General features: G+C 40.2%; 10 protein-coding genes and 3 non-coding genes across 18 annotated transcripts; 2 read left to right on the top strand and 11 right to left on the bottom strand.

Annotated features, from left to right (window-relative positions):
* Nucleotides 1-9262: 9262 nt before the first annotated feature.
* LOC115023822 (lysophosphatidic acid receptor 6) lies at nucleotides 9263-11488 on the bottom strand. The gene is made up of 2 exons (XM_029455087.1): nucleotides 11131-11488; nucleotides 9263-10509 (listed from the first exon to the last, which is right to left on the bottom strand). The coding sequence occupies exons 1-2, from the start codon at nucleotides 11350-11352 to the stop codon at nucleotides 9556-9558; spliced, it is 1176 nt and encodes a 391-aa protein (XP_029310947.1). The 5' UTR covers nucleotides 11353-11488; the 3' UTR covers nucleotides 9263-9555.
* Nucleotides 11489-12275: 787 nt separating this feature from the next.
* Nucleotides 12276-12347, top strand: trnaw-cca (transfer RNA tryptophan (anticodon CCA)). Its single transcript has one exon. It is a non-coding gene; the product is annotated as a tRNA-Trp (tRNA).
* A 1016-nt stretch (nucleotides 12348-13363) lies between these two features.
* Nucleotides 13364-16329, bottom strand: tm4sf21b (transmembrane 4 L six family member 21b). Its single transcript, XM_029455350.1, has 5 exons — nucleotides 16138-16329; nucleotides 15289-15354; nucleotides 14242-14393; nucleotides 13885-14071; nucleotides 13364-13429 (listed from the first exon to the last, which is right to left on the bottom strand). Exons 1-5 carry the CDS (start codon nucleotides 16327-16329, stop codon nucleotides 13364-13366), a joined length of 663 nt encoding a protein of 220 aa, XP_029311210.1.
* Nucleotides 16330-24815: 8486 nt separating this feature from the next.
* Nucleotides 24816-26648, bottom strand: mblac1 (metallo-beta-lactamase domain containing 1). Its single transcript, XM_029454967.1, has 2 exons — nucleotides 26143-26648; nucleotides 24816-25586 (listed from the first exon to the last, which is right to left on the bottom strand). Exons 1-2 carry the CDS (start codon nucleotides 26599-26601, stop codon nucleotides 25347-25349), a joined length of 699 nt encoding a protein of 232 aa, XP_029310827.1. The 5' UTR covers nucleotides 26602-26648; the 3' UTR covers nucleotides 24816-25346.
* A 6211-nt stretch (nucleotides 26649-32859) lies between these two features.
* On the top strand, nucleotides 32860-38220 carry mpdu1b (mannose-P-dolichol utilization defect 1b). Its single transcript, XM_029454363.1, has 7 exons — nucleotides 32860-33044; nucleotides 33785-33850; nucleotides 35053-35185; nucleotides 35352-35437; nucleotides 36435-36553; nucleotides 36913-37023; nucleotides 37128-38220. The coding sequence occupies exons 1-7, from the start codon at nucleotides 32918-32920 to the stop codon at nucleotides 37263-37265; spliced, it is 780 nt and encodes a 259-aa protein (XP_029310223.1). The 5' UTR covers nucleotides 32860-32917; the 3' UTR covers nucleotides 37266-38220.
* A 10706-nt stretch (nucleotides 38221-48926) lies between these two features.
* sox19b (SRY-box transcription factor 19b) lies at nucleotides 48927-54977 on the bottom strand. The gene is made up of 2 exons (XM_029455057.1): nucleotides 53860-54977; nucleotides 48927-51191 (listed from the first exon to the last, which is right to left on the bottom strand). Exons 1-2 carry the CDS (start codon nucleotides 54516-54518, stop codon nucleotides 50930-50932), a joined length of 921 nt encoding a protein of 306 aa, XP_029310917.1. The 5' UTR covers nucleotides 54519-54977; the 3' UTR covers nucleotides 48927-50929.
* A 10302-nt stretch (nucleotides 54978-65279) lies between these two features.
* Nucleotides 65280-73703, bottom strand: eif4a1a (eukaryotic translation initiation factor 4A1A). The gene is made up of 11 exons (XM_029454644.1): nucleotides 73593-73703; nucleotides 72146-72191; nucleotides 71844-71976; nucleotides 71418-71557; nucleotides 69568-69736; nucleotides 68949-69058; nucleotides 68491-68634; nucleotides 68184-68321; nucleotides 67539-67628; nucleotides 67076-67155; nucleotides 65280-66887 (listed from the first exon to the last, which is right to left on the bottom strand). Exons 1-11 carry the CDS (start codon nucleotides 73613-73615, stop codon nucleotides 66743-66745), a joined length of 1218 nt encoding a protein of 405 aa, XP_029310504.1. The 5' UTR covers nucleotides 73616-73703; the 3' UTR covers nucleotides 65280-66742.
* LOC115024105 (small nucleolar RNA SNORD10) lies at nucleotides 69187-69326 on the bottom strand. The gene has a single exon (XR_003834095.1). It is a non-coding gene; the product is annotated as a small nucleolar RNA SNORD10 (small nucleolar RNA).
* Nucleotides 70219-70358, bottom strand: LOC115024106 (small nucleolar RNA SNORD10). The gene has a single exon (XR_003834096.1). It is a non-coding gene; the product is annotated as a small nucleolar RNA SNORD10 (small nucleolar RNA).
* A 1425-nt stretch (nucleotides 73704-75128) lies between the features above and the next one.
* On the bottom strand, nucleotides 75129-86733 carry senp3b (SUMO specific peptidase 3b). Of its 2 annotated transcripts, none has more exons than XM_029455231.1 (11): nucleotides 86378-86733; nucleotides 84891-85016; nucleotides 83837-84625; nucleotides 82722-82835; nucleotides 82419-82530; nucleotides 80004-80151; nucleotides 79551-79676; nucleotides 78330-78467; nucleotides 77929-78012; nucleotides 77701-77751; nucleotides 75129-76683 (listed from the first exon to the last, which is right to left on the bottom strand). In XM_029455231.1, the coding sequence occupies exons 2-11, from the start codon at nucleotides 84976-84978 to the stop codon at nucleotides 76573-76575; spliced, it is 1761 nt and encodes a 586-aa protein (XP_029311091.1). In that variant the 5' UTR covers nucleotides 84979-85016; nucleotides 86378-86733; the 3' UTR covers nucleotides 75129-76572. The 2 variants fall into 2 exon arrangements, with proteins under 2 accessions (XP_029311091.1, XP_029311092.1); XM_029455232.1 differs by lacking the exon at nucleotides 86378-86733 and adding an exon at nucleotides 86147-86350.
* Nucleotides 86734-89888: 3155 nt separating this feature from the next.
* Nucleotides 89889-91055, bottom strand: LOC115023615 (C-C motif chemokine 4-like). Its single transcript, XM_029454776.1, has 3 exons — nucleotides 90805-91055; nucleotides 90599-90713; nucleotides 89889-90242 (listed from the first exon to the last, which is right to left on the bottom strand). The coding sequence occupies exons 1-3, from the start codon at nucleotides 90872-90874 to the stop codon at nucleotides 90149-90151; spliced, it is 279 nt and encodes a 92-aa protein (XP_029310636.1). The 5' UTR covers nucleotides 90875-91055; the 3' UTR covers nucleotides 89889-90148.
* Nucleotides 91056-91516: 461 nt separating this feature from the next.
* On the bottom strand, nucleotides 91517-123383 carry tbc1d14 (TBC1 domain family, member 14). Of its 3 annotated transcripts, XM_029454774.1 has the most exons (15): nucleotides 123288-123383; nucleotides 122807-122966; nucleotides 120005-120779; nucleotides 112084-112207; nucleotides 103517-103641; nucleotides 102212-102294; nucleotides 101997-102114; nucleotides 101100-101206; nucleotides 99451-99531; nucleotides 99183-99271; nucleotides 98867-98938; nucleotides 95613-95741; nucleotides 94873-94982; nucleotides 94502-94760; nucleotides 91517-94159 (listed from the first exon to the last, which is right to left on the bottom strand). In XM_029454774.1, exons 2-15 carry the CDS (start codon nucleotides 122853-122855, stop codon nucleotides 94103-94105), a joined length of 2178 nt encoding a protein of 725 aa, XP_029310634.1. In that variant the 5' UTR covers nucleotides 122856-122966; nucleotides 123288-123383; the 3' UTR covers nucleotides 91517-94102. The 3 variants fall into 3 exon arrangements, with proteins under 3 accessions (XP_029310634.1, XP_029310633.1, XP_029310635.1); XM_029454773.1 differs by lacking the exon at nucleotides 123288-123383 and having other exon boundaries at nucleotides 122807-123276; XM_029454775.1 differs by lacking the exons at nucleotides 112084-112207; nucleotides 120005-120779; nucleotides 122807-122966; nucleotides 123288-123383 and adding an exon at nucleotides 108025-108287.
* A 931-nt stretch (nucleotides 123384-124314) lies between these two features.
* Nucleotides 124315-137556, bottom strand: kiaa0232 (KIAA0232 ortholog). Of its 3 annotated transcripts, none has more exons than XM_029454497.1 (8): nucleotides 137229-137556; nucleotides 134596-135165; nucleotides 134033-134173; nucleotides 132200-132269; nucleotides 131998-132082; nucleotides 128463-131844; nucleotides 128160-128268; nucleotides 124315-127441 (listed from the first exon to the last, which is right to left on the bottom strand). In XM_029454497.1, the coding sequence occupies exons 2-8, from the start codon at nucleotides 134830-134832 to the stop codon at nucleotides 127425-127427; spliced, it is 4041 nt and encodes a 1346-aa protein (XP_029310357.1). In that variant the 5' UTR covers nucleotides 134833-135165; nucleotides 137229-137556; the 3' UTR covers nucleotides 124315-127424. The 3 variants fall into 3 exon arrangements, with proteins under 3 accessions (XP_029310357.1, XP_029310358.1, XP_029310359.1); XM_029454498.1 differs by lacking the exon at nucleotides 137229-137556 and adding an exon at nucleotides 136769-136979; XM_029454499.1 differs by lacking the exons at nucleotides 134033-134173; nucleotides 134596-135165; nucleotides 137229-137556 and adding an exon at nucleotides 133157-133321.
* Nucleotides 137557-143061: the final 5505 nt, after the last annotated feature.

Here is a 143061-nt window from a genome sequence, read left to right as displayed (position 1 = left end):
TCTACTACAGAGACTGGAACATTGTGTTGGCATAAAAGGAACCACATTAAGCTGGTTCAAGTCCTATTTATCTGAGCGATCTCAATTTGTACTTGTTAACGATAAATCCTCCATGACAGCCAAAGTCAGTCTTGGAGTTCCGCAGGGTTCTGTACTTGGACCGATTCTATTCACCTTATATATGCTTCCTTTGGGCAATATTATAAGGAACCACTCTATAAACTTTCATTGTTATGCTGATGATACCCAATTATATCTATCAATTAAACCAGATGAAACCAATCAATTGGCTAAACTTCAAGCATGCCTTAAGGACATAAAAACTTGGATGTCTAGCAACTTTTTGATGTTAAACACAGACAAAACTGAAGTTATTATACTTGGCTCTAAACGCCTCCGAAACGCATTTTCTAATGACATAGAAGCTCTGGATGGCATTAACTTGGCCTCCAGCACCACTGTAAGGAATCTTGGCGTCATCTTTGATCAAGATCTGTCGTTTAACTCCCACATAAAACAAATCTCAAGGACTGCCTTCTTTCATCTACGTAACATTGCAAAAATAAGACACACCCTGTCTCAAAATGATGCAGAAAAACTAGTCCATGCATTTGTTACTTCAAGGCTGGATTACTGCAACTCATTGTTATCAGGTTGTCCCAAAAAGTCGCTTAAAACTCTTCAGTTGATCCAAAATGCAGCGGCACGTGCATTGACTAGAACAAGGAAATGGGATCATATTACTCCTGTATTAGCTGCTCTGCACTGGCTCCCGGTAAAATACAGAATAGAATTCAAAATCCTTCTCCTGACTTACAAATCAATTAATGGTCAGGCTCCAGCATATCTTAAAGATCTCATAGTACCTTATAAACCAACTAGAGCATTACGCTCCCAGACTGCAGGGTTACTTGTGTTTCCTAGAGTCTCTAAGAGTACAATGGGAGCCAGAGCCTTCAGCTATCAAGCTCCTCTCCAGTGGAACCAGCTTCCAGTTTGTGTTCGGGAGGCAGACACACTCTCCACATTTAAGAGCAGGCTAAAGACTTTCCTTTTTGATAAAGGTTATAGTTAGGGCTGGCTCAGGTTTTCCCTGGATCAGCCCCTAGTTATGCTGCTATAGGCTTAGACTGCCGGGGGACACCTCCCTGCTCTCTTCCTTCTCTTCCTCTCTCCTCCCCTCCCTCTCTCTTCTTCTCCCTCTCTATCTGTATGCATTTATGTAAATGTATGTTACTAACTCACCATCCGGGGTATCATCCCTGGAGTTTCTGTCTCTCATGTGGCAGATTGCCACTGATAAAGTTTACGTCAGGATCATGAATCGTGACAGCGCCTGCTGACCTGGTCCTGCTGGACATCGGGAAGCCTTATTGACATTTTCCTGGATTCATCCATACTTTCTATTTCTTTTTTTTCCAACACAACATAATTTCTGTCAAATGTTGTATTTGTACTATGTTGTTTATCCTGTACACACGACATCTATTGCACGTCTGTCCGTCCTGGGAGAGGGATCCCTCCTCAGTTGCTCTCCCTGAGGTTTCTTCCATTTTTCCCCTTTAATTTTGGGGTTTCTTTTTAGGAAGTTTTTCCTTGTGCGATGCGAGGGTCTAAGGACAGAGGATGTCGTAACCTGTACAGTCTGTAAAGCACACTGAGACAAATGTATAATTTGTGATATTGGGCTATACAAATAAATTTGATTTGATTTGATTTGATTTGAATAAAAAAATTCTCATCACATTTCTTAATTGTTTTTTAACTGTTTAGGGCACCAATAAGTACAATTATACAATATTTCTCAAAAGAATAGGGGACATTTTACTGCAGAATAAGAACTTTTATGTTAAGAATGAATTGGCTATATATATATATATATATATATATATATATATATATATATATATATATATATATATATATATAATTGACTTACCTTGATAGTTAAGTGTTGTTATTAATGTAAAATAATAATAATAATAATAATAAAAAGGAATCACTCAAAGTCTGCAGAACAACAAAATGTGGAATAGTGAAAAAGTCTTTCCCTTTTATTGTTGTTTACTCACTAACTCCACCCCCAGGATTTGAAAGGTGGGTCAGATATCCTGAGCAATTATGTTTGATACTTTATTATGCTGTACTTATACTGTTGTATTAGTATGTTTACTAAAGGATCCGAGCACTTCTTCCACCACGGGCCGGTTTTCCCAAAAGTAACATCATATCCTCAACTTTGTGCCTTGAATGTTCCAAAAACTGGAAGGATTTAAGCTGGAATACGAATTGAAATCTGTGCGTGGATTGATTTGTCCCCTTGAGAGTATTTTTGCTCCCTGCGGAGTTCAGAAGTACAGCTCAGCTGTGCAGGTCACTGCTGCTGCTGCTGCTACTGCTGTTCAGTAATCTCACACTGCTGCAGCTGTTAAAACATGTCGAGTTTATTCACCAACTACTCACTGCTGTACAGAGACTAATCACTTTACACTATGTTAAACATATGGTTGGACAGTGTAAATGAACACTTCTGCATATAGGGTGATGTAATACTGGACATGTGTATACAGAGTGTTTCACATATTACTATATCAAGTCAAATTATATTAAATACATGAATTTCTCCCCATAATATCATACTTTGTCATGTCAAATAATTTCTATATAACGTATTAACACTTCATTCTCTTTGCATTATCAACTTTTTCCTCAAAATATCCAGAATTTTAATAGTTGTTAGTTGTTCCCTGTCCGGCCCAAGTGAACCAGTTGGGAGAATGTGCTGATGAAATTTTCTTTGGTCCGATGGTCACATTCAACTCTTTGGTTTGTACAGCACTTTAAAAATCAACAAAATATCAGGTGTGGCTCATCCCCGGCTAATGCCAGCATCCTGCTGGGTTAAGATAATTAACAGCAGAGCTTGTAGTGGTAAGGTTGTGGTGAAGCTTAAAGGGGTAAATGCTATATCTGTATAGAACTTTGGCACACAGGGACAGTGGCTTTGGGAGACATCTCTGAATGGGTTTCAGTTTAAAGCTAAAGTTTAAAAAAAGGTATGAATTTTTCCATAAATTGCATTTTTTTTTTATGTTACAATTGTAAACATTATCAAAATCAAATAATACTTATAACAAAAGGAATCACTTAATGATGATGTGGAATAGTGAAGTCTTTCCCTTTTATTTTATTATATATTTTATTATTATAGTTCCAGTCCTTGATCAGTGGGCTTTCATCTAGTGTTAACAGTGTTCAAGAGAAGAGTCCCCCCTAGTGTGGTATTTATGACCTTGTTAGTGGACATTCTCTCAGAGCTCAGAATTCACAAGTTGTGACGTGTTTGCTGACGTTGCCAGTAATGGCGGAGGACATGGAAGGTTTTTTTGGTGCGTAATAACCTAATATATTGTTATTTTAGTGGTATAGAGTTTTTCAGAGACAAAAGCAAAAAGGACAGGCTGGGCAGGAAAAGTGCTTGCTTACGTATAATAGAGGTGTCAAGTCTTCGCGGAAAATTTCTCAAATATTAATAAAATAAAAACTAAGTTTTACTATGGGGAATTAAAAAATGCATGTGCAAGTTTGTCATATTTGTCTTTGTATACATTTCATATGTTCATATATAAGTTTCAAAACATTTCAACAAAGTGTTATTTAACAAGATGGGTAAATCCAGTCAGACATCAATTAAAAACGAAAAATATATTGTATAATTTCATGCACCTTACATGCATAAGACTGAGAGTACCTATCTCCACAGAAATTAGGCTACTTAAAAAAAGATAATCATTTGTTATATTCAGACTCTGTTTAATTAAGAAACAATGTTTTCAATATTGAGAGTACATTAAGTTACATTATGTTATGAGTTACTGGAAAAGAACTAAAACAAGATTATGTTTTGCTAATGGATATTCTTTTCAACAATGTTTGACTTTTCTTTTTTCCCCCCATTACACCACAATGTAAAATGAATGGTACTTCTCTATATAAAATATGGGGTATTTAACAAATGTTTTTTTGGAACAGTAAATAGCCTGTATGTTCAACACAATGAGGTTCTTCCCAGTAACAAATCCTAACATACTGTTCCAATCCTGTGATTGTACCCCCCACCTGGCCCAGTCAGGCCGGATTAATGCTACAGGATCAGTCAAACAAGATTACCCAACTGTTGGACCAAATGCCTGGACAATAAGCCGACAAGTGCCCTGTGTACTTGAGAATATAGCCTACAAGACAGGTAAGACAAGCAAAGCAGTGACAATAAGTTAGGAAATGATCAGGGCTTGTTGTTGTTGTTTTTTTTGGTTTGTTTTTTAAAGAAGAGAGACAATTAGTTCCCTTCTAGGCTGCACGTTAAATCTTATAACGTGCCCTAATTAACCAGGAGGAGGGAGGCACAATTTAGAGTGGGATCCTCTGAGAAGCGACATGAAACATGCAACTTCCGGCAAGAGCTTTCAAAATAAAATAATTCTTATGTTGTCCTATATAGCCTACTTAATATTAATACAATAAATCAAGTGAGTGGGGTTGCTCTAGGCAGGCTATCTACAGTGAATGTAGTCGATGACTCCGAGTGGTGACGGTAGAATATGATCAAGATATAATAATGGGTTTCTTTGTGTTGCACATTAATTCCTAACATTCCACATGTTTTTTTTTTAATAAGAAATGAAAAATACATTGTTGTGAAAGAGATTTTATTTTCTTTATTTATTAGTGTATTATTATAAATGTGTTTCTTTGTGAATGTAATATTATATGTTAAGATTCGATTGCTGAAATCACCTTTTTTCTAGCCTCTTATAGTTTAGGATTTTTCTCAGTATTTAATGTTCAAAAAGTAGTGACAAGCGGCAGAAATAAAGGGCAAACCCGTTACGAGTTTGAATTTCAAATTGGAAATGTATCAAATTTAAATTGAAGGGAGATTTAGGCTACACGACGTCCGGCGCTTTTCTTGCTGCACTGCTGACCCTGTTCCCCAACATACCGTTACTGTTTACGGTTTAATATTACGTTAGTTAGACTTACCTTGTTTCAAACGTCGTCGACGTGGACTGTTTCGTAAAAACCGTAAACAAAGTCTCTTCGTTCTTTGATGAACTCCTCCTGTTGGACCTGTAGTTGTTCTCCGAGGGAATTCCAGCAGAAGACCGCCGATAAAGTCTGTGAAACTCCCCGGCTTGTGGTTCAAGTCCCGGACACAAATACAAACATTACACCGTGTACCGTTGGTCACTAAAAAAAGACTATTGCCCTCTCCGTCTCCCAGCCTGGCCATTGGTCATCTGAAACCGCTACTGGTGGTTTCATCAATCCCTCCTGTCCACCTCCTCCTCCTTATCCCCCCCTTCATGTCCTCCAGCCTGGCAGCGCATTTAGATGTGTTCGATACCCAACCTCCCCCTCTAGTGCTTCTACTGTGTAGTATAGTATGTCACATTCAAATATTTCGTTTCCTTTAAAAATGTCTTTGATATAGTGTGTTCTTCAACTGTTCCTTAATTTGCAAACCTTCAACTATGCACAAACCATCAGCCATAGACTGAATTTAGATTTCTTATAAATAGTTTTTATTAGAGCTAGTTTAACTGCTTATTCAAAGTAGGCTCAGATTAAGATGATTTAAAGCTCCTTTGTGAACAGTGTATTAAAAAGACAATCCAGGAGTAAATTGGTACAATTGATGTGTTGCTGAGTGTTGCCCTCTGACACTTTTTACATTTTTGGTATTGCCACTGGGAGTCACCAAACTTAATGTTTCCAACACAGAGCACTTAAGGTGCCAGGATTGTTTTTTGGTGAGGGCCACTGAAGTGTAAGTAATGTAGGTTTTACATTTTTTTTTATCCAGGCCTACAAGTCATATTCTCTGCGTATAGCTTAAATGAACATTTATGTGTGTATATGCAAAAGTTGCACTTGAGATTCCCCTGTCTGTATTTTCACTGTGCTGCTGAAGCCTTGCAGTGCACTCATGAGTGTATTTCATATCTAGCTTTATACTGCTTTATCTAGCCAATGAAAATATAGGATCATGTGTGAAATAATGTGTAGTTTCCACTCTATAAAAAGTACTCAACTCCAAGATCAATGAAGTCAATACACCAACTCTCATTGTTCAGTCATGGCTTTTATTTAAAGCGGTTTAAATCGATGTTTCTTTAAAGGTTTTTTTTACAAACGTGACATTGTGCTCATAGTTATGAACCAATAGAGAATTATCACCTAAATATGCGGCTCCCCTCGACTTTATAGAACATTATAGTGAGTTTCAGTTTATTGTTTAGCTGTACTTCTGATCACCAAATCATGAAAACATTTTTTTGCTGAATGCAAAACTTCTTCTTATGCCACTGTTTTATTCTTCAATATAATATTTTTCAGTGCAAATACAATTTTCTGCAATAAAAGCTTTTTTTTGTGAACGATGGGGCTGATTGTGTTATCGTTATGCATCTCAGGTAGGCTTCTAAACATCTCCTCTGCACTGTGTGAGGAAAAATGATGTAACTATTACATCACCACAAACCTGGGAGTATGTATTACAGATGTTTTGTAACATTTGCTGATGAAACTGTGAAACCCTCAGTTGATAAAAACCATTGCTGCTATATGGAATTAATTAAACATCACTCTCTGTATTCAAGACTCACCCCTATATCTATTGTTGCAATCTCTCCTCGCAGCCACAGAGGTGCGCTCTTCACAAGTAAACCCAGCACCTTTACAAATACATGCATTGTAAAAAGCCAATATTTAGGGGAACTTATAATTGTATACTCCGCCCTGGAGCCTTTGTGTCTCGGCATTGAGAGTATGTGTCTTTATTACATGCATACAACACAAACAGGAAACCACAGAGATGTACACCACGTCTGCTTCTCTATTCAACATATCTGTTGTGCAGATACAAGCAAAAAGCAGAAGGTTAGGTCGGCCGCAGACGCACAAGACCTGTCCTTTAATCCCACACTGCTTCACTTCTGTTTCTCTTTCCATCCATGGCTTATGTGTTTTTTAAGGAGCTTTCAGAATTACACAAATAAAATGTACGCATGAAACCAAATTACTGATACAATCGTGATGTAAATAACAACGGGGATTATGACGTGACCCTGTATGCCTACAAGCTCAGTTTCTATTTCTCAGCTCAGCTATGTTGCCTCTCTGCCACAATATAATTTAGTTAATTAGTTTGCTGCTTTTGGGTCATTTAAGTCACGTTGTCCTACAAAATACTTTTTTGAATCTGGCCATTTGGTGGACAAGACATGTTTCTCATAAAACGTAAATGTTTTTTAACAATTCCTCACAGTCACTCATGTGCATACACTTACACTACTGGCAAAATGTTGGGTTATGTGTCATGGACCCTTTAAACATGTAGAAAACAGCCCTGCCAATTGCATTGTAAATGAAGTATAAAGTAGTACACTCAAAAGTACCTCAACATTGCAAAGTACAGTAAGCTTATGGGTGAATGTACGTAGTTATTTTTCCATGACAGGCGTTTTCCCAGACAGCTTAATGTTGATGTCCAAAACAAACAAAAACTGCTGACACTGACATTCATCGCTGCAGAATGATTCCGTTTCTGTTTGCATCGGAGGTCAGTGTGAAGACAGCGCTTCTCTCCACCCAGGGTAGTATTGACTTAGGAGGAGGCTCTGCCTTAAAGGAATACTTAACTCCCCAAACTATCATTTGTATATCAATTACTCACACACTTCCACACAAACAGTCTCACGCTTGCACAGGCATGCTTCTTGTCTGTGCAAGTACTGTTTATGTGGAAGTGTATTTAATAGTAAGGTTTTAGCAAAAATGCATGTGTTTGGTAAGTAGGGATCATAGGACTGGATAAAAGATAAAAAGAGACTTGGCTTATACTGCACGAGTTGTGTGAGAGTGAAGAGTTATTGATATGCAAATGATCATTTTGTGGGTGAAGTATTTTAATGGCTAAAGTCAGTGCAGTCTTGTGCAGTTAGTGCCATAGACCGGAGAGAAACATGACTGGCTGCAGCCTTGATCAACAGTGGTATGTATTTGTGGATATTAATCTGTATATGCCAACCCTGCAATTGCCTGTAAGTCTGCAAACAGCTTGACTTCTGTCCTGGTAATTGTGCTATTAAAGGTTTATGAAATGTAATTTTCTAGTTTTGTGAATTTTAAGAAACATATGTTTTAAGCTTTAAGCGGAAATGTATTTGTAGATTGCGGGAGGCAGGATGTGTGGCTTTGTGAAATGACTTGGCTAATTGTAATTTCACTGCATGTGAATTATTAGATATCCTGCTCGTATAATTGTCTTTGTACTACTGCACAAAGCTCAATGTAACTCACTATGGGGTGCTCACTTACTCGGAGAGACGCCATGCATGCATGCATTAAAGATCTGTCAGAGAATGAATAGAGAAATATTGTGTTTATGCAATTTGTTGCCTCACTCATCACTCTTTAGACAGCAACTGATTTTAAGTTGCATGTGACATGCAAAAAAAGTTTTAACTTGTGTTTTGTTTCAGCTGGCAAAGTAAGGGACGTAGAAAAGCAGAAGTCCTGCACTGAGGAAGCATCGCACTTTGTGTGATCACAAGTCGATGAAGAGGATTTTCAATATCTATGATATCAGATTAAAGATCAAATTGCATTTATCTAAATGACCAGATACCACTGGGGAGAAGTGAGGACTTTTTCATTTAAAATGTATTTTATGAAGTTATTGGTCATTTGGGTGAAGAGGCCCTTTTAAATGAATTTGAAGGGGGAAAGTGTGTCTCCATTGGGCACTGTGAAGTCCGAAAACACAATAATACTACTGCTAAAGCTAAGATCCCTTTAATAAACTATATTTAGACATTTAAACGATATGAACTTCTGAATCTGTGTGAGACAGCTTACCTGTAGCTGTGCAGAAAAGCATTTAGGCTAATATCACAGACTGTGTTGTTTTATTATTTGATTCATACAGTGTATGTATAATAAATGCTGATAGTCCAACATGTCATATTAATCAGGCTGTGTCATTTCCCACCTCTCTGATCCAAACAGGCAAAGTTTCTCAACCTCAGCGTGAAGACCACGTAAGGATACGGATATGTTTGTCACAGTTCACATTACGGTGCCCTTTGCACACAAAGCAAATTTGAGGTCTGAAATAGTTTAAGGACAGAGCGTATTCTTTAATAATATGTTTATAGGGACAGGCAAGTATAGAATCCTCTAATATATCGAATACTGCTTGATATTTTAGCATTTATTGGCTAAGCAACATTTTGAAAAATGCATATATATTGCAATAAAAGATAATAGTTTAATTGTACTCAACACAAACAATATTAATACTCTATAGTATATAGTCATAGGGTTTGTAAATCAATGTTTTGGCTTGTGGACACTCCAGAGGGAAGCTCTATTTGTTTGGTGGCAAAACAAATTCACCTCAGTCACCTGAGGTGAAATATGGAATGTTTTGTTGAAAGTCAGCTTTGAAGGTGTTTGATGGCAGCGTCTGCTGAGTTCTTCATCAGTCCTTTAGCTGTTAGGCATTCTGCTCCTGTTCACATCAGAACTTTGACTATTCAAAGGAAACAGCATCCGAACGGCACTTACTTCTATGTTCCTCCTGAAGGTGTCCGTGGTGAAATAGTACGCAATTGGATCTAGTACTGTGTTGAGACATGCCAGCATCAGGCTGTAGCGGTATGCAACCTGCATGGGGCAAGATATATCTTCTCTGTGAAGAGAGAGGAGAGCCAGGATGACATGGTAAGGGAGGAAGCTGAGTAGGAAAATAAGGATGCTGGTGGCAATCATCCTCTGGATCTTTCCGCTGTCCACCAGGTTGGTCTGGGCCACAGAGCTTCGTCGGACAGCGTGGATCAAAAACAAGGAGCAGATCAGCATGATTACTAGCGGGATCCCAAACCCCACAAACAGAGTGGGTAAAACCACCGCAGGGTTTGTGGCATAGACTGGCAGACTATCAAAACAATCTTTATGGAAAACTTCTTTGCGCTTGGAAAGGTAGATGGGCAGGCTGGCACCAAAGGTGAGTATCCATATCCCGAAACAAACCAGCGGCGCTTTCTTTCTCCCTTCCTGGACAAAATGTGACATAGGGAAGGTGACAGCCATGCAACGGTCAAAGCACATGCAAGTAAGGAGAAAAATGCTTCCATACATGTTAGCCTTTAGGACCAAACCAAGGACCTCACACATCCACTGAGAAAGGTCAAGAACTCCCAGATAGTAGCAGATCCTCATGGGCAGCGTGAGGATGAGCAGTACATCTGCTATGGACAGGTTAGTCATGTAGACAATGGTTTGTGATCTGGATTTGGTGTGACTGAAGAAAAAGACCAGTGCTAGAAGATTAAAAATGAGACCCACAATGGAGATGAAGGAGTATATGCAAGCACGGAAAATGTCGTTGTGTCCTGCACTGTCGTTGTGGCAGACATTGGAGCTGTTGTTGGACATAATGACCTAAGATACAGAAGAGGAAGAAGAGTGGTTATAAAGAGTATTACATCCTCTCTGAGCAGCAAAGACACATTAGTTACAAAAACAGCAAACAGAAATAAAGAAATGTACACACTCGAGTCCAGCCATGACTTAAGGAGCTACAGCTGTGTGTTCATGACTGTTAATAGCAGGTATACAGTAATCTAACCCATATACATATCACTTTGGCTGTGTGTGTTTATGCATATGACACACATTTTGGCAAGCTTTTTATTTCCACAAAGGTTTAACCTCAGCTCCTATAGATATTAAGTATATAATAAACTGTGTAGCCAAAATACAGACACCCAATGAAACCCTTTTAGGTTTTATAAAACATATATGGTAGGTACAAATTCAAAAAGTGAGAATGCATTCCAAGCTTTTTGTTTCTATTTATTTTGCAAATGTTTCTGATTATTGATTTCTATGATTCTCACACAAAACATACATTACACAACTACGCATGCTTCTTTCCTGTCAGACAATCGTTGATGTTGTCTGACAGGTAGTATCAGACTGAATCTTGAATGACACATACACAGTAATATATCGAGAGCACACTACGGTTTCTGTAGAAATGAGTGGGCGGTGTGACTTTACCTGTCGGATGATCAAAAGAGGTGAAGACCAAGAGGCAGAGGAAGGGGAGTGTGTGTTACCCCAGCATACTGACACACTGCTATCCCTGTCACACTCTAGGTGTGTGAGATTCAGCACAGGAAGTTGACTAATCTCTCTCGCTCTCTCTCGCTCTTTGTCGTCTTTGTCGTTGTCTTCATGTAGGCCTCTACTACTTTCTGTAGACCTGTTTAGGAGAGACATTTTACATTCCAGCTTCGGATATATTTCTACACATCCACATTTTGTGCATATTTTGTATCTATTGCGTAGATTATTCCCGCCTTTTAAAATTTTCGTACTGATTTAATTTACGAAACCAGGATCTCAAGACCAAAACCAAAAACAGTGTCCACATCACTGGGGGGGAATGACACTGAGGCCTATATTTCAAACACCATGTATGCACTCTGTATGTACTGTGAAAAACACACCCTGTGTTAATAAACATGGGGGAGTGACCAACATGACACATCTTCTGTCTTTTCACAATGGGGGGAATTGCAATGAACACCATTTATGGAAGTAAGGGAAATAAGTGATCAAATCTATAAATATATATTGTTCTGGTTCTTCATAAGGATGTTATTTTTTTATTGTTTAATTAATACTTATCCATATTATATTACGACTTTAGAGCTTACATTACCTGGTGCTAAGGGAACATTTAAATATATAAATGTGAAAAATACTGACTTACTGTCTGATTCGATCAATAATATCTTGTTAAAGGTTCAATGTGTAAGATATGACAGAATTTAAACTTAAAACAATTAAATCAAATTATCAATATACACAATATAAAGAATTCATTATATTACAATAAAAATGCTGAACTACTGCAACTAAAATATAAACACTAGAGATTGTATGGACCCAGTTTAGAGATGAAATACTGCCCCCTATTTCTCTGGAGTAGGTGGCTCGGAATTACACATTGAACCTTTAAAGAGGGCCCTCTAACGGCTAATAAAATAACGTAATTTACAATGACCGAAAATGTAAATGTTATTGTAATGCAATGCCACAGATCGACAGCAAGTTAACAAACAAAAAAGGCAATTTTATATTATAATCTAATGGTGTATATGGTTCTTAAACTAAATAATGGATAACGGTTGGTTGTAGACCTCGTGGCGCAACGGTAGCGCGTCTGACTCCAGATCAGAAGGTTGCGTGTTCAAATCACGTCGGGGTCATATCTTTTTAATGGCATTATATATATAATATATAATATATTATGCAATAATGAGTTTCTTATCCCCGGGTTCATTTCTGAAATTATAATAAAATAGTAGATCTACAAGTTTAACATTAGAATTTAATTTATACAAAAGTAGGTATAGCCATAGTAAAACAATTTGTATATGAGTATCAAAAATATGTCAAATCTTTTTATTTTAGGAAATTGAGAGCATAAAAATGAGAAAGATGAGTTATAATTACCTTTAACGTGTCTATGTTATGTGTTATTCGTTTGATTTTCTTGCTATATGCTGTATATGCTAGATATAGTTTGTTATATTACATTTTTTATATTTATTTATCTTTGTCTGCATATGTCCAAGTCCCATCTGTATTGAACATTTTCTTTTTTCTTTTCCAAGTTGCGTATATATAACTGATAACACAATGACAGAATCAAATAAAATCATACATAATATATTACAGGTTTGTTTTAATATTTTAATGTTGTATGTAGAGGCAGAGTAAATGTTACCTTTGTCATCTACTGTTAACAGTTTAATCTTTAATAATGGTAAATATTTTATAAAATGGTCTTCAAAGTAACCAGTTTTTATTTTTTATCTCTTGATGTGGGTGTTTATTTCTCCCTAAAATGATAGTTAACTGTATTCTAGATTCAGTTAATCCAGGTTTAGCCTCTCCTTTAGTATCTCCTCTTTTAGCTTATGTTCAGAGCTTTATTACAAAATATTTTAAACATACAATTTTACAGATACAAATATAGCACACATCAGTTTTTTCCAATTCGTGTAATTTGAGAACAATAAAATTGATAAGGAAATAACATTCTTCTATAATCCCAGTCATTCCTCTTGAAGGATTGATATAGCGATGATGATTTGGACAGATGGGTAAACTGTGTTAATATCGACTCTCAGCCCCTATCTCATCCCCCCAAGGTGCAGCAGGTTATGATCATGGTGATGCTAAAGATGATGATGATCACTGTCAGACATTCTTCAAGAGGTCATGGTGCGTTGTCGTTGAGCTTACTACTGAGAGAAGGCAGAAACACAGGGGTTAGTTTACACACCTGGACCACAAACAAAAACCTTAGATGTTCAGTTAGAAGCTAAAAGTAAACTACTGTTTGTAGTGTGCTGGCCAATATCATTACACCTGAAAGAGGAATGGTGGGTTTTTTTGATGATGTGTTTGTGTTAAATTGTGTTTTGTGGTTTTCGGAAAGTCTAACCTTTGAAGAGAACATTTATTGTACGCGAGTCATAACCAGAAGAATAGGCGTAAATGTGTAATTTTACAAAAAACTACTTTAAACAAGTTATTGACACACTTACTAGTCTAGTCAAGCTAACATAGCTATGATGCGTGGAAGGGGGAATGTGTCCGAAAGTCCATCAGACTGACCATTTTTGTAATAGCCTACTATAACAAAAATAAATAAACAAGAAGAAACGTGTTTCCCTTTAGCTACACATTCTAGTTAGTGTCTAGCATGCTGAACCCTTAAGTCTGCTATGGTCTCACCTCTTTGCCGCTGCAGGTTCCACAGATACATCCAAATAGTCCGTTGACCATCTGGAAGAGGCAGAGGATGAGCTCAAAGCACGCTGCCACCAGTAGAGTGGAGAACAGTCCAACATTGAATTCAACCACATTCTCTGGAAGTTTACACCAGTCCCACATCTCCTTGTCAGCCAGGTAGCTCCCGTTACTGGAAAGGATGAAAGTGTGTAGTGTAGTCAAACATAAACAGAAGAAGGTGATATAATATAATAATAATAATAATAATAATAATAATAATAATAATAATAATAATAATAATAATAATAATAATAATAATAATAATAATAATAATAATAATAATAATAATAATGCTTGTACCTGTTAGCGAAGGGCATCCCCCATCTTGGAAAGATGTTGTCTTTGTTGCTCCAGAAGCATGTTGGTCCATTAGCAAGGCCCAGGGAAGCAACACTCAGACTGTACATGGCCCCCACCACACCAAGTGCTGCGAAACCAATGGACAGGAACATCTGCATGGAGCACACACAGTGGAGTCAGTAAGGAACAAACTGCAAAACTTTGTGGAGATAATGAAAAAATAAATGTTTTTTGTTTGTAGTGTGTCTGCAAGTGTGTTTTTTTAAATTTATTAAGAGTCTTTTGTGACGTGTTTTTAATTAATGAGTCACGTATGTGTGCAAAAATGTGTAATCGATTAATAGATATAAAACATAATTTTAAAATAAGATGAAATGTGTATATTCATTTTTGTTTGGGACTTTTGGGAATTTAAAATATTAAAACGTTTTTCTTTCTTTCCTTTTAAGTATATACATTTAATGAAAACTATTAGTATATTAATAATTTGGATAAGTTTTGGTATGGTTTGTCACTATTTCAAGAGTAATGACTATATATATATTTTTTTTTTTCTTCTTATGTGTATTATGTAGTTGTATAAGTTGAAAACCACAAAAAACTAAAAGATTGCCAAATACATATAGGAGCCTCTGGTTTCTATTTATTTCCTTAGTGGGAAAATCAAATTGCAGGGACTTGCTTGAGTCAGGTAATCCATCATAATTACCATCATAATTTATTCCTTTGACCCTAATAAACGCAGATATGATATGTGTCTGGGGCAGAGGGGAGAAGCAGCGTTTTTCGATACAAACACTAGGGGTCCTCAGAGTCAGACTAGTCAGGTGTTTAAAATCTATGCATCTTTGTGTCTGAAAATGTATTCTGAAAAGTTAAAGAATACAGCTTTTTCAAGAGAACAATGTTATAGTTCAAATAGAAAGGTTTGTTTTAGAGAACACAGTATTTCAGCTACAACTGGAAGAGAATACATCAATGTAGACAAACAGACAATGACAATCGGCAACATTTCAGTCAGACAGCGTCCACATACTGTACACTTACCCCACAGCGGTTGGCACAGCAGTTCGTAGCACTGGTCAGATGAATGTGGATGGCAGGAATGAGGACCTGACCGCAGAAACGGAGGAAGGAAGAAAAAAATTGAGCGATATGACATATTTAATGTAGAGAGAGAAACAGAAACAGGGTCAAACTAACATTATTACGGAAAGAAGACCATGAAGCCCAATAGAAAACGTCCTAAAAGGAAAGCGATGTGTTCTAAGTAAAGTTAAAGTTAAAACACAGATGCACTGGACTGGATTGGACTGGAGTGCAGTGCAGTGAACTGGATTGACTTTAAAAGAGACACTCCAGCAATTTCTATAAACTTGGGTCTCCAGCCAGAGATAGATTAAAAATTGCAGGGCAAAATCAGCGCTGCAGAGGCCGAGATATCCTGACTTTTAGTCCCTAGTATGGGTTTCATTCTTGACAAACTGTGGATCCTACAATTCCCATAATGCAACACATCTTTTACACTTCATGTCACAGTCATGGATGTAAAACAACTGGATTTGACGCTGCTGCTAAATCTTGCTTACAATTGTTGTATTGCAGCAAATAATCCCCCTGCGGCCCAAAATGTATTTTCCACAGAGACCACCATTGTAAAAGAGACGTGAGTAAAACTGTCGACAGGACACCTTAAACAGCTAACAATGTTATCGATGATGTTGAGGTATCCATGGAGGTTTTATCTTCATCTAAAAATGTTCCCGTTAAAGTAGTTTTAGATGCCTAAACTTGACCAAACCTTAACCATAGAAAACAATAGTATGATTTCATCTCTGTGATGGTCATATGGAGCTTTTTGGAATCCTTGACATTAATCACGATGAATCTACTCACCAGGATTCCTCCTCCTACCAAGCCTGACATATATTTGACCTCCGCCGTGATACGTTCCGCTCCTTCCTTGTCTTCGCTTGCATACTTTGTTTCAAAGTCAGGGAAGAAGAGCAGGATGTTGCAGAGGATGGACACTGCAGCCAGGACGTAGAGCGGGATGGCAATGAATTTAGAGCAGGCTCCTGTACACATGATGTCTGCAGATCGAGGTCGTTGAAAAAGGTAAAAATGTCTAAAATTCCAACTGCTCCTCCAACCAGAATTCTCTGCTCGTTTCCTCTGACACACTTGGAGAAACGAGATGAATGTTAGTTATCACACGACAACAAGTGCAGCTTCTTGCTTCAAATGTCACAGAAAGGAACTAGAAGAGGTGTTTGAATATATATTTGAGGTTAGGTATGGTGGATTGTATAAAGGCGGAGTTATAGGAGATAATTCTAATTATTACCCCCTTTATGACCCAGACTTTATGCTGTGGGTGTGTGTTTTAGTGTGCATGTTTCCATGAGAGCCATGAAAGCTAGGTGTGTGGTCTACAGTATACCCCTTATTTTGTCAACAGAGAATAGAAAATAACAGAATGCATTATTCATTATCATTATTCTAATGACTTTTTCTAGGGATAGACGGGCGAAAGAATCGATTCATGTAAGATTCTGAGATTCTCATCTTCTAAGATTTTGAATCAATTCACAACTTCCAAAAGTCGGTTATTACATTTTTTGCAAAAGAACCTAGATATTGCTGCTGGTGGACAGTGATCCTACACACCAAGTCAAAGTTGTGTCAAGCATGATTGCGTGATGTGTAGAAAAATCATACAAAATACCAGTTTTACAATATTATTTTGTTAATTAATAAATTCTTATTGGCAAGTTTCTGAGTAATAAAAATGCAGCTACCCTAAGCCAACCAATTTTATTTATGTAACAGGCATATTTTTTTACATAACTTGAACTTGTTATTTACGAAGACACTGAGAATTGAAAAATACTAAAGCACTAAAAACCTTTCTTAAAAGAAAAAGTATTTGTACAAGTTTAGCGATAATAAATGTTTCTGGATTATGATTACTGCTGCATTAATGAATATGTTGCATTTTACTGCTGTAGATGTTTAAGGTTGATCTAATTTGAACTCCTTTTGATACTGTTGGGTAGTTACATTTTTCATATTCTGTGGAATCATCATTTGTTTGTAGCTTTGTCGCTGTCCTGTGAGAACCACGTATCTAGTTTATAAAAGGTTTAATGTCATACAGTAATCCATCCCTCCATCGTCTACCACTTATCCGGGGTCGGGTCGCGGGGGCAGCAGCTCCAGTAAGGAACCCCAATCTTCCCTTTTCCGGGCCACATCCTCCAGCTCCGACTGGGGGATCCCGAGGCGTTCCCAGGCCAGTGAGGAGATATAATCTCTCCACCGAGTCCTGGGTCTTCCCCGCGGTCTCCTCCCAGCTGGACGTGCCTGGAACACCTCCATAGGGAGGCGGCCAGGTGGCATCCTTACTAGATGCCTGAACCACCTCAACTGGCTCCTTTCAACGTAAAGGAACAGCGGCTCTACTCCGAGTCTCTCACGGATGATCTCGTGATCTCGTTCTTTCGGTCATGACCCAGACTTCATGACCATAGGTGAGGGTAGGAACGAAGATCGAGTTGGTCAGAGATCAGAGGTTCGACTATCAGCCGAACCCTCCTTTCCAGCACCTTGGAGTAGACTTTACCAGGGAGGCTGAGAAGTGTGATACCCCTGTAGTTGGCACACACTCTCTGGTCCCCCTTTTTAAATAGGGGAACCACCACCCCGGTCTGCCACCCCCTAGGCACTGTCCCAGACTTCCACGCAATGTCGACGAGGCGTGTCAACCAAGACAGCCCCTCCACACGCAAAGCCTTCAGCATTTCTGGACAGATCTCGTCAACCCCTGCGGCTTTGCCACTGTGGAGTTGTTTGACTACCTCAGTGACTTCCATCAGGGAAATTGACGATGATCCCCCATCAGCTTCCAGCTCTGCCTCTACCATAGAGGGCGTGTTAGTCGGATTCAGGAGTTCCTCAAAGTGCTCCTTCCACCGGCCGATAACTTTCTCAGTCGAAGTCAGCAGGGTCCCACCCTTGCTGTACACAGCTTGTATGGTTCACCGCTTCCCCCTCCTGAGGTTCCGGACGGTTTTCCAGAAGCACCTTGGTGTCGACCGAAAATCCTTCTCCATAGCTTCTCCGAACTTCTCCCACACCCGCTGCTTTGCCTCTGACACGGCAGGCTGCCGCCCTTCGAGTCCGTCGGTACCCTGCAACTGTTTCCAGAGTCCTCCTGGATAACATAACCCGGAAGGACTCCTTCTTCAGTCGAACGGCTTCCCTGACCACTGGGGTCCACCACGGTGTTAGAGGGTTATCGCCCCTTGAGACCACAGCTCATCACCGCAGCTTCAGCAATAGAGGTTTTGAACATCGCCCACTCAGGTTCAATGCCCCCAACCTCCACAAGGATGTCTGAAATTCAGACATCCCCATACAGTAATGTTAAGTGTTATTCTGGTGTCGCTGATAAACTGTTGATCTTTCGGATTTCACAGGAAGCTCTGATTATTCTGCTGCTGTTGTGACGTTCATTCGTTTTACTGTCAAGTCACTTTTACTAAACACACAAACAAATCAGCAAACACTGAGCTATTGTCCTGCAGAGCCTTATTGCCAGGAAACAATGGAACCATTTGATAAGATAACATCTGGACAAGAAAATGTGGTTAGAGTTTATTAAAGTTGAGCTAAAATCCGCAGATAAAACACATTCATATTCCCCGGGCTCCTCTAAATGCTAGATGCAGTACATCAGCATCCTCTGTACTACGTGTGCAGTTTCAACGCATATTATATATTTATTTTACTTAAGTATGAGTACTAAAATCACCGTGTTAAAATCCTGCATTGAAAATATTATTTAAGTAAAAGTTTGTAAGTATAATCAGGAAAATGTACTTAAAGTATTAAAAGTAGACTGTTAGACTATTATATATTATATCATTAGAATATTTTTACTCATGCGTTAATGTAAAAAACGGATTTTGGTTGAGATGGAGCTCATTTTTAACTAGTAATTAATGATTATTTTCATAATGGATTAATCTGCTGACTATTTTCTCCATTTATCGATTGATTGTTTCGTTTGTGAGAAAATAGTGAGAAATGTCACAAATATTGATTCCTCCAACCAACAGTCCAAACCTCAACATTATGATTAATAGGCCTACATTACAATTATTAACATTATTAAAAGGAAAAGCAGCAAATCTTCACATTTGTATGAATTCATCATAACACAATTATTCATTTTGAGATGCAAATGATGTTATTCCTTTTTTGAAAAGAGTAACTTTTCCTTTGTCTTGTGGACATTTCATGCCTTTATTAGACGGTGGAGAGGTGACGAGGGAGAGAGATTCAGCAAAAGTCCCATTATGGGTGTTATATATACAGAATATACAGTTAGATCCATAAATATTTGGACATTGACACAATGTTCATCATGTTGGCTCTATACACCACCACAATGCACTTAAAGCACATATTGATTGTTTAATTTCAAGTCCATTGTGGTCGTGTACAGAGCCAAAATGATGAACATTGTGTCAATATCTAAATATTTATGGACCTAACTGTATGCTGTCATCCCAGATCCTGATCCAGCTTCTTTTTAACAGAGTACAGTAGATCAATAATGTCCCTTTAACCTTAACATCAAGTATCTTTTATCAGAACACTGATAATAAAGACCATTCTGTTTGTAGAGGCACAAGTGTGTGTGTGTGTGTGTGTGTGTGTGTGTGTGTGTGTGTGTGTGTGTGTGTGTGTGTGTGTGTGTGTGTGTGTGTCTTTATGATAGGATTACCATATCAATGAATTATGGCACCATGCAAATGTGTAGGGAGGGTGGAAATGGACTATCACCTCACATGTACTCTCTCTCTCTCTCTCTCTCTCTCTCTCTCTCTCTCTCACACACACACACACTCACACACACGCACACAATCTGTCTCCATTCTAAGCATCACCAGGTTTCAGTGGGTCGGGGTTTCCGTTACTGCCTGGGCGTATTTCTGTAGAGTTGAAGCTTGACCTGAATTTAGAATCCAGTGTGGTATCATGGATAATGATTAGCATGATGCTAAGCATTGATAAGTAGAGTCACTGTAACTCTGAGCACTGTGCTATATTTCGTCACGTTTTCAGTCCTTCATTTGATCACATATCCCCCGTCCAACCGAAGCCGTGGTGACATCACCTTAGACTTTGAGAAACGTGGATGCAATGTTCACTATTTTCAGGCGATTCATCGAGAAAATAATCAGCAGATTAATTGATGAGGAAAATAATCGGACATACCAGACATTTAACATATCACCCCCCCATATATATACAACCACCGGTCATCATGTAACAGTTGTTGTGGAATTTTTCCTGCTTTACTCTGGAGAGATGTATATAAAATCAAATACATGGTGATAGAGACAGAGTTGTCTTTGTGCATTTATTTGTGGCCACAAATGGCACCAGTTTCACAGAATACAGCGTAGTCTATGGAAGGGCACACATTGGAAGAAGACACATAGACATTTTATACAATTTGGTTTGGAGACGAGGTGATGAAAAAAAACACAGGGGGGCCGAGCCAAACTGCCCTTTGATGCTTGTAAGGTAATAGTTATGTAAACAGAATATTGGGTGATACACTCACTATTCTGTCTCAGTATGTTAATCAGTTTGATCAGGATGTGGCTGTGTCCTGTCTTTTGTTAGTTCAGTCTAATCAGGATGCGTCTGTCTTGTATTAACATGAAATGGCAGTTGGCCCTGGTTTGATTTGACCGGCACTCCTATGTTAGCATCAAATGGCAGTTGGCTTGTTTAACATAGGAAACTTATAAAATTAAAACAGTAGACATTTAAATTGCTATTACACCATCTCCATCAAACCCCACTGATGAAGACCATGACATGCAGTGAAAAGTTAAATCAAGATTATTCTGTCATTCGACTATTTCCAAGGTCATGAATGAACTTTTTCAACACAATAAAAGAGTAAATGAATTAATAATCAACAGACTCCTGATTTTAATGAGTTGTTAGCTATTAACTTATTGAAGGTCTAATGGTAATAATTGAACAATGGATGAAGATTATTTTTCTTGTTTTACTCCATGAACACTACATCCCATCTTTTACTAACTCCATAAAGTTCATAAGTCATATAGAATTCATGCAACAGGTAGGAACAGCTAAGCCTCTTCCTGTCGTATCTTCTACATTTATCTCTATGAAAGTTCCCTTTGCAGAAGTTCAGTGTTTCCCCAAATGACAGCCAACAATAGATTATATAACGTGTGTGACGTTTGAAGTATATGAGGTTTTATTGGTGTTCATTTCTGAGGTCATTACAGCTTTATGGTGATGTTATATAAATATCTGCTTCTTTGTGCCTGGCACTACCACTATGATGGTATTCTGACACACACTTGGCATACATCATCAAACACACTCAGTTGATAAAGCAGTGTGTTGTCATAAAGTGCACGGAAGAGGGAAAACAGGAGAACCCTTGTAAAGATAATTTAAAGGGAGATTCCTCTCTTCCAATGGCTGAGTTGTAGGTGGGGAGATAAAAAAAACTGCAACAAGTATTGGAAATAGGACTGAAAAATGTCCACTGATTTATTAAGAGCCATATAATAAGGTCAATAAATTAAAGCTTAACAAATAAGTAATAAAATAAGTGTGTGCAGTAAGCCTGAGAGTTGAGGATGGGGGGTATCGTGTGGAAGGGGGCTCCGTGTAAACTTATTATTCCTTTAAATATTATTTTACATTTATTTTTTATCATTATTTGTATTAATATTATTTCTTGTAGCTACTTTTTATTCTGTCTATTTTTTATTAAGATATCACACCCATTACTTTATTTAATTTATTAATGACTAACACTTCATGCATGTAAGAAAGTATGAATGTTGGGTGAAATGTATGTGAAAAATCGCAAACAAAATGGATTATTGAGATAAGTAAAAGTGTTACATTTTTGCCTGTTCAGCTGTTTCAAATACACTGAATAGATGTTGAGTATTACTGTAGCACACACTGTTTGTATCTAAACATACTGGTATTCCCATCATTTGGGTCATAGATTTGGACATTGGACATAGACATTGGATTGATTGTTGACGTAGATGGAAAGTGTAGCGTGAGAGATATCACTCCTCAAACCACTGATCAGCAGTTCTGTGTGTGCGAGCAGAATAGTCTTTTAACATTGTAATGGCAGCATATGTGTGTAAGTAGTATGCAAGTAAGATTAGATTACATTCAATTTATAGCTACTTATCCATTCATAATTTAATAAAAGGGGAATGTTGTGAAAGCAATTGACAACTATTTTAACTTTTAACAGAAATTGAAAAAATAATAATGTCTGGAAGTGTTGGTGTTGTTTCACTATAAATCATCTTTGAAGAAAAAAAATGAATTTAAGCTCAACAGAGCTCGAGGTCAGCAGCTCCCAATGAAGAATGTTGCTTTCTAAAGTTAATAATTATGGACTTATCTGTTGGTTAGTGTTATCTGTGTTATCTGATGATATGACTTATTCTAGGTATTACAACCCCTGACTAACTAACAAACAGGCAGACACCCCACATTTATGGCGTGTTGGTTGCCGAGGTTACTAGCAGCACATAGACACTTCAGATCTTGGCCCTAAACGCCTCCAAAACGCATTTTCTAATGACATAGAAGCTCTGGATGGCATTAACTTGGCCTCCAGCACCACTGTAAGGAATCTTGGCGTCATCTTTGATCAAGATCTGTCGTTTAACTCTCACATAAAACAAATCTCAAGGACTGCCTTCTTTCATCTACGTAACTGCAAAAATAAGACACATCCTGTCTCAAAATGATGCAGAAAAACTAGTCCATGCATTTGTTACTTCAAGGCTGGATTACTGCAACTCATTGTTATCAGGTTGTCCCAAAAAGTCGCTTAAGACTTTTCAGTTGATCCAAAATGCAGCGGCACGTGCATTGACAAGAACAAGGAAACGGGATCATATTACTCCTGTATTAGCTGCTCTGCACTGGCTCCCGGTAAAATACAGAATAGAATTCAAAATCCTTCTCCTGACTTACAAAGCAATTAATGGTCAGGCTCCAGCATATCTTAAAGATCTCATAGTACCTTATAAACCAACTAGAGCATTGCGCTCCCAGACTGCAGGGTTACTTGTAGTTCCTAGAGTCTCTAAGAGTACAATGGGAGCCAGAGCCTTCAGCTATCAAGCTCCTCTCCAGTGGAACCAGCTTCCAGTTTGTGTTCGTGAGGCAGACACACTCTCCACATTTAAGAGTAGGCTAAAGACTTTCCTTTTTGATAAAGCTTATAGTTAGGGCTGGCTCAGGTTTGCCCTGGATCAGCCCCTAGTTATGCTGCTATAGGCTTAGACTGCCGCGGGACACCTCCCTGCTCCCCTCCCCCTCTTCTTCTCCCTCTCTATCTGTATGCATTTATGTAAATGTATGTATGTAACTCATCATCCGGGGTATCATCCCCGGAGTGTCTGTCTCTGACAAAGTTTACGTCAGGATCATGAATCGTGACAGCGCCTCCTGCCCTGGTCCTGCTGGACACCGGGAAGCCTTTTTGACATTTTCCTGGATTCATCCATACTTTCTCTTTTTTTCAACACAACATAATTTCTGTCAAATGTTGTATTTGTACTATGTTGTTTATCCTCTACATACGACATCTATTGCACGTCTGTCCGTCCTGGGAGAGGGATCCCTCCTCAGTTGCTCTCCCTGAGGTTTCTTCCATTTTCCCCCCTTTGATTATGGGGTTTCTTTTAGGAAGTTTTTCCTTGTGCGATGCGAGGGTCTAAGGACAGAGGGTGTCGTAACCTGTACAGTCTGTAAAGCACACTGAGACAAATGTATAATTTGTGATATTGGGCTATACAAATAAATTTGATTTGATTTGATTTGATTTGAGATCTGACCAATCAGAAACTGCCAGTTTGAGACTGGTTGTCACGACTGATCCCTGTTTTTTTTTTACATTGATTTCGTACCTTTCAGGTAGTTCAGTAAACAATCAAAATCAACTTTAGATACAGGAAGTACTTAACTAACTTAACCAGTGAACATCTAATCAGCTGCTCCCACAGAAAGTAGCTACGCCCTTTTTGGACATAAAAGTCACAACTTTAAAAAAAGAAAATACCCCCTGGTTTACAATTATTTTTTAAAACATTACCAAAATTAACAAACCTAGTATTAACAGTAACTTGGATTCAGTTGTTGTCGAGTGTTAGTCCATAAATTAAAATACCTTGCAATTAATTTGGGATGAAAGACAATTCATTCTTGTGTTCTAAATTTTGGAGGAGAGGGGGAGGTGAGTCTTTTGTTTAAATGTGGATCAAAGATTTTGTCTTCATTGTTGTCTGATGCTGTATAATATTTATTTGGCATTATCACTTGTATTTGATAGATGACTGTAGAACAGGGAAAAAGAGAGAGGTGTGTGACATTTAACAAAGGTCCCAAAGTTGGAATGGAGCCGGGGACATAGTGGATATATGGGATGCACTGTAACCACTCAGCTACCAAGGCGAGCCATTAAATATATTTATAGTAAAATATATTTAATTTTAATGTAGAAAACAAACTTTTCATTAATATCTGAGAGTATATCTGTAGTTTAGACGATAAGAAATATGAAGAAATACAGTTTTTTGTGCACCCTCCTTCCCACTCATACAGTATGTATCGATATGAATCACAGTTATGGCTGATACAGGCTGTGGATGTGTAATGTGGCAAATTAGTTGATCGTGTTTTCGAACGGCCGAATGGTGCATCGCTTTAAATGTTGCTGCCACTAGGTATTGTGGGACGACATCATCTCTTTTCCTTTGGTGCACCCTATGCTAAAAGGAGATAAGAAAGGAAGCATTGAAGCATATTTTCTTAGCATTGAGATAATTCTACAAGCTCTTATCATGGCTGCCACTTTGATACTTCCGGTTCATTTCACTCAGTTAAGAACCTTCCCCAGCGAAAAAGACTCTTCGACCACACTTTGAGCTTTTCCTGCTATGACAAGTCAAAATGTCTGCTGTGGAAAAAGTCTATTGATCTCCATGGTTTGCTCTTCAGCTCCTGAGGACTCTGAAAGGGAGTCCATGTCCCGGTATGATAACATCAGCAGTACGTAGCGCCTCCTGGCGGCTGACCTCATGCACTGCAGTGTTCATACTCAGATCCCGCCAGCTGTCCTCATCTGAGCAGCACTCAAATAAGTCCCCTGCAACAAGCACTGTGCCAGCTGAAGTTCCCGCCACCTGGACGCTGACGTGTTGTCCTGTGTGGCCTGGACTGGGAACTACAGATACCTGTGGAAGAGAGGAGACACTGTCAAACGTCACAGTCTGACTCCTCTTCTGTTTTTACTGTCAGATATAAATCAAAGCACCTGTTACATAAATCATCCCATATTTATTACGGCACTCTGCACCCTTGCAGTTCTGTATAGTCATTGTTTGTATACATTAATATTATATACACTTGTCATATCATATATCCATGTTAGTTTAAGTCAGTCTCGTCCTTTTTCAATTTTTTAAACTCTTATTTTGAAAACCCTGGACTCTCTCTTAGTCAAAAGAAAAACAAAACATTTGATTTCACTGCCGTTTACCACAATGTAGTATTGTACATTGTACTATTCGTATTATTCTAGGATACCTAACAACATAAGGACCAATGAAACTGGTCCATGCTATGCAGACATGATGGGGACAGACAGTGAAGTGTTTAGTGGTCAGTTTAAGCTAACTCGCTAATTAAAAGTTGTTTGAGTTTTAAGCACTTCGCATTTAGACTACTTCCCCCTTTATTTCCCCGGTGTTTGTAGTGAGGAAAGACACATCTTAGCCTCCATGTACTTACATGCTCATCAATAGTGTACGCATGTCCCTCTGCCAGCTGGTTGGGCCGGTACGTGTCTCCATCACTGATATCATATCCTACTATCATCACTGCTGTTGGGAAAAGACTCAGATTTCCGACGTGGTCTGAATGTCCGTGAGTCCCCACGACCACGTTAATGTCCCGCGGTTCCAGACCCTTCTCTTTCAGTGTCTTTAGAAGAAAGTCCCGGTCCCACGGCCCCCCGGTGTCCACCAGAATAGTCCTGGGACCCGTTATGAGTGTGATAGTCCCGTCGGCTCTGAACGTCCCGTCCGTCTGAGGGAGACAGTATCCGGCTTTAAGGACGGACAAGGAGTACGGTTTACCGGGGAAGTCCAGCTGAGACTCGGACAGAGGGACAGTTTGAAACTGACCACTAAACACTTCACTGTCTGTCCCCATCATGTCTGCATAGCATGGACCAGTGCCGTTGTGCATGGACAAGCCTTTACAGCTGCTTCCACGGGTCAGTGAGAACCATCCGGGTGCATACTGCCACCTGCTGGAGCGGAGTGGGTACAATTATTAAATAATTGCTTGACAACAAGATATGATGTGGATTTTTGACACTAATCAAGTTAAAATCAAGTCAAAATCAAGTCAAGTCAATTTAACACTTACAGCATGTGACATTAAGACAGAATAGAAAACATTTTGCATCATAATAAAATAAAGGGAACATAACAGAGAAGGTAGGAAATTAAATCTAATTCATAAAAAGAAAAGACAAATCCTATACTGTATACATTTATCATTAAATTCTTAAATTCAATCCAGAAAGGTTCAAACCATGGGCGAGATCTCTGTTAATTGACTTTAAATTCCCCCAGTAAAATAAATAAAGTTTCTGTTTTCATAGGATTAAATTACATCAGTGGCTTCCAGCATAACTAAGTGATTGGTTTGAGTGTCAAAATAGTCCTCAATGTTCTTTTCCAGAATCCTGTGTAGCCTACTGAAATTCATAAAATAAGTAGATGTGGTGTAGTCTAGTTGTTTCTTCTTCTTTCTTCTTTTTTTTTTACAAAATGTACATTTGTTATCAAAAACCCCACATCTCAAAACATCTAAAAATGTGTTTACAATGCTATGACATATTTATTTCACTCTGTTGGTGATAAAAACAAATGTATATGGAAGAAGCCATGTTGTTTTCTAATGAATACTTCAGTTCAAGATCTGCAGACAGCTTGTAAATATATATGAGTTGTAATAAAACTGTCCTCTCATGCTGTCCTCTCTCATAAGAGGTTGTTTTGTTTCCTGCTGGAGCACTATAGGGTATTAGTGTACCCCAACTGTTTTCTAACCAAACCATGATCTTACTTTAAGCACGTAGTGTTTGTGCCTGAACCTAACCAAACATTCACAATGTCAGTAAAGCTGAATATTGTAAGCAATAAACTGGTAACTCTGTGTAACTCTTGTACTTGCAGATTGATAAAAAATATATCACTCTCTTAAACACGGAGCCCGGCATCATGAATCCAAATTCCCCAAGATCTGTTTGATTTTAGTCGCCATAAAACATCTGTTTTTTTATTGTATTCTTTAAATTGAATGGTCTTAATGTTCTTCTAAAGCCTTTACCGTTGGTCAAGAAACATAATTCTTGTAGAGAAAATCCCTCTCTGATATCTGGATTTTATTTTATAATCTTTTACTTAAGGCAGTATAATAAAGATATAAGATCAGCCTCGTCATGTTATTGATCCCAGAAACAAGTGACCTCTGTACCTTCAGCAGCAGCCCTATCTACATTAAAGCTCTGTAAAACAATAAGTGAGGAAATAGTTCTTTGTTTTTATACATTATGGGTTCCAGTAAATTTGGTTGGAACTTCCCATAATTGTTAAAGTGGGTTGTACAGTCCATACAGTAATAAAAAAAGTGTCCAAGGGGCAAAGTCTCGACACGAATGAAGTGATCATGTTTCACTTCACAAATAAACAAAGGACACATCTCGGGCTACCGTAAGTCATTTTGATCATCAGATCACATTTCACTGTATTTGATTTTTATTTGATTGTCTTCATGTTGTGTAGTGTAGTACACAGATCTTTATCTAACGGCTCCTTTGGTAATTGGTCAAATTGATCCTAAATGCTTAAGTGTTTGAATGCACTTAGATTCATAGACAAGTCCAAAATGACGTTTTGTGATTTGTTTCAACATGAATTTGTTACTTGGACAATAAAAAGTGTAACTGAGATATAATTTAAGGAAGAGTCTGACTTGTCTGAAGACATTCTGCACCTTAAAGTCATAGACAAATCACTTTTTCCTTTCTTTAACATTGCGAGATAACTTTGTGAGGTCTGCGCTCTCTGTGTGCCGTCTACTTATATATATATATATATATATATACCAGCAGCTGTTTAAAGTTCTCTCTCCCGTCAAGGATGGCAGTGAATGCACCAATCTCTGCAGAGACGCAGGCTGAACCCACACTCACCAAGAAGCAGGTACACTTGTTGTGTGATGGGAATGTTACTAAATAATGCAAGCAAGTACAACATTGCCACAAACTCCTGGGGCAAGAATGAGTTCACTCAACACCTGTTGCAAGAGAGAATAATGTGATGTTTTATTATTACAGGGTACAGGCATAGTTTATGGTTTTAGTTTGAGGGGCATTTTAATGTGTGCAATGAATGAGGACATTTTCATCACATCTCATGCTTTAGAACAAAGTTTTATTACAAACTTTATTATGCAATATGATATCTTTTATTGCACACACACTTGAAAGGTGAAAACTATCTTGCAACCAGAAATACAATTATTTATTAGTTGGTAATCTCAAATGACATTGTCCTCATATTTTAACTCTTATAAAAAATAAAATAATAATAATAATAAAAAATATTATTTTTGCAGGTTTTATAATTTTTAATTAAATTACATTGTACATTTGATGGTATCATTGTGTACACTCCATGTGTGGATTTATATATAATATTTTCTACATACGCAGATTAAAGCCCTAGAGAGGAGCTGTGCTTCCAGCTCGGCACCATGGAACAAACCTAATCTCAGCGACTTCCAGGTGAACTAACATCACATGACATGAGGATGACATGAGAATTGATGAATACATTAAAGCAGATGTCACTGAAAATGTGTCTTGTTGATTCTGCTCCTACAGGACATGGATTTTGAAGAATCTTCACACAGCTGTCCACATCGGAGCGGTCCTCCTGCAACGAAGGTAAATAAGTGGTTACAGTGTGTAAATGTATGGAAGATTGTGAAAGTGGAAAGAAAGAAAGGAATGGACCCACAGTATTACTTTTCTTTCTTTGCAGCCTGATCTTAAGGCGATGCAGAGTCTGACAGAGTGCCTAGAACTTCTTCATAAACTGGCAGAGGAGGTTAACAACATCGGCCAGGTCCACAAAAGTTTCCACTATATTGTTTAGATTAAAAGCATTCAGTCCCCTTGAAGACTATTTCCTTGTGCTATAATGTGAATCTAAGCTGGATGCACACTAATGAAGACCGCCAATACTTTCATAATTTGAAAACAGAAACGTTTATATTATGAAAAACATATATTTCATATCCATTTCCATCTACTCTTAATGTAGGTGAAGTGTGGCAGTAAGAAGGCTGAACCAGAGGGGAGCACCAAAGAGCCAGGCAGCCTGGAGAGCAGCAGGAGTCTGATCCGCCAATGGGCCAAGGAGCTGGAACTAAACACGGTTGTTAAACCTTTGTTCAATTCATTAATCCCACATATATTTCTTTTTGTTTTCATCTTCGATTGTATTGGACTAATTGGAATTAGTGGAGAAAACTTTTCCGTGCATGCCTCCACGGTGAACAGCGAATCCAAAAACGTAAAATGATTCTTGATGATCTGAAGTAAATGGGGGGCTGCATTAAACAACAGCAAAACTATATCAAAACATACATTTCATAGAGCATTTGCAAAGTTTTGTTTTTAATGTATTGAAACATGTCTTTGTTTACAGTAAGTTAAAATAACTGTGAAGAGTAAATACTGAGGCCTCTTTCCTCTTGTGGCTGTCAGTCATTGTTATACTATATATAGCAAGCCTCTGGTTCTCCATTCAATCTACTCCAGATGAAAAAGGAAACCAAGCCAACACATGAAATGACCAGAAGAAGAGATGATCCAGGAAAGAAAGAGAAAACAGAGCTGGAAAAAGACAATGAAAGGCTTCAGCAGTGGGCACTGGAGCTGAGGAATATCAAACAGGTGTGTGTGTGTGTGTGAGAGACAAATAGAATCAAATCCTCTCAAGCCAAAGATCAGTCCTAAAAATGTTGTCTCCACGTGTGTGTCACCAGTCTAACGGCGTGTCTGACGAGGAACTGAAGAAGCTGCTGTATCCCGGAGGACAAAAAGAGTCGAGGACGTCCGCCATCCTTCCACTGCTGGAGTTTGTGGCTTGGTCCCTGTTATCAGAGGATACAGAGGTGTGTGTGTGTGTGTGTGTGTGAGTGTGTGTGCGTGTGTGAGTGTGTGTGTGCGTGTGTGTGTGTGTGTGCGTGTGTGTGTGTGTGTGTGCGTGCGTGCGTGCGTGTGTGTGTGTGTGTGTGTGTGTGTGTGTGTGTGTGGTTCTGCAGAACTGTGTTTAAAAGACAAACTCTGAATGACACAAGCAGACCAGATTGTTTGAGTGGATTCCTATTGATGAATATGACCCTACAGGAAGCTGTATCGATGCTGTGGCTGCCAACCAAGCAAAAGGCCTGGAGGACAGGACGTGGAAGCCCCAGATACATACCTAACTCAGGTGACTCAGTCGCTGCTTGTGCATTGAAAAATCCTTGAAATGGGTTTGAGTTCCTCTTTATTCAGACTTGATGTCTTACCTACTGTAATTGAAATATATGACTGTTTGAAATATGAAATATCCTGTTTGTCATCAGCTGGTGGTGTGATGGATTTCAGTAGGTTGAGAGGTTAAACTTTGTAGATGCTGTGACTTGTTTACTCCGGCGGATGGACGCTCTATTGATTTGCCTTTTGGCCAAGCAGACAGTGGAAGTAGGGATCTACCTTTTAATTTAGGATAATATTTATATTGGTGGAACTTATTAGAAGTGCTCTAGCAAAAATATTAGGAACACACTTATATTGTTGAACAACGTGTGATAAAACCTGTATAAATAACAAGCTTAAGGAAGTGACCTTAAAGATATTACATAGAATTTACCCGGTTGTTTTAGAAATAATTAAACTGTATTTTGTTTTATAGGTGTGATGTTCTGGAATAGAAAAAGAGATACATTTCAATCTTTTTTACACTGAGAGTATATTGATTAATAGGAAGAGATGGAATGAGATGACTGGAAACTATAATATAATATTAAATATTAATATTCCATTTCTGCTTTTTAATGCCAACATACAAATATACACTGTAATTAGCATTAAGACTGATTGTGTGTCATAGACCAGTAGTGGAACACAGAAAAAGCTGCACACTTATGATGGTATGTTTTAATGTCTTTCAGTGTGGCAGTGGATTCAGAGTGCCTCGGGTAATCTTTATTTATAAATTATAAAAATAATTAAATTGTATAACTGCTTGCTGCTACCAGCCACTACTAACAATATTCCTGTATTTGAATCCTAGTCTCTGTACAGTTGGACGTCAGCACCTGCCATCCCTGGCTGACTGTGTCCTCAGACTGCCTGCAGGTCCGGGAGGCAGCAGTGTGCGCTACTCTGTCAAACAACAGCCAAGTTGCTGAGTGCCCCTGTGTGCAGGGTGACACCATCATCACTGCAGGGAGACACTACTGGGAGGTGGAGGTGTCCCCTAAAGGTAGATGGAGAATAGGTGTGATGTCAGAGGCTGCTCCCAGGAATCAAGAGTCCACCATGTCACCCAGAAGAGGACACTGGATGCTGTGGAGGGGCTCCAGTTTGTGGGCCTGTACCGAGACGCCCACCAAGCTGCAGAGGGCGGCTCTGCCTCGACTGATCGGGGTGTATGTGGATGTTGGGGAGGGTCAGGTGTCTTTTTATGATGTTGAGCGAAGGGTTCATATTTATACTTTCTCTGATACCTTCAAACACAGGCTAGTCCCTCTATTTGGCTACCTGGACAGAGACACAGTCCTTAAAATCATACCAGCACAGATGTCAGACAAAAACATGTAAAAACGGGACCAGATCAGACATGTGGGCCGTAGAATAAGAATCACCTCACTACTTTAAATTGATTTAAATTACTTATTTGTAATTGCTTACTTTAGTTTGTATCTTTTTTTCACAAATGCACTTGCCAATGTCTGCACTTTGTTACATTAAATAAAATGAATGATATCAAATACTGTTTTCTTCTTCTTGTTAAACAGAAATACACTAACACAGTTCCACACATTCTCCATGGCTATCTAAAAATATGCAGTTTCATTTATTTCAGTCTACATATACTTATACAATAACATAACATCCAAGGCATTACCTTGGGTCATGGGGGGGCTGGAGCATAGTGCACACAATGTCCACGTTTTGTTAATGTTTCATAATTTTCATGGTTTGGTTATTATTATTATTACTATTATTATTATTATTATTATTATTATTATTATTATTATTATTATTATTATTATTATTATTATTATTATTATTATTATTATGTCATGATTCAACAAGATAAATCAATTGTGGATGTGTTGAACCAGCGGAACCTTTGTATTATCATGCGGGACTGGTGGGGCTCTTTTGTCTGTCACACATTGAACGGCAACGTCACAACCAATCCAAACAATGGCGGAGGAAACTGTTTTGGGTGAAGGGTCATCTTTTATGGATCCTTTTAAAGGGATTTTGTTAACATATTTCATGCCAGAATCATGTTACGACGAGTTCTTTCTCAATTTAAACTTTTTGGACGGTAAGTGGCTCATTTTATTTGATCAGCGTGACGAAACAGACACTTGGAAGATGTATTGCTCAATGCATAACGTCTAGTTTAAAAAGAAACGACTACATGTATGTGTTGTTTCAACAGATTATGAACGTCAAATCCACAGTGCTTTGTCATTATTCAAAATGTAATGTCCCCGACAGAATACTTTCATATACCTTTTTTTCTCTGCCTAATATGTTTACGTAGAAACTGTTATGCCTGTGTAGTATGCCAGTGGCCACGAAGCAAAGCATATTAAACATATAATTTGGAGAGTAAACCAAACCAAAAGTATTCCACTGGCCAGTCATTGTGTATGTCCTTAGCGAGCTTAGACTGTCAGTAGAAGAGATGATCTCAGATCAGCTCCTCTGTTAGCTCAGTCTGCTTGTAATAATGACATTGTGGGCTCAAGTCCTGTGTAAGAGATGTGAAGTGCTGAAAATGAATGTATAGATATACTGCAGCAGCAGGTGGAGTGTTTATCTTTATTTTAATTGCAGTGCATTTAAAAGCACACATGTTAACTGGAATAATTTGCAGTTAACATACTGAAAAATACTAGACAAAGATCCCATGTCAATATAAGACATAGACTTTGCAAATACTGCAAGCTGACTCTTGTTCACAGCGCACAAGTATACAGTAGGAGCACTTGTGCGTCAGTGTACTTTGATGTGATCTATGACAGCCAGCTAATCTATTTATTTTTTTCTTTATTCCAGTACCATGTCTGAAGATTGCACTGAGCAAAGGCCTGGGGATCGGCATCATCCTGGGATCCGTGATGGGTAAACTTCACCTCCACTTCTTTTTATATTGGTCTTCATTTGGACATATGATTTAATTTTAGTCAAAAATGTACATCAATTTGAATCAAATTTTGTCATTACTGTTTTAGTCCCACTGTAGTCAATGAAGGCTAAAGTCAATTTAGGTCAGTGAAAAGATTTAGTCTCATTTTTGTCATGTTTTTTGCTAATCATCATCAGCTTTCAAGTAGTAATTGTGCCGTGGGATTTTAAAATACGTAACATTTTGGTACCCTGGTATCGTATTGGTATAACAATAAAAAGCTCTGCTAAAAATCTAGAAAATCCAACTCTAAAAATGTGTGAAACAGTCAATATTCAACCTTGTATTTGTGTTTACTTTGCAGTGCAAACTAATAGTTTTTTTTAAATACTTGGCTATTGAATGAATGTTCCTTATGAATGTTTTTGACAGCCAAAGCCTGCAAATGAATGGTGGTTTTATATAGGTTTTTTCTTTTATAACTTAATAATAACAAAAATCCAGAATATAATTTAAAATCCATCTCCTGACCTACAAAGGAGTACAATGGGAGCCAGAGCTTTTAGCTATCAACCTCCTCTACTGTGGAACCAGCTCCCAGTTTGTGTTCGGGAGACAGACACACTCTCCACATTTAAGAGCAGGCTAAAGACTTTCCTCTTTGGTAAAGCTTATAGTTAGGGCTGGCTCAGGCTTGCCTTGAACCAAGCCCATAGTTATGCTGCTATAGGTTTAGACTGCCGGGGGATTTACACGTTCTCCCCTCTCCTCCTTCTCTTCCTCTCTCCTCTATTATTTCTATATTTTTTGGAGGCACCAGGAAGCTTATTTTGACATCCTCCTGGATCCTCTTTTTTCACATCATAATTTCTGTCACATGGATTGTCTAATGTTGTGTTTTTACGATTTAATTTATTCTCAACATACGACATCTATTGCACGTCTGTCCGTCCTGGGAGAGGGATCCCTCCTCAGTTGCTCTCCCTGAGGGTTTCTTCCATTTTCCCCCCTTTTGTTTTGGGGTTTCTTCTGGGGAGTTTTTCCTTGTGTGGTGCGAGGGTCTAAGGACAGAGGGTGCCATATGCTGTACAGTCTGTAAAGCACACTGAGACAAATGTGTCATTTCTGATATTGGGCTACATAAATACATGTTTTTAGATACCTGCTCTGTTTATATCTCCTCCCTCCTTGTTCACAGTAAAGCTGCCTCAGATCTTCAAGCTGATGGGATCAAAGAGCGCTGAGGGGCTGAGCTTCCAGACTGTGCTGCTAGAGCTGCTGGCCATCACAGGAACAATGGCCTACAGTATCCTCAACAAGTTCCCTTTCAGGTTGGGCCAAATGCAAATCTTCTGTGTGAAGTAGAGATATACATGGAGATACACATGGGCTCCTACTGTTGTTATCACTATAAATGCATGTTGGAAAAGGCGGTCCACCTTTTTGTTTCATATGTTGAGTAACAAATTGAGTAACATGTGGTGAATGTGTCCTCAGTGCCTGGGGCGAAGCTCTGTTCCTCATGCTGCAGACGGTCGTGATTGGCTTCCTCATTCAGCACTATGGAGGAAAAACCAGCAGAGGTAAGACTGCATAGATGACAGCAGCACATCCGGGTACTTTGCGTCATTCCCCATTCTTTTTTGGGTGAAAGCAACCCCTCTAATTAGATTTCCGTTCAATTAAATTCTTTGCCAATTTAATAACATAATATAAGTAAACCCCTTTTTGATCCCATGGCCAGTGAGGCAAACAATTATGTTATAACGACAACGTTAACAATTACATTTATTGCTTGATTCAATCCATGACTATTTGATTCCCTATATTCTGAAAATCGTAAACTGGGAGAGACTGGGGTTATTGTTTGACATGCAAAATAAGGCGCAGCAGCTTTTGGCACCGGCACTTTCACAGCGTTTGTTTTCACCCAAAAGGGGAAGTGGCGTATGCCATCTCTCATGCAATTACCGTATTTAATTATTAAAAAATGTAATTATCGTATTATCAGAGATGACATTACCAGACAAGACGAAAAATGCATTTTGAAAAGTTAACTTCAATGAAAATAGATTTAAACTGTAATCAGAAAATGTGTAATCCTTTTAGATTAGAAATTAGGTGGAAGGTTTTCAATAGGGATGGGTGCTGATTTGTCCATATTGATTTGGTTCAGAGTTGGTAAAAAACCCAGAAATAACTCCCCTCTCTCTCTTTCCATTTACTCATTATCTCTTCACTGTCGACTGCCCAATAAAGGCACAAATCCCCCCAAAGAATCTTTCAAAAACAACAACTCAGCAACACTTTGCTAACAAGACTCCCTGACTGAACTCTAACTTAAACGTTCCCAAAGTGTGGATACACTTCAATAAAGTCAACGAAACAACGACAAGTCCCCTGTTTTAATATTTGTTAAAGAAAGAAGAAATGTACATAATAAATAACTATTTTAACTTGACTATAATTAAACTGGCTACGAGCCATCTTTACATTGTGAAATAAAAGTGAACCAAAACCAAGAAGAAGAAATCCTTTGACCTTCAGTTCAGCCCCAGTGTTTGTTTATTCTCTCCCCAGGTCTCCTGTTTATAGTTGTGTATTTTGGCCTGCTGTTCCTCGTGCTGTCTCCTGTCACCCCCATGTCAGTGGTGACATACTTGCAGGCCTCTAACGTGCCAGCCGTCATCATCGGCAGGGTAAACTTTAATATATTTATAGTAATACGATATTAAAATCTAAAATTGTGAATAGATTTTTTTTATGATGTTGCTAAACCAAGTGTTTTTCAGTCTGCTTGTCTGTGCTGTGTTCTTGTGTTTATTACTATATATTAAAAATTTTTTAAATGAATTACTTTATTATATTGTATTATATTCATGACAGTAATCCAGGGATGCTGCCTGTTTCCATTGTTACTGTATGAATAGAAAATAATGCAGACACTTCCCATGTTTACCAAATTGTAAATAAATGTATATTTTAAAGAAGGTAACTAATGCACATGTGCAAACACAAAGAACACAGGAGAGACTGATGGTGTGTGTGATTTTCTCAGCTGATCCAGGCCACCGCTAACTTCCGTAATGGGCACACGGGCCAGCTGTCTGCTGTCTCTGTCTTCCTGCTGTTTGCTGGATCCCTCACCCGCATCTTCACCACACTGCAGGTAAGAGGACTGTGTGTGTTTTTTTTCCCGTCTGTAATATGACTGATTGCCATAAAAGTTCACATGTTGAAAAACACACTTTGAGCCATATTGTCCTCTTACAGGAAACTGGAGACACACTGATGGCCCTCACCTACGTCATATCCTCCACCTGTAACGGCATCATCGCTCTGCAGGTGCTCTACTACTGGAACAGCTCCTCAGACCACAAGAAGAAGAAGAAGAAGAAGAAGAGCGAGTAGGCAAAAGACAGTTGCTGGACCTGAATCATAGAGCAACACCTTTTCTTTCCATATCCAACTATAAATGATCTCAAAGAAGTGTCTTTAAAACTTGAATTGCAACATGAAATTGCATGTACAGAGCCACGTGGAAGTTTGGGACATTAAATCTGCTGGACCAACACTTGAATTTGAAATAAGGATTTGACATAACATGATGAACAGGTCTTTAATATAGGCCCAGTGGCTTTATGATTGACAGTTAAGAGTTTTTTGTTGGTTGTGTTTTAATCTGTGAGCAGGGCCCAGACTCCCGCTGTGCAATACGCTGTTACATTCCTTTGGATCCAGTTTTCCTCATTACCGTCAGGTGTTTAATATTTCAAATCCAGGGCCTCTGATTACCATTCTGCTCGTAAAGAAAAAGAAATTTGGAACTGATTTGAAACTGTTTTCACCTTGGATGCATGCAAAGAGTTATTTGTTGTTTTATCATTTCACATAAACAGAATTCCACACTAGCCTCTATAACTGCGAGGTCTATTCTATGGTCCGAATAGGAGGTGGCTTTAAGGCGTGACACTGACGCAGGAAGAGTCACATTGTCAAATGTGTGCAATATGATGCAAATTTCCACTTCTTTGTGACACCTATGAAATTATCTAAAGAGAGTTTACAAATCACCTTTTACATTGAATTAAAGGGACTGTGAATAAGTGAAAGATTTCTGATGCTGCTATTGTTTCCCATAAACTGAAAGGCTTCCTCTAACCCGCTCCAATGTGTACCGAGGGTCAATATGTGACACGTTGGATGTACCTCCGTCACCCTTCACTCCCTCCTGTGCTGTAGCAGAATCGAATTGTCCTGAAAGTGCTTGTTTAGTGTGGTGCACCACATTCTTTATGTGAGTCAACCAAGAATGGAGAGTAACAACGAGCTATGATGACTGGAAGTAATACACGGCATGCAACAACATATCTCTACAAGGAATTTATATGTTCATGTCTTTCCAGCAGAAACCTTAGAGCACTCTGACAAACTGTGTCCTCAGAAAGACAAAACAAATAGCTGGAGGTGCGACCTTCCTGGTGTTCTATCCCAGAGTGGTAGATCTCAGGAGCTAAATGAGTTCTAAACAATGTCTTTTCACCAAAACTGAGATGAAACACGGTGACATTTTCCAAAACTCAGTTGATCTTTCTCCATGTTTTTTAATTGGGTAAACACAGCTGGCCTTAATGTTTTTGACATTGTGAATGTATAATTATTAATTTGATACGAATTGAAATTAAATGTGTGAAAGATCATTATAACAATCTGGCTTCAATTCACTACATCACCATCTGTGTCCAATCTTCTGCATCAAAAATGGCATACACATATTTCAAGCCCAGTTTTATACATACGCAACCATTATTGACCGATTCTATTTATGACATGTTACCAATGTACTGCAAAGGAGATGAGAAAAATAGTCCCTGCACCTGCTCAACATCTGCATGTAAAACAAGATAAGCTAGAGCTTTATTCATTTCCAGAGTGCCTGTTACTGTGTAATACATTATAAGCAATGGAAGAAGAAAAAAAACATGTTACAATATACAATATTACTTTACCATGACAAAAACTATACAGAAAGTTGCATCGGTGATTCAATGTTATAAAATGTACGGATTTATTGGAAAACAAGACTATGAGACAATAGTGCTTGGAGCTAAATGCTAACACTAACATGCTAACATATTCATACATCACCCTGTCCTCACCCTGCTGCCCCAGCACACCACTGCAAATAATATGGCACTATATACCACAGACTGGTAAAACATCTTCACCAGGGTAGTGCAGTTCTGGCCCTTCTTCTACTCAGCCTCGGTGTCCTTTTCCCAGTCCAGCTGGTTGTCCCTGTGTACTCTTAGGTACTTGTGGTCCTGCACCACCAACTCCTGAGCTGCAGGTGGTCCAGCACCACACCAGTCAACAAAGGAGTCCACTACGTCCCTTATGAAACTGAAGCACAAGGTGTAGAGGGTGTACAGAAAGGGTGACAGGACCGCATGGCAAGAGGGTGGAGCAGGGGAATAGCGAGGCAGGGCGGAACCATAACTATTACCATACTATTAGCATAACAACAGTTAAGTTTAGCTAGCTAGGTGCATCTGTAATGTATTAATTGGGATGCTAACTTTTTAATAACATTAACAGCCGACTCCTTCGAGTGTCTTTTAGTACAAGTGATTACTGAACAACACCATGGTAGCAACTTGTTCATCACAGGGTAGCCCTGCCCTAAAACATACCCTGCTTTATCATTATTTGAATTTAAAAATGAACAAAATGAACATCATACTAATAGGTAGTGTGCAAACACGTGACAAAACTGTGTGACGTATGCGTGCGACGCCATGTTTGTTGGAAAACAAGTCAACAATGGCGTCTAAAGCGAACAACAACAACTCCGACTTTCAAAGTATTGTGGCTCTCTGGAGTCCTCTGCAAAGGCAAGATTCAGAGGAAAAGTCCAAATGTGCGGCCTTGACCCGTACACGCTAAAGCCGTCAGATTATATTGAGGATTTAGATTCATTACCGCCGATTGAATATCCGGATATTGTGAACTACCTTGTGCTACAAACGTTGTGGGCAACCAACGCACAAATGAAGGCATACAAGAGCTTAGATGCTTATAATTTCTTTGTTTCTGGCTGAGTTGGTAGTCTTCTTACCAAACCACTGAAAGATGACAGGGTGCTCGTCCATGCCCGTGTAAATCACTCTCAAAGATCTCGAGATACACCGCTCAAGCCGTGGTTTGTGAGTGAGAAGAGCGGCGATGTTACGTCATAAAGCTTTGCCGCTTTTCCTAGTGACAAGAAGTAAGGTCTTACAGTGTTCGGGTATATCATAAGCACAAATGTTTAACGTAAACATTGAAAACATAGCTTTAGCATGAGTTCTTACCAGATATAAAGTGGTCGCCACACACACGGGTGAATTGTGCTTTTTCTTCTGTTAAATCGTTACGAGTTATGTTGCTAAACCAGTTTACGGCGTTCGGTAGACAGCAATTCATCCCTCTTTTCTGGATCGTTGTTTTTGATGATTATAGGAAATCTAAAGAACTGGGTCTCGAGTAGCGTTATTACCACAGTTATACACTGCGCACACGATTGGCATTTTCTTTAAATCTTAGACGTTTAAATACAAAGAAAATTACGAAGCATTGCAGCAACTCACACGTGAACGGGCGCAGTCTTGGTTGTGTATTCCAACCAACATGGCTGAATTCAGGGTTGGGACGTAAGCGTGACGTCACATGCACACGATCTATAGAAGAAGACTTCTGATAGGCGATTGAGACCGTAAACCCATTAGGAAAATATTTTCTGTGGTTATAAATCTAGTGAGAAGTATTGTCATTTTCTCATAGACTTCTATACAATCAGACTTGGTAGGTATAGGCATGGTGTTGGAGAAAATAGCTGGGGGAGGAGGGACAGTAGTAAACTGGGCTGTTTAGGGGGGCAGATGGTTGAAGAGCTGGGGGAGGGGTGAACAGGGCCCCCCACTGCTGTCAAAGCTGCTGAAGAAAATATTCAACTTCTTTACACTGACCATCAGACTGTATTTTCCACGGTGTGAGAAGATGATCGTAACGTCAGCGGGACATATTCACACGTCACTCACTAACTGCCTGTTGCCATGGCTTGACTCGTCACCCCTGCCAAAGCGAGACCCTTACCTGTTGCTAAGTCACTCAGTCAGTGGGCTTTTGGTGAGTGTGCTGTGGGTTCAGATGTCTTCAGTCACGGTAATCAGGTCAGCCATGTGCACGACAAGGGATGTCACAGGAAAAGGAAAGTCTTTTCACCACACTTGAAGACATGTCTCCTTTCCTCTCTGTCCCAGTCTGTTCCCCTTCAAATAAGAATAGTGCAGGAGCCTTCTCTGCTCTCTATCTACAGAAGGAATGTAATTACCGGTTGGGACAGCAGAGGCTGCTGTTGCAGTTTACTCAGACTCACACACTGCCACTGAAACAGAAGGCTGAACCTTTCTTCTCTCAACACTCACTGTTCCGTCCTTAATTGAAACTGTGTACACGTATTTAGTATCATCATGTTCAGCTTCTTCTGCGGCAACTCACTTTTACGTTTAAGAGCAGTTATTGATTCAACAAGGGCTTTCCATTTCTCCCAACATAGCTTTTGTTTTTCTAGAAATGACATTTATGTGCAACTAATACACAACAGTAATTACATACTATATAATGAACATAGGCATATCTTATAATTGGCAGAATGAAAATGTATCTGCCAGATATTCATTGAAAATTAAGTTTTATTTTGTTCTCCTTTCAATACCCACTATTGCAATACAATACACACTCATAGCAACTAAGCCTGATTTAACTTGTGTATGGTTCTTTTTAGTTAGGCAAAGATTGAGGTCTTGATTTAATATATAGTATAAAAAAGTCACATTAAGACACAGGATGTTTTTTACTTTAGTAACATTTGTCAAAAAAAATGTTTCAGGTCATACTATCTTAGGTAAAAACATAAAAAGGTTGCCCTGGTTGTAAGCCAGAGAATGGACAGAAAACCTCTCCCCAGTACACAGGGATACAATAGGTCTCATAGAATTACTATCTATCACCATATGTGTGTCTGTTACATGCATTAGCTAACATGCAAACCAGAAAAGTAACAAGATCATCTGATACTACAGATTGCTATCTAACAAGCTGCCATGGTGTAAAGACAAAATTCCTTATGTGTCAACACCATAAAAATACACAAGATGCACATTGTGTACCGCAATCGTTCAAAACCATCTTGAGATGGGGGCCTTCAATATGGATGTCAGAGAGTGTGCTGCGTCACCTGCACCACCATTTTAATTTCTCTTGAACAACCTTTTCTTCATCATCCTAACAATGTGAGCCGGAGTTCAGAGAAGGGACGGAGCAGGTTGGCTGACTGAGATCAACAACAGCATTTTGTGAAAGAGAGAAGAAAGGGAAACTTTGCTTTTAATGAGAGAGATGGGGTAGGAGAGTGGAGGGCAGAGTCACTTCAGACTGGCTCATATCTGATTGTGGAGCAGAGATGCTATAGATTGGTGTGTTTGCTAGGCCCGATCACCTGCCACTTTTCATCTTGGGAGGTCCTTCTTCCCTCCTCAGCTCCAGACTAGACTCGCCACGCCACTGTTGTTCTGTGTTAACCTCGTCAAAGCTAATGTTGCCAGGACTGCTTCTAGGTACAGATGAGCTACGGGGTACCAAGATCATAACAATAAACTGGAGTCACAATTATAAAGATAAATGTTGACATCCACTATGAAATGAAACAAAGGATGTCCTGAGCCATTCTACAGATCCCAGATCAGATCCAATCCAGGCATTTTGGGATGTTTAGGTCTTATATAGCATCCAGAAATGCCCACTTGTGCAACAAGGTGCTAATTGAGAGATGTTGGTTGGATAATATTGACCTAAACTAAAATATAATACAATTATTTGGATATAAACAGCTGAATCCCTGCACCCCCCCCCCCTCCCCATGGGCACCAGTGAATATCTGGCCCAGGGCACCAAGTTGGGCAGAAACGGCCCTGTAAATGGCTACTTTTATCTAACAATTAACCAACAAAACCTTTGTTGGGACTGTAGGAAATATTAAGGTATCTGTACCTGAAATAGAGGCCAATCTTCAAACTGAAATAGAAATCACAAATAAAGTCTCAACCTACTGCAAATGTCTGAATAAGCAGATTTACTCTGTCCTGAAAGTAGAAATGGAACGGAGCAAATTACCTGTTTGTGCTACACGAGACCTGCCAGCATAATTAAACATGCGGGGGAAAGTTTTCATTAAGGTTAAGGCTTGTTCAGTGTCTCTGAGTAACTTTTTCAATAATTTAAGATGGCTTTGAGGGACGTCCCACATAGTGGCTTTAAATCTTTATCGCACCTGTAATCTGTTTGTCGTGTGGGTTTTTCATATCAGAGTCATCAACAAGCTGCAGTTCCAATCTGCTCAGACTATCTGAGCAAAGCCAATGCTGAATATAATCAATGGGGTGGTCTGGAGGAGAATGGAAACATTAATGTAGATGAAATGTGCCGACATTCTTTTCATAACGCAAGGTTCATGGTAAGTGTGGTAAACATCTGTTTATCAGAGCATCTAGAAATGCAGCTGTATTCTGCCTCTAAATCTGTATTTATTTTCTGTATTAGTATCTCATTTCATTATTATTCAAACAATTCTAATTGTGTTCATACACAAGCATGTATTCAAGCATCAATGTGACATTTTCAGTTATTAATTAGGCCTAATATATAAATATATTTGATTGTTTTACCTCTTGGAGCCTCAAGCAGTTTTTTAAATGTGAGGTTTAGAGGGAAAATGACTAGGGCTGGCTCGATGCAACTTTCCTTTTCAATACTGCAGACTTGAGTATCTGCCGATAACATCCGACGCTGTCTTATTCCTGCTCTTCAACAACTAAGCTGTTAATAACATATTTCTATAGATGCACTTGGCTTAACCTAGCCATCTAAAAAACATCATGCTCAAACTGTGAAACAAATATTCAACTCACCTAAAGGAAGAAATACACATCCCACAACATGCTTCTTTTTATTTCAACTCTTTCAGAGCTTTTAGCAGAACTTGTGGATGGTCAGTTCCATTCAAACATTCAAGTGTAACAATGTGCAAAAACGTTTTGGCCAGAAACAGATACTGATCGGTGCTTCCCTAAAAATCACTCTTTTTTTATCTCATAGACATCTGACACTGCTTTTTGAGGTGTTACAAACCAAAAAGTTTGGGAACTACAGGTTTAATCTATCTTGTTTATAAATGTTTTGTTTTTTGTCTTAAACTCGGATGTAACTACTAGTGCTTTCAGATAAGTTACAATATTGAGTAAAAGTTCAAAGTTATATGAACTACAAACACTCAAGTAAAGTACCTAAGAATTGTACTTTGTGTTGGTAGGTCTGTAAGTTTTTAACTGCCAATCTAGTCACACAAGTCATACAACAGCTTGCTATCATAGATAATGCTGTCAGGCAACATGTTTGTACGAATTGAAGCCCTTCCACATACTAATGTTATTAGTCTCAGTCTCTGTGGGTTCCCATGAACGTAGCAAACACTCAGGATCACATGAATGTTTGGCTTAATCTTTAGTTACACAAACACAGAAAACAGAAGCTTTAAATCACTCCTCCCACATATCCACCTTCTCTTCACCTCAGGGTGTGCCTCTCCCCGCCTTCTGCACAAACACACACACACACACACACCTCATTAGAGTTACCTGTCAGTCACTCTTTCATGGCTTAGCAAACACTTCCCTCTATTAGTAGCAGTAGGCCTGTATCTGCTGACAGCCCTGCTGGCCATCACGGTGGTCTGTCTGAATTCTGAAGAGTTGTTCCGCTTTGAATCCTGCAATCCCGAAGTGTGTTATCTTTTCTGACACGATGATTACCTGAAAATGTTTTGTGGTTAAAGGCCTACTCAAAGGAAATAAATATTTTTTAGTAGATTGTTGTTTGTACGTACCCTCCCTCCTCTAATGGAGGATGTGACTTCTGCAGTTTTCAGACAAAACAATGATCCTTATCCTACCTTTAGCACCAGTCAGCCTCGCTCTGTGCGTGCGTGTGAGTGACCTCTCAGTCCCACCCAGGTATCGCATGCCACCAGCTGCACGCTCAAAAATGCAGTAGATCTCGTGTTCAGTTTGACGTTCATTGCAACTGAAGTGGCGAGCTGCCAGAACAGCAGCCACCCACCTTTTCACCTGCGTGCCAGCAAACAACACTGGAGCTGTAATGTTCTTCAGTGTAAGGTATGAGGTCGGGCCACATGGAAAAAGCCTTTAAAATAGACATTTTGACTTCTCACCTCAGGGGTATTATTGAGGCACGAGGTTGTGATTGGACACACAAGGAATTTCTGTTTTTTTACATTACTTAGGCTACATACAAAAAATATAGCTGTAACTTTTTATAGCTAAACACAATCAGTCTTTGTGCTGTAGGTGTACGCCGAAAACGTCTATTTAATAGTCAACAAGTTTGCGGGACAAGTCAAATCACCGGAGAAAGCATTGGCATAAATGCTTAAGGGTAAACAAGTTGCGAATACAAATACGTCATCAGTGTAAGTCTTGTGATTCGTCTTGTCATTTGTGGTTCGCTCACTCAACTTGAAAGCGTCTCACGTGTTTGTCTTGTGTTTGTCCCTGCAATGTTACTGCTTTCATTCACAACACACAAATGTAAAAGTATCATAAACATTTGTTTGTCACAGAGTTGTTTTTTTGTTGCAATAATCCAGAATTCAATGGAAATATCCCATTGGTGTTTTTTTTGTTATGTCTTTCCTGGACAGATTGGATGCTTTTATAACATCAGTAAATCCCAAGTGGTGAGTGAGGGCATGAGTGCAAGTACAAGACATGCAAGTACATCAAGAAATGAGAGGATGAAAGGTAAATGTGTGTGTGTATGTTCAGCTCTACATGTGCATCTAATGATAGTACTTTATCTTTTTGGTGGACTTTTAAAAAACATTTTTACGATCTATAAATGTTTTTTGTCTCCCCTGTTCATGTGTTTACATGTCTCTGTGGATGTGTGTGTGTGTGTACATAGGAGGGTTGTTTGCCCTGCAATGCAAGCAGATAAGAGTTGTGTCTGAGCTCCTGCAGGAATGCAGCAGGTACTATACATTAAAATCCAGGCAGTGTTTCCATGACTGCTTTTGAAGTGGTGGTTTCCTGGAGCAGTGTTGCCAAACTCATTCCTGTCTTTTTGTGTTGATATAATTCCTAATTCCTCCTCTTACTTGTTGGAATGCTCATTGAAGAAAGAGACAACAGCAGCCAGTGAATGAGAGCTTGACCTGCCAGTGAGTGAGCATACATTAACTTTGCAGGAGAGGAGCTGGGATTCAAATCCAATCGCTGCAGAAACATGGAGGTTATGACTAGATTGTGTGTCACCACAGTAAATGCCGATTGGCACTTAAAAAACCCTGTTGGTAACCACCACCTGATTCTCAGGCACACACTCTCACACACACACAGGCTGACCACAGCTCTTTGTGGAGACTTTTAAGTCACTCTCGGCAGATCCATGGCAACCACTTGTTGAAGCCTCACTGCTTGTTGCTAAGTGATGGGACGTATTGGACCAGAAAATCCTTCCATTGACACTCACTCCACCCCCTTCTCCACCCACTCCTCTCCCTACCCCATCCCTCCCCACCCATGGACCGCAGCCAAAACAACCCACATATATGCAGGAACTTCCGCTAGTTACAGAGCAAGAAATGTTGGTGTTTTGCCAAATTCAACCTGTATTTAAATACGCTGCGCACCAAAAGAGGTTAAAAGGCGATATACTGACTTTTAATTGATGACAAAGTTCTAAATATTCCATATATCCCCAATAATGATTGAAAAAAGTTAGATTTTTTTATTTATTTTTATTCCCCAGTTCAAAAACGTTACTTTTTGAAGCACCCTACTTTTTGTCTCTAATGGTTTCCTTAGTCCTTGAGATAGTTCCAAAGGTTCTTAATGAGGTTCAAAGGATCCTTGAGAGACTCAGGAAGTTCCGGAGCGGGGACTGGGGGCCCAGGAAGGACTAGTAGCCTAAAAGTTAGACTATGATTTCACATCACTAGAAATCTCTATACACAATTGACCATTGCAACCACAAGTTTCGCAATTCAATAGGCTACATGAACTAAAATGCACCATATCACCATCACCTGTGAAATGTAGATTCAGATTTATAGTTTGAGAAGCTACTGGTTTTCTCCGAACCCCCTGCATCTGTTCTCCTCCTCCTCCGGTTGATCCTGGTGCCCTCATCTTTCTCCCCCTCCTCTCCCTCCCATCCCCTCCCCTCAGTGACCGATTAGCCGGTGCGGGGTTCTCTGCCATTTCCATGAGAAAGGCGGCGGTCGGTGAAAGGGTTAAGCCAGAGGACGAAGCCCCAAAAAGCAGCCCTAATTTTCTGCCCGGCGGGGGAGTGGGGGAAGCGGGGAGAGGGAACAAAGACGCCCGGGGGAGGAGCGGAGACTCCGGCTTTACTATATGCACCTGCGGCCTGAAAAGCCTCGGACAATGCGCCTCCGACACGGCCAATTACGAACGGGCCATCCACCCGCTTTCTCTGTGGAGAGACAGGGGGGAGGGAGGGCGGGGAGTGAAAGGGAGGAGGAGGGGAACGGAGAAAGTGAATTTTAAAAGAGGGTAAAGATAAGAAAGTAAATAATCGAGCTTTAAATCATTCTAGGCACTATAGACTGCCGCCCCCCATTCACCCTCACCCATCACATCTTCCCACCCTGGCAAGGCACCCATGTTCTCCCGCTAATGTCCACTTTTGTCCGGAGTTTTATTCTGAGCGGCCTCAGGCAGAGCTGACGGCTCCGCTGTGAAAGTGAAAAAAGGTCGGTTTTGATTGCTGGTATGCCATTCTTATTTTTTATAATGATTCGGATGGATGAGGTCATGTTTGAAGCAACAGCTGAGAAACACTAAAACTCATCTGCTGACACGCAGATAACCAGCTTTTCCAATTCACCTGAGATTACAGGCCAGTGATTCAATTGGGACTTGTAAGAAAGGATATTTTTATAATAAGCACAATAATATAATGGCCTACAACTATGGGAAATAATATTTAAAATCTTATAATACATTAAGTGTGTATATTGAGAAGACATTACATAGGCCTACTAGAAATCATACTTTCGGCCTACATTAAACCTAACCAGTTTGATAATCATTCGGATGTGTTTTAGAATTTGAAACAGCATATTTTAGGATTATAAATGTAGTTTTCCTACTGTCCCAATTTGTTATTGATTTCAATTCATTTATATGGATATGAAAAGTGTCTTGTAATTAAACACACTGAACATCAAGCATGATTCTTTTATAATTAATCAACCTCCATACTATGCACCAATAATCACATTTTAACTAAAGCTATTGCAGATTTGATGTCCACTGTGATGATTTAATCCTTTATAGCAAGTGCGGAAAGTGTTCTAATTGATGTATATCATATGGAAATTAACACAATGCTTAACACACATTTTAAAATCCGAAATTCTGCAGCATGATAGGATAAAGGGATTACATGCTTTAAAGGATATAACATTTACAAAAAAACTAGTAGGTTACTACACCTGCTAACTTATAATACATATACACCTCAGCCATAAATGATACATTTAGTTTTGGTTTATTATTGGTGGCATTTATGTGGAGAGTTGTTTCTAAGCTTATGCCTCATGTTTGTTAATGTATGGATATAGGCCATCTAATATTATGAAAACAAATAAACTTAGCTTAATTAACACAACTTAACATTTTTATATTACACTCCATAAACTGGTGAAAACTAAAATGGTTAAAAGCTCCAGAAAAAGCTAGTAAGTGGAACTTGATACAGGACGTTTTGCCAAATGAACATTAGAAGTTGTGGAAAGGTCACATTTGTGGCAGAGCTGTTGCAGTCGACTGTATTTATGTATACAAGTGTACCAAATAAAGTGGCCACTTAATGCATTAGTCATTGTGTGAAATAAGACTTTTTGCCGGTGAACTAAAAGTACACAAACAACAGTTAAAGTGAAAAAAGAATTTGTACTTTTTATTAATATTGTCATGAATGCCATAACAAAGATTTTTTTTTAATCAAAAAGGAATCAAGACTCTTAGTATAAGAGCCTAAAAGTGTATACATTATTTACATGAATGCTACATACAGAAACTCTAGTATATGGCAGCATTTACATACAAGAGAATTCATTCTAAAAAATAGAGATACAAGTCAGTATAAAAGTTAAACACTTGGGTAACAATGTAAACATTCACAAATTACTTTAATAGAACTGCTCTCCCTTTTTCAAAAATAAGTAAGGCATCTGTTTCCAGTGCATGTTGAGTTAGTAATGGAATGCTTCAAAGTTAACGGTCTGAATAATCTACCACATTCAATATTCACAGTTTTTGTAGGTCGAAAATAAAGTTCCCTTTAGGTCCATAGCAGCACTAGTAACCAGACAGCAGGCTAGACAGAAACATGGACAAATAACAGTACTGTCAGATTGAGAGAACCAGGATTAAAAGCACTTATTTTATAGAATGATAGAATTACCCACAGGTAAAGTTATCTGGAAAGAAGTTTAGAAAAGGTTTGCTGGAGATTTAATCTGAAACTTGCTTTGATACATTCTCTTTACTGGTAGTAAAAACACAAACATTGACAGGTCATTAAAAGCATGCCTGGACGGCCTTTTGTCAATCCAGTTTACTTGTTGGAAGACACAACTTGGAAGTCTTAAATCTGCTATTTGGAATAAAACAACTGAAATGTAGCATTTCATATTAAATTTCATTCACTTACTGAAAAGCCTAAAAAAACAATATAACTCTTGCCTAGAGCAAAGTGACAATGAATACACAGAGGATGCTGCCAAAACACCACATCTGAACATTTACATCAAAAGATCAAATCTAAAAACTAAATTATAGCAAATAAAACTCATACAGGCAGCAAAAACAGCTTCACACCTCTTCCTAGACTCAACTGTAAACCAGTGATCTGGAACACGAGTCCTACTGAAATGTAGGATTTAGAACCAGCCTGGTTCTACGTTCTAAAGAGACTCCACAGATCAGAGAAGCCAGTGTGTTCCGCTCATTTCCTGTGGATGCAGTGCTGATTGTCCAACAGGTGTTTTCCATGTCATCCAACAAGTTTATCAGTTAAAAATATAAAAAACACAAGAGTACTAAACCAAAGCCAAGGCAAAAAGTGTTCATTTTTAAAAACAGCGGTCATTCGAGTTGTGCATTTCCTTCCCATATTCACCACCGACACCCGGCTCCGCTCACACATCAGGACAGCAACAACAAATAAAAAAAATAAACAATCAGAGCACTTCAGCTCGGGTGATTCGTCTGTCACCAGCTGAGAGATTGTGATCCGTCGAGCAGGTTGCTGGGACATTTGTCTCTGTGCTGTGGCTGTAGACTGCTCCGTGGTCAAACAGTGGAAGACTGAACCCGCTGACTGGCCCAGTCGCCCGGCACGGACTGGGATTGGTGGAACTGTCATGAGTGCCAGTGTTTAGGGTGGTATTAAAATGAGTCTCTTGACTTATTATGGAGAAGTTCTAAAAAATATAAAAAGACAAGAAGACAGAAAAAGACAGAAGTATGTACACAATAAACAGACGTGGCCCCTGTCTTCACTGCAGTCCTTCTGCTGGAGGGTAGTGGGCAGGGAGGAGTCTCCGCTCTGTACTTGTGGTGGTGTCTGTGTGTGGCATTTATCTTAACTGATGGGGCACCGAAGAGGTAGAAAAACAGCTTTTCAATTAATAAGAATGCATTCGACACTTGTATGTCTGTCTAATTGCAGGCACATCTGGTTCTGGTAGACTACTGAATGCAGAAAAAAAGAAAGTGTTTTCCTTAACATCTTGTGTCTCTTTGCTTTGCCAGTCTACAGTCTCCCCACACCCGACTCCATCTCCTGTCCTGCCAGCTGTGCATCGTAAGCATTTCTGGTCCTCCCACTGAGTTCACCCCCCACCCCCCCCATGACTCCCACTTCCAGTCCTAGATGTGTGTGAGTGGGACGGTTCCAGTGAGGTAGTGCTGCTGGACACTGGTGTAGCCCCTCTGTGCTGCCGTGGGGTCACCGGCATCCCCTCCTGGTCCGGGGATGTACATGCTGATCATGTCCCTGAGGTCACCCTGCAAAGGGCCCCGGTGGTGGTTTGGCGTCCCAGTCGGAGGCGAGTGGGACACTGGTTCTGCTTTCACCATGGACATGGTGACGGGACTGGGCTGCTGGGGACTGCTGCTGTATGACATCGGGCTGTGGGGAGAAGACGACACAAGTTAGACGTCATCCGAGAGTTTAAAATATAATTGAATACACCTGGTTAATGGAAAAAAAATCTGACTAGACAGTCTACATGTAGTGAACCAGACTTTCCTCACATATTTCAGAAAAAAAAACGTTAGAATAATTTGATACAAGGATGCACTGCAAGGAGAAACATGTCAATGTAATAAAGAAAGTCAACAGCACAATGTCCTCAGCTGTATGGTGCTGCAGGTATGGTTTATAGTCTAACAAATTAAAACCAAAAAAAAAAAAAACTGATATGCTCCAAAAAAAAATTAACCAAATATTTTGATCTTTAAGAAGACAACCACTGTTCCAAATCAGCAACATTAAAAAAATAAATAAACTGAACTCAAGACACTCAAACACATCGACAGTCTGAATGTCACAACATAACACAAGCTAATCTTTCAAGCAAACCCCTGTTCCATCTCACAGCGACAAACTTAATTGAAGCAGGAGTTTTCAGAAGTTAAGAAAAAAAGTTACATCTAATTCTGTGCAATTTTGAGTCATTTTGCCACTTTATGCTTTATCCAACACATAATAAACAGTGGGTCTTCAGTTGGACACCTGCTTTTCACCATTCTGAGCACAAAAAAACCCAACATAAATTACAAAGTGATGCCTCTTCATCATTATCATCACCCTTCCTCTTTTGACACTACTTCATTAAGTTTTATTTGATTTGCTCACTGAAGCATTTTATTAAGTCTTAAGAACTTCAGGATAAACAAATTCATTCATTAAATTAAAGAACCTCTTCGGCAACCAGACATTATCATATGTTAACAAAATCAATATAGGAGGAACGGGAACATGACATTTGAGCTGCCACAACAATGCTGACCAGGATAAGACAATTCTGCTACCTTGGGGCATGCTAGGTATATCCTCATATTGGGACTGAAAATGGAAACAAATCCACACAATGGGAGAATAGGACTTAATAATTCCCAAATGACTGAGGGGAGAAAGCGCAGCACATCCAGAAGTCATGGAAATGTGCACTGAAGTCACTGTAGAGATAACAGAAGACTTCTAGTATTCAAAACTTATTTTACACCATGGGCCATCTAATAAAGCCATTAGGGTCTAGTTTTATATTATATCACAAAAGAAAAGAAAAAGAAAACTCAAACTAACAAGTCACAACTTTGAGTATCCTCGCTGATCTTGTTTTAACTTTTAAAAAAACTTTTGGAAAATTATGTTTGGTTGCTGTGATTCTGTACAGGAAAGGACAGGGAGCAACAAGTTTTGCTTCCAATGTGACTCAAAGCTTCTGACAAGTGAGTGACTGATAAAGCACATCAAAACATCTTTCAGGGAAGCTTTCAGGATTCACCTGTTGGAGAACAAAGATGTCTGAAATTGTAATGCTGCAGTTGAGTCATGTCAAAAAAATAAAATAAAAAAAAAAAGTGACCAAATTATCAGAATCTCAAATAAATTTCAACATCATCCATCCCCACATTTGTCAAAGTGTTGTCTTTGTACTTTGTGGGGTGGGGGGGGGGCATGAGACCTAAGGCAAGAGGCAGAGACCCAGAAGTGGAACTGGGACAATGGTTTAGCAGGAATAGGGGATTGTGGGTAGAGGACCACACACAGAGCGGCCCTTCCTACCGTCAAGTCATCCTGATCAACATTCCAGGCAGGACCCAGCCCAGAGCAAAGCGTCACACGCATAACAAGTAGGCAACAGACTGAAGCCTGTTGTTCCTGTGACTCAATGGGACTGAATGTACTTTATCTCAACATTTCCACCCGATTAAAGTTTTACTTTTAAAGTGCCGTACTACATCAGGCGCTCTGTAGATTGAAAGGTTTATTTCACACCACTTGTCATTATCTATTCTGTACTGCATTTCATATTTGTTCAGATATTGTTGAAAAACAATTAAGGTGAATTACCAAATCAAAAGAAATGTATGTTAAATGGTTCTTCTAAAGTTCTGTCTAAAAACCATCACAAACTTGTAATAAAACCTAAACAAACACAATGATGTGATTCTGTATGAGAGGAGTGTAGCCTAAGTGAATGAAGATCTATATTTATATGGACCCTCTTATAAAAGGATAAAAACTCAATCGAAAGAAAATGATATTAAAAAAAAAAAAAAAAAGCTAAAATAAAACGCCTTTGCGCATGCGTAACTTATTTAAAGAAGTTGCGTGAAGCCGCACCACTCCTCTACCGATTATTATTTTTAAAGCGCTTACACTATTTTACCATCCTTTTAAGGAAACCATTCTTACGTCCAATTAGAAAGTGCATGACTTGTGTTCAGAGAATTTGTACGTTTTTGATCAAACTTTTAATTTCAAAATAAAATTAAAAAAAAATAGCGCCAGATTGTGACGCAGGTGGATCCGACAGTGCATGTTGGAGACCTTGTTTAATGGCTTTCTATGGAGCAGGGGGAACTTATCTAATTTAATTACGCATGATTTTCAACTTTAGATAATAGACTATGAAAAAATAAGATAATATATTAAAATCACAATTTACTCAAAATGTCTTTTGGCCATTGATTATTTTTCTCACTGCAGTAAGTGGCATGATTAAAAAGGTAGCCGTACATTTTCAAATCCGTAGAAGGTGTTATTGTAAACCTAAACAGACACTCACCTGTACGAGTTGGCTCCGTTCATGTAAGACTGTGCTGCAGTCATTGCAGGTGGGTACTGGAGAGCTGACAGATCGTACCGGTGTAGCTGCTGTGTGTAGCCGAGCGCCTCGCCCTGCATGCCGGCGTACCCCCCAGTGGGACCCCAGCCGTAGCTGTCCATCCTCGGACTGCCACCTTGGCCTTGCGCCGCTACCAGTAGGTTGCCTGCTGACAGCGGGTACTTGCCTACCTGAGTGTCCTTCTTAAGCAGGGGCTTTGTCTTGCGGCGTGGTTTGTACTTGTAGTCGGGGTACTCCTTCATGTGGACTGCCCGGAGCCGCTTGGCCTCGTCGATGAAAGGCCGCTTCTCGGCATCAGTCAGGAGTTTCCACTCCGCTCCCAGCCGCTTGCTGATCTCAGAGTTGTGCATTTTGGGGTTTTCTTGGGCCATCTTGCGCCTCTGCCCCCTGGACCAGACCATAAAGGCGTTCATGGGCCGCTTGACTTTATCCATTGGGTCGACTCCAGGTGGGCATGCAGTTTTGGAGCCCGGGTGAGAGTTGCCATTGCTTCCCATGTTCCCGGTCATGTTGCCGGTGACCGGTGACATTCCCTGGGAGGTCTGGTGAGAAGGAGGCTGGCCGGTCGGCTTCAACTCGTGTTCCATCATGCTGTACATGTTGGACAGTTGTAGTGAAGTGAAGGAGTTACAGAAGAGTTAAAACACTGAACACACAGTAGCCTTTGTCGCCGTCCACCTGGCGACTTGGGGCCAGGTTTAACCGGGAGCGCCGGGTGATGCAAATCAACTAATTACTCACGACGCACCCAGGAGACAAAAACACCGCAAAGGACGACCAGTTTTCTCTTAAATGATAAGTCTGGTTGTAGCAGTCATTACTTTGATACTGAAATACACTAAAGTGATTCAAAAATCCAGCAGCTACCTCTCCTCAGTGCTATGAATTAGTTCTCAGCGGAAAACCACTTGTTGTCAGAAGGCCAACTCACACACTGAACTCATCTGCCTGTTCACTCCAAAAGTTCCCCTATTCTCGTGCAGTCAGCCGGCTGTGGACCAATGGGAGAGCGAAGAGCTTCTGTGTGTGTGCGCATGCATTAGCAACTGAAAAGACTCCTAGGGTGCGCGAGACACTTGTTGATGACGGTGGTGGAGAGAGGGGAGGCATTCCAGGGAGACAAGTAGGCCTATCTTATTATTCAATTATTATTAACTACCTGATCAGATTGTTCACATTTGAACAAAGGGGTTAATCAAAGTTATCTACGAGTGTGTAAAAATCACTGCTTTGGGTTCAAACAAACACACACACTCTTTCTCTCTGTCACACGCACACACGCGCACGCACACACACACACACACACACACGCACACACACACATACACATACACACACACACGGATGTATTTCTCTAAACCTCAACAACAAGGAACTTCAAACTGCCTGTATCTGTCTTCTTTTTTTAATCCGGTGTATTTATTCTGTGTTTGTACTGCGTGACACATAAAAAAAAAAGTGCAAGCCAAAACAACAAAATATAATACAAATAACCCATGACTTCTTATATTAATAAAATACATTTGCAATCTGCAAAAACAAGCAACATCAACAAAATACATTTGGGGAATCCTTATGTGTTTTTCCCTTTTATTGCAAATGTTAATTTTTCCATTAAAAAAGCAAGATAGCAAGGCTTTTATAGAATATCAGCAATTGTATTTGAAGATAACAACATTTTTATCTTTTAATGAAAAAAAAATCCTGTATCTATTGTATTTTAGACCACCACAAACATTTACAGATATCTTTATATTGAGGCCAGATTAAGTCCCACTAGGGCCCCTGTTGACCTCCACTTCCGTTGTGTTTAAGTACCCATCAGATACAGTGGGGACTGCAGATTACAAATGGAAGCTTCATTTTATTTTTGCCTACAGGCCCAGAAACCACCCAGTTTAAAAGTTTTAAAACTACTTTGACACAGTGCCCCTCTACACCACAGATATCTGCATTTGCCATCTTTTCCTGGGTGGTAATCCAATAGGTCACTAACATTTTAGGGCAAATAAAATAAATAATGTTACAGAACAGTTTGTTTTTCTGTAGATTATAGGCATTACTCTGTAGTTCATAATGGTGATGGTACTTTTTTGGTCACTGTCATGAGTTTCTCCCAACTTTGTATTACATTTGTCATAACTTTATTTATGCCATTATTATGCAAATGTTACACATATCCCTCCGCCATATACCAAGTAAACTAGTCCGACTCAATCAAAAACTTCAACTTTATTATTAGTCCGGCTAACCGCAAATTAAATGCTTGTTGTGTCTTCTTTAAAGCCACGCTTTTGAGAAGCCTGACCCTCCTTTCAGACGATTGTGCTGAAGACATGTCCCTATACACGGGTATTGATTCAGCTACAATGGCACACAGAATTACTTTAGAGCTGCAGGAGAATGAGGAAGATCTTTGTTGGTTTGGCAAAATAGACCTCTTCTTCTGCTATCCTCTGGAGTCTTTGTTGTAACAGCAGTGTTCCCCAAAACTACAAGGACCACGCTGTCTCCAAGTCTACTCAACTTCATCCCAAGTTGGCTTCAGTGATGTAGTAGATAAATCCCTCCATTTAGCTCGGCATATTACGTCATACAGGATAGTGAGCTGTATCATTTAGATCTAAATTAAATAAATAATGATGTGTTAATTAACAACAACGAAGTAGTGTTTCCTCAATCCACAATAAACATTGTGTAGTTGTTGTTTGTTTTATGATGATCACATAGAGAAGCTGAAATACACATTTGTGTTTATCATTACATCACTTTTTCAACACTGCTGTGGAATAATGCACGGCCAAAATGAGCTGGTGGGCTCCCATTAACTCCCCTATTCCTCCCACCCTCTGTGCAATGTGCAATATTCCCAAAACCAGTTTTACATACCCTTTCTCATCATATTGATAACTGTTGTTTTTGCATATAATCTGCCCAGAAGTGGCTGAATGTGGGAGGTGTTGGTGGTTCCTGGTAGCCGTGCTAGGTTCTGTGTGTTTCCACCCCTCTGGTGAGTGAAAGCACTGTCAGCATTGAACTCAGGAGTCCTAACTCTCAATGCACCTAATTAGTTTCGGGGACAGCAGCATTGTTGCTGACGTCACCAGATCAGCTGGGATCATGTGATTACACATCAACATAACTATTCACCCAAATAATCTCAACTCAAAGATCCACTAGCTTGTTTAGAGCTTTTCATTGTGTTGATCGGAAGATTTAAAACTTTTACTTCCTTTTGTGGGTTTGAAGTTGCGTGTGTCCACGTGTTGTGTATCATAATTTCATTATGTCTCTTGCTCCGCTTTAAAATGGATTAATGCTTGACCCTAATATTTAATGGGCGTCCCGCCATAGATACCGACAGCATAGGTTTTGATTTATAGTTCAGCATCAGTTTACACCTGTTGATAACACCACCACAACCTTTACTTGTATTCTCCACAGTAACTTCTTCCCTTCACTTTGTGTAGAGGGATGGGGGACTATTACTATTAAATAAGTGGAAGTACATCCAGATAACTCTCATTACCGAATAGGAGACTATTGCTTTGCCATCATCGTGTTCTTTCAGTCACTGTGACAGAGAGAGGAAATTGGTAAGCAGCATGTTTGTAGCCGAAACGGCTTTGTTGCCGAAACGGCTTTGTTGCATGAAAAGCAGAAGAATGACTCTTTCTTCAACTTCCTTAAAGGGGAAGTCCACTGATTGTCTTGGGAAGTACTACTTCATATGTGAAAAAAGCTGTATAAAGCCTTAAGTGTATCCAGAGGGAGCTGTGTTACGTTTGATAAATGGTTCAAGTAATGTCACATGAGTCACTGTAGGTTGGGGCTGAAGACTACAAGTTTGAAAATAAAAAAGTGAGCGTACCAGACCTTTTGTTTGCTCATCATCTCTGCTTGAGGCTCCTGGCTACATTAGCCGCTACTAGCATAGCACACCTGGATCTTTGACCGAACTCTTAGCACTCAAGTTGCATTGTGGGTAATATAGATGCTAGGTCTTGATAAGGTAGAAGAATGCGTTAAATTAAAAAGACGATATCTGTGGTTTTGCTGCATCGATGTTGATACTTTTTGAAGCTGTCCATCATGAGTCTGACAATGTTATAGCAAGCGGCAACCTCCGGGTCGGAAAAGTGAAGACATTTCGGAATTGCCTTAAACCTGCATTCTTTCTAATGGCCTGCAGGGGGCGACTCCACTGGTTGCAAAAAGAAGTGTGATGATATAGAAGTCTAAAAGAAAATGTCCCTATTTGTCACTTACCACAGTAAACATTTTCCTAATCGCTAGTTTCAAGTCTTCTTCAATACAGCATGACGTTCATTTAGTAAATGTCCCATTTAGAGTAAAATAGATGATTAAATTAATAAAACAAGCAGTTAATCAACTATAAATCAAGCTTTAACATCTGTTAAATGAAAAGTTCTCAAAATAAAGTATTTAAAACTGAAATTAGAAGACTGTTGAGTAGTGCCACAGCCAGGCAGAGCACAGATGAGAATAACTGTCTCACACACTCACAATGAGACAGGTGAGACTTTCAAGCACTTGGCTGACAAATGTGTGTGTGTGTGTGTGTGTGTGTGTGTGTGTGTGTGTGTGTGTGTGTGTGTGTGTGTGTGTGTGTGTGTGTGCGAGTGTGTGTGTGTGTGTGTGAGCCAGAGAAAGACGGGTGGTGGTTGTACGCCAGGGTTTTTCTGTGCAGGTGTGTGTGCGACATCTTATCATAAGTGTGTGTGTGAGTGAGTTTTCGTAAGTCAGTTGGAGAGTGTATTATGCAGATGTGTGTGTGCATGCTGCAGGTGTGTGTTTGTGACCGTGTGTTTGTGACTAATTGGGAATTGTGAGGCTCCAGTCTCCCGTTTCCATCTCCATGACAACCTTGTGTGGAATCCCTTCCAAACCTTGCCCTCCTCCTCCTCCTCACTCCCCCTGGCTTTCCTCTTTCAAAAACAACTCACCAACACTCACACGCTCAGCTTTTCTTCATCTATCTGTCAACTTCTGTGGCTTCAGATGGAATGGAACGTCAGTGAAGCTTACTTTACGCTTGTGTGTCACATCAGACACAACGTGGCGGTCCGTTTCCTCCTTTCTGTCCATCGTCACAGAACTGTGCTCTCTATATTTTTTTGCAACTTAAAAGTTTTCTTTTTCTGCTTGCTTGTCAAAGTTGAGTGAAGACAGTTTTCAGTCCTCTCTCTATCCGTCCTTCCCACTATCAAGCTCACTAATCAGTCAAATGTACTACATGTATATACTCCTCTACAAGTGTCATCCATTTTTTTTCTTAGCCTGTTAAATATAGTCTTTGATCACAGTCATATGGTGCTAAATTTAATGATTTTAATAACTGATAATGCCACAGTGGTGTGTGTTCTCCCATTTGTGTGGCACACACATGCCGGGGTGGGTGTGTCGATCCTTATGTGGGTGTGAATGTTCCGCCTACTCTGTTCAGCTTTAATTGCTGCAGTTTTACCTGTGACACAAAACTGTCTGGCAAATCTTATCGGAGAAAAAGGGGACACATAGATAGTTGTTGCAATTCTTGGTTATGACAACATTTAGGAAAGCAGTGCTCCAGAAGAAAGTTCCAGGAGAAAGTTTTGTGAACTGAAGAGTGCCAGGAGGCCGTCGTTCAGATCAAGGATATTTTGTCCAACACTCCAGGACTGAAAGTTCCAGACTTAAGCTCGCCACTTTCTCCTGCTGTTAAAGTGTGTGATGGCGGGGTTGGAGCTGTCCTTCTTCAGCCCGATGAGGACAGCTGTGAAAGTGCCTGTGACATACTATTCCACAAAGTTATGCAAACGACAACTAGCATAATAAACCCCTAATGCTGGACCCACACTAGAGGATAATTGGGCAGATTTGGGGTCCAATTCGCCACTCACGACAAACACGGGGGCGTTCCAGATTGAGGGATTGTCTGAACTGATTATCTTCCCAAATGATCCTGTAGTGTGAGCGGTTTACAGACATAATCTTGTTTCCTGACTGGATCGGAGTCTACCCGATTTCAAATTGTAAATAATTCTGACTGAAATTCTGCAGTGTGAAAGGAACAGCAATGGAATATTGAGCAGAAACACGCAGTTGCCCAATGAGAGCGAGCTAACCGGGAAGCGTCACCAGCACGTTAGCTTATAGCTGTAGCTTGCAATAGTTTTAGACTAACAATAAAATGTATTTCCAGCTTGTGCTGCAAAATGTATAAGCCGTGCTGATTCTGTCTTCTCAGCCATGACTTCAACTGCAGTTTTATTTTTCTCTTTTTTTTTGTTTTTGGGGCAAAACTTAGCCCACACAAGTGCAACCAGCTGACGACGACGTTGGATCCTGTGAATTACTGTGAGATCCCAAGTTCCCGGATTTGCCGCTCTAAAATCGCTACGTATAAACGGCAAGTGTGTAGTCCTGTGTTTTGACTGAATCGTCTGGTGGGCGCGTTCTTATGATTAAAATATTTGAAAATCATCTAGTGTGCACCGGACATGACACAGAAGCTTTGGTGTTGGCCATAAAGCAACTTGAAATGTATGTCGCCAATGGTGACAAGATCGTGGTTTACCACAAATCTGTTAGTTTTCCTGACCAAGTTCCAGCGTGCCAATGCTCAAGCACATCTCAGCCAAGAACAAGCCGATGCCTTATCCGGGGTCTGAGAGAATTCCAGGTTAAGGTTGATGTGGGTGATTTAATACGTTAGTCATATCAGCTTTACAAAGCGTGACAGGCTCGTGGCTTTTTATTTGTCTGTGTTGTTTTGGTGTTTTTCTGCTCCCTAGTGGCTAAAAATCATTGAATGCCACTTTAACCTAATTATGCCATAATATCTCCTGCTGACTTAAATGTGGACTCACTAAGCATGTCAGAGCATCAAGTCACATGACTTCTTTTAGTGTTAAAGAGCTTTGACCATGACATTTCCATTATAGCTTCTCATTCACAATACCCACAAAGTAATGAGAGGATTCAAATGTTATGGAACTCACCGAGGTAAAAACAGCTTGATGGAAAGGAGGGAAAATCTGAATGAACAGAAATTAAGTGGGATGAAATCAAGAAGTAAGAAGGGCAGTGGAGTGGGGGTGGGGTGTAGATTATAGGGTGAGAAAGAAGCAGTGAAGACGGGCAAATGAAAGCCACAAAATGAAGGAAGAAAGGGAGACCAAGATGGCGAGGGAGAACAAGAGAGGAGGAGGAGGGACGAAAGGATGAAGGGATGGATGATGAAGGGGTGGGGTGTGAGGGTTCAGTGCAGGAGGGTGGTTTTGGGTGACAGGCCTCATTGAATAGACCTCTATTCTCCCCTCTGCTGGCTTCTCTTCTCATGCAAAACAGGCCTGTTCAGCCTCCCAGCCATCCGTCACACAACAGAAAGACCATGGCAGGCCCTTTACGAGCCTCACACTCGCATAATCCCCCCCACCCACCCCACCATCTCTCAACCCCACAATCCAGCACCCAACAGGGGGTGGAGTGGGTAACAGGAGTGTGTATGTGTGTTGGGCAGTTGGGGGATGGGCACAGGGTATCTTCGCCAAAGTGCCTTTGGAAGAAGGGCCACCTAGGCTGAGAGCAGGACAAAAAAAGCAGAGACGTAACATGTTTTGAGGCTGCATGGACGTCATATTGGGACACCGGGGAGGTTAGGAGGGGTTAACCTGCCTGGGATGTAGTGTGTGTGTGTGTGTGTGTGTGTGTGTGTGTGTGTGTGTGCGTGTGTGTGTGTGTGTGTGTGTGTGTGTGTGTGTGTGTGTGTGTGTGTGTGTGTGTGTGTGTGTGTGTGTGTGTGTGTGTTGTGTGTGACAGGGGGCCATTGAAAGTGTTGGTGCGGGAAGTTACAAGTCAATGACAGCTGGAGGGACTGCAGTTTTTATTTGTGTTCTTCGTGTGTGCTGGAGCAGGACGCATATTCACATTCACTGTGCATGACAATGCATGTGTGTGGATGCTGCATACATGTATTATAGACAGAGGAGGTGGATGTATGTATGTTCATCGATGTAGTCTGTGTGTGGAGGACATTACGCCAGTCCTCAATACTTCAGGACTATTTGAAGGTTGGGTCTTAATTTTAAGGTTAAAGTTAGAGTTACGTGTAGGGGTTGAGGTTAGGCCTTTAGCTGTGAGGGATAAGGGTTAACCTTCTGGGCAACAGCGCACCGTCAATGTACGTCCACTAAAAGTGCTTGTTTTTGCCACTGATAGGCTCAGATTGTTGTTATAAGTGCCTGACAACATTATAGAAAGGACCTTAAAGAAAAATAATGTTTTTATCACCTTTCACTTGATCCGGTCTGTCTCGCTCAAAGTGAAGTCTCGCTCTGAAATCTGGCATCGCATCCACATTGTCCAAATCAAGTAAATATTCAGCCATGACATTTAAAATCATTTAGATAACACAAAGCTATGTTTTCTGTACTCCAACACAACAAACTGTGAGAACACCGGCACTCCTCTCTCCAACTGTCACGCACCTATCCACCGCTCTAGGCAACAACTCACACAACACAATAACAAACAAACCCAGTGTTAGGATCCTTTCCATAATCTTGTCAAACACGTAATAATAATCCACGCCTGTCAGTGGCAAAACAAGCACTTTTAGTGGATTGATGGTGCACTATTGCCCGGAAGGATTACATTGCAGCGCTCTCGCTCAATACTGAAATCCTGTTTTTGCTGACCTGCTGCAGTGACGTACAGGTGTGCTACATGACCCTGTGACATTCCTTCTGACCTCAGCCAATCACAGCCAGTATCCGGAAATATATACCTTCCTGCATTCATCTTGTGTCATTTATTTATTTTCTTAGCATCTCATATTTAATAACAGGGGAGGTACCTGCAGGGTCAGGCTTGGGGGCAATTCAGCCATTTTTGGATGGATCCAAACCTTTTTTTGTTTACTATGCGTGCTTTCAAAATGCCCTACATTAAAAAAAAAAAAAAAGATAAATAAATATTGATGATAATCCAATCCTAACACACAATAGAAGACATAACAAAATGTTCTAGAGCACCAAATCAATTCCAGTAGGTCAGTAGTTCTTCTCATCACACTCATTTATTTTTTATCTCCCACTTGATAAGTATGAAATACTATGAGAACTCAATTTAAACTTTCTCTCTCTCTCTCACTGTGAACTTTTCATCTTTTGTGATCACATTCACTGGACCATCCCGCCAATGATTGGTTACAATTGACAATGTTAATCACTACATCCCCACTGTGAAGCAACAGCAACATGACAATAAACTACTGTATATACGACACATTATTTTGAAGGACAGTCCAGGATGTAGAGTTTGACCTGCAAAATTGTCCAATATGGATGTCATTCCTAAGATACTGGGCTAATACACATGTACCCACTATTTTTGGACAAGTGTTCACCAGCATACATCACTCTAATAACCCCCTGCTGTACTGTAACTACCGCTCAGCCTAAGGCTACAAACCAGAAGAAATAAATCATTCAACCACTTAAACAAATTCATGAATTCTGAGTCCATCTGGGACAGACATAAAGCAGTCACATCTGAGACTGAGTGGGTGGCCCTCACATTCACAACTACAGTCTGCTCTGTTGGCCGCTGAGCAGCTTAGGCATTGCTCAAGGGCACCTCAGTGGTGGTGATGAGGGAGGTGCAAGGCCTGCTCTATCAATATTTGTCACGTCAATGGGGGAATCGAACAGACGGCCTTCCTCTACATCAGGGGCTCTCTAATGTATGTACCTGGGAATAATTTGACCTATTTTTTTACACTTCTATAGGCCTAGTTATGTGAAAGAAAGATAAATGCATAAGAAATATTCTGGATATTTATTATCATATTTGCAACAACATTTTAAATGCAAATCAAGAGAAAGGGGCTCATTTGAAATGCATTTAAGAAAAACACACCATCACTCTTAGTGCAACACAGTATATAAAATATAGTACAATGTTAGATTAGATTGTGATCTATGAACTATTCAGTATTTAAAATGTTGTAACATAAAAAAATATATAATTGAACCTCAAAACGTTTCACAAACCCCACTTTGAGAACCACTGCGCAACATATGTCCTCAGTCAGTGTGGATAGCTTCTTTTTCCCAAAGTCAAATTTAAATGATGTATTAACCAATCACAACCTGAAACCATCTACATGGTAAATATATGTTCACAGTATATTTAATGCACAACTATATCCCTATGCAAGAAATTAACTCTTAAGGACATTGTCTGCTAAAAACAAAAAGGTGTTGTCCACAGTAAATGACAGCAGCTCCGACTCTGATGCTGCACGAGTTTAAAACGCCGCTTCCGTTGTGATCCTGCATGGTATTTGATGAGGATTCTTTCTCCAGTTAGAAACGCTTTCAGCCCGTTCATTTAGCACGTCTGCCATTGAGAAGAACAATGCCTCCCTCTAGTGGCTACTGGGAAATATTGAACACGTTTCCATTGAAACTAAAATATGCAGCTAGACAAGTACACTAAATGAGCTTAAATAAAATCAAAAACTCGGCAGCAGTCTTCTTATAATCGCTTGAATTTTTCATGTTTATCATTAAGCAGCTAGGGTGTCATGTCCTATATTGATCTACATAAAAGATGCAATGAATCCAGACTCGAGCTGACTGCCCAAATTCTATACATATTTGTCTTTGAGTTCTGGACGTTCTAATCTGATAACAAAAATATGATTAGGCCTACCTTAAAACAAATATTTAGTATACTGTATTGCAACGACGTTTACGTTACATCTGACGTCAGATTCAGACGAAGGACGCGCAACACAAAGTAGTCCAGTGACACAAGCTGTCAAACTGCTTCTGTTCTCTGGGATTTTCTACTATATTTGCACACGTGACTCAATGGACATGACACCGATATACACTTAAATGTTTATTGCGGAAAGACAACAATCAGTAACGACATACTAGAATGTTTTATTACCAAGCTGAAGACTACTGCACTCACTAATTAGATGCAGCTTGAGATGGCAGATCAGTAAAGAATCACGAGATAAATAAAGGGCAATCCAGGTGTTTCGCTGTACCTTTAGTCCTACAGTCGACAACCATTTTAATCAAATGAAGCAGAAAAAAAAACCTGTTGTGATAAATATTACTCCTCAGTGGATAGTTGTCTTTCAACGCCGGAAGTTGGGACCAAACCTCGGTGCCCTCAGCAGCCAATCAGCGACAGATTCGCAGCACAGGTAGGCGGTCCATTACAACCAGCCTCGGCAGTCAAATGTTTCTAAATTGTGTATATTCATTAAATACTAGCCTTTCCACAAAGGGTTTGGCAATAACAGCTTTCATGCTATTCAACAATGCAGAGGCCAGTTTACACTGTTAAAGAGAAACCTTTATTTTTTATTATTTTTGAAGACCATTAAAATAAATACTATACAGAATCCAATGTAGAAAACTTGATACCGTTTCGGTCTCAAAAGGTTAACAATTCCGTAAATCCATTTTAAAAATAGCACTGACTACACACCTCAAGACATGACGGTTCTCCTACACACCAAACCCCATGACAGGCATTTTAATGAGCGCTTAGAAAGAGTAGAGTGTGGGGTAAGGATCTCTATATACTTCATCTGTAGTTTGGTCCTTTCATATCAGCGCAGACTGTACCCCTCCCCAAACATTTTTGGCGAGGTAGGTTACAAAAACACTCCCATCTTATCCAAAAAAAAAAATCAAAAAAAAAAAATCCAATGTTTACAAATAAAAATCTAAATGAACAATAAGTCAAAAGTTAGAGATGAGAATTGAAGCAGGTTGTCAGGGTCGAGAGGCAAAGTCTCCACAGCACTCACCGTTGTTTTTGCCTCCAAACGTCTGTGGCCACCAGTCTTCAACTGAATGCTACTGCACAGACGACTGTACAAGTCAAGCAGTATGTACAATAGCAATTAAAAAATATATATATATATGAAACAGCAGTAAAAGGATCAAAACGGTAAACCACTCAATCATGATGGATTTTACTATATAGGTCTTTTTATTGAATATGCCCTGTGTACTCTAGCCCCAAAACCTTTTCTTAACATGATCATGGATGCGAGTTAAAAGGCGGTTTCCAGTACACCGAAGGTTGTTTAAATACTGATCTGGTCAAATGCAGCACTTCCCATTCCATTAGGTTGTTGTGTTGAGCCCAAACTTAACTGCAGTCTAAACCTCTCAGCTATAAGTCACCAAACAGTGCGGCACCTGTTTACTGTGTGCAGGTGCAAATCACAGCCATAGTTCACAAAAGCTTCGATGACCTTTGTGATAGCGTCCAGCATGTCATCAATTGAGCCAAGTTATTAATTTAATGTTAAGCTTTTGCTAACAGTCAGAGCTAAAACACTTTAAACATCAACTTTGTCGTTTTTATTTAATGTGCTTTTGGAAACGCCGTTACGTTTTTGCACGTGTGGGACCCAGTTACAAACCGATTTGTTTGATGTTTAAAGTCTTCAGGTTGCAAAACAAATGTTCAATTTAATGCTTTAAGGTTTAGAGGGGGGGGGATTAGCTGCAGGGAAGAATTTAGGTGCCAATATGGAGTAATGGACTATGGCAAGCAGATGAAGCAGGTCAGTAATTCATCCTTCCAAAACAACCAAAAACTATTTCAAAAGGTTAAGAAGGAATAATGGCCACATTCTTCCTTTCCTTAGAATGTAGAGGGTAAAGTCATTGTGGAATTTAGCAAAAGGAAGTTCTTAGAATTCAGATCGTATAAGAAACAAGGTTTGACTGCTAAAATAAGTGGGGAGGGGGGGGTGGCGATGGGCACTTGGAGTCATCTAGATAAGATCGGCCACATTCATGGGCATCTCCTCAACGGTGGTGTTGTAGAATGTCTCAATGTCCCTCAGGGTTCGCTTGTCATCCTCAGTCACCATGTTGATGGCTACGCCCTTTCTGCCAAAACGACCACCACGACCAATCCTGAAAAAAGAAAAATCTGTTCAACTGAGAAACGAGCATGTGGCGACTCAAAACAGCAGCAAGAGACAATTATATTCGGAAGACTTGTGAAAAGATTCAAGATGGAAGATTTATATATAAAAAAAGTATGGGTTAAAGGTTTATGACTCGCAACAGTTATTTAATACTTTGCACTAGTAGGTTCTTACCTGTGGATGTAGTTTTCCCTATTGGTCGGCAGGTCGTAGTTGATGACTAGGGACACCTGCTGGACATCAATACCTCTGGCCTGAGAAGGAGCATAATGAACATTTATTACAGCCATGTCAATATATATATAAAAACACAAAGGCGCAGACATGACAAGCGCCAACTTTCTGCTTTCAGTTTCAAAATGAACAGCTACTAAGTAAAGTGTATATGTACCAAAGTCTAAAGTGAGCCTTGTCCAAATTAAAATATACAATCTAAATGTTTTCTGATAAGACAGAGTGTATTCCGCCAATTAGTTGTGAGTCAAGGACTTAAACCCCGCTACAGTGGAGGGCAGAAAGACTTCTTTACCAAGGAACATTCAGTCCTTCACCACCACAGCAGATGGGAGGAGAGGGAACCTTGGACTGCACAGACATTTAACAAATGCTAAGATGAATACTGTGTTATTGTACATACCAGCAGGTCAGTGGTAATGAGGACTCGACTGGAGCCAGAGCGGAACTCCCTCATGATCAAGTCTCTCTCTTTCTGGTCCATGTCACCATGCTGAAAGACAAGATCGCAGGATACAAGTGAGACAAAGCCAAACTTAAGAGCAAAGGCAAAACAGCAACCTTGCAGTCACAGGGGATCAGAGTTCTACACAGGGCGCAAAACTAATTTTGTCGACAGGCCAAAAGGCTAGTGATGTTTAAATTTGACCAAATTGATCCAAAAGTAGATAGTCTCCAAATTATTAAATATACAATCCAAACATTTGATAAAACTGAATGTATTCCGCCAATTAGTTGTGAGTCAAGGACTTAAACCCCGCTACAGTGGAGGGCAGAAAGGCTTCTCTACCAAGGAACATTCAGTCCTTCACCACCACAGCAGATGGGAGGAGAGGGAACCTTGGATGTAACAGTATTCATTTTAGAAGCAAACTTGACATTTGTTTAGTTATCACTTTATTAAATTACGGTACAACCAAATTACACAAGCCGACTGGGACATGATCATTGATAAAAGTCATCCTAATTTATACAAAAAAGTACGATAACGTTTGGTTTACATTAGAGGCAGAATATCCCAAGACTGCAGAAATGGGGAGGCTCTTACCAGAGCAGACACGGTGAAGTCTCTGGCGTGCATCTTCTCGGTCAGCCAGTCCACTTTCCTCCTTGTGTTGATGAAGATGACCGCTTGTGTGATTGTCAGGGTTTCGTACAGGTCACACAGCGTGTCCAGCTTCCACTCCTGAGGACCATGAGCAGGGTCAGACACAAGCAAATGTGTTTTACAGAGATGCTCCTGTTATTTAGCCTACCCTCAGTTATAAATTGGTTGGAGAAAATGTAGAAATACGTTTTCAAAAGGAGACTCATATTTGCTTACTAAACTTGATAACCGGAAAATGTTTCTCCACCTCTTTCTCCACATTGATGTAGAACTGACGGATGCCCTCAAGGGTCAGCTCCTCCTTCTTTACCAGGATTCTGACAGGTTCACGCATGAACTTCTTTGTGACCTCCAAAACATCAGCTGGCATGGTGGCTGACAGAAGGACAACCTGAAAAACAGACATGGGAGGGCTGGTTAATACCTGAGACAAAAGTAAATCCTCAAATTGAATGCTAAACATTGTTGGACAAGACTGAATGTATTCCGCCAATTAGTTGTGAGTCAAGGACTTAAACCCCGCTACAGTGGAGGGCAGAAAGGCTTCTCTACCAAGGAACATTCAGTCCTTCACCACCACTGTAGATGGGAGGAGAGGGAACCTTGGACTGCACACAGTATTCATCTTAAAGCAAACCTGCTGTGCTGGATGTATGGCTCTCTTCGTCTATGGTAAAACAAAAAGTAAAGAGTCAAAGCTCTTACCTGTGTGCTGCTTGCTAGTTTCTGGAAAATCTCGTAGATCTGGTCCTTGAACCCTCGACTAAGCATCTCATCAGCCTCGTCCAGCACAAACATTTTGATGAACTTGGAAGCTGCAAGAAATTGTAAATTACATAAATAATTTGGGCCACTTATTATATTCTGTATTTCATAAGCTCTGATGCAAGAATAAATACTGGGATGGTGTCTATGCCGTCACTTATTCAAAAGGGGATGGTGTTGTATTCAGAAAATAATGTATGATCATGTCTCTGGATCCCTGCTGTGCTGAAGACTCAGGCCAGCAAAACGCCAACCAGAGCAACAACACGGCAGTGGTTTACAGAGTCAGCTGACACGCATGGGTTTCATCATTATACAACAGTTCTACCTCCGATTATGCATCAAAACGGCAAGATTTGTTTTGAGTAAAGTGGAGTAACATTATATCTATCAAGTCAATCTGCCACCTTTTCATTCAGTTGAGCATGCAGAAGTGCACGTCCAGGGGATTTTGAGTCACATTTTATTTACAACACAAGTCAATGGTTCAGACATTAATTTGAGAAACTATAACAAAAGTCAGAGCACTTTTACACAATTCATTCTCAGGATGACTTACAGAGGATTTTGCGATTCAACATGTCGAAGACGCGGCCGGGGGTTCCCACCACAATGTGAGGGGACTCAGCCTGCAGCTTCTGGACTTCACAGCGAATGTTGGTCCCTCCGATACAGGCATGGCAACTGGCTCCCATGTAGTCACCCAAGGCCAGCACCACCTTCTGGATCTAAAAACATTTTTTAAATAAGTTTAACACTAAAACATGAATTGACAAATTGTATACATTCCAACAAAGCACATCATAGGCCGAGTAAAAACGATGAGCAAAATATACATTTAAAAAATAAAATAAAAACATTTGATACAGACAAGACAACACTTTAAAATGGTTCAAGTCTAGCAAAATGCTCTGTTAAAAAGATGCGTTTTGGATTTGGACTGAGATTATACCAGTTTACCCCATTGCAAATAAGTACACTATTATAAAACAAGGCAAATACTTCAATGAATTTAGGATTTCAGTAGATTCCATTTTGAACACAACCAAAGCCAGTGCCAGTCATTCTGTTACTACTTATGATACAGCCAGCGTCTAGTGCCTTGTTACTTATTCTCATTTAGCACACACAAGCAGATTTATCCAATGATCTAGGCAGTCACCAATTTAAACACTAGCTGATTATTCCCTTTTAGAAGTGTGATGGATGCTGTATTCAGAAAGTAATGTATGATCATGTCTCTGGATCCCTGCTGTGCTGTAGACTCAGGCCAGCAAAACGCCAACCAGAGCAACAACACGGCAGTGGTTTACAGAGTCAGCTGACACGCATGGGTTTCATCATTATACACCAGTTCTCCTTCTGACTGTAGCTGCCACCATGTGTTTAAAATGTACACTTATGTTGATCTGCCCTTTCAGTCAATATAAGTCCCTTCATATTTAATATAAAAATGAAATACAAAGTTGATTAGTTATTTATTCCCAACCTATTGAAATTTCTTACTTTAATTACTTTGTTTAGCCTTTCAAAAACCATTTCTACTGGAGTCAAAAATCTGTTTGTGCTGCAGCTTGACATACTAAAGGTCGGTATGCACCTGTATTAACATGACAGTCTAGCGCAGCAATCTTACAGCACCATTAAAAAAATACTTTTATGGCTGATTAGATCATAAAATGTCATTTTCAAAGCTTCATTCAAAAACCCTCAGTAGAAAGTTTAACATATATAAAGTGGTACTGCTCCATTAGTTATTTAAGCAGTCAAATAGTCTTGGAATCATATATGGATTTTAATACTGTGCAAATACTTGACAAGTCCAAGCTCAACATCTTGAGTCAGTAAGAACTGCAATCGAATAATACATTTATTAATGTGTTGCCGTTGGACTGATCCTGCTCAGTTTATCAGTACTGAGGAAGTTTCCTTCTGACTTCCTCCCAAATAGCGCCATCTGTCAGATTGCAACACTGGTTGAGTCTGCAGTGAAGCAAAAGTTGAAAACCAACTTGACCCTGACCTGGATAGTCAGAGGGTTTCAATGTTTACACAGACTTGATTAATCCCCTTCCCATATAATAAAATATAAATCAGTCTTACTTCCAGAAAGTAAGCTTGATTTATTGAGCCTTTCACAAAAATCATGTTCAATGAATATTTCATGTGATCTACAAGTTAACAGTACCTACAGAACACACAACAGGGTGACATTGTAAAGAATTTAGGGGTTTTATAATTTTCCAGGTTATGCTGCCAGTAAACCAAGTGCAATAATTGAGATTTTGGATACAAATATACAGTCTCTACATTTGATCAGTTTCATAAATCAGAGACAAGACTTCCCACAGCTCTTAAATTTCATTGCACACGTTTTCTGATGTTTAATGTGACAGTGAGCAAGCCTACCTGCTGAGCCAGCTCCCTGGTGGGAGCAAGGACCAGAGCCTGAGTGCCTTTCAGCTCCACATCAATCTGCTGGAGAATGGAAATGGCAAAGGTGGCAGTCTTCCCAGTGCCAGACTGGGCCTGAGCGATCACATCGTAACCTAAAAACAAAAAAGATATTCAAGCTGTGTGGAGTACTCAGAGCACACACACACAATTAAAACTATTCCAAGACTAGAAAATTGTGTTCAGAACACCAGATACTGTTTGAATGGGATAAATATCTACAGAACCTTTTATGAAAGCCTGTAGCATTAATGTAATCAAAATAGAAGGCAGCGGCTGTAACAGTTAGGTGTGCACTGTTACTAGGCAGTATATATTACAATTCTCACAAAATCAGCGATCATGTGGTCTTTAGTTAAAAAAAAAGTTTGTCTTACTTACCCTTGATACAAGGCATAATGGCTCTCTGCTGGATAGCAGAGGGCTTCTCAAAACCATAGGCATAGATTCCCCTGAGCAGAGCCTCACGCAGGTTCATCTCATCAAAACTGTCCGTGATCTGACTCCAGTTGCTCTGGAGGGGGTAAGACAAATACAACATTGAAAGCCATGATTCTAATTTACGCGTGCTAACAAATAGTACGGGGTTTCCTCACTATATTTTGTAATACCATGACAGAAATGTCATTGTGCTACATGTAATCGTGTTATTATGTTAAGTAGAACAGTTATTGCAGACTCACCTCAATGATCCCATCTGGCTCCATGCCCTCCGGGCCATTGTTGTCTCTGTGAATGAGAAGACAATAAAGTCAGTTATTCCTTGAAAGTTTATTTGTTCCACGCCATATCTGACATAAAACATTTAACAATCCATGTTTTACACTATTCAAGTCAATTCAAACAATGGTACATGAAATACAAAACTCAGTAGGTCAAACGTCAAAACTGCAATTATGTTGCAATAAGTGTACATGGGAGAATTAAAACCGGGCTTTAAAATAATTAAACCCCTCTAAAACCTTCCCTGCTCTCCACCCTTCACGACATCAAATTACACAATACACACATTCTTCAGTTTGTCAGAGGCCTGTATAATGTATTTTGTGGTAGCTACCTACCATAACATGGTAAACACTATTTTCTGTGCTGCTAGAGTTAGACTTATCTATCTGATGTTCAATCATTGTGCTTGTTAGCAAACGCCTTTTCTTGAGTCCGCCATTTCTACTGCATACTCAAGATGGTCGTTTTTCCAGTCGGAAGCAAGTCGACAGATATAACGGCCTAACCACGTAGAATTAAGCGAACTTGTATAGAAAATGTGACTTATTTTCAACCCAACATGAACAAATTGTTAAGAAATGGTTCCAATGCAGAATTGTGCTGTAGTAAAAAATATAAAAGGATCGGCTGGTTGTAGCTCCGGCCCGCCATAGCCTCTGTCATAGGCCATGCTCGTCTAAATGTGGCCTTTTAATACCTCGTCAAGTCAGCGAAATACTTTGACGGTGAGTTTACCGACACAAATCCCACATTGGTTTCACGATGGTAGCTAATATTACCATGCTAGCATACATTAAACACCTCCAGCGGCATTTAGAGGCCTACGCTACCGGTATTGTCCAAGCCCTCGATTAACACTACCACGACCATGTGCGCCCGTCGTACAAAAAGAACAAATATCTTTACATCTGTGGCGCCACCGTCGAGAGCCGTCCTCTAATGTAACACAAGCTGATGATTACACCGTCCCAAAATACATTTACATTAAATACCAGGCTTGTAACGAAAGAAGCATGCGAAATATAAATTGAGGCCTTAACCAGCCACATTCACGTGCTACCCAAGGCGCCGGTTGCCATTTAATTTGCTTCTGTAACGTTTAGGAACGACAGCAGTCGCCATCATTCTTGCCGCCAAACAAACGTGCGAGATATAATTTGAGGACCAACATATACAATTTCAAGGTAAAATGACGAATCCATTGTATTTATTTTTTAAATGAGCAAGACCTGTGATTTTAGTTTGAGGCCTAACCGTTAGTAGAGCACATAAATCATAAGATGCTCCGTTTAAGGTCTACATTCCAATTAGTCATCGGTAAGAAAGACTAACATACCTACGTTAACAAATTCATCAAATTCTAAAACGCAAAATGCCCATAAAACCATAAAAACTTTTCCTTACCTATTGTCATATTCAGCCGACATTATTCCAAAGAAAGAAACTGCGGCAGAGATGTGTTATATACGTTGACAACACACAAAGAGGCTTTCTCATTGCAACAGATCGCCGTCATTTAGCTTTAATCCCGCCCATTGAGACTTTTGATTGGTTAATTTGTACGTCATATATATTGAGGCGGGACGTAGCGTCTGTAGTGGCGCCCGATTGTACTACTCTTGGCATGCCAGAGGGGCGGTGTTTACATGTTATAAGCAAACTATATTACATGTAAACAAGCTCCTTTCTCCCGTGCTACGCTGGGTTCCACTTTTTAGGTCCCCCATTCTTAGTCCAGCCATTCGTCAACGCGGACAAAAGGCCGTACCTAGGGTTGAATTTTTTATGTTTTCATCTGAACCATATTTCCTTACAATTTAGTGACAAATTTTATGACCAGCTAATCTGCACATTGTGACACAGTTTGGATGAGTCACAGTGAAGTCAACTGTAGTATATATTTACACAATTAAAAGAGAAAAACTTGGATTTTGACTCATACTGTATGAGGGAAGTATTTTATGGAACATACCCCAAAATAGTTGTTCCAAATTGGAATTGACAGCCCAATGAATGACAATTGTTGTTGTATATTAATTGTACTCATGGCCAGAGACAGAATTTCTGTCTAAATATGGCAAATAACGAGTTACATCAGAAACTACCAGATAAAAAGTAAACCACCCCCAAATTCCCAGAATAAATATTGATGCCAAGACTGTCCTCAATGGGAGCTGAAGCACTGACCTTGCTTAAAATCCTGACAGTGACTGCTTTAGTGTAGATAACATTTAGTCTTATTTATTGCCATGGCTATAGATAACATGAGGCAAAAATAAATATGAACTGTTAATAAATAAATCTATGCTTGTCGCTTTTTATTAGAAGAAAAACATACTGTTTAATAGCCCACAGTAGATAGACCTCATCATGCATTCATTTTTGTAGTTCAAGCCTTTATCAGTTAGGTTATCCGCTGTTGCAGGCTCTTCTTTATTAGCAGAAACAGCATTTGCTTCAACTGATTTGAACTGTTTTTTGTTCACCCAGTGACAAAATGGCAGTAATAAACATACTTTTTCCAGACTATAGATCATGTTCCTCACCAATATATTTAAGAATAAGAATAAGAATGGCTCCAGTGAAGCAGAATGTGGCTGTACTGGGCAGCTTCAGGTGTGAATACGTGAAACAATGCGAGTGGGATAAGTTCTTTCTTTCTCTTAGTGAAGCCTCCCATACAAGTAAAGTGTATGGTTGCAACAGCGTTTGTCGTTTTTACCCGTCTGTGTACATACTGTATAGTCCTGGTATATTACAGTACTGAACTGAAGAGTCCATTCATTATATAATATATTCTATAATTATGTTACTAGATTTTTGCAATACTAGCTATTATTTTTGCAATTCAATTTCTGTAACGTTTATGTTATGCATCAAAGCAAATTCCTTGTGGTGGAAACCTACTTTGCAATAAACCAGATTCCGATGCCCATCAAGTAGCATTAATAAAATGCACAATCCCTTGTTTGCCGCATATTTTTATTTTTAGCAACCATAATGCATTGTAGAAGATATATAAAACGGTCAACTCTGTTGCATCAACTCCTGTTTGGAAAAAAGAAAAGAAAAAAACAAACAAACACCGCTATCAACAAATTTGTCTTTCGTTATAAAAAAGAAGAGGAGGGTGCTGTAACTCCATTGTGAACATACTGGATCTGTTGTGTAGCTGTCGTGGTCCTTACCAAAATGGCTCTTAAACTTTCAAAGAAATACTAACCGGAGGATCTCTTTTGTACTTACTCCGAAAATAACACATTATTAGTAGTCCTCCTTTTAACACCATTTGTTTAAAGCAATAAGCATATCAACACATTTACTGACGAGATAAAACACAGAAAAAGATAAATGCAATGTAAAGATACCCCTTCTTTGGGCCAATATGTCATTGTGGCTTGTTTGGGTGATGATGCAGATCCAGTCTCCCACACGAAGATGTAATATTTGGGGAGGAGTGATGGAGGCAGAGCAAGTTTCCGACGCAGGGGTCAACATGTGGCGTGTTCCGTGGATGTAAATTAAGATTTCTCAAAAAAAAAATAAAAAGCACTAAAATGGCTTCACACGCTGGAAGTGTGTTTTCTGACGTCATTATGGCAGCATCAACTAGCAGGTTCCATTGTCACTTTGAAATAATCTAAACATCTTGTAGGAAATTGTTAAAACAAATATTATAATGTCACGTCGCACTACAGTGGCAAACATTATGCGCCGACTAGATGGATAGAATGGCCAACATAACATTGGCTGTAGCAAGTGTATCTTATGTTGGGTGTCGATGTTTTTTGCTGAGATTTCCACACTTGGAACACAACATACTGTATGGACTGGATGGATGGAAGTCATGTACACCCACTAGTACTACAACCACAAGCTTACACAGACTGGTTCAAATCATTCTGCCCTCCCCCCTCTGCACTCTGAATCTAAAGTGAAAGTAGTAGTCAGGTTGGACTAACTGCGGACCAACCATTAATCTGGACTGTGTTCTTTAGATATCTTCTTCATGCTCCCATTCAGACCGGAAATCAACGGTGGACTACGATGGGATGGAAGATTAGCACATTCCCAAAACGGAAGCTAGTCTTGGCCTCTGTCAACCACAAAGGAATAACCATGACGTGGAAATTAAATCAGAGTTTTCAAAGGGTGGGAGAGAGGGAAGCAAAGAGAGACAAAAAGTGAAACAATGACATCACCTACAATAGAAGAAGTAATTTCTCTGGAAGTTGACAGAGAAAAAGTTTTTGAAAAGTTTCTCTCTTTCCAGTCCATCGTTTGCTCCCCTTGCCCTCGTCTTGTCGTATCATTGTCCCTCCATCTTGTTAGGGTTAAGGGTGGGAGCAGGTGGAGATGGCGGGCTGGGCTGGGGGATGGCGGGTCACAGGGTGAGCTTGCAGTGACAGAGTTCTTTGTACATTTGCCTCCTCAGCCGGGGCATATCCAGTTGGCCGAAGCTGAATGGCTGCCCTAGTGCCAGACACTTGCAGTACTGTAGGATGGTAAAGGGGAAATGAGCAGAAACACAGCAAAGTTATTGGGCCGCAGGAACAACGGCGTAACAACAACACAAGTAGATGCTCAACAAGCTTGTTGGCTCATAAAGTTACTCAGTGTTTTCCATTAATTACCCAGACCGTCTGCCGCGATGTCGGAAACCCACCTGACCCGTCTTGAAACGCGGACCCCGTCTCCTTTACCATGCTTTGTGGGTGTGACCTTTTACAGTGTCATCACCATTCATATCATATCATATGCACAGTTAAAAACAAATGTGCCTGAACAATGAAACTCTTTATTTGCAATCCACTCTAAACGTTGTATACAAGGAAACACGGCGTATAAGTAAATAAATAATCTACGCAGACATTGGGCATCTTAAATGTCTGAGTGTGTACGGTGGGTTAGGGCAGTGGATTAGATTTGGATACCTATACAACCAATAAGTTTATGATTAAATGGTTCTTCATAGATTTCAGCTCTGAATTTTGTTTACCATTTCCAGCCAGGTAGCATGGCCATGGCAAAGAAGCGCAGAGTCGACAGAGAGGGCCGCAGCGCTGGAAAGTGGAATACCTTTAAACTGAAAGCTGAAACAGTTGCGTTTGTCTCATTTGCCAAGAGACCGTCACTGTTATGAAAGAGTTTGATGTGAAGAGACGTTACGAGACTGAGCATCGTTCAAACCAGATGTTGTCCGGCAGTGAACGGATGGAGAAAATGAAACGGCTCAAAGCTAGCTTAGCCTCCCAGCAGCCGTTGCATGTTGATATTTCATAATTATAAAGGATTAATATTATGGCACTGAAAATAAAAATCTTTAGGATTAGCCTACAATTGTATGTGATTTTTATTTTATTTTTATAACCCATATGGTTTTTGCTCATCATCTAATGTAGCCCCATTCAAAAAAAGTTGGGACCGCCCTGCTCTATGGGGGTCCGAGGTCCACCCATCATAGTCTCAAAAAGATTCCACATTTATCTGCACATGAACATGAGAAACTCACCTGTAGCACAAAAGCCCCGCAGTCACTGTCGTTGTTTTGACGACCCACGTTCTGCAACAGACATCCCCAACACATTAGCAAAACACAGTACAATAGTTGAAATGCGTAACAAAGCCAGAGTAATGTATGACTGGTTCGCAGTGGCAACAACCCATGCTCACCACAGTGAGGGCTTTGACAGAGTTCAGGTGACTCATTTCACAAAGTAGAAAAAACTGAGCATCTCACCATTTTGAAAAAGCCTTTCCATCCCGTCAAAAAGTCCTGTTGTTCTTTTTTGATAGCCTCCGCTTGCAGATACTTAAAAATGTGCTGGAAACAAGAACGACAACAAAAGTTTCTATGAAAAGACTTGAGAGATATAGCAAAGCAATTCTACTCGCAGGCATTTGTATATATGAAATAGATTTCTCTCTCTTTCTATATAAAAATAAAATAGTGACACAAAATAGACACTAATGATTTAATTTCATAACAAGAGAGCCCACAGGGATTAGAAATTAACCGTTTAGAATAATCCTAATTATGAGATGTTAAATCTCTTCAGTAAAACGTGCATTGACTGAGGGTCTATTCTTTTCTAAATGTATCTACTGATGTAAGGGCTTGTTGTTGCCGTCCAGTCCTACCTTTGGGCAACGTCTGTTGAGAGTCCGCTGAGAGTCAAAGTAAGTGATGGCTCGACGAGGAATGTCGACACTGACCAGTGACCAGTGGACCTCCAGGTGGATGGGGATCAACAACAGATCCTTCTGAAAGATGTCAACCTGATGCAAGGAAAGTATGGAGAGGAGCAAGAAGAAAGGAGAGATAACCGATGTAAATACAATTTTGTTATGCCCTACTTTAGGACATTCCTGCCCTTTGAAAGTATGTTACCTGAAGGAAAAACGGTTGTTGCACTGCTACAGGTCACAGAATCTGATGAGTGAGGAAGAGCACTCGTCCTTTTTAAAGTCTTCAAAAGTTCTTACTTTAAAATGGAATATTTAAGCAGTGGCCTTGTTCTCCTCTCCTTTGTCATGTCTACCCTCGTGAAAATATTTCATTTGGCAATCGTTTAGTTGACTTCAATGAAATGTATCCGCACTTTGAATGTTTAAGTTCGGGCTAGAGATGTCAACGGTTAACCAATGAAAATATTTTTGACCGGTTACGCAGGAGAATTGTAGTATTGATAAGAGGAGTAGTATCGATAAAATCCTAACGATACCCACCCCTGATCATGCTTACTGTCGTGCGCAGTCAACCCACAAAAAGGCCCATTCTGAGCCAGGAAAACCCCTGACCCCCTACCACTCATGAGGCATGGACTGCCAAGTTTACTCTGTCAGATTGTGATTTACAGGCAGAGCAGCTAACACCAAGACACCAAGACACCAAGACACCATAATTCTGTCTTTAAAGTATTCCGTTCATTAAATTCTGACATTGTGATTTGATCCGATGCCAGGGCAATCATTTTTTACCTCGATTTGCCACACACTCCTCCGGTCCGCCCTGCTCTTCTCTTCTCCCGCATGCTCCCCTCACTACCAGTATCGAGGCTGCACCATCTCATGTGAGCACAGAGGAACATTGCTCTCATCTACTTAACCACGTGCAAAACAATCTTGGGAGTCATTTTTGATTGAGGATTGAAGTTTGACAAATATATCAATCAGCTGGTAAAATGAATGCAGCCTCTCCAAACACCAGATCGATCATCTGTACTTCTGTGTTTGTTTTCCTCTTTGTGTGCTGTAAAACACTTTGGATCATCCGTGTTGTGTGTTATATGAATTAACTTGAAGAAAATCCTCCCAACTTAACTGAAACAGTTCAAAGAGTAGGAAGGTTCTGACACTTACATTTTTCGTCCACCGTTTGACTCCATCATAGCCTTTTGTCCTTAGCTTATCATAAAAGAAGCTGTTGAAAAAGTGAACTTTCTGTGGCACAGAGTCCATGACCAGGTCACCATACATGTTCATAATCTGAATAAAACAGAAACAACAAAAGGAAGATTCCATATGTAAGAAACATCTGGAAAAAGGACACAGAAACCTTTCTGATCAGTGACTACAAAAGGTGGCATTCGACCCATTTATAGGATTAAAAAGAACATCTCTGCCATTAACAGTCCTGACAATCAGGTGGCAGTACAGTCATTCTACACACATCCTTAGTATTATTTAACAATGCAAAATGGTGCTGTATGATCCTTATAAGCCTTTCTTTTCCTGCTATAACAAGTCAAAATGTCATTTTTAAAAAAAGGTCTATTGTATTAAGGCCAGTGTTAAAAGCGTGTATTGTTCTACCTGGTCGTTGAGCCAGTTCTGTCCATACAGAGTGCCCAGGTCATCCATGGTCAGAACGTGGCGTTTGTAATTGACTCTGAATGTTTTAGCCAGGGCTGATCCCGACGACCGCTGGAAGGATTGTATTAGATGTTGGACCACTGCTTTCCTGAAGGACACAAATCACACACACACACACACACACACACACACACACACACACGGATGCATTAGTGAGTTATTTACTTAATTCATTTACTTACGTAGCGTCACTTCAGAGTTAATAAAATACCTCCAGATCCCCTAATGAATGTCATAAATGATTAAGTCTAATGTAGAATTCGGCTAACCTACAATCTGATGGAGCCAAGTGTCCAGGCGTTAAGTTGTAACTCTTGTTTAATTCCTTTTTTGCTCTCATGCATTATGTCAAACATTTTTTCTGGATAATAAACCTTTAAGCATATGGCATGATTGAAAAGGTAGGGAGACTGATGTGTAATGATAGTGGCGGTTTTCTGTGTTTCTTTTTAAAAGGAATTATAAAGACAATTGGAAGATTCTCTTGTACAACGCATCCTTGGCTCATTCATACTTTATTATTTATTTACAGCGACCCAACGGCTTCTTCTCTCGTCAAGAACCAAAATGGACAAATGGAAATTATTTCCTCAGGGTGGCAATAGAGAAATCGTGAAAATGGTTAGAAATCATCATCTAGGGACAATCAGTGTCCATACAAAATAGTTTGGCAACATTTTAAAAATTGGCAGAATATCTCACTTTGAACAAAATACTTTATCAGATCAAAAGGCAAAAACAAAATGTTTAATTCAAATAGTGAAAATGGCACTCCCCAGACGGAGAATAAGTTTAATCAGACGTTGTAACAGGAAAGATATATTGCCGTTAAGCAAATCTAATTTAAAAGTGAAAAATATGCCATCATCCAAAATACCATCAAGACACCGACAGCAGACACTTAAGTGGATGGTTAATGATGAAAATATAATTCTATAGTTCATAGCTTTTCAGGCCTATTTTTCCTCTTTAAAAGTCTTTTTCCCTTTCAAGACCTCAGTGGTTTGTCATTTCTGGACACTTTGAGCATCACAGGTTCACGCTCTCTTTACTGACGTGGAAGCTCAAACATCAGCAGTGGATATCTTTTAGTTGTTTTTTCATTTTTTGGGGTCATTTCAGCGAGCTGAGCCTTTGAGGGTAACAAAATAATACTACTTAAATTAAAGCTCTAAATGAACCATTACACCAGTGTTTCTCAAACCTTTTCAGACCAACGACGACTTAACCAATAAAAAAACCCTCACGGACCACCAAACTCCCGGTGCTGTCGCAGCTCCGTGCGGGTCACTTTCTGACCTCATCCCTTTCCATTTGAACACTTTTTCCCCCAAAATAAACTGATATCTTCTTCAAAAATAAAACATAACATTATGATTTTCTCATCATTGGAAAGCAAATAAAGAGGGTTATTCAAAATAAAGAAATTTGCAAATGAGGGGATTTCTTTTTTTTATCCTTAAATATTTGCAAAAACACGGTAAACTCCGATTTCTTTCAGTTTTGAATACGTTATAGGAGAGTTAGACACTTCTTTACATCTGCTGAATTTGTTTATGTTGTGCCCACTATCAATTGAGCAACAGCAGACTTCTGAGTAGATGGTAGGTAGGTCAGACCAACTCATGAATCCCTAATGTTGCCTAATTTCTGTTTCCCCTCAAACATTACTTCAGTTTTCCCGTTTGTTTAGTAAAACAGAACATTTAAATTAAATGAAATTATTAGGAAGCCCAAGTCGGCAAAAATAGTAGTGCAAAGTCATGTGAAGGTGTGACGATTACTTTTTCATTTCAAGCTACTGGTCGGGCTGATGATGCTTTGCTCATCTCCTTCGGACTTTGGCCGTACACATGCAGCGTCTGCTACCCCCGGGAAGACGCCAGGCTGGGTGCAGAGGCAGGTTGCGCCTGACGTTACTAAGCGACCATAACCAGCTAACTGTACCATCTGATCTTCTTCCATGTGTTGTTTTTTAAGTGTGTATAAAATATTGCCCGTGGGACAGCAGTGTTTTCCCTAGAAAACGCTGTTTCTGTCTCTGCTCTGGACACAAGCACTCGCAACACCTTTCCAGAGGATTTAATGATCGCGGGACATGAAACACTGGAATGTACTAAAATGATCAACTTCTCCTCCATATTTACCGAAGACTGACATCTACATAACAAAGGAAAGACATCTGCTGGCTGAGAAAGGTTGTTCCTCGCCACCTGACATGCGGAGCGCACTGCTTCGCTCTAGTGTTTGAGCACGCCTTCCACGCGTCTACATTGACTACAATGGATTTGAGCACACTAAAAACACTGCTTGTGTACGGCCCATTAGACAGGATGTTTTGTTGCTGTGTCTGACCTGTGTGGCTGTGAGAAGCTCTGGCCGAAGATGTCCTGAAGCTTCTCTACGATGTCATCCACATGGATGGGGATCAAACTGCCATACTGCTGTAGAGACTCTTCAAGAATACCTTGACAGACGAAAGCCAAAAGAAGTTATAATCAAACCATCATCTTCACAGCAAGCCAGGCAAGCATACTATGGTGTCCATTCAAGATGACAGACCATTATCATATCACTTTCTTGAATCCTGTTTTGTCCAAAAGCTGTTTAAAACGTATCGGACCGACAGCGAACATTAGCTAAGTCTCGGATGCATACCTGTCACACAACTCATGTGTTCCTCAGTAAGGGCCAGCTCCACTGGTTTGACTTCCACTTCCCGCCTCCCTCTGTCCTCTTGCTTGTCTGGAGAGCAGCCATTTATCTGTTTATCTGACAGAGAAAAGGAAAGAAATTACACATTGAAACACATTTTTGTTCTTTATGAAGATTCTTAGACGTCAAAATTTTTCACTTAATTCCCCAAAAAACTGGTGAAGGTCAAATGTTTTGTAATGGTTTAACTCTGCTGTGGTGTAACTCATTACATTGACAGCCCAGTTTTAACTGTGTGAAATCTCAATAAAAAGAAGTTGGGGACAAAGGTTTAGCAGTGTAGCTGACACAAAATGTTACTGAAGCGCAACATTTAATGATAGCAAGTAAAAAGAATAAACCTTTACAACCTCAATTTCTTCCATGTTTTTGCAATATTTCCTCTTGTTTGGAGTAACGTGTGATAAAAACTACACCGTCAATCTGTTTTAAAACTGAAAATGTATCTTTGTGAGTTGTTTTTAAAGATTATTCAGTAGAAACTAATGGGCTTGGAGCTGAGAGACACAAACAAGGTAGGGAATTCAGAAAGTGTTGAGACAGACATTGTTGCTGGGTTTGCACCAGTTTAATGTTAGTTGACTTGCAGTGGGGTGTAAGGAATTTTTGTTAAGACTAAACTAAAATGTGTTATAAAAGCGAACTTTTGTGAGTATGCGGTGTCAAAGAGTGTGTGTGTGAGTGACGGTGAGTTTAGCAGTAACATTATAGCTGTGAACTTAGCAGTGCAGAGTGTACAGTTTGGGCTATTTGTCGGTGAAGAAATGTCTCAACTCCTCAAGACCCAAGCAAACTTCCTGTGTCTTACTTGTCCCCTGCTAATTAAAAGGGAAGTGGGTTAGCGGCGAACCATCTATTCTCATTTTAGTGACAAGCCGCACCTCTAGGTTTTGTTCAGCACCCCCCCCGCCAAAACAAAACATGTTTCTGCTGAGCCTAACCGCTCTTCTTGTGGAAACCTTGTAGTGAGTTTTGATCATTCCATGGAACTGTACCATTCTGTCAAATATATTTTAGCAAGCCTTTTTTTTTTAGAAGTAAATTGTGTATGTCAGTACCTCTCGCAGAGTCTGTGAACCTCTCATCATTGCTGTCATCCTCTCCATCGGAGTATGGAGATTGCTGATACTTTTTTATCCTCCTCTGCTTGCCGTACAGATTGTGCCTTTGCCCTCTCCGGCTGTACCGGTATCCTTGGGAGCATACCCACTGTGCCCGCTGGCGCCAGCTCTTCCAGTGCTTGGTGAGCCGAAATCCAAGGCCTTGATGGGATCGCATACGCTGCCAGCGCCTGAGCTTGAGCCTCTTCAGAGCACTGTACCTGCTGAGGTGGGACCTGAACAAGTCCCCCGCTTCAGCCTGGGAGACAGAATCCTCTACAGTGACATCACCGCCTTCTTCTGCCTTCTGTTGTGGTCCATGATGTTGGTGTTGTTGTGAATGAGGGAGCTGGGTGGACTGGGAGGGAAAGTCTGGGATCTCCCACTCCAACTCTGCCTGGTCTCCTTCATCTTCTGCCTCCTCCTCCTCCTCCTCATCCTCTTCTTCCTCCTCCTCCTCCTCCTCCTCCTCCTCCTCTTCTTCTTCTTCTTCTTCTTCCTCCTCCTCCTCGTTGTTATCCCAAGCCTTGCCCTCAAACTCTATCTCGTCCTCCCCATCCAGATTGTTTTCTTCCTCATCACCTAGTGCCTTGATCCTAACCATCCCATCCTCATCCTCTTCCTCCTCCTCCTCCTCTACATACTCGCCAGTCCACACCTTCTCTTTCTGCCCCAGTCTGAGGTGCATGGGGCTGGGTACACTGTGGCCCGACACAGGGACTATGAGGTGGTCTCCAGGAATCCCACCTAAAACACAAACATGAAAAGTGATGACCTTTATTTATTATTCACATTCAAATGAAGTGGAAATGTGAAGTGCAATGTAAAGAAAATGCAAACTTCAAGTATCTTTAAAACTGATTTTTTTTATATGAGTTAGTATGTGCTTGTTGTTATTAATTTACACAACGTAATTGTAAATTTGAAACTAAAAGACGATAAATTATCATATTTAATCATTGCCCAACCCTAACTAGAATGTAAACATATTAACAAGAAGTAAAATGCCTACCCCCTCCTGTGTCGTCCTGCCCCACAGCAGTCAGACCCAGGTCTCCCTGCCAGCGGTTCTGGGCCAGGCTACCGCCACTGTCTCGCATTATCCACGGACAACCCACAACCTGCGCCAGCTCGTCACCTGCAAACAACAAACACAATTTACAGTGAGGGTATTTACTTTACTTTCTGTATAAATGCAGCTTGTTAGTTATCCTGGGAATGTGAGAGAACATAATTTTGAACACAGCTGTTTCGCCATGCTCCACTCTCACTCCACTATAGTCAATCAGCAATCAGCAATTCATAAGATTTAGTTGAGCCATATTTCTTCTCAATGAGTACCACCACATTTTGGGACCATTAAATATTATCACATCCCTAATCTTAAATAATTTAAAATCAGCTGCCATCTTGTAAACTACTGCACTGCAAATCTCAGGAGAAAGTGTGAACCCTAAATATTTTACCTGTTATCCAGTAGTGAATTAAATTTTCAAATGTATTTGAATGACAATATGCATGTGAAAATTGTCACAAGTGGACAGAATAACAACTGTGAGAGTCCCTTTTAAGGTGCAAATTGCTGCTGGATTTCAGGTAGGTTATAATCTTGCTATACCCACTGACCTACACAGTCCAGTTGGTACACAAAACATCTCACCAAAGCACCACTCATGCCTTATAATGACAGTGCTGCAAAAGGCACAACTAGCGAGACATTGCATCACTTTACCACGAAATGTAAAACACGCAGTAATATTGACCTATGACCTCCCAATTGATAATCTACAAAAACATGGGGTTGCATTAATGGGAATTAAAGCCTTTAGTTCTTACTAGCTAATAAAGACATAGTTCGAGCGTTTAGCAAGTCACAAGCTTGATTAAAATCTAGAGTTTTCATCCAGAATCAATGCAACAGTCCTTCCACAAGCAGAAGAGCTGCTCTGTACACCGGGACTGTAGTTACCATGTGCACCTGGTCGGAGAGCGGATATGTAATTTAGCTTGCTAGCTAGACTGGGTAAGAACATAACTGAGCAACAGGGCTTATTAGCCTTTATAAATATAAAAGTTAAATCATTTGATACGGCATGTGTCCTGTGCAGGAGAGATTCTTTGATAAGAGCTGCCCTATGGTGGGAACAATTCTTTCCGGTGCAGGAACTAGTCCTTACCCAAGCTAGCTTGTCCGCGTTTAGCGCTAGCAGCATCACCGTCATAGTTACAGTACTTAAAACCTAAATAAAAATCGTATTAATTGCAAACCTTGTTTTGTGAGTAACTATTGATACCCGAATCCACTGCACCACCATTAATAACCATCTGAAATAACCACAGTTCTTCAATATTCCGTTGTCTATCCGTGCTAACATGTTAGCTGGTTAGCTATGTTGTCGTTAGCTAGCTAGTTGGCAGATGCAATGTTAGCGACAACAAAATAAAACGCCCGGCTTACTGTATTCCTTACATAGCTAGGTGTTGCAATTGTATGCTTACCGTTAGCTTGCAGATTTATATGAATGTGTGTCCAGATGCTTCCGACTGAATGTAGGGCGTGTTTAATTTTGTATGGGTATCGAACCAAAACAAATGCTAATTGGTGTTAAACCTCATTCAATGAAGTCAGGTGTGGAGCAGCCAGATGTCACCTCCTTGCGAACTTTGATTTTTTTTAGGTCTTCCGGTTCAAAGAAAAACGCAAATACTTTACAGAAACTGTGGGGTACAGTCAAAGATGTACGTGAATTCGACAGGAAGAATCTATTTCAATTGAAAAGGAACGAGCGATGCGCTGAGCCGGATCACTGCAGATTTTTCTCTCTCATGTCTACAACAAGTCCGTCGCGCAGCAATGGCGTCATACAGAGTATGTTTTTTTTAAGGATAGCTTTTCGGTTTTGACCCCCAACATCAAAAAAACACTTAACGCAACGAATTTAGTCAATTATTTTTTGGTGGGTTAAATAAAGGTGTGAAACACAATCTTTCTTACTTTGGATTTATTTGATCACTTAGATTGTATCCGATTTTGATCCTTGATTTCTGTAAAGTTTATAATATAATTATACATACAATTATGTTTGCTATATGTTATAAAGTAATATTTGGATTTGGTGATGAGTTCATGAGAGTTTTATGTTTTACCAAAATATAAACTGTGCTACTGAACACCGACGTGTTGGGTAGTTTGGGATGCAGGTTTTGTTCACTTTACCTTTATCTTATCGTAATAAATGTTTTTAGATAATTGTCGACTATCTCATTGTTAAATTTAGATTATATTGTAAACCTCTCTATATCCCAGTAGATTCAAAAAACCTTTTTGAATGACATCATCTCTATAACACAATCAGGATTAATGAAAAACCTGGAAATGTCTGATTATTTTCGACTTGATTTAGATTTATTTTATAGAGGCCCTTATCCTGCCCCTTGACATTTTAATAATACCTTTGATATTTTTAAATGAGCTTTTATTTATAAGACTCTTCATTATGTTGTAATAGGATACATTTTACAATAATACCAATAGTAATAGTTACCCCTTTCCGTGTTACCCTTTGCTGGCTGCTAAAATGCTGAGCAGATTCACCCTCCAGTGTGCTAATGTTTAGGGCATCTCAAAAGGAGACAATACTCTTTATCTTAGTCAACTGGGTGATGATCTTGTGCTTGTGGTCAAGCACTACAGGATGTATGGCTGATTGGTCCAGAAGAGAGGACAAAGGAGGAAGGTAGCCCCCCTACACCAATGATCTTAGTGTTATGGTCGAGTGCAGGGGTTAGAATCATACGCCAATCACTGGTCCCAGCTTCTCCAGTGTGAGGATTGGCTGAGCACAATGCTGTCATTGGTTTTGCTTCTTATATTCAAGAAAATCTGTCCTAACCTATCACCAATATCAATTAAAGACAACTAGTTAAGAAAAGTTGGCCCTGCAATTTAATTATTTCTTTGTATAATTTGTGTTCCATCCCATACCCAGCAAACACTCAACATCGGATGGACTTCCATATTACGTCCATTTCATGTCGTTTGTCCAGCTCACTTTGTTTCCCATTTTTTTCTTCTTGAATTTTCACCTTTATTTGACACAGGACAGCGTTAGGGATAGAGAGAGAGACGGGTATGACATGCAACAAAGGTCTCAAGGAATCAAACTCGGGATATTGTTGGTAGATGGCATGCGCTGTAACTACTAACCCTTACCCTAACCATTCTAAAGTCCACAATGAGCTCTCTGGTCTTCTTGGTGTTGAGGCTGGACCTCCTCCCTGTAGGCCAACTCATCACAGTTGTTGATGAGGCCAACCACCGATGTGTTGTATTCTTACATGATAATTGTATTTGAACCATGTATGGGAGTGCAGTCGTACGCAAAGAGGAAGTATAGGAGAGGACTTAGTACACTGCTCTGTGGGACGCCGGTGTTCAGGGTGAGATGTAGTTGTCTTGCCTAACATACTGGGTTGGTTAGGAAGTCCAGTTGCAGAAGGAGGTGTCGTTGCCAAAATCACAGAGTTTAGTGATCAGTGTGGATGGGATGATGTTGTTGAATGATGAACTGAAGTTGATGAACATTCTCACGTAGCTGTTGTCCAGGTGAGAGAGAGCAGAGAGTAGCACTGTGGAGATGGCATCCTCTGTACACCTGTTCTGGCGGGAGTCCAGTGTGGGTGGTTGGCAAGTTTTGATCAAGTACACATTTAGCAAGTCTAAATATGTACAGGGAGGTAGTTTGGATAAAACCCTGATCAACTTAATTTAAACATTCTGAAGCTTTGGGGGAACTGTTTTACCAGAAGGTGGCAGCATAATCAAAATGACATTGAACTAAAGCCATCACTTGTAATGTTGCACACTCTAGCAACATAGGGTAGATTATTGTCACAAACTGGCAGTGTGTACAATTAGATGCTTTGCTATTTTCTTGCTAAAATGCAGGAATTTGGAAAATATTACATATGACAGAAATAACAAAAATATATTTTTTATTTGAAAAACCGGTGCTTAAAAGGTGAAGGATAGTCCCTGTAAAATACAAATGAAGATCTTTGTGTAACACAAAATCTGTAAACATTTACAACATTAGTATTATATCACCATGGTGTGGTACAAGGCAGTATCCTAGGACCTTAAGTGTTCTCGATCTACATGCTGCCACTTGGATCCATAATCCAAGAATTTCCACAGCTATGCTGACGACACATGTGTCCATGAGGCCAGACGAACCAAATACTCTGTCCTATCTAACTGACTGTGTGTCAGCCATCATTGAGTTGATGAGCAAGAACTTCCTAAAGCTACATGAGGATAAGACTGAGATCCTCCTAGTTGGCTCAAACAATAAGAGGCACCCTGTTGTTGCTAAACTGGGACATCTGACCTCGCAGATACGACCACAAGTAAAAAAAATATTGGTGTCATTTTAGATTATGACCTCAATTTTAAAGCTAATTTTAATTTGTTGACCAAAACAGCTTTTTTTAAAATATCATTTCTGCAGTATAGAAGAGGTGTGGCCTCTACGGACAGCAAGATGCAGAAAAGCTTGTTCATGCTTCTATATCTAGTCATCTTGTAACGCTCTTTATACAGGCCTACCAAAAGCAGCCATTGCAAAACTAGGGTTTTAACAAAAAAATAAAATGAGGGATCACAAAATTCCTGTTTTACACTACTTCACTGGCTCCCTGTTACTTTTACAATTCATTTTAAAGTCCTTATCTTAGTTTTTTAAGGCACTAAATGGTCTCATCCCCTTTTATCTCACAGACTCCCTATTGTTTAATCATTGCATCTTTTTAATATTGCTTATAACTAGCAGCTGTCTGGTTTTTATGGCTTTTTTGTTTTGTTGGTCAGAGCATTTAATGTATTGATTGCTGTCGGGATGTAAAGAGTATTTCAACAAATATATATATTTTTTTACATTGAGTACTTTTACATCACTTCATTTAGCAAACACTTTTGACTAGCTTAGAAGGAATTGAGAAGAGACACGGCAAAGCTTTCACACTATTGACTTTATTTGTATGAGGTTTATGCTGTATGATGTTGTGGGTATTACAAAGCAACTATAATAAATGACAGAAACACAAGACAGGTTGGTTAATATGGCTCAAAATGACTATTTGGAGACTAAATCTTGAATTACTGATAATAGATTTTCACATTAAAACCAAAGTTATGACAACATTGTAACATGCACGATTGAATAAACTTAAGCCGCAGTGACTTTAAAGGAGGAAGAGCAGGCAGCTGGTTTAAAAGGTGCTTTCGTCCAAACTTTTCATCATGGTCTCAACCCAGGTAAGATTCGGATCCACACAGATGTTGCGAGACTTTTTCGTGACCAGGCTGAAATAAATAAATGTCAATGTCATTAATGGTTTGACAAATGAGACAAAAAGTAACAGAACACGACAGAAACCAAATAAAAAAGTAGAAAATTGGGACTAAATTTAAGATTTATTAGAAATTAATTATGAAAATAAAACTAAATTGTATGCAACCTACTGTAGCCTATATATAATGAGCACATTTTAATTTAGAGTATGTAGTGTGCAGGATGTTTTTACACCTAATTTATTTGATAAATGTCCATGAATTGTAATTAATTTACAAAGTAATAGTCACGCTGAGTAATACTCATTATAATTATATTATAATTAAGGTAATTGTATTATAAAAATATGAGGATAAAGTAAACTTACATGGCTGCATTCTTTGCGCATCGGTAATCAGTCATGTAATATGACTGGACATATCTTTTGTGTAAAGGTCTCGGGTAGTAGGGTTTGAAGCAGCAGTTGTTCGGACCAATAGCATCTGAAGAAAAAAAAAAGTAATGTATGATCAGTGTGTGTTGAGAAGTAACACAGAATATGTTCTGAAGAGTAACATGTAAAAGTTTTCTTACTGTTGCAGAACACTGAGGTAACCAGTGCATGTCCCAGGATGCAGAGCAGAAGGATGTGACTGCTCCTCATGATGACTCGATATTCTTCTGGATGTGATGGAGATTAATATCACAACTGCTCCTTACCTGTAGTAAAGGGCTTCTAAACAAAAAAGGTGGTGCGGTGTCGAGTTTATCAACATCAAAAAAAGGTGACAGCGGTGAGAGGGAGGGAGGGCAGTTGTGGTTTGCCTGCAACAAACCTTCCACTTGCTTTTTTCAAAGCTTAAAGGTAGATACAGGAAACGCAGTTGTGGTTAGCTCAGCGATGAAGCTCAAAGTAAAGTCTAATAAGACACGGAAATGAGTTACTTGTGATCCTTTTGCATTTGAGGGCATTTCTTTGAATGTAGTTTTTCCATTTACTTATGCTACTAACTGGCTAAATTAATAAGTAGGTTAATTAATGGAATACACTAGTACTGATACTGGAAATAAATATCAAATTCACAAATTATATTTTTATGCTCCTTTAAAGCTGCTTTAGGTAATGTTCATTCAACCTATATTTTGACTCGGAAATACATTGAGGTAGCGACCTCATTGACTATATAGCAGAGTTAAAAAAGCAAACGACAAACAAGAAACCCTAGGCACCAACTTAATAAATACATTTAAGGCAAATAAAATGGTAAAATGTGTGCTACAAATCAGTCACGAGACACTGAACTGCTCCTGGTTGAATATGTACAGCTCTTTATTTTAATAAAACAGTTGTTTATATACAGTTCAAGTGAGATAAAGTGGCATGGTAACCCTCAGCTGTCTCCATGTATGTCTGTTAGTCCTCTACAGTACAACAGGTCTCTTGAGGGGAAGAAAAAAACAAAACAAAAAAACTGACAATGCAAAACAAACAGAACCCAAGAAATTACAGCATATTACACTTTATATTCAAATTTAGTTTGATTGAATTTTGTTTCTGGCCATTGTGGATCATACAGTGGTGTGATTTCATGTGTGTGTTAGGAAGCAGGTAGTGTTGGTAGAGCTTGGAGGGTCAATTAATATCCAGGCCAGCCTTTAATGTAACACCTTACTAATTGATCTCATTATGCAAATGCCACACTGCCATACACACACGTCAACTTGCATTGTCACTACTTAAGCACAAAAGAAATGAAAGGATGAAAAACCGACGACCCGTTTAAACCTGCGAGTGATGACAAAGTGATGAAGCGAGTCACAACTCAAAGGCTCACATCAATGTGCAAAACGCTTTATTGCAGTCCTGCGGTGTGTGTCACCACACTGGGGGAGTGGTGGGGGGCTGCATGGTGCAGAGCTGATGCACACGCTGAAAACACAGACAGTGCGTCCGTTCGCAGCCATGAGCCGGCACAAGATGATGATTTACAAATGAAAGGCGCTTCCTGTTTTTAAACCAAGGACACGTGTTATACTTCAGCCGTGGTCCAAGAGGCATTTAGGCAGAGAGATACGGAGGCTAAATACATCACAAAGAGTAAAGGGCACAAAAGGAAGTTAACAGAGAAATGCCAGCAGCCGTTTCTGAACAAAATGGGCAGCTCACAAAAAAAAGAAGATATTTAACATCCTGTATGCGATCAAGAGTAAGATAGATTTTTTTCTTTTTTTAATAGCCGATTATCAAGAAATGTGTACCAACTGTGTAGCCTAGTGTAAGTCATCAAAACAATGCTGGTAATAAAGCGCCAACCAACAGTGATGTAACTACTGCCCCCGGCCGCTGCTGGTGAGGACAAAGTGACACATTGACCACGGTGTGAACGCACCGTGGGCCCTGACATAGCGACAACCGCAAATAACAGCGGCCACAAAGCACATGCGATGACACGGTACCTGAGGGCCAGGTCACCACTGACATCCACGTATGTTCTGCACAACAGGAAATAAGAATTTGCAACCCAAACAACACTTTGGAATGAAACACACAACACACAACCACCTATTTAAATGCAGACAGATGATTGTCAAGTTGCTGCGTCAAGGCCCAAAGATTAGAGCGCACTATATTACTTGCTTTTAACAACGCGCTGCATATGTTGACTTCTGTGTGTATACTGTGTGTTACTCTTTTCATTGTTCAAATAAAGCATGTGCTTGGGTGGGGAGAGGCTCAGCAAAAAACCCTTCATTAGACTGGAACAAGTCCCATTCATGTCCTTTTGATAAATATTAAATAAAATATAAAATGTAAAGACATCACACCCACACCAAGACATCAGGAACTTAAAACACTAACAAGCTGAAAAGTACCTCAAACATTAAGGGCAGACGAGGTCCATGTCTGACACTGACCACATGTTGTCAGTGTCACGTGTCGAACAGCAGCACGCCTCATTAATTGCTCCAGTTTCATTGACATAAATATACTGTAAAAATCGTTTTACAGGCAGCTTATGACGTCTTTTCAGAGGGTTAAAACAAATGTAACAACCTGGTGCTCTCAGAGACACCAAATCTGTCTTCAGCATGAAGGTTACGTGCATTTCATGGATTTTAACTCAAGCCAGGGTTGACTTCATGGAATGGTTCAGGAAACAAATCTGTACCAACTGGAAAACACACAAATGAAAAGCACACTGAGGACAAAATCAAACTGAAGGAATGATCAAAGTTTTGAGGAAAAGAAAAGTGCAGAAACAAAGAGATCGAGACACTAACTGACGTTCCACTTAAAATATTTCAACACTGACTCAGATCTGACTCTGGAGGTCATTTTAGGACATTTTCTTTTAGAGATTGCGGAATCACATTTTTGTTAAAAAGTCACATTTAAAAGGACAGACAAGTAGAACTGTAGCTAGAAAGAGTGTTGACAGCAGAGAATTTAAATCTAAGTGGAGGATTCGAGCAGTAACTGGTATCTATAATTTCCTCTGAATCAGCCCAGTGTGTGTGTGTGTGTGTGTGTGTGTGTGTGTGTGTGTGTGTGTGTGTGTGTGATACATTCTTCAACCTCTGCCAGCTACACTTTCCTGTCTGCTGCTGGGTCTTTGAGCAGAGGAGGGGTGGTGGGAGATAAATAAGGCCTCGTGTTCCTTTTCACACCCCCTCCCTCATCACTGAAGGACCCCCTTCAAGGTCCTGGTTCCAGTTAGAGTGGTGACGCAGCGCTGGGGAAGAGGTTTCATCACAGCAACCAGTTCTGTCCCGCTGGAGTTAAAAAGGTCTTTCTGAGGTCCATCCGGCCGGCCGAGAGTCCCGTTTCTCACTGAGGGCTGGAGGGGAACTGGTTGAGTCCGGTAACGCGTGATGCTTTTCCTCTCTCAGCTCAGCGCTTCAGCACCGGGCTGCCTCGCTCCGGATCTTTCTGTAGCGCCTGCAGGACCTGAGGAGATGGAAAATGTAAGAAGCGGTTAGAGAGAGCGGGAGTCCCGGTAGCACAACCGGTAGCACAGGCGTCCCATATACAAAGGATTAGTCCTTGGCCACAGCGGCCACTGGTTTGAGTCTGACCTGTGGCGTTTGCTGTATGTCGTTCCCTCTCTCTCTCCCCCTTTCACAATCTGCACTTCTTTATCATAAAGGCATGAAAAGCCCAAAAAATATAACTTAAAAAAAGAGAAGCAGCTCGGCCATGACCGGTAATTGATCAGTCTCATATATCCGGTCCCTCTCTGGAAACAGTATCAACCCAAAACCCTCAAATGTAGACGCTCTAACATCCTACCTGCCCCCACTTCCTGTTGCGGCTAGTCATGTGAATAGCAGCGATGTGCTGGAAGAGCTGATCGGCGGGGATGAGGTCGGGCAGGCGGGTGAGGAATTGAGCCATGTGGATGAAGTCCATGGGGGTCAGAACTTCCTGGTAGAGACGCAGCAGGCCCAGCCCCGTGCGGAACAGGAACTCCTCGTTGTCTCTGCAGAACACATCCCACACCCGACACGCCAGGTCCAACGGCAGAGACTTACTGTACAGGGTGAAGATCCTGGAGGGAGAGGAAAAGTGTATACACGTATATTATCTCAACACTAAACCATTAACTAAGAGTTAGTTGCTTTGCTAGTTCTGCCTGGGGTAGCATTTAGTAAGAAACTCACCAGTCGATTAAATAAATATCGGGGGTCAAGTTGTTTTTCTGGAAATGTGCAAAGAGCTTTGGTAGATTTTCTTCAAAGAACACTTCAAATGCCGCAAAGTAAGTCAACATCTGTAGAGAGGGGAGAAAGTGAAACACACAAAAACCACATGATGGGGTTCAACAAGCAGGTCAGGGAGTCATCTGTGGAGGTGGACAAGTGATTTCTGTGGTGGGCGGAAGGTTTCAATTAAAAAACCCTGCTATAAAAGACTACACTTACACTTTAATGAGATATCGGTTCCCATGCTGTACATTTTCCTGTGTCAGGTTACCTAAATATATAAATATATATAGGTTGGGCTTGGTCTTATAATGCATCCCTTTACTGGAAGTCTCCTTGATAATCAATTTCTTAAGAAGAATATGCCAACATAATCTGGTTATAACAATATTATTTTATTATCGTAACAAAGCATACAAAAAGAAAAACTATTATACAAATTATTTAAGAAGCGCTGGTTTATATAAACGATATTATCATATGTGTATTATTAACGTGACATCAATTTAAATTAAAAAAGAAATAAAATATGTTTGAAATATCATGGTGATCGTCAATACTGGTAAATCGCAACACCCCTATTCCAAGGTCAGGAATGAAGTTTCACACACGTGAACTTAAAAACATAAACAGTGCGTCAGTGTGTGTGTGTGTGTGTGTGTGTGTGTGTGTGTGTGTGTGTGTGTGTGTGTACTAACAAGGCTGTGGTCGACTCTGAAGAAGGCCATCTGACAGGGCTTGTTGAGCAGGTTGGCAAAAGCTATAAAGGCATCTGCTGTGTCCAGGTTCAGGATCAGCACTGCTGCGATGAACGACATTCCCTGCACCTAAACACACGCACACACACACATATATACAGTTTGTACAAGCAAACACAAAACAGAGCAAAAAAAACCCAGTGGTCTTACTGGGGGCTTGTATGTATATAAAACAAAAGGTGTTATTATAAGCGTATACTTTGACTTCCGTCTCTGAAAGCGAGGGCAGAAAAACAATGCTGGCTGCAAGTTAACACCTGCCAACGGTGAATTTTGCACTTTGCCCTTATTTACACTTTTGCGAATTCAAAACACTATTCAATCTTATTTAAAACTGTAATTAATAATCATAAATAGCTGAGCTTCAGTCTGGATATTTAAGATTGAAAGAGAAATGAAATGCTGACACAGACAGATGCAAAGAAAAAACACAAAAACCTCAACAGAGGGGAATGCATAGACTATGTGTGTGTGTGCGTGTGCGTGCGTGTGTGTGTGTGTAGCAGCTCATGGGTTGAGGTCAGTGCAGGAAGTCAGTCATTTCTACCTAAGTATACAAAGCGTGGGACTGCAGAGGAGCAGCGAGGCAAACCGCAGCATTTACGAGTACAAAGTGCAAACATGAGTTTAATGTAAGAGCAAGAACATCCATCAGCTCTTTAAGTACTTTTTAAGTACCTGCATGTAACTAAAGCCTGATCGTACACGATTGGTCAATACTACTCTGACTACAACCGAAATCTAGAAATCTACCAAAAACCGTGTCCCGTTGACTAAATATTCTGCATTTATATGCAGAATATCTGTACATAGAGATTCTATGAACTCTACTCTTCAGTGAACTCACAAATGAACTAAGATCAAATACACAAGAAATGTTAGAAACAAAAGCAGGTTGGTTGTTAAAAGTTTAGGCCAGTTGCCTGGAAATGCCTCAGAATGTTTCACCACGCTTGCTATAAAAACAGTGGCATGTCTACAAAACACAACATTAAGTATTGAGATGTGAAATAATATCAATATATACAGTATATCTCAAAAGTGAGTACACCCTTTAGATTTTTGCAAATATTCTGTTATATCCTTTCAGGGGATAACATTATCCTACTGAAACTTTGATATAACTTAAAGTAGTCAGTGTGCTGCTTGAATAACAGTATAGATTTATTGTCCTTTGAAAATTACTCAGTACACAGCTGTTAATGTCTAAACAGCTGGCAACAAAAGTGAGTACACCCCATAGTGAACATGTCCTAATTGTGCCCAAAGTGTCAATATTTTGTGTGACCACCATTGTTATCTAGCACTGCTTTAACCCTCCTGGGCATGGAATTCACCAGAGCTGCACAGGTTGCTTCTGGAATCTTCTTCCACTCCTCCACGACGACATCACGGAGCGCACGGATGTTGGACACCTTGCACTCCTCCACCTTCCTCTTGAGGATGCCCCACATGTGCTCAATTGGGTTTAGGTCTGGAGACATACTTGGCCAGTCCATCACCTTAACCTTCAGCTTCTTCAGCAAGGCCGTTGTCATCTTGGAGGTGTGTTTAGGGTCATTATCATGTTGGAAAACTGCCCTACGGCCCAGTTTCCGAAGAGAGGGGATCATGCTCTGCTGCAGGATGTCACAGTATATATTGGAATTCATGTGTCCCTCAATGAAATGCAGCTCCCCAGTGCCAGCAGCACTCATGCAGCCCCAGACCATGATGCTGCCACCACCATGCTTGACTGTAGGCAAAACACATTTGTCTTGGTACTCCTCACCAGGGTGCCGCCACACACGCCGGACACCATCTGACCCAAACAGGTTTATTTTGGTCTCATCAGACCTACAGGACATGGTTCCAGTAACTCATGTTCTTGGATTCATTGTCTTCAGCAAACTGTTTGCGGGCTTTCTTATGCATCGGTTTCAGAAGGGGCTTCTGTCTGCGGCGACGGCCATACAAACCGATTTGATGCAGTGTGCGGCGTATGGTCTGGGCACTGACAGGCTGACATCCCACTTCTGCAACCTCTGCAGCAATGCTGGAAGCACTCGCACGTCTATTTTTGGAAACCAACCTCTGGATATGACGCTGAGCACGTGGACTCAACTTCTTTGGTCGACCCTGGCGAGGCCTGTTCCGAGTGGAACCTGTCCTGGAAAACCGCTGTATGATCTTAGCCACTGTGCTGCAACTCATTTTCATGGTGTTGGCAATCTTCTTATAGCCAAGGCCATCTTTGTGAAGCGCAATAATCCTTTTTTTCAGCCGCTCAGAGAGTTCCTTGCCATGAGGTGCCATGTTGTCCAGCATTCAGAGAGAATTGTGCCCAAAACACCAAATTTAACAGCCCTGCTTATCATTTACACCTGAATCCTTGTAACACTAACGAGTCACATGACACTAGGGCGGGAAAACAACATCATTGGGCACAATTAGGACATGTTCACTATGGGGTGTACTCACTTTTGTTGCCAGCTGTTTAGACATTAACAGCTGTGTACTGAGTAATTTTCAAAGGACAATAAATCTATACTGTTATTCAAGCAGCACACTGACTACTTTAAGTTATATCAAAGTTTCAGTAGGATAATGTTATCCCCTGAAAGGATATAACAGAATATTTGCAAAAATCTAAAGGGTGTACTCACTTTTGAGATATACTGTAACTCCAAATACATGACGATACATCTTTGTGAGCTCAGAGAGAAGCTGCTGCAGAGGGACTAGTGTCTCTATACTACAGCTATGTGGGGTCACAATCACAGTTCAACATTTAAATAAAAGGTCAGAGTCTCAGTTGTATGCAATTAACAGTGGAACATAATTCTTAAATGACATGAGTGGAAATCAAATACTGGAAGCTTTTAGTCATACAGACCACAATCAAACTTATTTATGGTAACAATAGACGAGGTAGGTGTTACGTGGGAGACACAAGTCTGTGCTGTGTCATTTTTAACCTTCATAATATGAGAGTAGTAGTAGTAGTACTGTACAATACCTCAAAATTATACCACGTATAAAAGAGACACAGACATCACATGACTCAATACCCACTTTTGAGGCCCATTTATGGATCTATGTGGCCTTTTTCTTAAAGTCACAGTAGACAAAGTGGGTATAAAAAATAAATGTATGCATCACAGTAGAATGTAAGTACTATGTTTTGTGTGTGTGTGTGTGTGTGTGTGACTTACGTAGCCAACGTCTGGCCGGTAACAAGTGTATGCTCCCAGAATGCTGTGCAGCACATCATGATATGGCCCGCCCTGATGATTAACAAAGAAATAATGAAGACAATGGAACAAACGGGCCAAAAGTACACTCACACACGCCCTTTCCCAGAAAGCTCAGTTAGATTTACTTTGATACAATAATATCAGAGTAAAGTCACTGAGCTCCTTGCCAAGGTTACTAGGGTAACATTGTACTGAATAAAACTTAATGAGACATTTTCTCAATGACAATTTAAACAGAAGTCTTGTATAGGAGGGCTGCTTTCCTCTCACTGACCTGCTGGAAGATACAGAGGTGGGGGAAAGTTCTGGAGATGTCCAGCTTGATCAGCTCCAGGCTCGACTCCCTATCTGACGAACCGGCATCTGGAAGACATGGCAAAACATCAAGAAACTAAAAATCTTAAAACATGTATAGTTTAACCTCTAATCTGACATTCCAGTAACTTTACTTTTTTGTATAGCGAAGACGAGTTTAGTCACATTTGACTTAATATGGTTAATATGGGAAAACAGCTGGAGGATTTTCTATTTTCCGTCTCTACCTTCAGTTTCAATCTCTAAGGACGGAGCTGGCGTGGTCCTCCACTTCTCTTTTGCCCGGGCTAGACAGATGCTATACAGTTCTGCAGGGACACATAACACAACACAATCAATGAGAGGAATAGAGGACAGCGGAGGCTAAAGACACCGAGTGGAGAACATGATGACTGGACAGAAACCACTTCAGATGATAAAAGGATTCACATTACTCCGCAGCAGTAACACTAAAGGCGATTACAGAAAAGAGATCTCTTTCTATTTTTTTTTAAGACATTAATTTTCTTGCAGGATATTGAATTGCCTGTGCTTTGTTTGACCTGTGGCTGCCCTCTAGTGATGAGATGCTGGATGAAGTAATGAGTTTTCTGAGGACGTGACATGGAGCTCTGCACTGGTGTCAGTGACATACTGAATGCTAATAATACTAATACTAATGAGTTTATATCGCACTATTCTTAAGAATGTGAAAAAGTGCTTTACAAAAAGGCAATAAAACCAGAAAAAATAACTCTCACTCTTATTTCAGGAATAATCATGCTCCAAGTTTTGGAACTACAGTTGCCATAATTAAATAGCCTACATTTGTTTACAGTCTGGCACATTGGAAGACAACCATCACTGGGTTACTTTGATGGACACCGGAGACAATAGATAGAGGTGACATCCTCAGGAAGTCACACTCAATCTAAAAATATCTTTGTGTTCAGATTTCACCCCTGACTTTTATTACACTTCTGTTTCAAAATGTAGCAGTAATAGTCAGCACCTGGAAGTAATATACATCAGTGCCAAGAACTGAGCTTTACTTTAGAATTAGTACTAGTAGTACTAGTAGTAGTAGTACTAGTAGTACTAGTAGTAGTAGTAGCAGCTAGCTGGCAGCACTGTAGCAGTAATGCAAGTACTAGCAGTGGTAACCTCAGCACCACAGGAAGAAGACACTTAGCAACAGTAGGAATAATGTCACTCAGCTGCTGCTTGAAAAGACGGACATGTTTGAAGTGAACTGAGCTTTGTATGAGAGTGTGTGTGTGTGTGTGTGTATGGATTGATAATACATAGGACTGTGCTACATTTCAAAGGCTGAGTAGTACAAAGCAGAGTGGGCCAGCTCAGCAGTCAGCGAGCGCTTATCTGCAAGGAGCCCTCAGGGTGCTGAGGAGCTTCCGCTGAGCGATGTGAAATTGCTGCTCCTTCAGTATGCGGAGAATGAATTTGCAGTGTGTGCTTGTGTGTAATCTCCATCCAGACTTGAGAACTCATTGAAATGCTGCTTGTTCTGTCTTGTGCTGGGGGAATCATTGGACCTTGCTGCTTCATAATGGACACGATCTTTCGTCCTCTTCTATGCCACTTATTCAATTAACACAGAGACAAATTGCTACAACCGTCTGTGTGTACAGCAGTCAGGTGACATGACAGTCAAAGGTTAAGTTCAGTTATGGCAATTATGAGCCATATTTAAACACACACACACACACACACACACACACACACACACACACACACACACACACACACACACACACACACACACACACACACACACACACACACACACACACACACACACACACACACACACACACACACACACACACACACACACACACACACACACACACACACACACACACACACACACACACACCATGTGTGATGTTGAGCTCGTTGCCCACGGCCAGGCTCCACACTTTGCCTCGTACACTGGGGGGGATGCCCTGCCACCAGAGGTCCCTCACTCGTCGAGATGTACACCTGGAGGAAGCGCAAACGTGGGTTTAATGTTGAAGGAAAGCACACCATAGGCTGCTTAATCAATTACCATTTATTGAGCAGAGCCACAAGGTAGCAGTCATTTCTCCACTGCTGCAGACACTGATTCTAAATTAAGTGCAGGAAATGATTTTCCTTCAGGATAATACCAATCCTTAACCCTGTTTACCCCATATTCCACAATAGACTTAGTTGGTAAAGAGCGATCACATTAGGGAAATAAGAACTTATCTTACAATCAGACATATTACACGTGTCGGCGTGGCGATACTTTGGAACACTACATACTGTATGACAAAGGCACGGACATTAAATTCACTCAAATCCACACGCTGTGATGAAGATGTGCCAGTTCTGCCTGTAAAACAGGTTGTGCTTCGTTAATCTCATAATGAATCATTATGTCTGCATATGACACGTTTGTAATTTCTCCCTGCAGCAGCTGTTCATTCTATGCTCCCATTGTGGTGCTGACTGACGCAATAAATGCAAAAAATGGCCGTGTAATGATTTGATGCACTGTAAAGAAGGCGGACAATTATTATTCCCCATGTATTAAACTGGTGGCTAACTGTATGCCAACATATACTTCTATACTGTGGTGTAGATTTAAAAAAAAAAAAAACTAACAGTATGCTGATATGTACAGTCACTTAAAAAGGTGCCATCAGGATGATAACATCTTCATATGTTTGCCAAGATCTTTGAGTGCTGGTGAGAAATGAATCTGCATAAATACTTGAAACATCAATATTTCGTTGCTTGTACTCACGTTGCACTCCAGTTAGGCAAGATCTCCTGGTTCCAGATCTGGGCGGCTGTGCCAATGCTTTCCTCAAGCTTACACCGATCCTCCAGCTGCTTCTTTCTCTTCTGAGCCTCCTTCAACTCTGCAGAGAGAGAGACATAGATCAAGAGAATAATGTAGTAATGTGCCAAGCTTCAGAGGCTCGGGAACAAGGCAGTAAGGGAACCTGGATTACTCACCTCTCTTCTTGGCCTGGGCCACCATCTCTTCATACTGCTGTCTGTGTTTCTGGGCCTCCTCGGCTGGCTTGGCAGGCAGATTACTGTGACACACGTACATTAACGCAAGGAAATTAATCGGCGACTGTTTCCTCTGAGCGCAACTATAATTATTCATCTTGAGCAAGCTTGTGTGGTGAAACACTTCTCAAGGTCCATTTTGTAGCTTTTCTGGAGCGTTCAGTCATGTCGCATTCCTGATGTCTTAGAATGGAGATTTATAATTGAGCACAATTGGGCTATTTGTGCTGATGAAAACCATGTCATATGAGTGAAAGCTCCAGCTTTAAATAACTAATAAATTAAAATAAAATAAACTCAAGATGCTTTTGCTCGCTTTTCCTGGAGTTTTTCCAACAGCGTCTCACTGTGCTAACTCCTACGCCGAGATGTGGTTGAAAGTTCCAGAAAAAGATAGTAAGAGGACTTGAAGATAGGATTCTTATAACATGCTCACTCTGTACATTCAGGAGATAGAAAGGCATTTTACTATTTGTTTTTTTACCGAAAATATAATCTTCTTTTAAAAAGGAAATATTTTATTGGGTCTTCACTGTGGAATACTTGTGATCTCACCACAATAAACTACTCTTCATCTATTCTAGAAGTAAATGGTGCACTTGAGTTTTACTAAGTCAAATCACACTGAAACTTGCAATATACAGTGTGTGCACTTTTCTAGATTAGGTTTTACCAGTAAGGGGGGGGGGGGGGGACAGTAAAGAAGGAACAGAGGTGGGAGGTTTCATGCAGCAGCTGAACTCACAATTTTGCCAGTCATGGTGTTAGAATAAACTTCCTTGTGTTCACACAGGAAATCAGGCAACATTTCATTATTGATTTCATTCACCATGTTCCCCGAGCAGAAGTGATAATCCTGCAGTTGAGCAACACTACTGAATGAAACATGAGGCCCAGCATACGTCTATCTGTATGCCTATAGGTATGTTGGCAAAATGTAAAATGCTAGAAGAAAAAAAAGCAGGGTAATGGAACCAGGCTGAGGGAGGGCCATTAAACTTTCAGCAGCACCTCTCTTTTACCGTCTGTAATACACACAGGGCCACAGAGCTGGAACAATACAGAATGGGGTCTAATGACAGAGGAAGGAGGACTGATAAAGAAGGAATGAGGGGGAGATGAAGACAGAAAGGCAACAGACGTGGCTTTATTGTCTGATAAGCAGACTCTACTCGCTGCGAGAGAGAAAGAAAAATGAGGGATAGTCTTAATATCCCACAGATTGAAGCGTCTGTGTTTACATACGCAGGTCTGTCCTCCAGTATAAGTGCCGTGGTGGAGAGGGGCTCAAAGTCCAAGTTTTTCCTCACACCGTGCCTGGGAGACGTCGGGTTGCCAGGTCCAGCTCTGCCACTCTTGGTTTCATATTCCTGACAACAAAAAACACACATTTTAGACACAAAAAATAAACACTACAAGTTTTGATTACAACAGAGTTACAGGTAAAACAAAGTGCTTTTGGTTTGGACGAGAGGTCCACAACATTTAAAACACACACGCAGAGGAACATTGGTGGATCATTTGCTTTACATTCTATGTTACCACAAGTTGACCAATAAACTAATGTTGTGGTCTCAGACTGCTAGGATTTAATAGGTTGGGAAAGGAGATAAAAAAAGAAAAAGAAAAGAAAAGATATAAGAGAGGACTTGTATGTGTACATTACGTCACACAGAAACACTGAGAAATGTCTTGACAACCTTGTGACAACGCTCTTTTGGCCCCTGAGCATTTGTCAGCTGGTGTCTAATGAGTGTGGGTTTCTCCACTGGGGGTATGATACAGGCCTATAGAAGGAGCAGGCCATGTGACTTTCAGTCTGCTACAGCAACTAGCAGTTTAACACAAGACTAACTATCAGCTCATTTATAAATGATGTGTGTGTGTGTGTGTGTGTGTGTGTGTGCAGTAGCAGCTCTGAACTTGCATTCAGAATTAGGGAGCTGAGAGCACAAATAGTTCAGGGAAGACCTTTGGATGAAACTATTGGAAGATACTACATCATCTTTCTAGTTAATTAGGAAGCTACTGTAAATAGGGCAAGTGCAATACGAGCACACACACACTACTCGCTGCATGTCCAAAATGGCCTCCAGTGTGCGTTGAGCTGGTAAATAATGCAGACATGAGGACTGCAAGCAATCAGCTTCACACAGCGCTGCCACAGGAGCGTTAACATTGATCACAATACAGACAGGAAAATCTATTCCTACAAAAGGAGTGTGTGATGCGTGATGGATCCAGCCCATGTTATAATCTGTCTTTGTGTTGCCGCCTGTTGTAGCGGAGCCAGGGTGACAAACAAAGGTAATTCAATCAGATTAAGGAAGGCAGGGCAGCACAGCACAAAAGTAGGAGGAGAGACATAAAAAATACATAAAGCCATCATGATAATAACACCCATCAGAAAGAAAAAGAAAAAGCAGTAACAACCATACAGCTGGAAAAGTTCAACATTGTAGAACATAAGCTTATTTTTCTTACTGAGACCTACAAGACAAGATTGAAACTCACAGAACTCTTAAACCTTAAATTGAAAAAAAAGTAAAAGCTGAGAAGAATTCAGAGAATTTAGCTTTAAAGGAGGATTAAAACAAAAATTGGCGGTCGGCAGTATCTACTTTTGCAAATACTTTTTTTCAATCACATTACAAAGTGAAAGCAAGGTATCACCCATTTACACATAGCAGGGAAGATACTTATGTGTAAAAAGGATGAAATAAGAGGACCAGAGATGGACGATCGGAAAGCTTGAGAGTAAAATGCCAAAACATCTTCTGTGGATTAGTAATCAGTGGAGAGCAGTTGACACAGAAGTCAGAAACAAATGAGGGCAGTGATGAAGAGTGAGGCTGAAAGTATAGAGTGCTAAAAGAAACCTATTCCCCCATCGCTGGAGAATGGAGGTCATTCATGGGTAAGACTGCACTCAACACTGGGATGAGAGTAGCGCGCTACACAGAGGGGTGAGTCACCATTCTCGTGTGCGTGTACGTCTCCCTTCTGCCCTCCTCACTTTCATCTGCTCTGCATCCACGTATCCGTCCCTCACTCCCCTAGAAGCTTAGCGACTACTTATGGTACCAGTTGATTAACTACTGTAGTGGGCAAGCTAACCGCCAACAAGCTAGCTAGCTGGGAACATTCTAGTCAGTCAGAATGGCCCTCTAGCTAGCTTATTAAGGGTCAGTTAGCAAGAAAGCTAGCTTGTTCGCTAAACTCACACAGTTTAATAAGAGAGGAGGTTCATTTCAATTAGTTTTACGAAAATTGTGCTCATGGAGTAGTAACCACATCCCCAGTTTAACCAGATTATCCAAACCCCAGATAAATACACAATCACAAAACAATATTTCCCCTTCATGTGAATGATTGACCAGGTTTGCCTTTAGTCAATATTGATTTGCTCTCTGCTTTAATGAACGGGTAACCTGCATGTACTGCTACTTGGTTTACTAAAGATGGTGTGTTCCTGATGGAACAGCTGCAGCGCCATAACAATGGTTAGGCAGAGCTTTGGACCCTGAGAATAGATGGACACTGCAGGGAGAGAGGAGGGGGGGCGGGCAAGTTGGCATCTTTCCAGCGGCAATGCAGGTGCTACCAACAAGGTGAAACACAACACGGGATGCGTGTGAAGCTGTACTGAGAGGTGTACAAAAGGGAAGGTACGTGTGAATGTGATGTGAGAAAACGTACTGTGCAAGTATTACAAGTATGTGAGGGTGAGAAACTAGCTAAAATGATTAGCTAAAAAACAATGGAGCAAGACGCTGGAACACCATCCAGTGAAGACTAACCACATCACTGCACATTCCTCTGTCACTCAACAACTAGTTCAACTGGTGGATCAGCACTTAAGCCGAAACGTTTAACAGACTTCACACAGCTCCCGCAAACACAAAAATGATTACAACTTTATTCACATAGTATTCAAACAGATAGTGAAGCTCTCTCAGCTCAGTTTATTTTCTTAGTAGTTTTCTAGAGTAAAACTGATCATAACACAGAACTCACTGTGTCCCTGTGACTGACCTTCTGGGTCCTTTGTGATTCATGTTGCTGAATTAAGTTACATTCCTGTGAATGTAGCTTTTAGCTGCTCGAACAGCAACTGTATCCCATGATAACCTGCAGACAGTGCAACCGGCTTTGTCACGCTGGCTTTTAGTTGTTCTCCAATTTCCTGGTAGTGCTGTAAGAGCTCTCTGGGTGCCTGGCTACAATGACTGGCTGGCTGGCTGTTATGCTGGCTGCTAATGGCCTTTATGCTTTAAAACTATAGACACCAGGAAGCAGCACTCTGGAGATGACGGAAAGTTGTTTTCTGGTGCCGATTTATAACTTGTCTTTAACTTTTTTCACACCCTGTGGACCTACAAAGCCTTCCGCAATAACACTGACGTATTAATTAGGTAAGTGCCTGTTATGTTATGCAAGTTCCTTCTATGTGCAAAAAAGGAGCAAATGTTGGTAAAACTGTCCTCTCGTTTTGCCTTGGATTTGTATCTATGCACCATATTCTCATGAAACCACCGGCTTTCTCGATGTAAGCTACGAGATGAACAGGGTGCTGAGCCTGGCATCACTACATGCCAAACACACAGCTTTGAACTCTCAAAGCTCATCAAGCACAAAGCATTGTGTCAATGAGTCAGAGGGCTTCTGTGTGGTTGGCAGTGGGACAGGTCAATCCAAACTGTTACTCAATTTCAACACATTGATTCCACATATTTTGTTTACAGGTATTAATAAGTAGTCATTTCTACCCACCAATTTTACACATGTCCCTTTGAAATCAGAATGTGAAAGAAGCACTTTTCTATTTGTGAGGCAACCTTCCTCTTCAATCTGTGAAGGTCACATTGTGGGATTTTACTCCTAAAGTTCTGACACTGTCAAAAATATTATGCAGCTACCTTAGTCAAAGAATCTCTAAATTTGCGTGGGTGGAAGTTTAAGTTAAATGTAAGTAAAGAACAATAAACAAGAAGAATATATATTATGTGCAAATGCTTTAGTCACACTGTTATCATATATGGATATTTAGAGTAACAGAAAACTGCAAATGGCACCTATTTAAGAGCTGATACAATATTGTTGATCAAATATATGTGAATGAATTTCAAACAATGATTTAATTTGGATCTTTTGGCCCACAGCAGCTGACACACTAACAGCTGAATTACAGTTCCCACAGGGGAGCGGAGGAGTCTGTTAGTAAGGCTGGAGTGATCTGGCAGCTTTGTTGAAGAAACAAAGTGAAGAAAATGTATAATATCAAGACAAACAGATGGAACCATGAGCACTGGCATCAAACACTCCGATACAATCCAGTGCTTTTAAAAAGAAATCTCAGCATGCTTTACTGGAAAGTGGAAATACAGTCTCACTGATTGAGCTGGCTCTGTGTCCCTTTAACTGCATCAGTGATAACAGCAGGTTGAAATCCTGTGACTGGCTTTAAAAAGCCTAAATAAACAGACTCTGCTGTCACACGTGCTTTTGTTGTACTAAGTTGAAGGCTATACATTGAGTAACATGCAATGAAGATGGGTCATCAACACATCCTGACTGCGCAGAACTACAACAAGCTAAAAAAAAGAGACTATTGTGTGAAACCTGAGCCATCCTCTCCCTCTGCTGCGTCTCTTTCACGCTCAGACTACCAATGCCCTCTGATTCTGCCAGACAAGGAGACAGTGGGTCACTTAGCTCACCCACTTTTCCTCACAGTGCAAATGCTCACTCACCATGAACGCTGCCGTTCCTTACAAGCGACCAGACCTCCGGTGGGGATTAGTTTCCAAAACCTTAGTCTAGCGTCATTGCTGCTCTTCAGGGCTTACTCCTGGCAACAAGACACCCAGGAGTGGGAAGACGAGGCGGAGGAGATCCAAAAGGAGGGCAGAGGGACAGTCAAGCTGCCAACGGAGGGACACACCCCGCATTGGAAACGATGCAGCAGTAGCAGCATCATCATGATACCCCTCTATTTTCCTCCCCCTCCCTCTCTCTCTCTCTCTCTCTCTCTCTGAGCACTGACACTAGACTGAGCGGCTCTGCATCAGGTCTATTGCTGCTGCGCGTGTGTCAGCAAATCAGCACCGCCGTGTGTTATTAGTCACCATCGCTGCGCTGAAAGGAACTCTGCGCTCTGCTGTGCCTTGGCAGCCTTACTAATCAATCCCAGAGTGATGGATCAGGTTTCAGCCACTGAGCCTTCTGCTTTCCTAATCCATTCAGGACTGAAGTGCTGATACAATCTACACATCTTGTGCTCAGGGAGAATTGTTTTCTGTAATGATTCTTGCATTAACGCGATGAACTATGTCACATATTTTATTTGCTGCATTAGTCAAAATCAAGCAATTGTTGATTATTTAATCCATTAACAGATTCTTAGTAGATTTCCCAGAAAAATGTATTATCATCATGCTATATGTACATCAAAATATATAATTACATTTACTGTGCATGATTTCAAAATGATGATAGTGTAGATCTAGCACTAAAAGCCCAGCATTATGAGGGAAAACAATGATGGAACTATAATACAAAAATCTATATAATGCATACAACTTTTTATGGCCTTGCAATAGTTCAAAGATACTAAATATCAGCACAAACTATTAGGTATCGGAAGCTTCAGCACAATTTATGCATAATTATAGATATTGGTTGTCAAAATCCCTAATTTAATTGAATTACTTTATATTAAAATTCAAACTACAGCTACAGCTTGGAATATTGTTCAATTGTAATTCAGCCCCACTCCCAAATCTCAGTTACTCAAGACCGCCTGGGCTGCCACACAATGTGACTTAGAGGCTCAGCAGGTAACAGAATTACTTTCTTTAGCGTGCAGCAAGTCACTGTGACCAGACCTTATACTGAGGCCTCCAGATATACTGAAGTCCCCGGACTGAAATGGTGTAAATTACAATGTAAATCTTGATTCGCAGTGTTCTTAAAAGGGGAAATGTTACTGGTGGAAAGAGTAGACAGCGTGTCTTGTAGCAGCTGAACAATAACCGTGGCAAATAACACTGACCCCGCCTTGGAACAGCAGCATCAGTGGAGAGACAAAAGCTTGAAAACCTAGCCGTAACCTTGTATAAGGTTACAACCACAGATGAGATGGACTTCAGATAAGAAGCACATGTGGGTGTGTGCATGAGTGTTTGTGTGCGCACCCGTACTTGTGTAGGACACAGCAAGTCAATCCTCGGGGTCTCATTTCTAAATACAACAATGGAGTCAACATACAAGCAGACATGATAAAGGGCCGATATGTAATTTGTATGAACTTAATTAACACATTAACTGGCCTTTCAACAGCACAGAAGAGAGTGCGACCTCCCTGGTGTCAGACACTGGGTAAATGGTAGCACAAGAACAGGCTTCTACAGGCTCTAATTACACGCTGCCATCATGTTCTTTAGTTTATTTTACCAGTAGAGCGATGCCGTGCTCTTTAATTGGACCTGAGACTCACCCTTTTGAATGGCAGAGGGAAATTATAAGAGTGTTCAATCACAAGCTGGCTAGTACTCCGTTTTAGCTAATACATCCTGTATACATGGATCCTTCATTGTATTTTGAGTCTTTTGTGTTGGATGTCAAACAATTATTCTTCCTTCTAGGGATACAACAGTTAAAATGAAAAAAGGTAGCACAATAAATGTTATTTTAAGTGCTTGGGTGGAGATACCAGATATTCTTCATTGGAAGCCGTCAAGCTACAGCAACATTACTCTTTAGCTAACTAAATTAATTAATTATTAATAATTAATAATAAACATCTAATGTTAAGTAATATAACTAAATGGTGTCCAAAATAGCTAGTTCCTGCAAATCATTTTAAATAGCTACATGAAAACAGCTATATAACTTTGAAAAATGTCGCTGGTCGCCACTGGGTAATGTAGTTAAAGTAGTAGCATCACTGCATTTAGCATCACTCCTCACTACAAACCACATCTATTGAGGTTTGATTAACACGCAGCCCTGTCCTTTTGAATAAGTACAGCGAGTGGTTGTTTGCTTTTCAGCATGCAGCATTGGGGAGTGTTGTTGCTCAAGGCATTGTGCTCTTGGTATTGAAGAACACGACTGCCATTGTACTCAGTTACAGAATGTTCCTTATATTTATATTTAGACTACTTTAAAGTCCTTGTCCACAGAGTAATTGCGTAACAGAAGCTTAGCCATTAGTTGGTATGTCATCATGTTGGTATACAGTACTTATTGGTCTTTATTTTCTCATGGCACGGTGATAAGCTCGACTAAAAGGCATCATTGTATCAAAAGCATTTGCTCATCCTTTTGACCTTTGACCAACATCTGCTCTGCAGCACAAGCTGCAGCATCGTTTCAATTGAGTTCAAAAACCAATGTTAAAGTCAATTACAATCAAAATTAATACATTAAAAAAAATATCCAACCAAGATATTAAATACTTACATACTATCTGAAATATATCAATTAAAATCCTAAATAAATTAAAATAGCCAATCAAGTCTAAAACTTCTGTTTAAAACCTTCTGACAGGGTAAAATTATAAATAAAGACAACTGCACCATCTAAAAAGGCATTCCATTCCACTTGACACTTCAGAGCGAATGTTGCTGTTTAATATGCTGTCAGATCAGTTTCTCAGCATAGTGCAGGTGGTGGTTTACATGTGCAGGCCTGACATGAGGTCACAGTATCAACATGCAGCACATAAAGCACACATAAAAAGACCAGATAAACCAAATTCATATGACAAATGTGGAGAGCTTGTTTTCAAGGACACCTGTCCTACAGTGTGGGAACAGCAAACATGTGAATCAAAAAGAGAACTGACTTTATTAAAAAGGTAATTGAGTAGAATTTTATAGTGCTTTTTATATATGAGGAAGCTAATAAAAGTGGAAAATAAATACTGTTTCACTGATTCACTTCCAGTATCTTGATGCAACTAGGCTATTAGTTGTGTTAGTCAGGAAAGTTCCATGCCATGTTCTCTGTGATCGGCTCAAACTTAACACACAAAAACCCAAACAAATGGTCAGTGACAATCAAACAAAATGTTGTTAGTTTAATATCTTATCTCGGGTGGAACACAAAGCGCATCCGAGCGGAGCCAAAAATGTTGCTGTGTAAACAACAAGACACAGTATGCTTCAGGGAGCAGCGATTGCCTGATTTTGAAGTTGTCAGTGTATTCTGTGAGAAATCCTAAAGACTGGAGTCAAACCACAACACAAATCACACTAAATAACAGACAAGAGGAAGAGTGATCATCGCAGCTCTACTGTGTGTTCAGACAGAACGCAAAGTGAATGTCAGAGGCGGCGCGATTGCATACAAACTCAATGGAAAGATGTAATTAGAGGCAAAATTGCCCATAGCACTGAAATTCACATTAAGATGCATCCGCACAAGTAAACAAAACGTTCAACTTGAGTGAAATAAAATAAATAATCGAAGTCTCAGATGAGATCTGAGTCAACACAAAACACACAGGCAGACTCCGACAGACACGGTTTAGTGCATATGTTTATAGCTAACTTACAGCTAACGTACAGGTAATGTAGCATTGACTCAAAATGACATCGGACCGGATATGTTGGTCTCTGCTAATTGGTTTTTGGCTAATAACAACCTCTCCCAAACAGGAAACAGCCACCATAATGAACACAATGTCAGACTGCTTAATCGAGTGAAATTACCATCTGTGGTTCCAGAGTGATCAGATGTGCGTGTGTAAACCTGCTTCTTTTTCTTTTAACAAAGCTGTGATCCAAAAAAAATTTTTCATTTACCTTCTGTATTCTTTTCGGGTCCTTGATGGGGCCTTCCCGTGGTGGGACCTTCCCAAACAGCTTCCACCCTGGATCCTTTTGCTCCACTGGCCGACTGTCTTTCACCCTCCTGGCAAACAGGCTCCTGAGAGACAAATGGAGAGAGGGAATTAGATTGGAGGACAAACACATTAGGTGATTGTAACACAAGAGCAAAACGTAGAACACATGCTTTGATTGCAGTCTTTACTAAGCTACTGCTGGGGCCCCAAGAGCTACATTAAGTGTGCGTGTGTGGGTTTGGGTGTGTCCTCGCCACTACTCAAGCTCACTACAGAGATAAACTCACAAAAGGAATCTGTGGATTTAAGAACAAAAGTGTTGAGGCCACCCAGAGAGCCCTTTAACAACCTATGTGACAACATGGGAGCTGGCAGGCTGGTCACAGTCATATAAAATTAGGCTTGACACCGAACACATTACACAATAAATCAACAATTACAGCTGCTAAAAAGGTGATAACAAATACATGTTTGCTGCTTTCATTGAAAAATATGATCTTTCCACTTCCAATTACCACGAGTCTGTTCTGCACTCAAAACCACCTGAATGCTCGAATGAAAGAGCAATCTGCACGCCGTGTTTAGCTTCCATCCACCTGGTGTTTAAATACTACATGCAAAGCTGCTGAAAAGCTTCCTCTTTTCAGCAGCTTTCACTGTATCATTTAGCCCGCAATTCCTTTCATTTATCCATCAGTGCGGTGTTGTCACAGAGCTGTTAGCGGGGGCTTTAATTAAAAGCCTGAATAGACCCACGCTGTGAAAAGAAGAAATTAATAAAGTGAAATGAAAAGCCTCTTTTGACCGGGCCACGTGACATAACAGGCAGAGTAAAGTGCTGTAACAAAGAGTTTATATCCTGCTGTTTGTCTGGGTGACATCTCGTCAAGAAGAGGCCATTCAGATAGGCAACTGCCTTATCTAATGATTATGACCCATCAATCAATAGGATTCTTTTGCTATATTCAACATTAATAAGCCCAAACCTAGTGGACCCTGGAGAGGTGGAAAGGAGGTCCGACTACGCAAGTAGCTGGAGAATGGAGTTGGGAGATGAAAGACTAGGTCTTATGTCTAAATATGACCCTTGGTTAACCTTCTGCACATTTCAGTGAAAACTGAAACATGTCATTTTAGAGAAAGTTCCGCTAGAGATGCTGCACCAAATCACAGGTACAGCAGTTGTGCTTGCCTGGCAATCAATGGCCACCAGTCAAACCATAGCCTACAGCTCATTTCAGAAGGAACTGCTACCAGGCTGTGTGACCATTCTGTAGACTGGATGCACTGAAAAGCCCAGGAAGACTTTCGGTCACATACAACCATTACAGAACAAATAGCAGCAAAATGTAACAATGAAGAAAACAAAACAAAACAAGCCCTATAAAATGACCATTTGTAATTTGGTCTTTTGTAGTGAAAGCAGAGATACAGACAGGATATATAAGGAAGGAAGGAAGGAAGGAAGGAAAGGGGGGGGGGGGGGGGGGGGGGAAGAGAGATGTATGACCTGCAACATAACCCTCATATTTGCACAAATTGACTCCGTTGAGCCTCACATCTGTGAATTATTTTATGTATTTTTAATATTTAATATCTTTTATTACACTAAAGTGTGTTATACGAGTATCAAACTCCTGTAAACTCGTTGCGTAGGTCGTGTGTGTAATGCTAGCAAGTGCCATCCTGTTGTGTCTTGCTTGCAAAATGCGCCGATTCAAGTCAAGGCGGTTAGCCCCGAAGCCAACGACAACAGGCTCAGGCTCACTTAAGGTGGACCAGCTATATTGTGGTGACAACCCCCTTCTGCCCAGTAGGGCGCCAAGCCTAACAGCTTTTCTGGCGGGAATCCTGCAAGGCAATATGTGGCACACAACCCAAATATATATTAATCCTGGAGTGTATTTTAATGTGCCTGTGTTGTAGAATGTTCATTGATTCACACTGTAACTCAGAAGCAGTTAAGGTTACCTTCATGCTTACTATTACTATGATTGCTTCAGGGTTATTCATCATTTATAGGCAGGCTACTGAATGTTAAAGCTTTACCAGCAGCTCAATAGATTACCATTGTTTTTGCAATAAAAAAAATGTATATACATGTTCCCACAAACTAATACCAAGGTGTTGAATGTTTGCAACCCTTGTAAAAATCAGGTTTCACAGTCAATGAACATGTCGCTGGGTGAGCCAGCGTGGCGCCTTTAACATTATTTACTTTCCAGTGGTAACACCTCACTCTTGTCTGCATCAGTCTTGGATTTCTTCCACTCTGCTTACCGATACTGTTCAAAGATAACAAAAGCTGCGAAAGGTATTTCCTCATTGTGTAGGTGACTGCAGGCTTTACTGAATAAGTTGACTGACAGCACAGGTATGAAAGGCCATCACAGGTATGAAAGGCCATCACAGGTATGAAAGGCCATCACAGGTATGAAAGGCCATCACAGGTATGAAAGGCCATCACATTGAAGTTATGTTCTCACAGATTGTGAACCCTGTGCAACATGCAGTGACGGGGCTCCAACAGTGACGCTATTTCCAGAACTGCACATTGGAAACAAGCAACCAGCAGCTTTGCAACTATTTTTCTTTTCTTGGAAAGATAACAGAAACATGACATGAGGCTTCAGACACTTGTAGAGCAACATTTTCTAAAAAGGGAAGCAATCATCTAAGGACGAGAATATCTACTGTTATCAAAGTTACCCAACTGCCCTCGGAAAAAATTAAAAAGGAAACATCGGCTTTCAGTTCACAAAGAAGCACAGGGAGAATGAAAAAGATCTGACATATGATCTAAAGAGAAGATGATAATAAAAAGAACAGTGTGACCAATAACAAACAGTAAATTGTCAAAAATCCTATCTCAAGATCCACTTACAAGTTTTTATTGGAGTGTTCATCAGCGTTTAGATACGTAGATGACCTATGCTCCTGTTATCATCTGTTGTGATGTGACCGAAGTTTGATACTTAGGTCATGTGATGACCACTGAGCCATCTCCATTACAACAGAGTAAACTCTATATGCTGAAGAAGACCATTAAGCAAGGTTGAAAGCTCTAGAAAAAGCTTGAACCTTGTGCAAAGAATTCTTTTCGTCAATAACGAACTTTCAAGTTCAACCAGGGAATGAACTATGTAATAAAAATGTCCAAACATATCAGCAAAGCAGGGCTTAGCTGAAGTGGAAAAAAAAAAAAAGTTTTATCAGTCTTTACACTATGGGGGGGGGGGGGGTGAACTTGAGTTACCTGTGAGCCACCATAAAACCATGGTGCATGGATCGAAGCTCAGAGGTCAACTCAGAGCCACCTTTACAAAGCAAAGCCTGACTTAAGTCTCAACTTTCAACACTTTATACATCAGAGTTTTCTGTACAGTTCATCAGAACATTATGTTTTCAGCTCTCGTGTATTCCACCAAAGGAGTGCTCACAATGCAGGAACATGATTTGCATTCAGTGCGGGCCAAGTATGCCTCAACGTGAATGCTGAATGGCCACGGCTATGGTCGAGTGCTCAAGTGGAACAGCTAGAAAAAGGCAGAGGTGCTTGTTTGTATGTTGAATTGAAGCCGAAGGCTTTGCACTGCACTGGTTTGTTGGTCAAGTCCTCCAAGAATATTAGGATTTCACAACATTGTGTTTAGTCATGGTGTGTGCAAATAAGGTGATAAGGTGTCCTGGTGGTTCTTATGCTTCAGCTAACAACGAGAACACCTGGCATGGAAATACCAAACAAGCTAGTACAAGAAGAGGAAAAGTACATTGAGTTTTTTTCCTATCAGAGAACATTCCGTAGAGCTGCTCCGAGCTGGTTACAGTCAAACAGAAAACGCAAAATGTGTGTAAAGTGGAAGTAAAGTGTGTAATTAGTCAAACAGAGAAGAGGCTGTCAAACACAAAAGCCACATTATTCACCTTCTAATCAAAGCTCTGATGCTTGCTTGCATATAAAACACAGAGAAATTAACGACTGTAAACCACAGTGGTTAGGAAATGTCAACCATAAAACCTTTTTATCCTACCTGTCAACTGTACAGAAGAAGTGATGGGGTCGCCATCCTGCTCTGTTACCACAAAACACTGAATCAAAATTATCCTCCACAAAACCCCCAGAAAACAGACCCCTGGAGTTTGAGCGCTCAGGAAGTACCGAGTAGATAAAAGGAGAGCAAAACCTGAAGCTCTCCTTCAGTCAAGATTCAGGCCCATATCATCCATAGTTTAAGTTATAGTGAGGAAAGAAAGTCCCACACAGCCACTCAGTTCAGGCAGAGTGAGATTGTGGAGGAACAGGCAATGAGAGGCCTGACTTGACAAATGGGAGGGGAGGAAAGGGTGTGAGGAGAAGGAGTCTGAGGGGCACTGAGGGAATAAGTAACTTCTCTGTTTGAGGAATGAGGGATAACAGAGAGATAACTGGGCAGAACTGTAAAGGAAGGTGCTGTCATGTAACACATAATGTATCACTTTAAATCTAATTTATTTATTGAGAAAAATGATAAAATCATGTTACTAAGTAATGCATTATAGGCCAACACTGGAGATAACGCATGTACAAAAGGAGGTCATGTAAACTTTCATGAAACTTGGTGGAACACACACAAATACACACGCCATAAAGCGACACACATCATAAAACAACACAGCGGGTGTCAGGTTACAGCTTCTTTTACCAGCAGCCTGGTGCAAAAGTTTAAAAAAATTCAATGCTGCTGTAAAATCCCTCTTCATTCAAGGAACACTCTGGACCTCAGTAGAAAGTGGAATGTGGTAAAGCAGTGAGAGGATATTAACTGCCTACTGAGTGATTTTTTTTATAATGAGTACATGTGATCAAGGCCAATGAGTGTGAAACCAACTTTAGAAGCACTTCGTGGAACTCCAAACCAACTTCGCTGAATTTGCAATACAATAGTCAACATAGATTGTACTATAAACTCATCATCAGTCATTGTCATTCATCGTCAACACAGCCAGTTTAAAGCACATAACTATTGTATGTAAATTAATACAACAACAAGTCTTTCTGGAAACTGCTAATGAAGGATCTTGTGGCAACTTGCACGTCATTTTGGTTTTGTTTGATCACTTTAAAATAGGGTGACCTATGACCTAGCTGCTCTGCTCTGCTGGCTGATTGCTTTTTGGTGTTTGTCAATTTTCTTTCTAACTTTTTATTTTACAGTATTTCGACTTTGTAAAATGCTGAATGCACCTGGGTTCTTTCTTTAATGTTTGTTATTGTTTATTTGAAGAAGGCTCTCTTCAATACTCTGGAAACATTTCTTGAAAAGGAACATTTAAAAAAAATTGTAATGAGGTTAGTTGTTAATCAATTAACAAAGAAGTAGCATAATCAATTATTTTTTCTATCCTTGAATAGACTAATCATTCCAGATTTTCAAAATACTTTGTAGAAACCATGGGAAATCACAGACTGATGATACCAGACAGAAAATCTATGAAAGACAAAATACATTAAAGTGTGGTTATGCATATGCTCCAGTACATGTTTGTACAAACACTGTGTAGCTAATGAAAAAACACTAAAGTAATCACAGGATGAATATCTGAAAGGTAAAGATCCCCAGCTGCTTTGCCTGCAGCATGTACCTACAGGCCCTGTCACACATATCCGTATGACAGAAACGTATGCCGGCGCATACGAAATATCGGCAATAGGTTGATATAAATTAAGGGTAAGTTGTGATCATTTGAAGGACGCAGACCGATATGCCGAACACGCCAGACATACGGCCCTGTCACACAGTTCTGTATGGCAGAAACATATGCCGGCGGATATGAAAATTAGTCCAAATACGTCCAACTTTTCCACAGCGGTGTTGTAGCTGACGTATACATAACAAATACATAACAAATTATTATACATATGTCAAACATTGATAGCGTATCACTTACTTATACAAAACGTATCAGAGCGTCTGGCCAACGGAGCTGGAAAAGTGCCATCTGGTTCACATCATATAAATTACTCCGTCGTCAGGCATAATGTTAACATAGGGTAGGAATAGGTTATCCACTCGTTATCAATAAGTTGGCTGTAGGGTTCACCGTCAGCCGACGTAGCCTATATCTAACGTACCTCTAACGTAGTCACGTAGGTATTCACGTACTATATTTACGTAGGTAAATATTCACGTACGTATTCCGTATTCACGTGGTCTAATGTAACGTAACTTATGTGTAACATCTGCATATCTTATGAAGCACACGTTGGGTACGTCCGGTAATTCTGAACATGCTTAAAACATCAGCGTTCAACAACGCACCCCAGCGTAGCACAGTGAGCTCTTAACCAACACTACTTGTACCTTACCTTATATCAACGTACACCAGCGTGTTGCCGATATTTTGTATACGCCATATTTTTGTATATCTTATGCATTCGTTGGTCATTCGTCTGATACATTTTGTATTAGTAAGTGATACTCTATCAATAGGTTAGACATGCGTATCTGTATATGTTCACTTTTCCGATCCGATGAAAAGTTTGACGTATTTGGACTCTGACAAATTTTCGTATGCGCCGGCATATGTTTCTGCCATACGGATATGTGTGACAGGGCCTTTAAGTATCTAAGAGGAAGAAACACCACACTCCCAATCACACACACACACACACACACACACACACATCCTCTTTACAAACAGAGCAGCAGAATAATGCGGTCACCCTATGGGCCAATCAGTGACGTCTAAGCCAAAGCTGGTGGGATTCAGGGTTTTTGGACGATGATGGGCGATCCCTGATTTATAAAGGCCAAACTGTTTTTCTTTAAAAGAATAAATCACCGTGGTATCATAAACCAGGTTTTATTGGTGTTGTTATTAATCTTTCTGTCCTTGCTTTGAGACAACTTAGCGAGAAGTTCACTGAAGTGATACTGCAGGAAGAATACGCAGAGCTTTTTGTTTTAAAGAGGGTTTCATTCTAGGTGAGCTGTAATATGTAAGAGTGGTGGGAGGGGTGAGGGGTGTCTTGGCTAAGCAAGGTTTGTAAAGCAACGTTAAGCAATGCCTACTTCTGTAAGGCTACAATAAGGTGTCTGATGAGAGGAAGTACAGAACGGATAATTAGCTGCCCACAATGCAGCTTTATCTATTTTGGGCCACTCTGAACATGAAGGACTATCTATTGCTTTTTCTCTTGTTATATTCAGATAATGGAATGTGACGACAGAAAGACATTTAACAAATGATAATGTAAGATATATTGGAAAAGTTTCATATTTCTAGCTTCAAACTGTTTACTTATTTTTGATTTATGCTAAAGAAATGTATAATTAATTTTGTAATTTAAAGTTATTTGAAACTTTCATACGAGATTGTCCCTGTAAAATAAGCCTGTTAACATTAGTGGGAACACTTTAACATTCATAAGCACTACATAAAAAAGGTAACACTTTGGCGATTTAAGGACATTTTAACATTTTATGCATGTGCAGTAATTGTCAACAACTATAAGTTCTCCTAAGAAGACATATTTCATGTACAACTAAATTGTAGTTTTATAAACGGTTTATTAAATGTTATTATACTGCTTATGAATATTAAATAAGGGGGGGGGGGGGGTAAAGTAAAGTGTTACCACATTAGTGCTGGATAACTGCAAGTATGGCTGCAATCTAATTATATAGGAATAAAATGTAATTTCTACATCTTGAAAACATGTGTGTGTATGACTCAATGTAACTGCCATATCTAAAATCATTTTTGGTTTACAATTTGCGGAGCCCGGTAATAATGGCGTATAAAGAGTATGGAGCCATGCATTTGTCGCTTGAATCAAGCTAAACAACCATCTAAATAAAATATGATTTATGCTTTAGAGACTGATATTCTGAACATACCTGTTGAATAAGCTTGCCAGAGGTCCCAGCTTCTTCATTCTGCCGTCCTCTTCCTGTTGCGTGACCCCAGACCCCGGATGCAGCCGTACAGGACTCCATAAGTCTCCGGGTGACGACGACAGCGTCACGTCTGAGAAATGAGCTGCGCCGCTGTCATCCGTCTCTAAGGTAACAATGGCGCTGGAGTCAGAGGTGACGGTGAAATCCAAGATGTCTTCATTGGAGACCGATAGCTCTGTGCTCATGCTGGACACGCTGCACACAGAGATGTCGTCGCTGCGGTTTAAAGCTCCGCCCCCGAGACCCATCCCCGTTGTGGCGGATAATCTGAGGGCGGGGCTAAAGTGGCGGATGGAGTCGTACCCGCTGCGGGGGAAGGTGGAGGATTTGCGGATGGAGTTGCCATCAGAGGGATCATCATCCAAAGTTAAAGTGGCAGGAGAGTAGGGACTGGAGTCCGAGATGAGGCCTCCGTCACCTGGGCGTTGGTGGCTGTGGAGGATGGGCTCTGGAGGGTTGATCTCCAGAGTCGGGATACCAGAGTCCTGGGAAGTCAAGCTGTGGCTGTCCTGGTTCAGGTCTGAGTATCTTTTCTGGGGGCTGCAATAGTAGATGGGGGTAGAGGAGCAGGATGGCTTGTAAATGGGCACGACGGGCTCGCTGTGCGGGGTCGTGCAGGGATCATGGCAGTGGTTGTTGGTATGCTTGTGAAGGTCAGAGGAATTCTGGTCCGTCACTACACAGCCATTCTCCACTATGGCTTCTCCAGAGACACCTTCAAAAAGAATATGACATTCAATTAGATTACAGTTTCTTTTTTACTGACCAGTATTTTAATAACCAAAATAAGTAAGCTTTCTATGATTGGGAAAGCTGAACAATTTCTAATGGTGTCTACGTGTTACATGAGTTCAAAGGGTGACCAAGTGTGGACTGACCTGCCAAAAACAGATCAAACTATCCATCTCTCGCTTTTCAAAACATTATTATTGATGGTATCTTCAATGTACCATGTGCCGTTATTATTCACTAGAGGCACTGGTAAGCAACGCTTCTCATCAATGATGTCTGTGGTTTATTTATTTATTTTAATACAAATTGACAATACCAGCTCTACGAAATTCAATATTTAAAAAGGATTCTCTGGTTGACCGAGGCATCAGAAAGAAAATGGGTGTGGCTGAGAGGTGAAAACTAATCCCGCTGTAACTGGAGTCCGTACTGTAATGTGAACAGGGCCCCAGTATAGGCTACATCATCCTTTAACACCAGCTGGGAAGCTAAGCTAAAGCTAGTGTGTCAGGCTTTCGCTCAGGCTGCCGACTCTCATGGACAAAGACATCCGTACCCCTCCAGTTTCACCTTGAGAATTTTATAAATCCCCATTCCTTCAAATACATTTGACCACTTGCAAGCATCATAGTACAGTCGTTTAGGCTGTAAGTGTGAGTTTTTTTGTTTTTCAACAGGAAATACTGTTTGTGCTTGCTGACAATAAGGGCGATGAAATAGGTTAATGGGTAAGTAAACTACGTAGGTAGAATAAATACACTTTTAAAGTCAAATGGTTGACACATAAAGCCAGATTCTTACCCAAGCTCTAAACCCTGACCTGCAGGTTGTCATGTGAGTCGGGTAGACTTTGTCCGAAAGCATAGCAACAGGTTGGTCCTGTGCCACTGGAAATAGTCTACAAACAGAGGTTTGTTCACTCACTTTCATTAATGGTATTACCATGTACTGCTGAAAAACTGGCATTGTTCTTTGAGGTGTAGCCTCCATTTAAATATAAATGCAATGTCACTCATAAGGTTTTAACCACAAATCATTCAAATGTATTAGCAGAGAACTGTAAGGCCACGTCAACATAGACATGCATATTCTTGTTTTTAATAAAGGCATGATCAAAACAAAAAAAGGTTGCTGACATGTTATTGTCTACTTAACTGAAACACCCATTTGAGCACACGCGCACACGCGCACACACACACACACACACACACACACACACACACACACACACACACACACACACACACACACACTTCTGTGAGTCATGATATAATTATCACTAGTATGACTTTCAACTTAGGTCAACAAAACTTCACAAATTCTGAAATGTGCAAATTTGCTTCAGTGGTTTTCTAAGAAATGTGGTTCCGTTTGGTTTAAGACACACTGCACCTTTTTAAGTGGCACTCCAGTCAAAGATTGGAATGCATGGTGTGATGCATATAATACAGAGCACATGACACAAAACATGTTTGAGGAATACCTGGTTTTTCTAGCCTACATGACTCTTTTTCAATTCAGCTGTATTATTTCAAAGCATTTACATCTAGAACCACTTCATAGACACAATCTATCCATCTTGCTGTACAGTGGTGAGCAAAGAAGTTTATCACAACAGGTGCAACTTGATACTTTAAAATGATGTCGAATTGAATACAGTCGTCTGGCCACATTAATGAATTAATGATTCAGTAAAATACCAAGTAAAAGTATATTAACTGTGTGGTTAAAAGTTATAATTTTAGCTCAGAAAGTGGCATTTGGTATATTAATAGCATGTCGAATAAAATACTGGCTTTAAAAAAATTCACAAAAATGCTACATGTCAGGGTTTATCAACTGTTTAAATGTGCAATATTTGAGACCGTTTTTAACTCAAATCATTTTAAAATGCAGTTTGGCGTGCCGTGCAATGTTACCAGGGAGAACTGCAGATACAGTATCAGGGTAGAGTTCATGTGTTATGCGTTTTAACAATGACAGGTCTGACAGCACATCATAGAAACCTACCACAGCGGCCGTCGCTTGGGTCCCGGGTACCGTGGGTCGTGTTCGCCATGTTGCCGGTTGATGCTACAGGTAGGTGGCAGGTAGCCGCCGGCTGGAGCGGTCCATGATGATGCTGAGACTATTGCTGCACCGCCCTCATCTCCCTGCATCCTCGACGCAGCTTTGAGTACACAAACAGCACCAGTGTGAAGTCATTTATCGGGCGAAAAAAACATAAAAACACATCAATTCACCTCCGGAGGAAAAAGGGAGTCGGGTAACCATAAACACCACGTCTAACCGGACTTGCTGGCACTTGCTGCTGACGCCAACTCAATGATTTTAGCAGCGCTTCCTCAAGTGCATATCAAATTAATTAAGTAAAAATGCGACGGACATATTTTTGCTCTCACAGCATCACTACAGGAGATGAAACGCTTTTCTGGAATAATATGAAGAAGCACATTTCACAAGTTTATCCGGTATCGTTAACATTGCATACCTGTTTTGACGCTTCCGCCGCCATTTTAAAACAAACTTGTACCGTGAGTGCGGTGTAATCGAGTGAAGAATGTTCACCGTCGATGGATTCACCTGTCTGGATGGAAATGAAGGCATTAATAATCGACCTCGCAACCTGAGTACCTACAGACACGTATTAAGACGTTTTGATAAGTAAAGTGAATTCACCAGAATTACAATTGTTACACGAACTGTTCAATTTGTTACAAGTGTCGGTAAGGTTATACATATTATAATGTTATTTGTATTTGTTTCCAATTTCAGGCTCGAAAGAGTGCTCTGCGTAGATAATAGGAATATTCTTCCTAAATGTACTTTATGATCAGTAAAAAATGCCCTATAGACTGAAACCCTAACCCACCTGTCACATTCCACCAATCAAACTTGTTTTTCAATGTGATTTACTGGTGACGGAAAAACAATAAGGAGAAACAGTTTAACGATGGGATGGGTGACTGCACGCTAAAAAAACATACCGACTTTGTTTTGGGCGAACTAGTATTTCAAAGGACAAGAATAATCTCTCGTCCTCAAATATGGATACTGTATAAGATACAGTCAATATAAAGTATACAACATTTTCAAAGGAAATTACATTAAAGACTTATTTTGTTGCAATTATTTGTGCTAGAGCTACATACATCACATTTAATTTCCAGTATGTCAGCACAATATATCAAGATATGTCAGATATGGGCTAAAACCCTATTTTGATTACTAAAAAATGTGCTTATATATAAAGTATAGCCCGAGATTTTTTCACGGATGCTGTAGTGTCCAAACAATTTTGTTATTTTAGTTTTTTAGTGAAAACCCAGAACTAAAATAGGATTCTTAAATTGTTGGAAGCTTTCACAACAATGATATTAAGCGTCAACATAAAATAATGACTTATGACATGTGACATGAATGAGCTGGCTGTTCCCCCCACAACGTGGTCACCCTGCCCTCTGGTGTCACCATTAGGTAATGTAAGAAGAACAAAAGAAACAGGGAAATCCATAGGCTGAGGTTTGGTTTATTCCTTTATTAGATGTTAAGAAAATCCACAATGAAACAAAATAATTTACTCAGGGTGTACATGAAATTAGAACAACACATCTACTCGGGACAGATGGGATTTAGGAACAAAGAGGAAGAAGGAGCGTCTAGGTGGGAATGAAAAGACGAGGAAAACTCAAGTTTTCAGTGCTGGATATGTTCTTCAGACCACAGTGCAATCGAAACTCAGCCACCCGTCAGTGTCGTTCCAAATGCATATACCCTCACTGAATGCATTTTCTCGTCATACAACTTTTTTTTTGTTTTTCTTTTTTTAAACACGGCCTATCAAAATGGAAGAATTAAATGGAGAAAGGTGTGATGCATTCCTTTCAACTCCCATGTAAGTGCTTTTTGTGACTTATCTTCTTGCACACATTCACTCCCTGATTCACACAGTCATAACATTCTTTCAATCTCTGATTTAACCTCACTTCTATTTTTTTTTATTTAAACCAAAATATTTTGTTAAATCCAACATAAAAATGTGTGATGTTTGCATGCTGCATTTCCAGAGACAGTCCATGGTTTGTTATTTCTCTCAGGTGTCCCTCACTCAAAGCTTATCAACATGCTAAATTAACTGAATGACTTTTCTCCATATATTTTTTAATGTTTACATGCGCCAAGGTATTGCATAGGACTCAAGGCTCTTGAATTCCCCTCCACATTGCTTATGCAATTTACAATGGCTTAGTTCTTTCCCCCCTTAAAACTATAGCTCTAAGTGAATGACAGTCGTCTCTGTGGTTTGCTTGGAAAGAACTAGTCAATAATTTATTTTCTACAATCAAAGCAAAAGTTCTACATTAATGCATCGATGCACTGTCACAGGTCTCAGTGTAGATTATGCAGTATGCTTATATTAAAAAATTCCTGAGTGTCTGATGAATGTCAAAGAAAGGTGACAAGACCCTGACGTTGGAGTACCTTTCATTCAGCTACTTGGGGGTCCTTTTTCAATTGAAGTGGCATTGGATTGAACAAACCATGGGCCTGTACATACAAGCTTTGCATTGTTAAATGAGGAAGCCATTTCCAAAGCCATGCCCGTAATAAAGTCACCTTCACCTGCATTACAGAGAGTCTGCTCCCACTGCCGAGACATTTTGAATTGCCCATTAATGGAGGGATGATCTGTGCTTCAGTTTCATGGTGTGTGACGAATAAGTCAACCCTACTACTGTCCTCATAACCTAAAATGTTTAAGTTAAATCGAAAGAAGAAAAAAACAGCAGGTATTAAGAAATGCACAATGCATTTATCTGCAAATGCTCCAACTCAATTTATCTTTCAAAGCACAGGTCACAAGAAGGGCCAGACCAATCACACCTCAAGGGTTTTGTAGCCAATTTGTTCGGGGTGTTTCAAATTTAGGGGGCACTAATGCATATGCATGTGAATGTATGTCTCTGCATACATTCACGTTACTCTGAGATAAAGTTCTAGAACACTCATTCTGAACCAGTGCCTTCACAAGTTCTATTGCGCGCACACGCACACGCACACACACACACACACACAGTGAGACATTACTCAGTATTTTAACAAGATATATTGTAATCCAAAAAAAAAAAAAACACACCTCATATGAAAAAAAAAAAGCATTTGTACCTTAGTGTAGTTATGCCATATTTTTGGTTTGTCCATCGCCCCGCCACTTGTTTAGGTATACATTTGTTTAGTTGCATCATGGACATCAATCCATGCTGATTTTGTCCTTTCTGCTTGGGGACAAGTAACTGAATAGATGTGTAGCAACGTGAGATTTAATTCCTGCATGTATTTATGCTTCGGCTGTTGCAGGCCGGACAACTAAGAGGTTACCTTAAAAATAAAAACCAAGCCACATTAAACAAGAACCGCGATCAGGCTAAACTTTTTTTTTTTCTTCTTTTCACAATTTTCCGCAAAAAGATATTCATGGAGTCTGACTGTCTGGACTACAAACAAAACTATGCTATGCCATCTACTTATCACAGCCATATTATGGAACTGCAACTTCAAAAGATTCTTGAACATATTTATAGCACCAATAGTCTGTACCATAGAAATTACAAAAACTTAAAACAAAGTTTCATTCAGTTGCAACACAGGGGTCTGCAGAAATGGCTGTAGTCATGTATTTTCATGATGGGTCTTAAACCCCAAAACAAACTTTTTTTTTTCTCCCCAATTTACAGCATTGCATTTCAAGTAGATTATTAGTATTTTTTTCCAACAAAACTCCTTTTGATTTCCTGTTTTTTTTTATTTTTAAAATGCTTTTTTTATTTTAGCCTCACAAACCATACTACTGTCTACTACTAGCTTTAGTAAGACTATCACCATTCAAAAATCAGACTCATTTATGATAACTTTTCACACATGGGGAATTTGGGGATATTTTGAAGAAAGCTGCACACATTCTCTACTTCACATTCAGAAAGTCGTCCAAACAAACTATTTAAATTAAACTCTCAAATTCTTACACAACTCAAAAATCTCAACATCCTTATATTATCTTTCTGAACACAAGATGGAAAGTAGAGGATGCAATAGCCGTTGTTTCACACAACTTTATGTTCCAACTAGAAAAAGAGGAGTGAGACTGGCTGGACGAACATACATGCACAACCATTCAGATACCACCAACTACCAGTATCCTAGCTCAAAAGCAAAATGGTGGGAACAAAACTGACGAGGATAGAACAAAAGATTGTCCCTACTAAATAACTGTGAGACTTGAAAGAGGATCAGTGTACAGAAGAACCAAATGAAACAAATTCTAAAATGCCTAAAATGCATGTCTGCACATTGCATCACTCGAAGACGGAATATATTTTTTGAGTTTTCCTATTTTCTCTCACTTTTTGTTGATCTGATTGTTGATTACACAAGGTTTTAAGTTAGTAAATGAAAACCAGCAGGGTTATGTGTGGGTTTTTCTTTTTTTGGATGAGTGTGTCAGAACATTAGCCTACATTAGGTTTTCCAACTCTGAGATGACCCTGAATCTTTGCTGGTAGAGGTCCAGTCACAAAAGGAGAGGAAGGTTTCCTCTCTACAACAGGAGTCCTCTGCAAAACTGGAGTATTTAAATGTTGCTGCTCCCTGGAGAAAGAAGTCAGGCAAAAATGGTTAGATTGTTGCACACGTAAATATCCATGCTGCCTCTGTGCACTGTCCCTCTACAGCTGTCGTATTTTCTAACTGACCGTTCAGATTCTGAATTTCAGCTCAATTGCCACAAAAATGGGGGTACCATTTAGATGGCTCACATATTGATGGATTTAATAGCAGAAGCTGGTGGCCAGTAGTGTACAGGTCTGTCACTAGGATCTTAACACCTCGACAATATTTGGCCAATCAAGTATTTTTTCACATGAGCTCAGTCACATATTTGACTGTGCAGATTACAGCAACAGATTACATTCAATGAAGCACTTGCATGTGCCGTTTATATATAGAGTGGATTATCATTGTGGATGTGTTGTGGGAGGAAGGTTTGGACTCAAAGACGGCCTCTGCTCACCTTACCACGACCATCATACTTCATTTCAAATGCAGTTTTCAATAGAAGTGAAATAATTGGCAGAGACGGTGCTTACTTTCCCTTTGCTGGTGAATACAATTTAAACAGTGTGAATATTATATAATAATAATAATAAATGATGTCTGCAGAGGGTTAAATGAGTTGGTGCAAGATTTCTCACTCCTCTACAGTACATTTACTGACAGATACAGTTCAATAACTTGCCTAATGACTTAAACCCTTAGAACAGATTGAAATACAAATAATGACGTTTGAATGAAGTTTAAAATACTTTACCTGTACACTGAGATCCGGGGAAAAGGGGGGAACAAAGTTTGTTCTGCCACCAGCACTCGTCTTGCTGGTTGCCAGTTCCTCCCTGTCCACTTATATTTAACAGAGGGAACTAAACAAGACAAAGGGGGAAGTGGTTAGTGTTTCAGTAAACCGCTGCCTGAGACATTACAGGTGGAACCCATTTTACAGCTGATGACAGACTAAGAAAACACCGTGTGGTTAGGCCAGCACTTTGGTTAAAATTGTCTAGAACACTGAAAATATTGATAATTTTAGGAGATAAATTGAAGAAGAAACCCTCACCTCTGGCACATCTTCCACAAAGTCATAAGCGATCCCGTACTTGGGGATCTGACCGGCTGATTCAGATAAGCAGGACTGCTGTTCTTCTGAAGATTCCTCCTTTTGAATCTTGCCGACAGAGACGTCTGTCTGTCCGCCTGCAGTTGATGCAGCTTCTGCCGTTTTGCAGTCCAAGCAAATCTCTTGCTCAGCAATTGGCAGGAGGGTACTGGAGCCCTCCTGTGAATCCAGAGAGGTCTGGGCACTCTTCTCCATGCCAGACTTCTTTAATCTGGGTAAGAATTTACCAGATTCCAGTTCTGACTTCCCGTAATAAGGGCCCTCACATTCTGCATCCTCCTCCAGAGGTTTGAGATCTGCCTGAGGATCATCAAAGACGTCCACCGGCGCCAGGACGGGAAAACTCATCTCCTCTTTGTCAGTCTCGGCCTCTGAATCACTCACTCCACCAGGAGATAACTCTGAGGCCGATATTGGTCGGAAATGAGTCCTGGGGGAAATGCGAATGGCCCTGTACTGCGTACGGTTGATGCCATATATTCGTGGGTGGAAGGCTTCATTCTCAGAGTCTGAGCAAAGAATGGATTTGGGCTTGAACCCCGGACTGAACGAAGCCATGTCCTCAGGCTCGAACGAACACTCAACATGGAGGACTTGAGAAAAGGGATTGTTCAGGTTGAAGGATGCGAACGGGTATTCTAAACCTTGATCCTCACCATGCAAGCCTCCGTAAGATCCAAGCAAATCTTCATGGAAGATGAAAGAAAATCCCTTATTCAATCCATCTCCGCCTCCTCTAATGGCCTGGTCACTCTGCCCAAAGGACACAAGAGGCCTCCACAGGGGCCTGTGCCCAGGGGCAATGCAGCTACCAGTGTTCATGAACACATCTGTGCCAGTGATGGTGAGCATATCTGAGCTGGAAGCAGATGCAGCTGCAGCGGCACACTGTAGCAGGCTATCTTGGGTATCACCTGGAGGCACAACAGCCCAATTCTTATCACCACTTAGTGTCTTCAACTCTCCATACACCCCTCCTAGGATGAATGATGTGCTCTCCTTGTCAGAGTTCAAGTCCCAGGGCTTGGACGGAGTCATATAATCCCCTGCACCATCTACCTTGGAGAGTTTGTTTTTGGCTAAGTCCTGTTCTTCTTTTTTGCCTTCCCAAAGGTGATACTCTGACCGCTGCACTGCTTTTTTCTGAGGTCCCTGAATTGGAACTTCTTTTGCCTGCACTTCCAAACAGCTGCAGCAGAAACCGCCAGACTCATCTGAGAATTGCCCCTCGTCAGGCTTTTCTGCTCCTTGCTTTGCCATTACAGATTTGTTATCTCCTATAGCAGTCCAGATGTCCTTTATTATCCCTGAGCTGTAGTCATCACTGTGTTGGTTTGTGTTGTCCGAAAACATGCCAGTGCTGTACTGTTTACTCTCAACCTCTTCCAAAGCTATACCACAAATGGACTCCAATTTAGATTTTTTGGTGAAGGTCTGATTGGATGGTGTACTAACACTGACCTCTTCACACTTACGACCAGAGTTTCCTTGCAAAAAATCCAAGATTTCATCCTCCAGATATGTACCGGAGAGAGGAGGGATTATACAATCAATCTCTTCGTTGCCAATTTGAGCAGCATCCTCTGTTGGAACATTTCCTTGCTCATTGTCTGAACGAGTCTCCTCTGAATGTGACCATGGACTGCAAGTTCTTGTTGAAAGGTTAGAACAGTGTTCAGTTTCGTCAAAGGCACTATTTTTGGTCCATATTAGCAAACGAGACTGTTTATTAGAATGCGGATCGAGACAGCTACTAGAATCTGTGTTGTTTTCATGACCAATGGTGAGTGAGTCACGGGGAAAAGGGAAAGTGGGGCTGTCATACTGCAGCTCAAAAAGAGAGAAGCTAGATGAGTTCAAACCAGATGGTTCACTGGTGGCTTCAGGGACATTTGGCTCCTCCAGGTTTCCAGATAGTTTGCTTAGGGTGAACGAAACACTATCAAGAAGGGGGGAGAGGCGAATGGGAGATTCTTCTACGAAGCTTTCTCCATCTATATCTTCTGAAGTAGATGGCGAATAGCATCCCCACACTTGAGCCATGTTTTCAAGATCCTCCATTAGGAATCCAACTGATTCTGAAGCTTCTCGTGAGTCTGCCCGTATTGCAATTTTCCCTTGCTGCTCAAGGCCATCTAACACTAAACAACATTCTGCCTCAATGTCTCTTTGCTCTTTGCTTTTTTGTCGAATCATGCTTAAGATCCGACTCTCTTGTATAGAGTCTGAGGCACTAGTATCCAATATGGATTGATAAATGTCAACTTCATAGAAGTGAGTGAATTCAGACAGATGCTTGTCATCTAAATCTCTACTATCCTCTGGCTGAGGGCAGCATGAGGTCCCAGTGAGTTCAACAGTTTCATCTTCTGCTTCGCCAGGCCCTTCCACAAAGTGCCCATCCACAAACGAGCCTGCTGCTAGGTATGTTCTCTGGTAGCTCTCATTGGCAATGCAGATTCCCTGGAATCTCTCCGGCAGCCTCTCTATGTCGGTCGACAAATCAAAGCCATCAGGAGAGTCTACCTTGTTTCGATATTTTGTTTCCAGCTTGCTTTGTCTGCTGCTGAAAGGTACAAAATACTCTGTGATGGGCTCAGTGTACCAAAGCGGCTCCTCCATGTATTCCTTTTTGTTTCTGGCCTCAACACCGGACTCTTTAGCCTCCTTCCAGCCTGGATCTCTACGAATCTCTTTCAGAGGTCTCTTCCCCTTCTTGTAAAGCTGTGGTTGTTTGGCAGCGCCTCCAGTGGCGCTGCTACTGCTCCCTCCTGTGTTTCTTCGCTCCTCTTTGTCAATTACCTTCACCTGCAGCTTCACCTGCCCACTGTTGCGTGTTCTTTTAATTTTTGCAGCCTCCCTGGATTTGTGCCTTATTCTAACTGCCTTGCTTCTAGATGACTTCAAGTCACCTTGGTTCCCACTTGAGCTTGAGCCCGCCTCACTAGAGCCAGATGACCAGGATCTGGGTCTGTATTTGCCCTCAGATCTGTGTCTCATCTGTCTCTTCGAGTGGACGGTAGATTTCTCCTCTGCTTCTGCACCACCATGGTATCGATTTTCTTTCTCCTTCTTACTCCGTCGTTGCTGGACTCTCTCGTTGGTCATACAAGTGATGGTACCACATGCTTCGAGGTTTCGCTCCTTTGCAGCCTCACCTTCACTGTTGCAATCTTTTGGGGAAGAGGTGTCTGTGCTGGTCTGTGGGGCAGCAGAGGATGATGAACTTGAGTATGCGCAGGCTTTAGCCTTGTTCCACACCGTCATGATCTCTTGGAGACAAACAGGTTTCTCTGACAAAGAAGGGAAGGCTTCATAATACCTGCAGTCACAACAGACAGAGAGAAAACTAGATTTAAAAAAGGCATTCATAGCAGTGGAGTCAAAAAACAAATGTATGTGTGTGTTGTTCTGCAACCAGTTTTTGGAAATACAAATATATACATGAATCTACAATATACATGAAATAGCTTACATTTCCACCTGGTCCTTTGAAGAGGGGGACTCAGTTCGCTCCGGAGACTGAGAGCCATCAGATTTCTTTTGAATCTGTTTTTCCTCTGTAAAAAGCATTTAACATTAAGAATATCTTATTAGAGGAATTCATTTTCAACTTCTTTCCATTTTGTTTTAGTCAAAAAAGTTCTAAATATGATAGTAAAGGGTATCAAACAAACCTTTCTGTTTGTTTTGGATGTCCTTTAGTTTAGAGCAAAGCTCTTCAACCAGGCTCTCAATTCCAGAGTTCTGCACAAATGAGAAGAACAAGAAACAGATTTTTGAGATTTCAAACGATATATTATGAACAGCAGATATGAATGTCATTACATGATGTACTCATATACTTAACATACTTGAACGTGACAAATAAAACTTGAACTGAGCTTGAACAATAGTTGAAATTGGTCTGGGCACATTCCAACTTACAAATACATTTGGCAAAAGTTGTGTACCCAAGCAATGCAAGCACATATTACTATAGAACAGGAATGATGACGATGTCAATATCATGGTAGAGTATTACTGGTACTACATTGTAGTGATATATTGTAGTGATCAGTTGACTAAACATGATCCTGCTCAGGTATTTTAAGGGGGACATTGAACCTCTTTTGTGATAAAAAAACAAAACAACAACAACAAAAAAGATATTAAAACAAACAAGCCATGACATAAACACAAGAGAGTCATTTAGTTTTCTAACTCCAAAACATTTACAGAAAAATTTAAAGAATGAAAGGCATGGGTTGACACAAGTCAAGCCAGCTGACTTGTGAGAGCTTAGGCATGCTTGGTCATGACTGTTCTATATTTAGCTATGCCGAAATGTTTTTTAAAAAAAAAATAAAAATAAAAAGGGGCTAAGCAACAGCACAAGTGATTTCCTCACTATGTTCTGAGACACTGAACATTTCCTACATATCCGGTTACTTACTTACTGCCTTCTCACATTGAGCAATATTATTTGTGGAAAACATAAACAAGACAACTAACGCAAGCTTAGATCAAGTAGGCACTGTCGAAGCAAATGGCCTCAAACAAATCACAACATAGCTGCTCCTCACTTCCGGTCCTGCCGGACACTTTAGCTCACTCATTTCCCATTCACTCATCCAGAAAATAATATTCCTTACCATGCCACTTTGTGAATAGCAAAGCAAAGTTTTCTCCTGCCCTGTGTTTCCTCTTGCATCATTGTGCTAATGCCGGTCAGCTGACAGCCGACCGACTACGCTGCTCACTGCTGCAATCCTGTGCAGCGTGTGCTGGTTAAAAAATAGACTGCAGAATCCAGTCCCCAGAGAAGAGCTCAACACTCCTCCTCTTGCCTCGCAGACCCTTCCCCCTACCCTCCCTCCAGCTTTATGTTGTGTCATTCTCAACTAAATCACACTCTCCTTACTACTGCTGGCCACTGACGAAAATGTCAGTAAATCTCTAGAGCTTTTTGAGTCACAAAAAGACATGCAATGAAATGAATATAGTTCTGGGATATATATTTAGATGCAAATAAGGTCATGCATTATTAGGTGAGGATAGCATTGTTTTATGTAAAGGAACGACTTTAAAAGTACTGACCTTAATGTCACCTTTCCAATTAACACTAATTAAAGGCAATTGAAGAGAGGATGTATGTACAATGAAGATCTTCCCTTGTTCAATGCTTTAGAATCCCACATTGACAGCTTTATTCAGTGTCTATTCACCGTGATTTATGCAATTAATATCTGCATGACTGCACATTAACAAACAACAAGGAATACTACTGTAATGAATTCCTGACACGCCTGTATTCAGAATACTTTTCACTCAAAAAGTTTTATATAAGAAGAGGCAGATCAAACTGTTTGTGCTTCAATGCATGAATTATGAATTGTTTGCATTCCTCCAACGCTAAAGTGATTCAAGTTAATTATTTTACACTACAGATAAACAAAGCAGAACTTTACTAACACCATACTCATAGTCACAGTACTACAACAGTCAGGCTGAATAATAATGATGCTTACCTCATCAGATGCAGAGCGGAGGCATTGCACAGCAGCTTGCTTCTTCATTTCCTCCAGACTCAGGTCGGTCCCTCCTTTCTTCTTACTCTTGCCCCATTTCTTCCCAGTTCCCTTCTCCCAGCCCAAGAAGATGTCATTTTCCTTTAACACAAACCGAGAAAAGTCTGTTACAAAAGGATAAACTAAAAACGTTTTTAAAAGCATCAAAATATTACACAAATCATATAACAAATGTGTATAATGTTTTTACACCAGCTTGTATATCATAACAATTAGCACAAAAACGGCATATCAATAACTGTAATGACAAATGACAGAAATCAAAAGGAGGAATGAGTCAGTGGTACTAGTGGCATGATGTGAAAGAAAAGGCCCATTGTTAAACTCTCCTGGCAAATTGATGTCTTCTTCTAACGAGCCCATTATAATCACACAATAACTTCCCTTCCTAAATAAAACCCACTGCCCACTCATTTGACAATCCAAAACACAAACAATGACAAACAATATTTTTTTTAAAGCTTTTTGACTAAACATATTTCTTAAATGTTGTGGGAGCTCACCTGGTCCTGCAGGTCATAGTCGTAACTGTCATGCAGGAGAAGGCTGAGGACGTAACGGGTGTAAATCATGGCATCAATCCCGCACTTCTCAAGCTCCTGGCCAAGCCAGCTCTGTACTGGTCCCAGCGACTGGAACAAGGACATCTCTGAGGCAGGCAGGGGACCAACGAGGGGGTAGGGGCAAGAGAGGTTTTCAGGAGGAGCAGGACCGTCTGAATCGGTGCTCACTGGACGCATGGGACCTCAGGTGTTGGCCATTCTCAGTTGGAGCAGCATTGTGATGGGTAGTTACTGTAGGGTGGTCGGTTTTGAAGGGTACAGAGAGAGGACGAGGCAGAACCTTGGGAAGAGGGGGCAGTCACTCCAGCAGGACGCACTGAAGCGACGCTACATGGGGAGGCATGTAGGATGTTTTTTTTTTATTATTGCTTTGAGCAAAAAGGGGATTTTACACGTCAGGCATGGCTTATGCTGCTGATAAATCTCAGCTGCTTAGCAAAACACAGGACGTGTTTGCGTCTCAGTCGGAGGGGTCCATTTTGGGGCTACGTCTTACTTCACCGGCACAACCTGAAACAGAGAAAACATGCATCAGTTTCCCTTAAATATATTCAACACAAGCATTGTTTTATGAATGAAAATTATATTTTCTTTGATAAAAAAAAAGGGAAAGAAACAAGGAGTCAAAAGTTATGACAGTTCCTATTACAGCATATAACTTGTGTTCCTTCTCCCAAAGGATGTAGCCTGACTACTGTTCATAGGCTTGCTTACCAGCAAGCTAATGGGTTCCTGAGAGAGCATGAGCTCTTTAAATAATGCAGACAGCAGTCACATTCATGACATGAATATTATGGTGGTACGCCCTTTTTAATATTATAAAAACAGGTCGACATGGTTAATGTGCATTTTCCTCAAAATACAGCACATTTACCACAAAGAGACCTCTCACGTTAATGTCAAGGTATCTCAAACTTCAGAGTTATTGAAGTTTGTTTGTATGTAATGACCCTCCAATTAAGTAAATGCAATGTAGCAGAATAACTAAGTGACAGGAGAAGTGGTCATGACCATGTCATTTTGAAACGATTGGATGACAGCAAGGTTTTGTAAAACTTTTAAAACAGGAACCACAATTTGCTTCTTGTTCCCTTCATTACAAATCACATAAACAGCTGCATAGTTTCAATTGTGGGTAATTAAACCAAATATATCCTGGATGTGGGCCCATGACAAAACAACAACAAAAAGCAAACTCCAGTAGTTGAGTATAACTGTGTGGGTAACGGGCAGGGGAACACTTGCTGTCAAGTGCATGTGTTTCATATGGCAGCAGGGGATTAGGGGACCGACGCGAAGAGCAAATGGAGGCTGCGGCGATTTGATTGGCTGGACCCGTGACATATTATAGTTTACCCGTTTGAGGCGTCAAAAGGACAATATCAGACGTTTAGCAGTATGTAACCATAATATATTTCAGCAGCTATGAACCTATCATATAATTACCCTGTCAGTTAAGTAATAAATACAGAAATACAACGGCTGAAAGATTAGCTAGCCCCATCAATAATTGCTAAATATGGCTGACCAGTGTCTACAACCCAGCTGTTTCTTGTATTCACACTAGCCCCGGCAGCTAGCTCTTGACTGCACTGCCCACATAACAATGTTATCCTGCAACCCATTACTTATCGGACATGAAATAGAACAACACAATGCCGTTTGTGCATCGTTAACTAGCTAGCAACCCACTTTACTTCAGGTGAATTCTAACGTTGTGCAAATAGGTAAGGTTTACTGACATTAACGTTACATTGCTGGGCTACCGACTGCGGCAATGCAACTACCTAACAGCCAGGAACGATATTTAATATTAAGTATTAATGTCATTGTTATGATACTATACCACAGAATCAGTTATTTGTTAGTTGTTGATGTGTCAACTGACATTATACTGACTTGTGGTAGAGTCACTTTGCAGACAAATGGCAAGGTTAGCAGGACCACCGACCTTTAACGTTAGCTTGTGAGCTAAGTTAGCTAAGTTAGCTGCCGAGAGCCTCTGGTCTCCGGTCATTAGGCAGTTTATTATTATTTTTAGTTGTATCGAACAGGCATCAGTCATGATCACAGTTACGCTATATTGCAGTCTTAATTATTTAACGCTAATCACCATGTCTCCCCGGCCCCGAGAAGACTAACGTTAACGTTAGTTTGGCATGTCGGTCAGGTGAACGGAGACTGTTTCTACACAGTGTCATTAGAGCCCTGGCGGTTCTCCATTAAATAGTTAGCTAGCAACACGCTAACGTTAGGCCAAGTCTAAACTTTCAATCTGACACTTAGCACTTAAAATGGTCAAAAGTCAATACTCTATTGTAGAGATGTCCTACTCAAACTGAAACAAACGTTAGCTAACGTTAGCTTTCACGTACGCTTGTTGTGACCGAGGGGGAGGAGGAGCGGCTGCCCCGGTAGGCTACCAGAGGACTGTCAGACGTTTTCCCTTCAAAATGTACGCCATATCGTCATACAGCAAAAGAGTAAACTGACTAACAACGAAACGCTAAACAAGGACAAAAACACCACAGTGCGACAAGTACAACTCCAAGCCAGTTCGCTAGTTTACCTACCTGCCGTGGGCTGAAGTAAAGAGGAGCAGCGAAAGGGGAGCGGCTATTTCTCTCCCGCTGCCGTTCCGAGCTCGAGCTCTGGAATCCGCTGCGGTAGCATCGCGTATCATGGACGCCGACAGAAATGGCGCTGTTTTCACATCCAGTGCTTCTTCAACAGCGTCAAGGAAACTGGCGACATTCCGGCTCAAGCTGAAGAAAGGTCATTCCTCGATGACACTTGATACCCAGATCCACAATGTCCGCTATTGAAAAGCCAGTTTCATTCGGAGAGGACTCCTGGATTCGCCACCCTCCGCGTTCGTATCTAGGCAACAAGACAAACCTCTGCCGTCCTGTTCGTATAGGTTTGATTGCTCCGCTAGGGTATTGCATCAGAAGTCCAACTAGTACTCTTATCATTTTTAGACTACTCAAATTAAAGTACAATTTATTTGTAAAAATAAAAACACACAAACACATGTGTCTTTTAAAAGAAAACCACACAATTATTTATTATAAAAAACACAATACAACATGGTTACAGTTGATCAAAAGTACTTCTTCAAGTTCAAGTTCTTTAATTTGTTTATGATGTTATTTCCTTATAATATTAGCTATGCTTTATTACAAAGAGTAGACATACACACATTATCAACATAGTCAACAGCACAGTTATAGCTTTTCCAAAGGAACTGAAACTGTTTTAGATTTATTTATTTTAATTTGAGTTTAGATTCTTGTTAAATACAGGCAGACGCACACATATGTCCCCTCTCAGAAAATGTCCTTTCCAAAGTAGGCTATTGCTTGTTTTTACTTGAACTACATTATCATCACCGGGACCTTTTATTCTTTACTATGAACCACTGTCTGGTTAAAGCAGAGTATTGCTGCAGCTTTATTTATTTTTATCTAGACACAATACCATCACTAATATCAGTACTACTCTCCTATTACTGTACCTCTAGGACATTCCTATTACTACAACTGTGGTGTTACCATTACAACCAGTACGTGTTATAGTGTCATTACTCCTCAAGAGCAAAAGTTGTACAGTGAGATCTTGTAACTTGAACCAGCAACCATTTTCTGCCTCTCAAATCCTCTAGGTTGCCATTTATCTGTGTGTAATAATCTTATTAATCGTGTGTGTGTGTGTGTGTGTGTGTGTGTGTGTGTGTGTGTGTGTGTGTGTGTGTGTGTGTGTGTGTGTGTTGGGAGGTCTTTCCTATTCTTTAGACTGACCACCTTCCCCAGATCAAGGGTCCATAGTTTGGCACACTTCATGTGCTCTCTGACCCCTGGGGTTATGACCTCTGGAACGAGATGAGGCCTATTGACCAGCTGTTTGCACTCCTGGGACCACATACACACACATATAACTCTATGCTTCATTGCCTCTTTGCTGTATTACCGGTTATCATCTTTACTTGTATGTGGGGTGAGTGTGTGTCGAAATAAATCAAAAGGGGTCAGGACAGGGTAGTGTACTGTATTACTACAATTTCCAGGGTCACTCAGAGCCAGTAAGCAGACTATTATTGAGTTCTGCTTTTGATCTTTATCTGAAGCCAAAGGCCAAACACAAATTGACCCCCTGCAGCACTGATCTATGTGGAAGTTGTGTGCGTTTTCACCATCATCCTGTCACTGATAAAATCTCTTCTGAACCTCAGCCTCGAGCACCAACTTAACATTCGCAGAGCAACGTCTAAATCGGCATTGCTCTTTGCGCTGACAGCTTTCTCATTTGCCAGTGTTAACTGAAAGTCAATTTGGAGCAGATGGCACAGTTAAAAGATGCACCATAATCCTCTCATAGGAAGGGGGATAGGGGGAGATTATGGAAGGGGTGGGGTAAGAGATCTCTGGGTGATTTCAAGGTTGTGAAAAAGTCCCACAAAGCTTTAGTGTTGCTTCGCTCCTTAACAGCGAGTTCACAGTGCTGTCTGAGGTGAAGCTGATTATGATCCGCAGGGTGGGTCACTGAGGTAAATCCTTTATTAGTCACAGCTCACAAGCTTGATAACTACAGACATGTGGTAAAGGCAACTGTACACGCATACCTGTTTACTTTGTCTCTGTGTCCTAACACAACCTCATAAGCATTTTCATACAGAATCAAACCTGATTCTGCTTTTGCAGCACTTGTATCCGCCTCAAGAACATTTCAGCTCGTGTGGAGTTTTTGTTGTTAATACATCTGGGACACACCTGCAATGACTAAGAACAATACTTAACATAAGTGCGCAGGTGGTTCGAGCATCTAGTAAGGATGCCACCTGGGCGCCTCCCTAGGGAGGTGTTCCAGGCACGTCCAGCTGGGAGGAGACCCCGGGGAAGACCCAGGACTCGGTGGAGAGATTATATCTCCTCACTGTTCTGGGAACGCCTCAGGATCCCCCAGTCGGAGCTGGAGGATGTGGCCCGGAGAAGGGAAGATTGGGGTTCCTTACTGGAGCTGCTGCCCCCGCGACCCGATCCCGGATAAGCGGTAGACGATGGATGGATGGATGGAAGTGCGCAATGGAATCTAATAACAATACCTCAGAAGAATCAGTTAAAGTTTTAATAGTCATCCTGGCAGTTCTTTGTAAGAGTAAATTCCTTTCTACATTCTTAGAAACAATTAACGAGTTTCAAACTCATGATTTACTAAATCTGGTTGCGCCATTAAAATTTAGCGGGTAAAGTTCCACTGTTGCATAACATCTAAAAATTACAGTTTTAAGGGGGCAAACAATATATTAAACTTTATTTATATTAAATATTTAATCCTTTGTAAGAGTAGAAGTTATTAATTAATTTAATTTATATATGCATACATGAAGAAATATGTGTTGTTCGATTAATAGTAGCTACTCGTGCAGTTTAGAATATCATAACATGCTAACCTAGTTGGCATTATTTTGTGATTCAATCATACTTTTATCAAGTTTAGGGTCAGATATTTCAAGCATTTTTTTCCTATTGTACTCCTTACTCAAAAACAGGTCATATAATAGCAGCTGACATTAGCTTTGTCAGTTAGCTCAGTTAGCTACACAGTAGGCTACACCTGTCAGTTAGTTGGTGTAAATATTTTGTAACAACTAACTTTTACATAAAAACTAGTTTGTGTGGTGTAACTCGCTAATCTCCATAATTCGTTAACATTATGAACAGGATTCTACATATGGCCGAATGTAGTCTTGGAATCCATCAGCTAACGCCTGACGACGATTTAGCTTTTTATTAGCTTGTATACTGACTACTTGGAAAACAATCTAGATGGTTCTGGATATCCATTAACTACACCGGAAGCCCAGCATTATAGTCCATAGCCCCATACACTTGTCATCGTCAGACCGATAGCCGATCCGAGGTTGAGTAAACACTGTGTTATAACTAAGCTTAGTAAATGTTCAGTAGTTTTTGACACTTATAGTAGCTCTTACCCTTGTCTTCAAAAAATGGTTGACTTACTGTCGATGACGACACACTCCCAGTCCCTATAGATCAGATCATTATCAAAGCTATTAACAGGTTGGTTATTTCCAGACAACACTCAGCCTTACGAAACCTTGTGATTCAATCATTTGAATCCCTAGATGTCAGGATAAGCCATATCCGGCCACTGTGTTGGGTCATTGATCCACTTGGACGAGGGAAGACTGAAGGGGCATAACAACATTTGTTTAACAAGAAATAAATGCATAGAGAATTGTCAAAATTATAATCTAAACACATCTATAGGATCTGCGGTTTTCTGTCCCCAAAAAAGGGGCACGGCCTAGTCTTAAGAATTGCATGAATAACATTTTTAAGTTAAGTATCCTGTTACAATATGTTTTAATGGATATATTGTATTCTTTGTGAGATATGTGATTTTTCTTTTGGACATTAGATATGAATATCTTTGTCACTAACAACGGGATCATTAGAAGTAAGACACATTGATGGGAATTATTCTGTATCTGTAACTTCAGGACTTGCCATAGGCAGTATTGATTAATTCTACAGTAGATATGTAACTAATCATACTCCGTCATTAGAGTTGGACAGATCTGACTGGCTCAGTTTTTTTATTTTTCAATAAAAGTTTGACAAAAACAAGTTAATCACATGTTATCCAGATGTTATTAGATGAACTCTAGAAACGTATTCATCAGCAGTATTTAAACAGTCACATGTCAGGATTCATCATAGGGACAAATGCCATAAGCTTCTTGTGGTAAACAGCAAACAATTCTCACCTCCTATTAAGTTGACACACTTCTCGGGACACTAATCCTTTTATAGAATTTAAATTCTTTGCCTGTGAAGAGACCAATCACAGATGGGGCATTAACCAAAGAAGCCAATCAAATCAAATCAAATCAAATCAAATTTATTTGTATAGCCCAATATCACAAATTATACATTTGTCTCAGTGTGCTTTACAGACTGTACAGGTTACAACATCCTCTGTCCTTAGACCCTCGCATCGCACAAGGAAAAACTTCCTAAAAGAAACCCCAAAATTAAAGGGGAAAAAATGGAAGAAACCTCAGGGAGAGCAACTGAGGAGGGATCCCTCTCCCAGGACGGACAGACGTGCAATAGATGTCGTGTGTACAGGATAAACAACATAGTACAAATACAACATTTGACAGAAATTATGTTGTGTTGGAAAAAAAAAAAGAATCAGGATCTTTGAGGAAGAAATGAGGCTGCAAGCTTTTATCAACAATCTTGATCAACAGAAGAAATGACTTTCAACTATTTTGATAATTGTTCAAGTCATTTTTCATGCAAAAATGGCAGTAAATGCTGTTTTCAGCCTTTAAAATATGGAGGTTTTCCTGCTTCTCCATGTCTCATATTAAACTGAATATCCAGGGTTTTAGACTGACAAACCAAGACATTTAAAGACATCACCTGGGACTTTGAGAAACTGAGATGGACATTTTTTCATTATTTTCAAAGACAAAACAATTAATCGAGAAAATCATTAGCTGCAGCCGTAGTCATGTGTTAACTTGAAGAAAACATTTTTTCAGCCTGACAGATACTTTGTCTACTGGCTCGTGTAAAACGTCAACTGCAGTGGTAAACATGTACAATCTTCCTTATCTTTGTTCATAAGACCTCATTAGCACATGATCTAAAGAGGCTAATTTGCCCTGTGACTCAATTAATTCTCCAGCAACGAGATCGATCAGTAGGTCAGTCGATACAGATCAATCAGTCTGTTGACTTAGAGTCGTTGGTTTCTTTCTATAATTACACAAGAAAAAACCAGAGGCTCCTAAAGCAGCATTAAAGGGGACATATTATCCAGATTTTCAGGTTTAGACTTGTATTTTAGGTTTCTACTAGAACATCTTTACATACTTCAATATTCAAAAAACACATTATTTTTCTCATACTGTCTGAAAGAATATACCTGTATTCACCCTCTGTCTGAAACGCTCCGTTTTAGTGCCTGTCTCTTTAAGCCCCCCTCCTGAAAAAGCCCAGTCTGCTCTGATTGGCTTTCGAGAAAGAATTGCAAATGTAGTTCTCTAGCCATTGGTGGAGATACTCAAATGGGGGGGCGATATAATCTAATGAGCAGGTAAAGGGGAGTCAAATCTGAATGGCTTGTTGAATCCCATGTTTTCTGACTGAAGCAGCCCACAAAAAACTGACTTGGTTGTCTTATCACAGTTTGTGTGTTGGAAGGTATTTCAGTATTGTAAAACAATGCAATTCAAACAAATGTTTATTGTCAACATTTGATGAGGTGATAATGGACTGTTGAGTAAAGGAGAACTGGCATATGGCATATTTGAACCCCGGAGGGTGTCCAGGGATTTAAACTATCGATCTTTAAATGACAGGCTAACAG

The sequence above is a fragment of the Cottoperca gobio genome, chromosome 18 (genome assembly GCF_900634415.1).
Source record: "Cottoperca gobio chromosome 18, fCotGob3.1, whole genome shotgun sequence".
NCBI lineage: Eukaryota > Metazoa > Chordata > Actinopteri > Perciformes > Bovichtidae > Cottoperca > Cottoperca gobio.
The sequence above is the reverse complement of the archived record's forward strand: the minus strand, read 5'-3'. Positions and strand labels throughout refer to the sequence as shown.

Coding starts and splice junctions, on each gene's coding strand:
- LOC115023822 (XM_029455087.1), bottom strand. CDS start 11,352: ATGTCTCTCCTAAACAGGTCTACAGAAAGTAGTAGAGGCCTACATGAA. Junction 10,510..11,130: donor CTCTTTTGATCATCCGACAG/GTAAAGTCACAC, acceptor TCTGTATCTTAG/GTCATTATGTCCAACAACAG.
- mblac1 (XM_029454967.1), bottom strand. CDS start 26,601: ATGCACAACGGCACTGGTCCATGCTATGCAGACATGATGGGGACAGAC. Junction 25,587..26,142: donor CGTACACTATTGATGAGCAT/GTAAGTACATGG, acceptor TCTCTTCCACAG/GTATCTGTAGTTCCCAGTCC.
- tm4sf21b (XM_029455350.1), bottom strand. CDS start 16,329: ATGTGTACAGGAGCCTGCTCTAAATTCATTGCCATCCCGCTCTACGTC. Junction 14,394..15,288: donor GCTGTGCCAACCGCTGTGGG/GTAAGTGTACAG, acceptor TGCTCCATGCAG/ATGTTCCTGTCCATTGGTTT. Junction 14,072..14,241: donor GGGATGCCCTTCGCTAACAG/GTACAAGCATTA, acceptor CATCCTTTCCAG/TAACGGGAGCTACCTGGCTG.
- tbc1d14 (XM_029454774.1), bottom strand. CDS start 122,855: ATGGCGAACACGACCCACGGTACCCGGGACCCAAGCGACGGCCGCTGT. Junction 120,780..122,806: donor CCCAAGCGACGGCCGCTGTG/GTAGGTTTCTAT, acceptor TTCTTTTTGAAG/GTGTCTCTGGAGAAGCCATA. Junction 112,208..120,004: donor CTGGCAAGCTTATTCAACAG/GTATGTTCAGAA, acceptor TTTGTCTCTCAG/GAGCCTGTTTGCCAGGAGGG.
- senp3b (XM_029455231.1), bottom strand. CDS start 84,978: ATGCGAGACAGTGGCGGTAGCCTGGCCCAGAACCGCTGGCAGGGAGAC. Junction 84,626..84,890: donor GCAGGACGACACAGGAGGGG/GTAGGCATTTTA, acceptor TTTGTGTTTTAG/GTGGGATTCCTGGAGACCAC. Junction 82,531..82,721: donor ACACATGAGTTGTGTGACAG/GTATGCATCCGA, acceptor TCGTCTGTCAAG/GTATTCTTGAAGAGTCTCTA.
- sox19b (XM_029455057.1), bottom strand. CDS start 54,518: ATGTACAGCATGATGGAACACGAGTTGAAGCCGACCGGCCAGCCTCCT. Junction 51,192..53,859: donor AACGGAGCCAACTCGTACAG/GTGAGTGTCTGT, acceptor TTCTCCCCACAG/CCCGATGTCATACAGCAGCA.
- kiaa0232 (XM_029454497.1), bottom strand. CDS start 134,832: ATGCGTCCAGTGAGCACCGATTCAGACGGTCCTGCTCCTCCTGAAAAC. Junction 134,174..134,595: donor ACTATGACCTGCAGGACCAG/GTGAGCTCCCAC, acceptor TTTGTGTTAAAG/GAAAATGACATCTTCTTGGG. Junction 128,269..128,462: donor TTGTGGAAGATGTGCCAGAG/GTGAGGGTTTCT, acceptor TGTCTTGTTTAG/TTCCCTCTGTTAAATATAAG.
- mpdu1b (XM_029454363.1), top strand. CDS start 32,918: ATGGCGGAGGAAACTGTTTTGGGTGAAGGGTCATCTTTTATGGATCCT. Junction 35,438..36,434: donor TGGAGGAAAAACCAGCAGAG/GTAAGACTGCAT, acceptor TTCTCTCCCCAG/GTCTCCTGTTTATAGTTGTG. Junction 37,024..37,127: donor GCATCTTCACCACACTGCAG/GTAAGAGGACTG, acceptor GTCCTCTTACAG/GAAACTGGAGACACACTGAT.
- eif4a1a (XM_029454644.1), bottom strand. CDS start 73,615: ATGTCGGCTGAATATGACAATAG. Junction 68,635..68,948: donor AACTAGCAAGCAGCACACAG/GTAAGAGCTTTG, acceptor TCTGTTTTTCAG/GTTGTCCTTCTGTCAGCCAC. Junction 66,888..67,075: donor AGGGAAAACTACATCCACAG/GTAAGAACCTAC, acceptor TTCTTTTTTCAG/GATTGGTCGTGGTGGTCGTT.
- LOC115023615 (XM_029454776.1), bottom strand. CDS start 90,874: ATGAGGAGCAGTCACATCCTTCTGCTCTGCATCCTGGGACATGCACTG. Junction 90,714..90,804: donor TACCTCAGTGTTCTGCAACA/GTAAGAAAACTT, acceptor TTTTTTCTTCAG/ATGCTATTGGTCCGAACAAC. Junction 90,243..90,598: donor TGCGCAAAGAATGCAGCCAT/GTAAGTTTACTT, acceptor TATTTATTTCAG/CCTGGTCACGAAAAAGTCTC.